At 30.0% G+C, this 131,196-nt stretch overlaps 3 protein-coding genes across 4 annotated transcripts; 2 read left to right on the top strand and 1 right to left on the bottom strand.

The window, feature by feature from the left end:
* The first annotated feature begins 15,304 nt into the window (after positions 1-15,304).
* Positions 15,305-43,491, top strand: LOC142331930 (cathepsin O-like). The gene is made up of 7 exons (XM_075377983.1): positions 15,305-15,514; positions 15,998-16,254; positions 23,565-23,700; positions 28,346-28,494; positions 29,844-29,888; positions 32,502-32,770; positions 34,682-43,491. The coding sequence occupies exons 1-7, from the start codon at positions 15,323-15,325 to the stop codon at positions 34,717-34,719; spliced, it is 1,086 nt and encodes a 361-aa protein (XP_075234098.1). The 5' UTR covers positions 15,305-15,322; the 3' UTR covers positions 34,720-43,491.
* Positions 43,492-55,739: 12,248 nt separating this feature from the next.
* On the bottom strand, positions 55,740-103,869 carry Kr-h2 (transmembrane protein 33-containing Krueppel homolog 2). 2 transcript variants are annotated; one of them, XM_075379140.1, is made up of 6 exons: positions 103,731-103,869; positions 81,463-81,648; positions 78,487-78,655; positions 68,610-68,859; positions 64,025-64,158; positions 55,740-62,236 (listed from the first exon to the last, which is right to left on the bottom strand). In XM_075379140.1, exons 3-6 carry the CDS (start codon positions 78,645-78,647, stop codon positions 62,011-62,013), a joined length of 771 nt encoding a protein of 256 aa, XP_075235255.1. In that variant the 5' UTR covers positions 78,648-78,655; positions 81,463-81,648; positions 103,731-103,869; the 3' UTR covers positions 55,740-62,010. The 2 variants fall into 2 exon arrangements, with proteins under 2 accessions (XP_075235255.1, XP_075235254.1); XM_075379139.1 differs by lacking the exon at positions 81,463-81,648.
* Positions 103,870-104,547: 678 nt separating this feature from the next.
* Positions 104,548-129,406, top strand: Xpc (DNA repair protein complementing XP-C cells homolog). Its single transcript, XM_075378620.1, has 7 exons — positions 104,548-104,691; positions 113,180-115,378; positions 119,064-119,305; positions 121,968-122,193; positions 124,362-124,530; positions 126,121-126,275; positions 128,674-129,406. Exons 2-7 carry the CDS (start codon positions 113,384-113,386, stop codon positions 128,848-128,850), a joined length of 2,964 nt encoding a protein of 987 aa, XP_075234735.1. The 5' UTR covers positions 104,548-104,691; positions 113,180-113,383; the 3' UTR covers positions 128,851-129,406.
* The last annotated feature ends 1,790 nt before the right edge of the window (positions 129,407-131,196 follow it).

Genomic DNA, 131,196 nt, shown 5'->3' with positions numbered 1-131,196 from the left:
TTTTATCCTACTGTACAGCATAATTAATATTTATATAAACTCTCATACTACAGAGATAAAAAAAAATTAAATGAAATAGTTGAAAAATAATAACAAGGAATCTTAAGAAAAAAAATTAATGTTAAAAAGAATATTAAAATAAAAATAAATAATATTATATCTTATCAGACCACAGGCAACCAGAATAGAATCAAACATATTAGTCCACAACAAGTTGGAATACATGTTTTAAAATAGCAAGAGAGTGTTTCTTTTTTGTTTGGGAAAAGGGTTAATGACTACAGCAGTTGATGCCTGTAATCCCAGAAATAAATAACAAATTTACTTAGTATTTGTAATATCTTACCATTCCTCTAAATAATTATTTTCTTGGTCATCTCTTAATTATTTCCTGTTAAATATTTATGTCTATATTATATATATATAAGAAAAAAAAATATATTCTCACTCAAAGAATCATGTGTATTATTATTATTATCTTTTATGACCGCTTACGATCACTTTAGTTAGTCCATTATCCAAGTCTCTTCGATGGGATTGTTTGAGCATTGCTGTCCTTCCAATTCTTTTTCATATGTTCTGATAATGTATGTGCTGAGTTTTTTCTAGTGAGCGTGAAGCGAATTGTTTGTGTTGTTAATTTTTGTTTTTGATTTTCTTGTTTAATTTTATCTTATCTATGGTATCTTCTGGTGTAAGGCCAATTTCCTTCAGATGCTGTCGTATTTCTCTGTGAGTGTGGAAAATTAATTTTCCACACTCACACAAATACATACTTTTGCAGTGTTTAATCCATTTATATAATCCATTTAGTAAACCAATGATAACCATCTTATAGTCATAGCTCCTAATTCATTTTGAATTATGATGATGTCACGTAGTTCCTATCTAGTAGTTCCCTAACTAGTGCTATTTGTTTCATTTTGGTATACGCCCTACATATTACATCCCTAACAATTTGTTTTACATATTCCAAACGTTGCCTGCCAGCACAATTTTTACCATCTACCTGTCCCTCCAATATCAAAGCAACTATTCCAAATGCCTTAACATGTGGCCTATAAGTGTTTTCTTTTAACTGTGTTTTTCCAAATGCTTCTTTTTTCATCAATTTGCCGCAATTCCTCTTCATTTGTCACTTTTCCACCCATCAGATTTTTAAGATTTTTGTATAGCACTACATTTCAAAAGATTATAATCTTTTCTTCTTAGGTACTCCGATCGTCCAAGTTTCACTTCCATATAAAGCTATGCTCCAAACATATACTTTCAAAAATGTTTTCCTGATATTTAAATTAATTTTTGGTGTCAGAAAATTATATTTCTGACTGAAAGCTCATTTCACCTGTGCTGTTCGGCATTTTATATCACTCCTTCTTTGTCCATCTTTAGTAATTCTACTTTCCAAATTACAAAATTCTTCTACCTCCATAATCTTTTCCATATGACATTAAAAAGTGTAAAATCGTTTATTTAAAAAAAGTAGTTGATTCTGACTAATTTTACTGGTAACCAAAATATCTTTTCGTTTATAATTTAATGATTTCAGCAAGCATCATAATTTCAATTTTATCAATACAACAAGCTAACCGCTCAATAAAGGCATATTTCCTAGATTCTAAATTCCAAAACCTGCATTCCTGGAAATGTTACTCTTAAATTTCATAATTCAATATTAACCCTAGATTATTAGTAGATACTATCCTACAGAGAGAATTAATACCTTATCACGTTTATAATAATCTCCTAAAAAAAGGTTCTGGTAACAATTTTGCAAAAAATAATTATCATATGACGATTAAAAATTGTAAAGTTTAAGAAGGAATGTGTCTGACAAGCTTAAAGAAATTTAATGTATTAAATTATGTACAGTTTGTAACAAAGTTTAGAGTAACATTATATAAACAAAATATATTATTAAAGTCTGAAAAAACCAGCGTAATATTAGAAATCTGTTGATCATTGAAAAGTGGAAGTTAAATAGGTCGATTGAATATAACAGTAGATTATTCATTTATAACGACAGTGACAGCTAATGACATTGTTGTATTGAGAAGGAGGACTAAATTTAAGAAGGAATATTGAGATTTTAAAACAATTACCATCTCATTACAAATTGAAGTAATCAAATACAAATGGTTAATAATTGTACTCATCATAAGGATACTTTATTCAATGTAATTTATGGCAGTTCTTTGTTGCTATAAGGTATATAGATTTATAATAGTAATATCTATATAAGTAATTAAGACTTATATAAGATATCCGTGCCGCTAACTCCCTCTCCCCAATAGATACAAATCTAAATTAAGTGGTTTATGGTTCAGTTTACACCTATTTTAGTTTTATTTCAATGATAACTCCTTGTCCAGTATTTAAATCCTTGTTCTATACACCTACAGCGACTTAATTCATCATTTTTTTTTTTAATTGATAAGAACAAAAACACCCAGCCTTAAATTTACATTCAAAATCTGGCCTTCAGTTTTATTTTGAATCTTACTAAAATCAAAACTATAAATATGTTTAAATAGATATAAAAAAATTACAACAAATATTTTTTTAATTTTTTAACAGGAAATATAACAGGAAATTCTACTCTGTAAAAAGGGCAACAAGAAACCACTCCATTCCTTGCTTTTCCATGATGCTTAATTCAGTGATTCGTTATGTTTTTTTTTTTTTTTTTGTGAATGTCTAACGTCTAATGCCAAATCTAATATTACCCTTTATTTATGGCATGTAGTGTACACATAAGGTTTTTTCCCCAACTCTGACTCATAACATGAATTTAAAATAATTCACGTAATTAAATGATTTGTCTATTCATTAATCTTAATGACAACAACTTAAAATTTATTTGAAAAAAAATCATACCTTTATTACAAATGAAAATGTTATGGATTATACAAACAAAAATTGAAGTCTGTAATATACCAGGTAATTCAAAAAGACTTCACAACCTTAAAAGCATATAAAAATTTATTGAGATAACTTAAGAGACTTGATTGAGGTCTCATTTCATAGAAAAACACATCAAGTTTGTCACCCTACATTCACTTCTTGGAGTGATTTTATTCCAGACTGTAGCCAGCACCCACAGGGTTGGTCTAGTGGTGAATGCGTGTTCTCAAATAGCTGATTTGAAGTCTAGAGTTCCAGTGTTCAAGTCCTAGTAAGGTCAGATATTTTTACACAAATTTGAATACTAGATCGTGGATACCGGTGTTCTTTGGTGGTTGGGTTTCAAATAACCACACATCTCAGGAATGGTTCAACTGAGAATGTACAAGATTACACTTCATTTATACTCATATATATATATATAATAATCCTCGTTCATCCTCTGAAGTAATGTCTGAACAGTAATTCCCGGAGGCAAAACAGGAAAAGAAAAAAAGATTGTAGCCAGCAATTCGGGCGTTACTCTGCAGCTCTGGCGTTGATTCGAAGTCTTAGTTCAACAAGATCAGCAGGCAAAGGTAGTACATAAAGCCCGATCTTTAATGAAATCCCACAAGAAACCTACTGAGCCTGTACGCGAGTTGCCGCTGGAACACAGTAAATTATTATCTCGAAATTAATAGAATTCGTTCGTTTCCATTTAATATTCAGTTCATCAAACGCACGATAAAAATCGAAATAATATTTTTTCATAGTATCTTCATAAACATCGTACAGGTCAAAACCTAATCGACAACATACCTCCAATAACGTGTTTTTGAAGTATTTTATACATTCAGGAATTAGATATTTATAATGATAATTTTCTATAATAAAACTAGTGTTCCACAAAACATATAATACATACAGGAATTCTATTATCAACTATAACGAGTTTGTGATCACAGTCTACATTATGATCAAATAGTACGATTTTCATCATAGGGTCCGGTACATAAATCTGACGATTTTGTAGTAATTGTTATGTTGGCACCACTGTCAATGAGTAGGCGGGAGTTTGTACATCGACAGGTCTATTAGTGCTGCTATTTCAGTAGCCAGTATGTCGTGGTCGGGTGAGTAACGAGCATTTGTGATTGAAGCCTATTTTAAAAATAATGACTGTTATTTTAACACAGCGTTTATTTCGCAGACATTTCAATTTAAATCGACACGCGTCTGTTCCTAGTAGGAATACGATATTGTTGTGGGTGAAGAATTTTAGGAACACATCGTCTGCTTGAAAAATGAAATCAACAGGACGAAAACAGACTGTGAGAACGCCTGAAAACATTAACGCTGTAAGGTTAACTGTTACGCGGTCTCCACGACGTTCAGCAACGAGACATGCTGCTGCGCTAGCCATCTCTGATCGCAGTGTACGACGAATTCTTCATGTCGACCTGAAATTCCATCCCTATAAGATGATGTTAGTGCAGCAACTTAATTCAAATGATTGGGCGTCTCGCAAAGCAGTTTGCGAGGTCACCCTCGAAAATGTCCACCAGGATGCCGTTATTCTTTTAAGCGACGTGGCGCATTTTCATGTATCAGGATTTGTGAATAAACAAAATTACCGTTATTGGGGTTCGCATAATCGACGGCAAATTCTTGAAAAACCACTTCACAGTCAATATGTTACAATATGGTGTGCTGTTTCAAAGTTTTTCATAATCGGCCCGTATTTTTTTTAAGAGTTAAATCGCAGAGTAACAGTAACATCTCATCGATAAGTAAACATGTCGAATGAATTTCTGCGACCGAAACTGAGTGACTTTCAGGGACGTGAAATTTGGTTTCAACAGGATGGTGCCACCGCCCGTACGGCGAGAATCGCAATGGATGTTCTGCGAGAAACCTTTCCTGGACGTTTGATTTCCCGATTTGGCGACATTCTTTGGCCGGCGCGTTCACCTGATCTGGCTGTTTGTGATTTTTTTCTGTGGGGGTATCTCAAACATAAAGTCTTCAGTAGTCGACCACAGTCAATTGCAGAACTCAAGGAGGCCATTCAACGAGAAACTGATGCAGTTCCACAAGTGATGATTGAGCGAGCAATGTCAAATTTTAGAATGAGGTTAAGTGAGTGTGTGAGGAGTAATGGAAAACATTTGGACGACATAATATTCAAATTAAAAAAAATCTATGAAAGTAATTCACTATAAATTGCAAAAATTGATCTTTAATTTGATATATTAAATGTTTTAATTGTACGAAACACAGTTTAATTATTATCCCTCAAAAATCGTCAGGTTTATATGCCGGACCCTGTATTTTGTAACTTTGAATTAACTCGCATATACATTTTTAACAGAAAACGTCTCTGTTTTCGATTTAAAATTCAGTTACCACGATTTTAATGGTTACTACGCTTTTAATAATAAAAAAATTTAAGGACTAAAAAATAAGTATATAAAGGAATGCTCCTAAACATAAATCAAGAAAGACGGATACAAGTAAAACGAACAATTTAAATAAAAGGTGTTGTTTAATTCATAAATCTTAGCTTATGCATTGTCAGCCGAGTCTTCCGCATACTAATATAGATAATGAAAATTATTTTAGCATACGTTTTATAATTGATCAAATACAATGTTAGGATTTTTGTAAATTGCATATCTTTTTATGTTAATTAAGTAAATCGAACAAGTATTTATTTTTGATTAAACCAATTATTTTATAGTTGGAAAAAAAAAAAATTTCTGCATATATTATTATGCAGAATTTAATAAATTTTTTCTCATGCTAATAAATTTTTTATATTAAACAACTTAAACCAACAATTAAATAACTTAAATAACCATTTGATTGCGACGTATCTAAATTTAAAACCTGCGTTGTTATTGCATAACTTTAGAACTAGTTTTTTATGATACAAATATAAAGTATCAGATTTTTCTTAAATACCGATAATTATGTTGATTGATTCTCTACAGATTAAAAAATAAAATGAAATAAAGCTACTACCGTTATTCATTTATTAATAAATAAATATTTTACGTCATGTAAGGATTACGTCATGTAAGGATTACGTCATGTAAGGAATAAGTCATGTAAGGAGTAGTAGATTTGCTACTCCGTGCATAAAACAAGGAATTATCCAACTATCAATTTCGAGGATCAATGGAGACTATAGTAAAAACTTTGATATAGAGCGACATCATAAAATAAGCGATTAAATTTAACATTAAATAAAATCAAAAGTAGTTTAAGACCAATTAATTTTTTTTTTTTTTGGGCGGGGGCGAAAAACGCTGACGCGTTGTCAGCGCCCGGAGTAAAATAAATAACAAAAATAAAAGTAAACAAACAGCTAAAATAACATTAAAACAAAAAAAAATAAATAAAATAAAACACATTAACAAACTACAATATTAAAAACAAAAAACCTAACCTTACAACTAAAAACAAAAACAAAATACCCCAAAAAACTTACAACTAAGATCACAGGCTGAATAATAACAAATAAATTTAAAACGAAACGAAGAATAAAAACAAAAAAAAAATACAAAAAAAATTTGATTACATATAAAAAATTATTTTTTAAAAAAGCGTTTACTTAACTAATATTAATATTAACATTAATAAAAAAAGGAAACAAATTAGAAAACCCCTCTAAAAAGTAAAAAATAAGAATTAAGTTAAATCAAACTGAGAATTTTAAACAAAAAAATATAATATATTATCAAATATAAAAACGCACTGAAAAGTAAAAAATAAATTATATAAATATTTTATAAATAACCAATAAATAAAAAATAGATAAATATAATAATTATTAAATTTTAAAATTAAAAGTAGTGAAATATTTGGTTAAATAAAAGCGTGGCGCAGTTTTTATAATTTATTTAAAACAACACAACATTAATTTATTTTTACAACAATAATACTTATTCGAAAACATTGTTATGAAAACTGCGCCACGCTTTTATTTTATAGCGACGTTTAATTTGTATTGTTCTTCATAAATTGAAGTTGGTAGATACACGAAGTCATGTCACAAATGAGTAAATGTCTGCAGATGTTACACATTGTTACGACGGAGTATTTAGTTTTTACTAAAAAATTTAATTTAAAAACTAATGTAGAAGGACCGCTGAATACAAAAATAGTAAGAGAAAAGATTATGGAGGTAGAAGAATTTTGTTATTTGGGAAGTAGAATTACTAAAGATGGACGAAGCAGGAGCGATATAAAATGCCGAATAGCATAGGCGAAACGAGCTTACAGTTACAAATATAATTTGCTTAAATCAAAAAAATTTAAACGTCAGGAAAACATTTTTGAAAGTATATGTTTAGAGCGTAGCTTTATATGAAAGTGAAACTTGGACGATCGGAGTACCTGAGAACAAAAGATTAGAAGTTTTTGAAATATGGTGCTATAGGAGAATGTTAAAAATAAGATGGGTGGGTAAAGTGACAAATGAAGAGAAATTGCGGCAAATTGATGAAGAAAGAAGCATTTGAAAAAATATAGTTAAAAGAAGAGACAGACTTGTAGGTCACATATTAAGGCATCCTGGAATAGTCGCTTTGATATTGGAGGGACAGGTAGATGGAAAAAATTGTGCAGGCAGGCAACGTTTGGAATATGTAAAACAAATTGTTAGAGATGTAGGATGTAGGAGGTATACCGAAATGAAACGACTGGCACTAGATAGGGAATCTTGAAGAGCTGCAACAAACCAATCAAGTGACTGAAGACAAAAAAAAACTAAAGAATCGCTAAAGGTACGAATTAGATTGTGGAAATTCTGCATTCAGGCCGCAAACACAGGTCAACTGAGAGTCTTGGTTCTTTTATAAAACAGGACGAATAAGATCGAGATATCAATCGTTACTTGGAAATCGATCGGTAACAATTCAAATAAAAAACGAAATTAATTAATTATCTTATTAGAAAACCTGCTTTATAACATTTAGAAAATAGTTTCCGATTGTCGTTTTGCCAGTATATAAAATTTAAATATTTGAATTTGATTAGAAATATGCGTATGTCAAGCGGTATTAACATATTAGTTTACGTTTCTAGAGTGGTAACAAGAAATTATAATGTATTTTTGGTAGGTAAATTGTTGGCATTGTTGTAAATAAATGTTTAATTTTTACATTATTAAACTGTAAAAAATTTTATCTTAAATATCAATTTTTATGATTATCGAATTCATTACTTTCCTTACGTTTATTTGCAAATATTTTTTTCTTAATCCGAGAATATCATGCTATAATTGAACATTCATTCTCTGTTTATGTTCGACATCATCCTAATTAGACTAGAAATCTCAATAATTTAATGGCTAAACACATCAGAATTTTATAATAATAATTTTATTGAAAGAGATATTCACATATCAGAAGTTTTAAGCCAACATCGCTGTATCCAATTAAAGACATTGATATAAATATTAGTTTTATTTAATTATTAATACGCACTAATACAGAGTGCTCAAAATGTGTCTCAACACATTAGAAATATATATAACCTTATTAAAGAATATTTAATTTTTTATTACTGGTTTAATTGAGGAAAATGGATTACAATTTCCTTTTTTTTTTTAGGAAAAACGTATTACACAATGCAGCAGAGGATGTTTCTTTCAACACATTAGATGTTCCAGTTATGTTCAGACCCAGAATGCCTTCACAGAAATTTGTGGTTTTTATGCACCTTCGTCAATCAAGCGGCGGTACAAGTTAAAGAAACAGGGAATATGGCAGATGCAGCTAAAAGTGGTCGTCCGAAGTTTCTTACACCAGAAAAATTGATCAACGTGAAAGCTTCTTATTCTGTTCTCCAAAAAGTTTCTGCGAGCCGATCTGACCAGTTTGGTCTCTCCGTTGGTAATGTCCAACAATATGTTTAATATGTGACCCAAAGGGCAAAGGCCATCAGGGCCTCACTATACCCAGTACTGAACAGTGCCAGCCCATATCCACCGGCGACCAAATTGCTCATTTTTCGGCTATACGTCCTGCCGATTCTAACATACGCTTACCCGGCACACGGGGAGCTTTATTGAACTCCACGCTTCAAAAGAAATTAGAAGCCGTCCAAAACATAGCGTTGCGGACGATATTTGGAGCACCGGGGTTCGTCAGAAACGTCACTCTTCGCTACGATGTGGGACTACACACCGTATCCGAGGTGGTGGTGGCGAAGGTACGCAGACTATTCGGGAGAGCAGCCGTGTCCGAACAAGGCCATATCCAGGACATCTCCAAAGGGTATAAGAAAACGACCTCGTGCCGTAGAACCACCGTGAAGAGGCGATAAAGGAGTCAAAAAATGACAAACCAGGCTTAGGAGCCTCTATATCGCGTAACCTATAAATGGAAACCACGCGAAAATTCCGGCCGTGAAAGTGACCGTTTTCGCAATTAAATCTTGTTAAAACTATAAAACCCAGATGACACCCCGCACCGTCACACGAAGAGACCGCAATATAATTCAGTCAGCATATGCGACTCTCTCCAGAGAAGGGGGCGCATTGCTCCCTCCCAATAATTAGGGTCCCGGTAGGCGTATTCCTGTTAGACCATAAGGTCCTAGTACCGAAAGGACTTCAGCGGATGGACTGAAGGGAAATCACGCCGGGAGTACTGGGCTCAAAAGCTTAGTGTCCCACGGTCAGGCCCGGTAAATAAATTTCACGCTAGTCCATTCAGATACGAATGCAAATCACGAAATCCGTCCGTAAATAAAATTTAAAATTAATAACCGCCATTAAATAACCCGTAAAATCCGCCCGATAATAGAAAGATACAGTAGCAAGGGACATTTTCAGGCTCTGCGATCTGTAGGGGAAATATTGAAACTTAACGCTGCCAATAATATCCATATTAAAAGGATTCGGAACTGCCCCTACAGAATGTCATTAAATAATAAAATTACACAGTATATTTTGTCATGTCAAATTTTATTTTTTTATGTTTATAATTAGTGTGTTTTATCAATGACATCAGTGCATTAACATCGCGATGGCCTGCGGCATTAACGATCCAATGTTTGTGATGAATTGAGTGTTTGAATAACGTTAATCTGTGGCGTAAGAAGGATCAATCCTAAATAAAGACTAAATCTAAAGCCATTTTAGCGTATATTAGTTCACAATGAATCATGATGAAATCACTTTTCAAATAAGATCATTAGAACTGTGAGACAGGAAATATTTATATAACTTACGTAACGCCAATGTTACTTGTTTATATTCAATAATTAGTAGTCCTACCTGTTATATTTATAATTTGATTTGACTGGAATTGTTTATCGAATTGTTCCTTACTTTCTGACTCAGTATGGCAAAAATTTTAAATGTATTTTAATTTATACAATTTGAATAAAAAGATTTATTTTAAAAGCATTTAATTAAACAATAAGTTTCAAAACGTAGCTACTTTTCATAAATATATGTTAAATAACCATAATACTCGAAGCAGCGTATATTATATCACAACAGCATAGTTCAACCATCGCTAAGAAACGATTCATTTTACAATTTTGTTTGAGTGAATCTAAATAAAATAAAAATATCATAACTAACCAGGTAGAAAAAAACCATAGAAAACGATTGATTATACAGAGTGATTACAAATGAAATATACACATTCGATACCTTATAAAAAATAAAATGGTAATTAAATTTAAAAAAAAATCCCTTTCGGCACGCTGATAGCCGGAGGTAGATTTCCCCCGAGCTAAGTAGCTAAAAGCCGGCCTCCGTGGTGTGAGTGGTAACGTCTCGGGCTTTCATTCGGAAGTCCCGGGTTCGAATCCCGGTCAGGCATGGCATTTTCACACGCTACAAAAATTATCATTTCATCTCATCCTCTGAAGCAATACATAACAGTGGTTCCAGAGGTTTTTCTTTTAAGAGGTGGAGGAACCCCATTTACGGGCGCCTAAGCAGTGTCGGGCTTGCTAACAGGTTCCGCCAGTTATAACCAAAGGCGTATGTATACCTGCGCACTACCGTCTAAACCTCCACACCTGGCTTCCCTCTTCCTGGGACTGCTTATAAAAACATTTCTTCAGAAGAAGGGAGAACCGCCTACACACATATTCATAACAATCCAACAATGTCACACACCACACAAACAATGCTACTGGAAGCAACACATATAGCACGTCAAATACATACGCCGACAACAACAACACACAAAAACCTGCAGAAAACAGGACACGCTACTAACATCCCCAATACCCACGCGTTACACACCCACACAACCTTCAAGACAGAAATCTTAAATAGTCACACCACTTACCAGTAGTCACCATCAGACGCACGAGCAGAGTGTTTCCGGCCTCATCGCACCCAGGTAATCCTCAGACGTACGGGGGGGACCCCTAGGCACTCAGCCGAGGACCGGTCCGCCCCCGCGCCCTCCGGCGCCATTCTCCTCTGTTCCGGTTCCGGAGGTTAAAAAAAAAAAAAATCTAGGGGGATAAAAAGATTTTCACCTTAAAGTTAAGAAAAACTTCAAATTTATTCAGTACGACAATTGTTGGATGTGAAAAAACGTTTCACATGTTTAGCATACGACAAGCCCCGTTTTCTTACAATTCCATTAATATTTTGGTCATCCCTTGCCGTAAGGGTTGGTCATATCAAAAATTCTTTCAGACAAAAGTTTTAAGTAATTTTAGAGGACTAATGACCACTTTAAACCGATTCGATATTGTGCCCATTAAGGGAGGTATGATTTTTTCTTCGAAACCTCATTTTTTCCACCCCCTGGGGCAATGGTTGGTGATATCAAAAACCTTACTTTTATAAGTTTTAGGCCCTTATCCAAAGAATAGTAGGAACTCTAAACGAATTCGATATTTTACTTAATAAGAAAGTTATAGAGATATTTTGTTGTTCTTTTTTCGAAAATGCCCCCCATTTCCACCCCCATGGTCCGAGTTTGCTCATTAACGAACTCAACCGAGATTTTGGGTTGTTATATTTTATGTATCAATTTGAAAGTGATTGGCGCAAAATTACAGCAGTTATCGTGTTCATAAGAAAGTAAAATATATATAAATGTATATATAAACTTTTGAACTGACGGTGGTTTTAGAGTCTGGGGGATGAAAAACGCGAAGATATGTCGAAATTTTCCGGAAGTCGAATTATAGTACCTGTTACAATAGGTAAATTTCTTATGAAATCTATCTAATTAAATGATGTATGTGAATATAGTAAATGATATGTTTTACAGGGAATTTTTTAATGTTTATGTTGGTATATCTGATCTGCTGCAATGTCACTGATTGATAGTGTGTCATGTTACCACTATGGCAATATGAACGCTACTACAACAATGATAGCTTATTGTGTGCTCGAATTAGCTAAAACAAGCTCTGTTACTGTCGTACAGCGACGTTTCAGAACAAAATATGGTAAACCACCGACAAGAAAATCAATCTACGACTGGAATAAACAGTTTCAAAATACAGGGTGTCTGTGTAAAAAAGAAAAGTGCTGGAAGATATTCTGTTTTAGAAAAAAAATCGATCGTGTTTGTGGTGCGTAACAACGTAGTACAGACAAATCGAATAGATCAGCAAGTTTAAAATTGCAATTTCCTCAACCGACAATATGGAAAAATCTGCGGAAACATTTGTAAATGACGCCTTATAAATTACAAAATTTAGTACAAATTTTTTTCAATACAAAATTTAATGTCAACGATAACGTCTTTTTGTGTGAACGTACAGGAACGTGCTGAAAATAACGATGGCTTTTTTTCATCGCATAATTTTCGGTGATGAATGTACGTTTCTTAGTGGAAAATTTAATAGACATAATGTAAGATACGAGATACAGAAAACCCAAGAGAAAGTTTACAAAATGTACGCGATTCTGTTAAGGTGAACGTTTTTTGCGCAGTATCTCGTGAAAGGGTGTAAGTACCGTTCTTTTTTCACTAAGTGACAATTACTGGAGTAATTTATTCGGATATCTTAAGCCAACTGCTAATGCCTCGAGGAAGATATTGACAACTTTTGTACAAGATGGAGCTCCGCCTCACTGATAGGTCAGAAATTATCTGGATGAACGCTTTCCCAGACGATGTATTGCCCGTACAAGTGAGGAAAACACAGTGTTTAAGCGTTGGCCATCGCGTAGTCTTAACGTCTTACGACTGCATTTTGTGCGTTTAAATAAAAGATAAAGTTTTTGTATCGCTCCTTCTTGTTGATAACGATAACTTAAATCAATGTATCACAAATGCTGTTGCTACCGTTGACCGGCATATGCTTACACGTGTTTGGGATGAATTTGACCACCGTGTTGATATCTGTCGTGTTACACACGGTGAACGCATTCAACATTTATAAATAGAAACTTAAAGAATTATTCAATGTAATTAAGTAAGATTTCAACTCTTAAAATTTTTTTAATAAGCTATTGAAAGTGTATATTTCAATTGTAATTATCATGTGTATTAAATAGATGTGCTGATGGTAATGTTAAACCTAAATTTGGATCTATCATTATAAATTATGTTAAATGCGATTCGTGGCAAATATACTGGGTGGGTGGAAATTAACTTCCTATTGAATATTGTTTAAAATTTTTTAACACTTAACCAATTTTCATAAAAATAAAAGCAATTTGTCCCTTACAGTGGTAGAATTTATTACATGATATCTCATTTATGTCATTGCAGGTATCAATGGCGGACTATGGTGCAACGTCTAACCTTGCGTGAGCGGACTCAGCTGGCATTCCCCTACAAAGTATGGTTATCAGTGGTACAAGTACAGAGAAGGTGGCGAAGTGTGAAAACACCTTGTACTTTGGTAAATGCAAAGACCATAAGGAATTGCCACTCAAAGGCAATGGACACAGATTCTGTATCAGATGTTAGGAGACACCCCTCAACATCCAGGACGAAGGAAAATGTATAAGTGTTTCAGAAATCACAAAGACAAACATCTCGCGAAAGTGGTTTAACCCGGAATACAAGCCGAAGTTGTCTGAAGAAAGAGTTGAATTTTCTTCCATAGAAATCACATTAGTGCCAGGAATTATCGCAGGAATACAGTGATTATCGGTTAGAATATGAAGAAATGATACTTCGTAGTATGAAGACTGACCTGATATTTTCGGTAATATTTTGTGGTCAGATGAAGCCGTGTTTCATGTCGGGGGGTTTGTTAACCGGCACAGTTGTTATTATTGGGCAACAGAGTATCCGAGGGTGATTGTTGAAAAAAAGCCAACATCGCCCAAAGGTCACAGTGTGGTGCGACATGACATCCACGAAAGTTGTGGGTTCACATGAGTCCAGAAAGGTACCTTGATATGCTTGAAATCATGTTCACGGTATTGTATCCACATGGGACAATTACAACGACCTAATCTTTATGCAAGATGGGGCCCCCACCTCACTTCGCAAGTCCTGTTCGTCCGTGGCTTTACGCCCATTTTCCATGTTGCTGGTTGGAAAGTCGTGGCCCCCTTGAATGGCCAACAAGAAGTCCTGGCCTAACCCCCTGTGACTTCTTCCTCTGGGGCTGGGCGATAGAGGAAGTTTATCGCATAAAACCATAAACTCTTGATGAATTGGAGGAACAAATTCGCCAAGTTTTTGGAAACGTGTCGCTGGATTGTCTGCAGAAGTCTATCGCAAACATCCCCATCTGCTTACGGAAACTGGTGGATAACGGTGGTGCTTATGTGGAATTTTAGCATTGTATAACAATTCTACCGTTGTAAGGAACATAATGTATTTTGTTTCATGAAAATTAGTTAATTATTTAAAAAGTTATAAACAATTTTCAATAGTGAGTTAATTCCCTAATTAATTGATAGTTTGCTGGACTCCGTGCGTGCGTGGTAGCGTCTCGGCCTTTCATCCGGGGGTTCCGGTTCAAATCACGGTCAGGCATGGCATTTTCACAAGCTACAAAAATTGTCATTCATCTCATCCTCTGAAGTAATACCTAATGGTGGTCCGGGAGGTTAAAAAAAAAAAGTTTGGTTAAGCAAAGATTTCGGAAGCTTATTTGAGATTGGTCTGCGAATCGGCTGCCGTGATATTAGTGAATACTCGTACGTAAATGAATAACTTGTCATTCTGTTGTGAAATATAGATGATTTTATATGTAAACATAAGTAATGGGCAGCAATAACTAAGTATGGGCGATAATAATTATCATTATTAAATTATTTTAATGATCAGCTATTTTTTGAACTTTTTAACTTCATTAATAAATAATAATGATTACTGTAAAGTTTTGGTTAAATTTCTCAAGTTCATTTTCTTTCACAATTTCATACGCAACGCATGCGCATCGTATATGAAGTACTAGTTCGTTCCTGATTGTAGACATACCTTGAATATAGCAAATGCAAAACGAGGGATTGCGTGCGCTGAACACTATGGCTCTGAGTTGGAAAGATTGTCTTATAAGAATTGGACTCATCGGTTTACTATTTTTAGGTATACCTATACATATACAAAAACCACATCAAACAGAGAACCACTTACTATTTCAGTCGTATATGAAAAAGTTTAATAAATCTTACAAAAAAGGTTCCGATGAATATGAAAAACGGTATCAAAATTTTCAGGTTAGTAAGGTTATGTAATTTGTTTTTGTTTGTACTTCTAAAAACTTTTTACGTTAGTAAATCTCGGGTTAATTGTAATTAACATTATAAGACTAATATCAATTATAGTTATTAGCTGTTAAAATTTACCTCTTAAATGAATTTATAATGTTTTTTAACGTAAACATTACTTTTCATAGTGTATTTGCTGTTACATAACTTTTTCAAATCTGTAAATTGTTATGAAGTCATGATAATTAATTCGATTAATACCCGTTTGTAATTTATATAAATTAGAAATTCCCTTCCGAAAATAAACAATTAAAATAAGCTAGATTATTTCCAGTAATTAATGAAATTAAAAAATGAAATTGTATTCCATTTACTTTTTAAGTAATTTCTGTGGAAACTTATTTTTACATATTGGATAGAGGAACTTAAATTTCTGTTCTATTTTGTAGAATTATAATAACTGCATTTTATGTTGGTTCATTTTTCTTTCAGAAATCACTAGATACGATACAAGAATTAAATGCAAAACGTCAAAATGAAGATAGTGCTTTATACGGTTTAACTGCATTCTCTGACTTATCCAGGGATGAATTTACACATCATCATTTACGAAGTGATTTGCATAATAGATTAAGAAAACATACAGATCATCGTATAACATCATCAATGTATGAACATGATAACTATAGACATCATAGGAATCATATATCCAAAAGAGCTATATCTGTTATACCAGACAAAGTTGATTGGTATGTACGTTAAAAATATTTCTTTAACTTAACTATAATTATTTCAGTTTAAACTAGTTCAAGATTTTTATGTTATTTCTTTTAATCTGATTGAAAATCTGTTATTTGTTATAAAAATTTCATCAACGTAAGTGGTAGGCAGATATTGTTGGTGGCTTGGCTTTACCTAATAAGTATCTTGGCTCTAGTTTGGCTTTTTTCACCCTCCAAGAAAGAAACAGATCAGACAAGCTCATACCGGGGTTGGTCATCCTGCTAAGGGAGTGTTTGACTCATTGGCTGTCTGATGGTTCAGTGAGAAGAGTGTTGCCAGCACCAAAAATTCTGTTTTATTTAGAAATTTTAGTTATAAAAAAAAAAAAAGGCAAAAACAGTGAACTAGCATGGATAAATTGCTTTTATCACCACCTACCCCATTTCATTATTCGTTTTCAATTCTGCAGCCATAAGAGTATATCCGCAGTATGGTAAGACCATGATGATAGAACTGATGCATCCTTTGTGTTAGTTAGAGAGGACCTGCTTTGTTCAGACTTGGCAGCCATACAATATCTAATTAAAAGATTACTGAACATTTTTCTCTGGTGCTTGTAGAGATATTTTGTGGTTAGCGTTACCATATAGCATAGGAACTAACAAACAATCTCCCACCACCCATGCACATCTATGACAATTAACTAACTAGTTTTTATGTAGTGTCCATTGAAAGCAGGTGTTTGATTTCTTTTGTGATGAGCAACAAGCACAAAAAATTGTGAAGAAAAAATTACAGTTTGCGTTAACCTTGCCAAAGATTTTACTGAAACAAAATGATTCAAGAAGCTTATGGGGAGTACTCTGACCACTCACAAATGCTACGAGTGGTTTTGGTGTTTTAAATGTGGTTGACTATGGTTTGGACTAAAGATGATTCTCATCCAGGAAGACTTTAACATCAGAGGATATGTCCCATGTTACCCAAATAAATAATTTAGTGAGATCAAGTGATTTTTAATCTTTTCTGAGCTAGCAGACGAGATTGGGATTTTAGTGAGTTTAGACACAAATAACTGTGTCTCTGCCAAGTTTGTTCTTAAACTCTTTTATATAAAAGCAGAAAGATAATTGTGTAGGGATCTGTTAGGAAATTTTGAATTGTGCATATGATGAAATCTTGTCAGCAGTAATAACTGGTGATGAGAGATGGTTGTCTGGGTTTGATATTGAAACAAAATTCTCAAATTATCACAGTGAATCGGAAAATCATCACAAAGACTGAAAAAGGGAAGAAAAAATGTCTTTCTAACACAAAGTTGATGATAGTTTTTTATTTTTTTATTTCAAAGGCGTTGTTAACTATGAGTTTCTATCTGCAGTGCAGAGAGTCAACCACCATTATTATTTAGAAAATCAGGTGTGAACAAAGTGTTCACATCCGAGCATTTTTCACCAAGTCTTTTTCAAAATGTTGTGGATATTGGAAAAAGTGTTTACAACGAAAAGCAGAATGCTTTGAAAGAAATTAATTGTAATGTTGTGTTTTTTTTTTACAAAAAGTTTGGTTATTTTTTAAACAGACCTCATATCTGCTCTCCAGCAGCTGCTGGTTGTGTATTGGGCAATGCCAGACTCTTGATCACCCAAAACAATTAAATATTCGTAAAGTTCAATTAGAACTAGTGGTGTCGTCTTTTTTTTTAAATCTTATCATTTAACTGAACTGGATGTATAAATTTTACTAAAAGCATCATTCTCAATGATTTCTTTTTTTTTAATTGTGTAAAAGAAGTTTTTTCTAGTGGCCCATTGTAAGTTTATTTCCAGGTAAAGATTTTGGTAACTTCCAACCAATATCCGTGATAAGTACCCAGTATCCATAATAAGAATTTATAGTAATTTATATGCTGTAGAAACATATTGGTTCTGCCATGGTATAGTCCTTATCTTTTATTAACATAAAGAACATCTTCGCTATCAAAAAAGCGAAAGCAAAGTGCAGTGGCTTAAATAAAAGGTTATTTATTTTTTTTGGAATCTCAGAAAGATGATATACTGGAAAATAAGCTAATAACAAATAATTTTGGTAACTAAGAAAATTAAAAAATTGTTGTCTTTAAATTGCTTAGGTTATCATGTAATGGTATTTGGATGATCTTGTTATTAAAAGTATTTTCACATAAAAAATTAGAATTGATGTGGAAAATTTTAATTTTCCACATGATTTAAAATTGAATTGGTCAAAAAATTGGTGAAAATGAGATGTAAAAAGTAGATTTAAATTACCTGTTTGACTTTATATTTTGTTTTCCTTTGAAGCACATTAATAAAATACTCAACTTGTCATCATTATTAAATATTTATTATGATTAATAAATATAAATATATGGTTACGTATATTCCTGTCTGAAGTAAAATATATTCTCTAATTTTGAATATAATCTCTGACTTTTTGAGGCAAACACTTCAAAACAATTTTACTCTTTATTACTTTACTGTCTGAAGCATAATATCATCTCTGACTTTGAGGGATATTATCCTCTTCCTCAAAAAGTTAGAATAAGTCTTCAAGGTACAAAAGCCTACAAAAAGCGTACAATCAAATCATTGTTTTCTCACAAAAGTATTAGCCCTACTGAATAATATTTAGTTAGAAAATTAAAAATAGTAACTTACCCTTGTATTTATATTTGTGAATATGCAGTCTTTGCTAAAAACAACAATCACTTACTTTTAAAAAAATTATAATTATAACCAGTCAATTTAACTGTTTTTGTTTAACTCAACCGTACTTCGGCTTGCAATAAAGAGCCACATTTTACCTTGTCATTTTAAATAAATTACAAAACCGTTTAAAAAATTATACCACCAATTTATTTAAAATACAGGATGTACAAAAAAGAGAATCAGGGTTTTAAAGGTATCATTATCTCTTATCTTTGACTTACAGTAAGGGCGAATCACCTTTCATCACCTGGTAAACCCCATCTGATAGGAGAGTTTGTCCTGTACTTTAAATAAGCATGTCTGGTGTAATGCAAGTGACAAATGCTTCAATCCTGTGCCTCAAATTGGATAAATCAGTAGGTAATGGAGGTGCATGCATAAGATCCTTTACAAAACCCAAAACAAAAAAATATCATATGGGTCAGGTGACCTTGAAGACTATCGCAAACAAGCTTTGAGATGCTGACCAATCCAACAGTCAGAGAAAATGTCATTTAAACCATTCCATATGAGTTATGCTGATGAGGAGGATACCATCTTGTTGCTAAATAAGAATTTCTGGCCATCCTGCAGTTTAGGATAGAGCCTTGTTCGCAACATATCTGAATAAGAAACTCCTGTTACGGTATCTTCAATGAAAATGAACGATCTGTAAACTTACTGTTTAGGTAATATACAGAGAAAATGTAATTTTGGAGAGTACTTTTCACATTGTAAGAGTTCATAGATATTTTATAATCCCTGAGATCTGACATTGTGTGTTAACTTTTTCATTAAGATGAAATATTGTTGACTCACCCAAACATAATATAATCAAGAAAGTCATCATCTTCATGCTGCAACATTTTTTGATGTGAAGTCGGCATGTACAATGTAATTGGTGGTTTCAGATTCCGTAACAGCTGTAAGTGGTATGGATGCATATATAAGCAATTCCTTAAAACATTTCACACTGGATGTGGAATGTTCACCTGTGAATTCCATCACCTGCATTGCCGGACCGTGGCTGGCCTTCATAACAGATTTTTTAGGACTATGCAGGAAATACTCCCTGACATTTTCTTCGGACATTGTCAGTCATTCTGTATGCTTTACTTTTCACCGATATCCAGTCTTTTCAAACTGATTATGCAATCGACAAATGTTATTGTCACTAGCAGGATTGCAATTAAACTTTCTATGAAATGCATGTTGAACTGTGACTAGAGATTCACATTTAGCAAACTGCAAGATATAGAAGGTTTTCTGTATCACTATCTTTGTTCTGTAGCCACTATCTTTGCTAGAGGCTCTGTCACATGGAAAAACAGGGAATCAATCTGTGGCCATGCGTGCAACTTAAGTAATTCTTTTTTTCTTTGATTTAGTCTTCACTATATCACTATAAATTTATCACACTAATTTATCACTATAAATTTCATCCAAGAGATATTATAATAAATTATAACCCTGATATTCTTTTTACAGAAACAACTGTTTAATTCAACTAGTATAATAAAAATACTGTTTACATAAACAATATTACTTTTATCAATGGGTTTTTAGAAAATGCTAATTAAAAATACTTGAAATTTCTTCAGTTGTACAATACCTACAAAAGATATTATGTTCACCCTGTACATAAATGTCTACTGAAATAATTCTCATTAATGCCTTTTGAATGTCAGTTATTTTTTATATTTGGTTTTAATGTGTTTAACATTATTTTTAATGTTCTTTTATTTTCAATAATTAATGTGTACTTCAATCAATTTTTTTTATGATGCTAATCTGATCAAGGTTTTACCATGTTTTCCCTTGATTCATCCAGGCAGATTCTGGGGAATTTTTATCCAAGAAATAACATATCTACCAATTCCTAACATGATCTTAATATTGTATTATTATGTACCAATCAGAATAAAAGATTTATTTATGATTACATATTAATATACGGAAAAAATATTTTATATCCTTACATTCCATGGACCCTTAAATCTTGCTCAGTAGTCATCATCTTTATTTGTTTGTTTGCATTTATTTTTGTGGTTTTTTAGACTTTTGTTTCTTGAACATAAGAAACTTTCTTCATGTGAAATTTATTATAAAGTAAATTTTTAATTTAAAAGGCAAAAAAAAATATTTTTCAATTCTTAAAAAATTTTTACATTTAAGTAAAAATTTAAGTAAAAATTTTTTTTTTTTTTTTTTTTCGACTACTTGTTTCCAAGTAGTCGATAAGTTTGTTTTTGAAATTTGTGCCAATTGTAAAAAGCTAAATTTAAAAACGAATTTTGAAATCATCTTTTTCTTATTTTTTAGTGATTCTTTTTTCTAGTATTTTATTAAGCATCATTATTACTTACTAGAAACAGATCTGTAAGCTATAAGGAACATATATTAGTATGCTTGCAGAGTTAAAAAATTGTACATACACTGTTTTATAACATAAAGAGTATATTAATTTAGGTCTTATACTATCCTAGTTAATGTTATCTGAATACAAGAGGTACCAGTAATATTGCTTTCTCTGAGAGTAATGATGTCCAATTATGTCTGTTCCCTGAGAGTAATGATGCAGTCGGATTGCTTTCTCTAAGAGTAATGATGAAATAACAACTAGTTATTGTGATGGACAGAGTAAAGCTATCACTTGTAGGGCTGAATGTTAGTTTGATTTCATTAGCTATATTTGGTTCTATGAATAAAGCGATGGAAAACAGTTTACTTTTCACTTTCAATTAATAGGCCTAAGTCTGGCATGGGATTTGCCATTCTTGAGAATCCTATCATTTTCGAAAATAATTTTTGATTCATGTCTTTAATCGTTGTGATTAAACTATCTCATAAATACACGTTGACAGTGGAAATATGGTTTAAAGTGGATGACATTGTAACAAATTACCCAAAGGTAAGAATGTCTTAGGTATAATATGTGAGCAGCACAAAAAACTCAGTTTCAATATTTTATTAGCTATGGATATAACATATTATAAAATATGAAAAAATCCTTCATTATTTTATCATGTGCAACCCGTAATTTCAAAGGTGTCTATACTACATGTTGCAATTAGACATTTTTTTCATTGTTTTTTGGTTTTAACTGCTGCCACTGTTAAATGTTAACAGCATACTATTTCATTTAATAAAAACTGGAGATATTAAGTGGTATAGCAATAGCTACATCACTGGATACAGTTTGCCAAAAACCTAGTTCCATAGCTCCCAACTGGAAACCAGCTGGTAAATGTCTTGTTATGTGTTAGTATTTGCTCTTGAGAACTGTTTATTTTTCACTCTATTACTCTTTAAGATATTTCAGATCTTACCAAATAGATTGTAAGGGGCGCAGTCTACTGTCTTTTAAAGGACTGACCCTTTTCTTTTATTACATCCTTAGACATGTGCTTGCACATATTTTAACAAGAAGATAGGGGTGGATGAAATGATGGGTAAAAAAAATGATGGGAATAGATTCTTGCTATGAAAACAATGTACTGTGCCATTTCTTGTGTAAAGGATGTCAGAGGCAGTGGAGATTCTGACAGTATATCTCGAGTTTATTGTTTGACTTCTTAGCATGAAATCAACCAACAGGATTCCCTTTTGATCCCAAACATTGTCTCCATCATTTTGTATGTGCTAAGAGCTTGTTTTGTTTTTCAGCTTTGTTAGCAATTTGGAATGATGCCATTCCATTCATTGGTGCTTTGTTTCAGGTGTTTTGTAATAGACCCATATCTCATAATTGGTAACGATGTGATCCAAATCTTGTCACTATCTTTAGTATATCAAATGAGAAACATCAAACTAGCTTTCTTTTTTATTTTTGTGATCAGAGAATAATTAAGGTATCCATTTAGCACACATTTTTGTATAACTGAGTTGGATCATTACAGTTTCATAAAGTTCTTAAAAGTTCAAGAAAGAAACTTTAAAAACCATCTAAGTAAAATGTATAACTTCTTGAATTTTGTCATCGACTTTTTTTCTGAGTTCTTCAGTGATGTTCATACATCACTTTTATCACAATAAACTTTCTTTGTCTGTATATTTGAACAGACCAAAATGTTTTCACATACAAAAACCGAATCATCCTATGTACTTCCATTTGGCAGGATTTTCTAAAGCATGATTTGTCACAGATTTTTAAAGCATGTCCCTAGTGTACAACATCACAGTTTAGGTCACACTCAGCTTGTAATAGATGTAGTTCAATGACATGCCCACAGTGACCATCAGGACTGGAGACACATACCAAGGTCAAATGGTCTTTACTTTCTGGATGACTCGTATATTCTATAACTGATGTGTTTTTCTCTAGTTATCAAAAATGAGAATGGACAGTTTACATGAGTAAATATTCTCACCTACTCTAGAATTTTTTATGTGGAGTTATCTAAAACTGGTCCTTGATTGAAGATAAAGAATAATTTCATAGTAGTCTGACTTAAACAGTGTATTAATGTATATTATGTTTTCAAAATTAAAAAAAATTATTTTATCCAAACTCTGCTTTAGAATGTTTTATTAGCAATGATTTTTTTTATGTTTTTACTTACTTCGTTTCAAGAATATGGAATGTTTCTCTCTATTCTTTATTTTATTTCTTTATGAATTTTTTTAAGGAGGGATAAAGGAGTTATAACGAAAGTACGAAATCAGAAACTTTGTGGTGCTTGCTGGGCATTTAGTACTGTCGAAACTATTGAATCTATGCTTGCTATTAAGAACGGTACGCTTTTAGATCTCAGTGTTCAGGAGGTAAGAGTTTTTTGTTATCATTTTTAGTTTTTGAACTTGAAGAGTAAATTATTTAGCTATCTATTCCACAACTCCTGACTATTTTGCTAAATGGCTTTGTTCAATTGTTGATAGCTTTGGTGAAGTTCAAAGTGGCTGGTAATCTGTTTATATGAAAAAATATATTTAATCAAATTTTTTCTACCTATGGTTGATCACTGGAGGTGTATGTTTTTTTTACCAAGAACTTATTCATTGTTCCTCTCATAATTTCTGAAGGAATTTCATTGTGATTTGCTCAGAATGATTTATAGTTTTTATTAGAAAGGTTTTTTTAGCCTTTACAAATACAAGAAGTTATGTATTGTTTTGAATTAGTATTTCAAGTGATTCAATTTTTATGGGAGCTCCCAGTGCAAGCATTGTTGACAACCATGTTGTCATGCTTTATTAGAAATTTTTAAATGTTTTACATTTTTAATCATATTTACCTTTGCTGTGAATTTACAGTTTTCTTATATTTTCAGAATTGTCCAAGTTTATGATCTTAACAGTTACTAAGTAAATATTAAAAAGATAGTGATAGATGATAAAATAACAAAAGAAGTAGTTAATTAAATTTAAAAGTAATGGAAAATTCTGTTAATAGACAGAACAAAATTACATATTGATTTTTACATTGAATGCAAATAAAAATTTGTTGTATTTTTTAAAAATAATAAAAGAAATAACGATGCTTAATTCATATTTAATGAACAACTGTAATAGACCCTGAACCAGACTATACTTGTAACCATATGACTGTTGAGTCAGCTGGTGGTTTAGAAAACTTTTAGTTCACATTTTGTCCACACTCCGTTCTAACTTGGTTATAGTAGAAATCGAAATATCCATATTTGCCTTTTTTATTTGTATAAATGTTTGCTTAAAATTCAAGCCCTGATGGGTTGTAATTTATTACTACTATATCTATTGAATTTTGATGAAATTTTGGTATAGATTTATTTGGATAACTACATTTGTTGAGCAATAAAACTTAGAACGAGGTCATGTTACCATCCTTTTGTCGAATAATATTTCAAGTTCACTTAACATTTTTATAATATTTTTACTATGATTTTATATCAAGAAATACAATAATTTTCTTATGTATTTTATCTTAATTATAAAATTACCTTTTTTTTTAAATTTATATATATATCTTTTCTTACCACATTGCTTGATGTTTTTTATGTATGATTATTTTCAGTGTAGATTTACAATCATTTTTATTTTTGCCCCTTTTTTAAAGCCCTCTACTTATGTATTGTGTAACATATTAGGTTCTAGCAATTAGGTGTTACAACTGGTAATACATGTTGGAGCGTCACAGATGGTGAAATGCAGAAAGTTGTTTGAGGCTCAGTTAAACCAGTTATATTTTTATACTGATGGCTCCTTAATACTCTCTGTAATCACTGCTCTGTTATTGGGTTCTAATTATCGCATCCTGCTCTTATGCTCTTAATAAGTTAAAGGAATACTTATTACATGAAAAATCGGATGCAGCTATCCACCCTCCAAGTTAAGAAAGTTGCACTAGATATCTATAGACTTTTAGAATATTATATAAAACAATACCCAAATTTTAATTGCGTATTTACTATAGTTTTTAATCTTATTTATTTGTATTATGGTAAATCAAAGTGATATCAAAATTAAGTACAGATTTATATGGCTTATTGAAGTATTCACGGATATTTATATAAATTTTAAATGACTTTAAATTGACACTGATTATTACTTATTATGTTAGATGATTAATGTGCTAAATCAGTAATAATACTAATACAAGGTGGTTAGAAATTAAATAAGACACTTCCAATGTGGAAATTATTACTTATATAGTTTCATAAGAAAGTTCTTAAAGTTTGTACCTTTAAGTGTTCTATATATACACGTTGAATTGCATGACAGATACCAACATAGTAGTTCAATTCATCCCAAACATGTGACAGTATATCCTAAACATTTGCAGTACCAATATGGTTTTTAAGTCTTTAAGTTTTTATAAGTTTTTAAGTCTTTTTTTAAGTTTTTATGGTTTTTTAAGGCTTCTACAGTAACAGGAAAGGGAAAAACAAAAGCTTTATCTTTTTTAAATCCGCTAAAATGTATAAAGCATTTTGTTTGGATGTCTTGTTAGCCAATGTATTAATTCATTTTTTTTTTTGTTATTTGCACAGCCACTACAATCTCTTGAAAGGTGTTTATGCAAATAATTTTAGGCCTTTATGTGCTAGTGAAGTGGAACTCGATCTTAAATGAAAATGAAATTTTCAGTCTTTCTCAAATTAAGGCATTATAATCAGAATAAGTTAGTTATTATAAATTCAGTTATTATACATTTATGAAAAAATAATGGATCATACACCTTTTCGCAGGAAGTAACACAGAATACATTCATTTTAGGCAAATCACAGATATGTTTCACAGTTGGATTTTCTGTTTCCCATATGTTGGCATAACATATGCATTTGTTGTGTCTATAGAGCTTTCCATTAATATGATATGTACACTCATAAAAAAATTAAATGGTGAAAGAAACTATCTTCTTTGTTGACATGTTTTTGCCTGTCCACATAGAAATCTTTATTATTATTACTTAAAGTCTTTATTAATCGTTATTTATATGGTATCATTTTTAACCAATTCTGCAAAAAAATTCTACACAGTTGGTTGCTGAATTTATAATTTAAAACTCACAAATGTAGTTTATTTACTTTGTTTATGAACACAATCAATCAACTTGTTCATGTGGTCTTGCAGAATTTCTATTTTTGTAGACACTGCATGTTTTTTAATTGCATTTTCCAGTTGTAGACGAATTCCCATGTTTAAGGTTGTTTACTGCCATTTGTTTTGAAACAGTATTGCACAATATTAACGATTTGTTTTGGCTAATTCGAGGACACAAAAACTTTCTCCACACAAATAGTGCAGTCACCTTGCCAGACCAATTATGCAACACATTAATCAATACTGAGATCATCAATTACATAATACTAACTTACAAATATTCTCTGTAAAGCCATATTTGTTATTGTCCTTTCCATGTAATCTTTTCTTTGTAATTCTTGAAAGTTTTAAACAGTGATAAAAATTGTGTTTTTAATTTCTTGTAAATGTTGACTAGCACAAGGATTAATTTCAACATTTATTGGTGTTTATTGTTTTTGAGGTTTTATGAATTTGGATTTATGAGGTCTGTTCAGAGAATAACTAAACATTTTTAATTATGCGCCAGTGAAGATATTTAGTGATGGGCGGTCGGCGGCATTGTTTTTTGCATGATCTCCTCTGTAACTACATGTTCTTGGATATCTTGTTTAGTTTTTTCATATTATTGTTATTTGAGTTCAACATGTTTAAGTATTAGTAACAATTTTTGTAATATGCTATTTTCAGGAACAACGATACAACGTAAAATTTTCCATGAAACTGGGGAAAACTTTCACAGAAACATTTCAACTTTTGAAACAAGCTTATAGAGATGATGCTCCGGGTTGTACACAATGTTACAAATGGTTTTCATTATTTAAAAGCGGTCGTCAGTCGATTGAAGATGACCCTCGACTAGGAAGGCATATTTGACTTCAACCAATGACACCCACGTTCAGAAAATCAACGATCTGGTGCATGCAAATCGCCTGTTGACTGTCAGAGAACTTGCAGAAGAGGTTAGCATCTTGATTGGATCATACTGTGACATTTTTACTGAAAAATTGAACATGCTTGAGTTGCAACAAAGTTTTTCCTGATGACTGAACAGCAGAAAGAATATTGAGAGGATATTTGTTGGCAACTTCTTGAATAAGCCAATGACGATGAAACATTCACGCAAAGGATCATAACGGGAGACAAAAGCAGGGTTTATGGATACAACATTGAGACTGAAAAGTTCAATCATCACAATAGATCGGCAAAGGAAATCACCGCCCCAAGAAAGCACGTCAGTCTTGATCCAATGTCAAAGTGATGCTCTGTGTTTTGTAATTCTAATGGAATTATGCATTTTGAATTCTTGCCTTGAGGTGAAATAATGAACCGTGTGTACTATCATAAAGTTATTTTTTTTACAATGGTCATGTGAAAAAATCCTCAATAAAAGAGACCAGGGTTTTGAAGAGACAACTCACGGTTTCTTCACCTTGACAATGAGCTTGCACACTCAGCTTTGTCAGTTCATCAGTTCTGTGCCAAAAATCAGATAACTGTTCTCCCTCGGCCTCCCTGCTCACCAGACCTGGTGTCTTGCGATTTTTTCTTATTTCCGAAATTAAAATTGGTGATTAAAGGATGTCATTTTGAGTCTATTGATGATTAAAACAAATTCATTGCAGACGTTAAAGGCCATTTCAAAGGATGCTATCCAGGACCGCTTCACGAAGTGGAAACACTGCTGGGAAAAGTGTGTTAATAGGGTAGGGAGAATAAGGACCAGTAATCTGTAAAATTAATAATAAGGATTTAATAAATAAAGTTCGGTTATTTTCTGAACAGACCTTGTAGTAAAAGATATTGTGTAATTTTATTATTGTATAAATTAACAAATTAAAGTGCCAGTTTAATAATATTAGGTTATATATATTAATATTATGAGTTTGTTTTACTTATTTTTTAATAGATTATAGACTGTGCTGAAAATGGCAACTTTGGATGTGATGGTGGAGATACATGTGGTATGTTAAGTTGGCTTACAGCATATAAAATTAAAGTAGGGCTCGAATCGCAATATCCTCTCAAACTTGAAAATGGAGTTTGTAAACGTTCAAAGTAATTATCAATTATTTATTTTTTTTTTTTTTAAGTAAATTAAAATGTAATAGAATTAATTATTCATTTAAATAACTAAAAATATATTTTCATGCACAAAGTATAAGTATAATTACTTATATTTACTTTAAAAATGATTTTAAGTGATCAAGTTAAAATGAAAATTGTTACAGTAAGTCATTGCTCCATTTCAAATTAGAGAAAGAAGTCAAGACTGGTTTTTGAACCCCTTTTTGTTACCTTAAATATGGTTAGGAAAATTTTTTTTTCTAATAACTGATTAAACACAAACTGGGCTGATATAGTGATTATTTTTTTTTTATAGATTTATTAACGATGTTTTATTAGTTTGTACACTTTCATTAATTTGATGATATTGTCAATCCATCAAGTAATTTTGATCATCCTGAAAATTTTGCAATAAAAAAAGTCAGTTATATAATATACCCATACGAGGGTTAAAAAAGTACTTGCTTTAAAAATGCTGCAGAAATCTCGATTATTGAGTTTGTTCCTGGAAATAAACATTTATCATATTTTGATATTTTTTCTTTATGTTATCAGTTCCAATTGTGTAAATTGGAATGTGTTTCCAGTATTGTTTTCTAATGGCAACAGCGCACAGTGATTTGCATAACAGTAATGTGCGATAATGTTTCATTGTTCTTAGTAAAACTAAATAAAGTTCAGTGAAAATAATTTTTTTTTTATTTATGTGAATAGATTAAAATGTAATTTTGTTATATATTTCAAATAAACTATATGTTTAAAAACAAATTAAAAAAAATCAGGATTTAAAAATATTATTTGTAAATAAATTATTGCAATTCAAACAAATTCATTCAAGAATCTTATTTTAAAATAAGAGAACATTCTATATTAAGTTTTATTACAGAATAAAAACTTTTGAATTTTTCAATTAATAAATGTTGATCATTTATAGATATATATTATTCATGAAAGCATATATTAATAAAACTCAACATTTTCTGATAATCTCATGAGAAAATGGGTTAAATTTGCCAATTTCTTACAAATCTGTATATTAAAATAAGCTACAACAAATTCTTTATTTTAAATTATTTGACATAGATGTATGTTTTATTATTTAAATGAAACTGTATTGAATCAGCAGTATTTTTATTTATTCAGAAAACTGATCTTTTTTTTAGAAAATTTATTGTTTCATATTAAGCATAAATAAATATATTATTCTTTTGTTTTTTTGTTTTTTAGATACATTTTGATGAAAATATAATTTTTTGCATAAATATAAAAAAAATGTTGTGTTCTTCATATTTAATTTTATTATGACTTTTCTAAAGGTTTATCTTTTGTTCTTTTTTCAGAGTAAATGTAGGTGTTGAGGTTGCTAAAAATTTCTCTTGTGATTAGTAAGTACATCTGTATTATCTGTGTTTATTTTACAATTATCATTTTCAATTTAAAAATAAGATAATGAAATTTATTATTACATTAATAACGCCTTGTCATTCAGCATAAATAAAACAATCTACATATTAAAATTTTTGTATTTGTTTATCTTTATTCAGAATATTTAAAATTTTCTGTTATGTAATGACTGTAGGTAGCAGTGATGTTTTACTTCTCTATATTTATTAATTATTATCAGACACAATTTAACCTTTTTAATAGCGACAACCTTTGAACCTATATGACCCCTCGGAGCAGTATTTTTCTTTACATGAAGTTTTACATTACTCTATCTGTGATTGAACAAAGAAAACACAATTGTTAATGAAAAATTAAAATTAATTTATTTTGAACTTTGAAAAATGGTTTACAAGATTTTAACTGATACATATTTCTTTTTATCTTCTGAAAATATAACATAAAAAAGTTCTTTGTATGTTATGAGTGATAAAATGGTACAAAAATACAAACTAAACTATTTAAAAAATCCCTAAAAATGTAAAAAAGTCCATGAATTTTTGTTAGTTCAAAAATTGAGAGTTAACAGTCCTAAAGGTTTTTTTGTGTGTTATTCCTACTCTCTTTTTCTGTTTAGCCTCCGGAACTACTTACGTATTACTTCAGAAGATGAAAGAGGATGATATGTGAATGTGAATGAAGTGTAGTCTTGTACAGTCTCAGGTCGACCACTCCCGAGAAGCGAGGTTAATTGAAACGTAACTACCAAAGAACACCGGTATCATATGATCTAGTATTCAAATGCGTATAAAAATATTTACTGCCATTACTAGGATTTAAACCTTAGAATTCTCGGCTTCAAAATCATCTGATTTACGATGATGAGTTAACCACTAGGCCAGTTGGTGGGGTTTTGTGATTTTCCTGAAAACATGAATGCACACGTAGGCTAACATTACACTCGGTACTTATCCAGGTAGTTTCACATCTTCTTATTGGGCACCTGATGTATTTTTCACACAAAACATCTTCTTTGAGGCCTTTACTGTTTTCTGTGGGGGAAATGGGTAACATGGAGTGTCAAGCAGTAAGACGAAGAGGATTTTCAGATGATGTATTTGATTTTCTGTCAGGTGTTTTTCTGTACTGAATTCTACCAGTAATTGTTTGAGGTTAAATTTGAAATCAGAAAAAGTAGGCTTCTTAACCAGTTTTCACTTGGTACAAAACAAAAGAATTTAGAATTAACCCGTCCTTAGATGAAAAAAAAGCTTGTTATACCACTTAAGTGTTTTTCTTGTACACTCAGAATAAGAAATAATCAAGTCAGATTTGTCTAAAATACCCATATTTTCATTGTTATCAATGACACACAAGGATATCATGATTATCATTTTCATTGAAATGTAGCAATTTGAGCAACAGCATGAATCTATTCGGAAAAAAGAGTTTCACAAGATAAGGGATCGAAATAACAGGATCAGTAGACCAATATTGTTTAGCATTATTTGTTATTACCCTTGACATAAGCATGATGCTGGACTGGAAGAAGGTAATTTTTAGTGATAAAGCTCATTTATTTGTGCATAGTTACAAAGTAAATGTCGTGAGTCAAGGTGACAGGTGACCTTTGAGACCTGAGCACTTCCAACAAACTGTAAAGCATCATCTAAAAAACAGATGTTTTGGGGTTTTTTCATGACAAACGGCACTGGAAGCGTAGTTCCTTTTCAAGATATGATGAACTCGACCACGTACTTATAAATATTACAACACAGTATGGTTCTATTCATGCAAATGTTTGACAGGACATTTCAACATGGCTTGGTCATAATTCAAAATTGGTCAACACTTTCACACTGGAAAATCAAATTAATGTGCTTGATTGGCCTGGAAATTTACCAGACTTAAATCCCTTTGAAAACTATTGGAGTATTTTGAACAGACGTTTAGGTAAGATGGACTGTACTACAAAAGATCGCATGATAGCTAATGCTATAAAAATGTGGTTCCTTGATGATGAAATCAAGAATATGTGCACTAATCTAGTGGAGTCAATAACAAAATGTCTTCAAGAGATCATTTCTGCTAAAGAAAAACATATTTTATACTAATACATGTATTTATCAATGCATGTAAAGTCATAGAATGAATAAAAGCATAGGTTTTTGAAAGAGTGTTTTTTTTTTTTACTTTGTCCCAATGTTTGAACAATATGGTACTAAATTTTTTTAGCTTATGAGAAGAGCTAATCATATATCTATCTACAATGATGCAGTCTACATATCTAAAGATGTTTTCATTTTCTAATTATAATAATTGTTATAGTTATCTAGCAGTGATTTAACAGCTTGCAGATTAAAATCATCATACTCATAGAACTACACATGTAAGTTGTTTTAGCAAGAGGGTCATGTGTAGCTCTTTCACAACAAAAATGTTCCATTGTATGTAATGCAAGAGAGATTATTTTTATTTGATTTGAAAACGTGAAGTAATAAATCTGTAGCATTATTGATAAATTTTTAAAATTTGATAATTAAATTTACTGTTTTTACTATACTATTAAACTAAATATATATGAATGTATGTATATATATTTTTTAAATTTACAGTTTGGTTGGTGCAGAGGATAAAATGTTATTATTACTTGCAAATCACGGCCCGTTAACAGTAGCAATAAATGCATTGACATGGCAGTATTATCTCGGTGGAGTTATACAATACCATTGTAGTGGTAGCATTACTGACATTAATCATGCGGTTCAAATTGTTGGATATGATAAAACAGCTCCAATACCGCATTATATTATTCGAAACTCATGGGGAACTGCATTCGGTGATAAAGGTTATGTTTATGTTGCAATGAATGGTAACATTTGCGGTGAGTTGGTATTTAGTTTTTTATATAATATATTCAGTTGCTGTATATTGAAACTATAAAATTACAAATAGAAAAAGAGGTCACAAACGAGAATTATGGAATAGTAAGTTGTTTTTAATTAGGCATCTGTTTCAAAAACTTAACATTTTTAGTAAAGTTGAAAAAGAATTAAAGTTTATTATTTATTGATGTCTTTAAAATTTTAACTTTAAAAGTTAAAAATAGGGTGTCTAAAATTTAGCTTATTATTTTTTTTTTACATTTTTAAAAATCTAAGTAAAAACTAAACAGAACAGAAATTATGATTTAATATAAATGAAATGTTTACAATTTATTTCAGTATACAATAAATATATCAAGTTTATTTTTTATAGTACTCAAGCGCTTATGTAGTTTCAGCAGGATAATGCTACGGTTCATACAACCAACAGCATGATGACTTTCTTGGATCAGTGTCTTCATGGGCAAGTGATTTCAAAGGGGTTTTGGCCCTGTCGGTCTTTGAATTTGTCCCCTACTGACTTTTTCTTGTGCCTTAAGAATGCTGCTTACAAAACATACCCTCACACCATTCCCGAATTGCAGAGCGAAATTGAACAATGTGTCGCTGCAATTCCTCAACAAACAGTACAGCATATATTTAAGAGCATGCAATATTGTATTCAATTATATGAATCTTATAATGAAGGTCACTTTCAACTACTATTGTAACCTACTCATTTTTCCATACAGTGTTTTTTCTGTAGGAGGAGGAAAAAGCTCTGCTAGCTACCATTAGCCCTTGCAAGATTGTAGTCTTGAGTTTTCACTGACTAAAAACCTCCCCCTTTAACAGCAGACCAGATACTTGCCTTTCAGCATAACTCTCGTCTTGTTATTTTATTTGCAGACTTCTTGTTTTGTGTTTCCTTGTGTTCCCATAACGTTGCGTCACTTTTTAAACTGTAGTTATAAGTTTGGCTATTTACAAAAACAAATTATCATAATTTACAAGTTTAATAATTTGGTTTTTTAACAGGAACACTACTTTGAAGATTATATTAATGTGTTTGGTATTAAGTTACAGTTAAAGCAGAGTTGTAGTAATGATTTATATAAACAAGCTGTAGCAAGACAAGTGGAGGAATATCTATGGACTGATGATTCTGATTGTTAATTGAAATTATTAAAAATAGTGTATTAATGTAAAAAAAGATTTTTCTTATACACTCGGTTCTGGGACAGTTTAGTGTCCCCAAACTATACCTTTAAATGATTTAAAATTTCTGCGGGTTTAACGCCTTCGTTAGTTAAAATCTTTATGATTTTACATTATGCAACAGACGATGGAACCTCTTGCTCACTTATGATGGTACTGATGAGAGAATAGAGCAGAGGAGCTAATCAAGCTAGTTCCCCCTCTCTAATGCATTGAATATTAACCCCCCTCACTCCACCATCCAGCTCGGAACTGCTTGCTTTGTAGAATAGCAAAATTACCAATTAAATATTTATTTGTTTAAGGTATATATATTTTATGAAATATAAACCGCCAAAATACAGTAATTAGTTAAGTTAAACTTAACATATTAATTTTCATTTGAAATGTTTTCTGTTTTGAAATTTTTTGAAAATGATTTAGAATAAATTGACAGTTATTAAAAGGATATATTTTAATGAAGTTATAGAATTCAATACAACTGAAGGAGGGGATACCACAAAAACTGATTATTGGAAATTAATGTGATATGTTTAAATTATCTAATTACTTTGTTTTGGTGATTTATACTTCATATAATATTAAATTTAATTAACACAATGGTCAGTATGTTAATGAATACATAATATATACGTGTGTGTGTGTATATATATATATATATATATATATAATTTTTTTCATTTTAAGTTATTGACCTTTTCTTTTAATTGCAGGAGTTGCAGTTGAGGTGACAGCTTTGGATGTTTTATAAATACTACTACAGAAGTTGTCAACTGATTTTTTTTTATATATAAATGAAGATTTGTATATATTTTATTTTAATATGAGTTTGTTATAACATCTCTGTTAACTTGGAATACTTGTTGGTCACAGGGTATTTTATAGTATTAATTGTGCCTTTTTTTTAATCAGAGTAACTGTAATTATTTTACAATCTGTTTACCTAAGTAATGGAGTAGTAGCATCTGTGCCTTTTATCCAGAAGATTCCAGGCTTGAATTGTAATCAGGTTTCAAATTCTTTTTACATTCTATAAATTTCTATATCGTATTTTCTTGCATAAGCTTCACGTTTACATTTGAACTTATGATTGAGTTTGGTTTTTTTTTTTTATTATGTTGATTAACCTTTTCAGGACTGCCGTCATGCTTACGTGACTGCAATTAACTCTCTGCAAAGACTATGATCGCGTAAACTTGTTTTAGGACTTTATTGTTTGTGTATTATCATCATGTTAACGCGACTAATATAATTCTTTCACTAACATGTGCTACACTCTGTTGACTTTAACAGAGTATTTAACTATTATATTTAACTATTTGCATTATTGATAGGTTGCACCTAACAGCCAGAAATAGAGAGAATAAAATCATGTTACCAACATTCTAAAAGCCTATTAGGTTATCTTGAGATATATGTGTTAATTTTTGTTTATTATTTAGTGGATTTGTTTCACTTGAAATTGTAATTGGGGTTTCAAATTCAATTTCTGTTTCTTGTTGACTATTATTATTATTATTAGAAGTTAATGCAGTTTCACTATCAATAACACACTCATTCGCAGACATGTTATGATCATCAGAAGTATCACTAGAGTGTTCGTTTTCACATTCTTCAACTTAGTTTAGCAAAATTTCAATTATTTCACTCGTATTATGTAAATTCTGTCATATGTTCACATAATGAAAAGTAATAAATCCTGGACACGAATTTTTAACATAGTCTGTGTATGAATTAGGATTTACAAAATGTTAGTCCTGAAAAGGTTAATCTACAAAAAAAGAACAAAAAAATGAAAGCAATGATTTTTGGTGCCATATATACAATTTCCTTTTTTTAAGGAAAATATATTGTATATCTATCATGACTTAAGTTATCCAAGTTTTATATTTCTTTAGATTTTATAATTAAAATAATGTTATTTAGTTGTGTGTGTATAATTAGCATACATGAGAGAGAAAAAGGAAAAACTGTAAACGTATATTAAGAGCAAAAATTGAAATTAAAAATGTATTTACTACCATCAATTTATGTTAGATAATTTTAGCATATTATATTACAATATTAACTTTGAATTTTTTGAAGGTAATTTGATAACAAGGTTATCAAGTATCTATTTAATAAATTAAGTATCATGATATTAAGTAACACCTTGTTTGTTAAGTTAAATTTCTCTTATAATATTTTCTTATTCATAATTATTAATTAAGGTAATAGAAAATGGTGTGTAAAAAGTTGATATTTTTATAAAAATCAGTAGCATTTTTTATCATTCATCCAGAAAATTTTGGGTGTAAATTGTTCAGGTGTGGCATTATCATCACTATCTTTGTCATAAAAATATTAACTGTAATTTTCCCCGAAGTGTGTAGTTGATATATTTTCTGGGTTTATGAGTTCAGGGGATTTACCAATGCTTATTCTCATTTGTTAGTCATGGGAAAGACTGTAAACTCTCTTGTTCTATCATGATAAAAGGCAGGCTTGTGAATTGATTGCCTTGTTCCTGTTTGCTTTCCTCTTCTTATAGTGTATCCTTTTTTCCATGAATGAGTTTTAGGATAATTGGATCAGCCACCATTCTGATCCATATATGGTATGTTACTAAGTTCTTATAATAACTGGGAGGGGAGCAGCTATTTCTTTATTGGAGTAACAACTTTATGTCCCTGTTCAATTGTTCAGACCGCATCTGTCTGAGAGTTGCACTAAAAACAAAACTTCTTGTCAGTTAGATCCTTGTTGGGTGTAAAAAATGTTATTCCTTATTAAATGTATCATAATTTATTCTTTAATTAATTTTATTGTTACAATGAGCGCTAAAACATGTTTTCTATTCATATTTTCCATTAGTTATAAACTGCCTACAATAAAAAATAAAGTCTTAAGTTCCATATTTGTGTTATCATTATGTGATTGATTCAAAGTTATAAAATTTAAACTAATTTGATACTACTTGAAGGTGAATATTATATATTTTTGTCTAAAAATACATAACATATGTGAAGTGTTATCTGGTAATTTATTGTAGTAATTTAGTAAATAATGTATAATAAAAGTGAAATATTACAACTTGAAACAGTATTGCTATAGCTATTGTATCATGTAAAACAATTATATTACAGTGTATGTTTCAGTTGTTTAAGAAATATATTAGTATGTTTAAATTATATTTTTTGTACGACTGTTTTGTAATGTTCATGTATCATAATAAGGGTCATTATGAAACAGACTTTTGTTATGATATAGGTATTCAACTAATCAAAAACTTATATTTTCAACCACTGACCAATCAGAAACTAATATTGTTTAATGTATTGGCTGTTTTTTTTTCCTTTGATATTAATCCAGTTTAGTACTTAGTAAGCAAAGGTTAATATAAAAGTACACTGATAAGTAACTAAGTTTCTATATTACGCTGTTTATTCTTTTATTAATTATGTTAGATTCTGAGGAAGAATATTTTTAATACCGATTGATATTTAAAAAAAGGCAGAATTTATGATTGGTAACATATTACCACAGAAATGTATTATTTAATATATTTTTTGAAAAATTAAAAAAAATATATATTCCATAAACAATGTATTCGATCGTTGATTTAAATCAGTAATCCCAATATTTTCTCAGCCATAGAAAAAATATGTCATGCTACCCTTTATAATAACGATTAATGTACTCGTGAAGTTATGACATTCACCAAGGATCATGTCGTAATTTATTTCATACTGTGGTTATAATTATAGCATTATTGGCATAATTATAGGCTTGTTGCTTAATGTACTATTCTACATTTATCAACAACTTAAAATACAGTAGTTGATCTGTTAATGTAATTTTTAAATTAACATCATTTTAATATTGTTTAAGCTGTTGAATTAGTTGCCAATGGTATTACAGTAGTAGTAAGTTGTAAAGAAACTAGGTACAATTTACCTTGCAAATCAGCTGATTTGAAGTCGAGAGTTCCAATGTTCAAATCCTAATAAAGGCAGTTACTTTTATATGGATTTGAATACTAGATCATGGATACCGGTGTTCTTTGGTGGTTGGGTTTCAATTAACCACACATCTCAGGAATGGTCGACCTGAGACTGTACAAGGCTACACTTCATTTACACTCATACATATCATCATCATTCATCCTCTTAAGTAATCCTAACAGTGGTTCTGGAGGCCAAACAGAAAAAGAAAAAGGTACAATTTGTTAAATAAAAAATAATATTCTTAATAGAGACATTATTTCATGTGTCTGAAATGGTTCAATATTTTTACATTGTAACTAGTTTCTCATCTGCCAATCCTCAAGAGATTATAAGCCCTGCAGCAGATATTAGATAAATAAATTAAATATAAACTGACAAAGAGGGTGAATTTTAAAGTATCAAGAAATTATTTAATATATAAATCAGTTATGTATTATATTTATAAATATATTTTGAATCATAATCATTGAAAAGTAAGTTTTTATAATAGTTATTATTGTAACTGTGATATAATTATTGATTATTTCTAATTAGTGTAACAAATGGACCTATCAGTAACTTGAATAGATTTTTATTCCTGATACTAGTCGTGTTAAAATTTTTATTACTTTCAATTGGTTCTCAATGCTCATGTAAAGTAAGTGTACTATATTGTTGTCTGTTAATAAAACTGTCATATAATTTGTTTAACCATAACTGGATAAGACCAACCGCTTAACTATACTTCTGTTTACCTCCTGCATGAGGTAAACAGAAGTATACCTGTTAATATTTAATCTTAGTTTAAAAAATAAGACATTTCAAATAGTTAATATATATATATTAATGGTTCTGATTGTTGAAATTACTTTAGTCATTATATAAATGTGAAAACTTAATCTTTATTCAATAATATTATATAAAATAAGTTTTGAATTTCACCTGGTTATTTTGTAAGATTGTCATGTGATGTAAAACAGTATATTTACTTCAGCAAAGAAAGCAGTGATGACTTTATTCATCACCACTTTCCCCTTTTAAGCTCAGTACAGTATGGTTGCTGTTCTTGAATATGACTGAAACATTTTTGGGAGCGATTTATGTCCTATTATTTATAACCAGCTGGAAGTTTTATCTTAGCTAATAAATACGTTATAGTATATGTAAAATCTAAAGGTGGATCATTCCTACAAGCTGCTTTTATTTGCCTCCTCTACCCCACTTTTATAACCCAGCATGCGGAACATGTGCTACTGGTTACAACAAAAGTAATGCGTGCATGCTATTTAAAAATAGTTTTCATAAATAACTACCCCACGTCAAAGAAAATCATAATATATTATAGCCAATAATAAATAAACAACTCACTTCAATACTGTTGTATTATGTCATTGTTACTATTTATTTATGGCAAAGCATTCATTTAACATATTTGAAAAAACATATACTTTCAAGAAATTATTAAATTATGTCATACAAATCTTGAACAAAATATTAGGCATAAATTTTTTTTTTTTTGTAATAACAAATTACCAGAACATATTTTTTTTATTATAATAGTGATGTCATAATTAGATACGGTGCAAGTCATTGCAAATTATTGAGTCACTTTTGGAATACACTACTTTGGCTGCTGGTGTCAGATGTCGCTGAGTATTGTTAAAAGCAGTGGAGGGAATACCATAGTGTACTATTGATCTGCCTTCAGGTATTACATATACTGTAATAATTACCACAATTGAGATAAGCAAAGAGATGAGAAACTCAAAGTTATAAAAGTTTCAGAAATGTAAATATGTTTTTTACATCCGGAAAGACTCTTTTCTGCAGTTGCTCAAGGTGTTATGGAAATATCAGTTCACAAAGAATGCAATTTACAATTTTATATTCACTATAATTCATTTTATAAATTTAAATCAATATTAGAGCATTGATATAGTGTAGTACAAGTTATATATTTCATACTGGCAATAATATGCTGTATTGAATATTCATAATTGTAGTGTAAATTTTGTGGTTTTTATATTATTTCAGATTGAATAAAAACCTCCACTATTTGTTTTAATGAATATGTAAAAGACATATCATAATTTTAATATATTTGGGGCTAAAATTTCAATAAATTTTTTTAGTCTCCAGTCAACTATTTCTTCTTTGTTTTTCTATGCATTGGAGTTAATTAATTTAGTCTAGCATCTGTGCCAAAAGGATTAAAAAAATATATATTTATTATTAAAGATTTATGAGTACAGAAAAAATTTTACATTTTTATGAATCAAATTTTACTGTCATCGTCATATTGTATTCGTATTCCAGTTTTCTGCCAAAATCTTCCTCTTGGATGCTTTCTTTACCTTGCATTTCTTCCACTTGTCTTGGGATTGTATCTTCAGCAATTCAGAGATTCCTGACTTGACTCCTTTCAATTCTTTTCATACACTATATACTCACAATTCATTCCTTTCTTCTAAATTCCTTATTGTTTCTCTTCTAGTGTTAAAAATGTTATTTCCTGTGGTTTAAAATGGCTTAATCATTTTCTTTCATTGTACATGTTACAGTTGTATATGTAATTATAGAGACATAAATAATTTATACATTATTAACTTTGCCTTCCATGATACATGTCTATTCCAAATAAAATGTTTAATAGTTGATAAAAGTTTCCTTCTTTTTGCAGTTGTCTGATTATTTCATTTTCTGTCTGTTCTCTCTCTCTCTCTCTCTCTCTCTCTCTCTCTCTCTCTCTCTCATTCTCTCTCTCTCTCTCTCTCTCTCTCTCTCTCTCTCTCTCTCTCTCTCTCTCTCTCTCTCTCTCTCTCTCTCTCTCTCTCTCTCTCTCTCTCTCTCTCTCTGTGTGTGTGTGTGTGTGTGTGTGTGTGTGTGTGTGTGTGTGTGTGTGTGTGTGTGTGTGTGTGTGTGTGTGTAAGAACCCAAATTCTTAAAATTTGTCAGTGACATTCAGCATTGTTCCCTATTCAACATAATAGCACTCTCCAGTTATCTTTTCTTTACAACTAAGAGAATCACACATTTCTCTTTACTAATTTTTAAGTTTGTTCTTTTCCTACAAACATTTCTGCACTTTTCCTTATTGGTTCCTGTAACATTGATAAAACTCATTGTTCCAACCTCTGTTTAACCTTTATTTTGATTCATTTCAATTGCTGTATTAAACAGAATGAGAAACCTTTTTGTAATCCATTTTTTTACATTAAACCGGTCAGTATTCCCTATTATAGTTTGTACTCTACATTTGTGTGTTTGATAAATTTCTTGCATACAATTTGTGTACTCTTTTCCAAATCTATTTCTACACTTTCCCTTCTGGATTCTCTTTTCACTGAATTATACTCTTTCTCAGTATCAATGAACACCAAAATTAATTAACCATATCCCACATCGTTTTGCACAGTTGCCTTACAAAGAGATAAAATCAGACCTTTGCGGTCTGTATCTTTGTGTAATTTTAGAAAAAATATCTTCATTATGTTATGATAATGAAAAAATTCAATCATAGATGCGCTTGTAAGGTTTGAAAAGAAATGTGAAATATATCCCCATAATAGCAATTCAGTTGGTTGAGTATCTTTACTGGACCTGTGTCTGTTCTTCATCAGTACATTATGTTTATTTTTTATTGTTGCTTACTATATTGTAGATTGTCATAATTTTGAATTATCTTCAAAGATAATCATCTGCACGACTCATAAAATGAGAACAGTGCACTATCAAATTGTTTTTGTTGTATTATAATTCAGTTTATATATATATTTTCTCAATTATATTTGGAAACCATTAACGTAGATGTATGCATAATATTTTCTAATTTAGATGTTTACTTAAAATTTGATTATTGATTAAGTACAAATATTTAAATTGTACATAAAATAATATTTAATAATTAAGAATGTTTAATAAAATATAAGAGAAACTGTCTGATATTATTTTTCTATTTATTAATGACTATATTTTTCATAATTTAATATTATTTTCATAATTCAACTTGTGTCTTAAGTTGTGGTAAGTAAAATTAATGTAAATTAATATACTCAGTTCACTTTTAAGAGCTATCCTGTTGTAAACAAACCACATGGCATTATAATAGACTGTCTCAAAAGATAAGCATATAAATTAAAAAACTCCTTATATAACAATAAATATGAAAGAATGATTCATTTATTATGTGATGTTTTTATTTGGTGCCAATTGAATCGAGTTATTTACAAGTTAATTACATGGCAGCTATATTTAAATTTATATCACTGTTGACGATAAAGTATTATAAGTAGTGGTTAGGACTAACAAATTGAGTTACCTGTACATTATTGCACTAACACAATCGTACACACTGCAGTAAAATCTCATTATTATAAACAACAGCTACTGAACACAATATAATATTAAAATAGGTTCAGCCCAACAACCAGATACAACTAAACATATTCATTTTGAATGTACACTATCGTTATCAAAAGATATAAAGAAATATATTAATATAAAAGTAAAACATCAAATAAATAAAAATTCAGTTATTTTATTAAAAATAAAAAGCCTAAAGTTATGAAGCATTATTAAAAAAATGTACTGCATGGATTATGGATTCAAAAGAAAATGTATTGTTTATAGCCGAGTTGTGAGATTTTTTAATGTGTTTTTTGGTGTAAGTTTTCTTTATTTTTATAATTCTTTATAAATATTTATTGTTTTTTTAATGTAATAATGTGTTTATATAATACCGCTCCAGCAACCTCCATGGTAGAATTGTAGCATCTCTTCCTTCCATCCAGGTCTGAGTTCAAATCATGATCAGGCTTGGCAGTTCTTATGTGCTACAAAATTCATTTTTCATTAGCAACTATAATTGGGCAATTAACAAGTAGTTGCTAAAATAATTAAATAGATAACTGGTTTAATTATATTTATTTTATTGAAAATCATAAATTTTGTTGGTGATGAAAATCTTTCTCCAACTTTCTCCAAGTGATGAAAATTTATTTAACTATCATGCATTACTTAAAACCAGTCACTGTCATTGAATGTGTTAACAGTGCTTTTAGAAATGTTTGCTATTGTTAAGACAATTGTGTTGTTATGGAAAAGATAGTGTGTGGGACATGTTGCCCTGGAGTAGTTAATATTCTGTACAATATGGTATATATTTATTTATTTTCAATTACTCTTAGTCATTACTTTAGAAATTTTGTACATTATTGTTTAATTGTAACTCTATTGTGAATAAAAAAATAGCTGTGGTGTACGTATGCAGGCTGTTAATAAAAGATTTTTGTCTTTGTCCATTATTTATGAAACCTTAAAGACTGCTTTTATGAGTCGTATTTTAGTGATAGAAATTCATTTATGAACTGATGCATTTTTTGTGATTTATATTCTAGAAAGTATTTTTTTTGAAAATTCTCTCTGTAATATTAAAAATTTCATTTGTTTCTAAATGAGCTTAGCTTAATAAGGCAATTCAAAACAAAAATTAATAAGCATTTCAAAATTGAAAAACACTATACATTCCCTTAACTACGTATTTTTATAAGTTTGACTAATGAAGCAATCATATTTGATTTATTTTATGTTTTTTTTTTTTTTATTATATGATTATTTACTTTTCTATTGTATTGTAATATGTTTATTTGTTATATGTATATATTAATAATATTAGATATAGTTGTTTTTTGTTTTTTTTTATAAATAATTTTTTAAATTATTTTTTATTGCATGAATAAATGTGTTAATAAATTTGTAATTGTTGTAAACAAACAGCTAAGAAATATAAATTGTTATTAAGTCTAATACAATAAATAAATGAATTATATTGAATTGATAATTAATATATCTTGATGACATTTAAATAAAAAATAAAACAAATACCATAATTTATATAAAATATGTATTACCATAGGTTATGTGTATATATATATATTTTTTTTTGTTGAAAATTCAAATAACTTGTAATCATAAAATTCAAATAATACTTGTCAAATAATATTGTCATCGTTCTGCTAATTAAATTCAATAGTAACAAGTTGACCACCAACACAGTAACAGAAAAACCCAGAAAAAACTGATACCAATAGTCAAATTTCAAAAAAATGTATGTCCTTGACATTTTAAATTGACATCATTCCAGTAATGGCAGTGGAGTTGTGTTTTTATTAGAAATTTTATGGTTATGTTTTCTAAATTTTAACTTTTTTATTATTTGTTTGTTGTAGTAATACAATTTTTGTACAGACTGATGATGTGGGATTCTGTGAAGGTTTTTTTAGGCATTTCTGTTACTATATTTATACATATTAGAATAGTTTTTATGTATAATAATGTTTATAAAAACAAAAAATGTAGAAACATTTAAATAAATGACAGTTGTGCAGAGAATATTATGTACTATATAGTAAAGTAATCCTATATCACAGCATATTATATGAATGGACTATATCTAATTTCGTAAATAGGATTTGTCATTCATTTTGTTTATTATTTTATTTGTTAATAATAATATTTATAATAATTAAATCAATTTGCCTTAACATTGTTCTGTACTTATTGTGATAGAATTTGTTAAAATTTGATATATATTAATGTAAATTGTAAATAATCAACTATTTTGTAGAGTGTGTACTGTACTTTATTGTTACCAGGATAAATTTGTCAAAAAATTAGCTGTTACAATATATTTAGTTTCAATTTCAAAAGATTTTTTATGTATGGGTGTACACAAGCATCATTTTAGTGAGAATCTGGTGAGGGGAGGGGAGGGAAATCACTGCCCGTCTAGTAGTGGTAAAAATAAGTTTTCCTGATTCTCATGATATTTTGTATAAAATCATTTTCATTTTGTCTATGATGCTCCTACAGTGCTGATTTAGTATTTGATTTAGCAAAGCATTTATTTCTTTATATATTATTTCTGGAAAAATATTTTAAACCAAGATTGTATGACTACTTTCTACTGTAGATTTTTTATATTATGATGTTAATTTTACATTAATAAATAGATAACCAAAATTATTGGATTTTAAAAATAAACTCAACTATTATGCAACGATATATATCATAACCTGCCTTATTATATCGCAACATTGTTCCCATTTCATTAGAATTATTAATGTCATTACAATTTTCAAAGTATTATAGTTATTGTTTTCATTTGTTGTTTACTGTGTACCCTCAGCATTTCATTTACTGTTTAGGAACTCTCCTTTTTTTGTAAATTAAAGGAGGTGCATTTAAAAAAATAATAATTATGAAATAATAAGGGAATACAGAGAAACAAAGTTAATAATTAAAAAAAAAAGATTGACAGCTTAATTAAAAAAAAAAAAAATGTTTTCATTTGTAGGGTTAAAAGCTATAATTGTTATTTTTATTTTGACTTTTTTACTGAACTTATAAATAAATACTGTTTTAAGGCTTACTTCTTAATGTCATACTTTTTGTAAAGTTAAAATAGATTTATAAAATTTACATTATATCTTATACATTAGATTACATTAGACATAGATTACATTAGATAAAATAAAAAATAAAAAAATTAGTTGTAATGTTATAGGCAGCTAATTATGTAATTCATTTTACGTCATTTGGAAGTGATTTAAACAAATTCTTTCAATGCAGGAATGATGTTATTTTGAAGAGAATCTGTGGAGGCTTTATCTTTTCTACCGATTCTTAACAAAAGTGGAATAGACCTTATAACATTAGAAATTTAGCTTATTACATTACTGTTCAATTTATATTGATAGTAAAATCTGAATAATACAGTGTTGTTTGAATATTTATAAAAAACATGAATTTTGTTGTTTCATTTTTATGAATAAATTTTATCACAAATAAAAATATTAAGTAATTTTATGTTATTGCAAGTTAATTAATAATGGTATTTATATTTGAAAAAAGAAAATCTTCAAACTAGAAATTAGAACAACTGGATTCAAATAAATACTTATTTTATTCTAATCAGTACATAATACACTATTTTAAATCACATCAGGAACAAGTAGCTGTATTATTCTTTTATGTTTTTTTTGTAATTTGTTAAAAGTAAGACTATCGGCAATAAATCAGTAATAATAAGGCTCTTTCATTTAAGCCGAAGGATTGGGTTGATTTACATAAATAGGATTGTGTTGAACGATTTGGTAGAGGTGGGTATTATTAATATTTAAGAATAAATATTGTTTTAAGAAATGATTACAAATTCATAAATATAAACACAAAGATAAATTAAAATTTTTTATTTTCTAAATATCTGTCTACTTGATTCATATTTTGGTCACCAAGCAGTGATGAGGTTATAAGTTTGTATTTTTACATTTTGTATTTGCAAGTGAAATCTTATTGATTGTTAGTTAACATGTGTAATTATTTTATGAAAAAAAGTAATTGTAAATTTATTTATGAAGGAATAGTGAGATTTTTTTTATTATAATTTTTTGATAAAAATTTATCTTTAAAAGATTTTTTTATTAATATTTGTATATATTTTATAATAATAATAATTTGTAATTTATTGCTTGTTAAAAACTAATTAAAGAATTTTTGTCATGCATTTTAATAAAATTATTTTAACTAATTATTTTATTCCCTTTGTTAATGAATTAAACATTTCATCTAGCTCTCTCTCTCTCTCTCTCTCTCTCTCTCTCTCTCTCTATTTGTATATGTATATATATATATATATATATATATATACAATCTTCACTTTCATTGCTTCCAACTGATTGTAGTATATTTGTACTTTGAATATCTGAAAAGTATGGGATTATCAGTTGTTGAAAATCATTATTGTTGAATGTTATCGGCCAAAAACTCAAGTTTTATTACTACATATCATTTAGTTTTAACAATAAAATATGTTTTTTTAAAAAAAAATAATATAACTTATTTTCAAAAAGAATTAATTTATAAACTGTTCATTCTTTTACTATGACTGTGGTGAATAATGTCTTCAAATTTTTGAATAAAGTCAGATTTGAATAATGTCAAATTTTTTAAGTAATGATGAATAATGTCTTTCAAATTTTTCTCAATGAAATTGGAAGTAAGTGGAAAGAAACAAATCAAAATTTTTGCTTTGATGGGAGGTAATCCAGATTTCAAAGTTCTTAAGGAAAGCATGAACTTTTTCTGCCATTAGTAAAATGTTTTTATCACGTCCTTGTAAATTCACATTCAATATTATAGTCATTTAAATGCGAAAATACATCACCTAAATAAGCCAACAGCAACTCATTCTTTAAAAACGTTGAGAATGGCATTTGTTTAACCTGGAAATATATTATTAATTTATCTCGCAATAATCAGATTTACACTTTCCCCTGCGATAACCATCTGGTTTCTGTATGGAAAAAAGGAATTCTTTCTTTTCATTCATTTCATCGCATAGTTTAGAAAACAGGTTTGCTAAATAGTTGTGGTTTGCTAAATAAATGTGGTTGTGGGGAGGGTTGCATTATATTCATTATATATTTTTTTTTTACATTTTCAAGGTTATGGAGCTAAAAAGGTTGAGAATCACAGGTGTAGGCCTATTATTTAATGATAATCTTTATTATAAACATCAACAATATTAATACCCATTACAACAAGCGCGTATAAATATAACTCAAATGAAGTATTTTGATAACCGTTGTTCATATAAAATGTTTAATCATTTTATGGACTCTTGATTGAAGGAGTATAATAATAATCTATTAATACAAGTATAAAATACTTGTTTTTGTACTGTATAAGTAAGAAATATCTATAAGTACACTAAATATCTTTATAGAAATTATTGTCTGAAATTAAATAAAATGATAAATTTTAATTGTAAAAATAATCTTTGCTATTTATGAAAATAGTTAAACACACTGTGTAGCAGAATATTAAGTTTCTGAATGATCCTAATGTTACAAGAAAAGAGTAATGTAGTGCTCTGCACACTGACAGCCTCGTGCAATCAAGCTTTTATTTTCATCGTACACACTGTACTTACTGTGAATAAAATAATATGTTGTAAAAAAATTTGAAAAGTCTCCAGTACTGATTGTTGTTATTGAATCTGTTTTATGCAATTGCAGCCTGAGAATGAAATGAATTTTCATGAAATACTTATAAAGTAGTCTCTGAATTAAACTAATTTGATAAGAGTAGAACTGATCAAAAGTTAGTTCAAATACAGTACTTTAAAATTTTTCTGTTTAGTTTTCTAAAACCTATTTTTGAAACGACATTTTCAAAAATAATTGGAAATAATTATTGTAAATTTAATGTAGTACCATAAAATTAGCTCAATGCAGCTAACAAATCTTTTAACTTATTTCCCTAATTACTCTAATTTACCCTGTATTACTCTAATTAGAATTTGCAGTGGAAATTCTAATTAGAGTAATACAATGATATGCAACATAGTTATTTTATATAGAATACATGTAGATAAAAAAGATGACCCAATTTCAAAAGCATACACCTGTGCAATCATGGTTAATAACAAATACACCCATAATAGCAAATTTATTTTTTTTTTATCTCTGGGCTTTTTAAAACAAGTCCTTTTAAGTGAGTTTTTTTCCTCTGTTAGGATGGTACTGCAGGTAAAACAAACAAGTCCTGGAGGCTTCAGAAGATGAGATGAATGATTTGTAGCATGTGTGAAAATGCCATGTCTGACCAGAATTTGAACCCGGGACCTCTGGGTGAAAGGACGAGACACTATCACTCGCACCATGGAGGCCAGCAAAGTTGGTTTTAGTTAATGTAAAAGGGGGAGAGTTTAAAAGCCAATTTTTTCAGATTTTTGTAGACAACAATTGTAGCATATTTTTCTCACTCTGTACTATTGTTGAAAAAAATTCTTTATTTTCTGTTGACTTGTGTGACAAACTCTTTATGAACAACAAAAATGTCAAGGTTCCATATTAGGTTTCCATACTTGAAAAGTTTTCAAGTATGAAAAATTTTTATTGTTTTCAATTGTGAGATTAAGCTTGGTTTCTGTGTCATTAAGTGTATATCTATGCCTTATTTCACTCCATAACAATTTTAAAAAAGTTGTGTTTTATTGTCACTTCACTGATCCAAATCTTTTACAGTGAGGAAAACATTATTTTTGTTTCATGTTTGGTATTCACAATAAAAAACTTGCTGTAATACAATATGCAGTGTTTTTAGTTAAAATAAAGTGTACAGTACAATAGATTCGCGTTTCTGAAATTTTACAAACAGTTGACCAGTTCAATTGTAATAGTATACACATATGTTTTTACCTGATGGGGAGTCGTATTCATTAAGACTGCAGCTTTTCCTCCCACTACATACAAGCTGCAGAACACTTTATGCTATACATATACATTACACAAATTACAACATTACCCTTATACCCAACTGCACAACATTTTTCTTTCATTTACACTCGGTGGTGTTGCGACATCTTACGAAACGCAACTGTAACCCAAGGTGAAAATTATCGTGCCAATGAGCTCTACATAATGAATCTTCAACGATGTCCTCTGGGTACCTGAGTGAACCCAGTTATATTTAGCTCTAGCCCCATTACATGTGTACTTTGCTGGAGTGGTCCATTATATCACCGGTACTCATAGGACCAAAATTACCACTCCACAAAAAATTCAAATTATGGTTGGTGTTTCATCTGAAAAACCACCAAAACACGTCTATGAAAAGATCTCTGTCAGCTTTGTCTGACTTTCAAATTGCATATCTGCAATTTGTATCTCGCTCAACTCTTAGTTCAATGCTCTAGATATATCAAATCTCCTCACACAGATTCCATCGCCGGTTTTAATAGTAGGAGACTTGTAATGCCCACCATATTTCATGGAACTCATCCTTCTGTTCCTCTCGAGGAAATATGATAAACAAAGTGAGACAAGGCTTAGACCTTTGTCTACTGAATGATGGATCAACAGATTCATGCCCTTATCATCTGGTACATTGTCCAACATAACCTCTTCTTATGTTCACCTAGTTTACTCCCTCGTCTTAATTGGTCTGTGTATGACAACCTTTACAGGAGCAACCACAGGCCAATTAATACTGCTTTTAGTTTCGACTGTGTGTTAACAAAAGGCCACACATGGATTGTTGAAAAGGCAAATTGAAACAATTACCATAAAGCCTTCCCATTATAGTATGACGATTGTGAAGACGTCCTTGTTCAGCTTTTCTCTTTTACATCCCTGATACTTGAGAATGCTAACAAATGTATTCCACAAATATCTGGAAATGCTAGATGTCCCTCCGTTCCTTGGTGAAATTATGACTGCCAAAAGGCTATTATGAAACGGATTGGAGTTAGCAAATGGTGGTCGTCACAGGAAGATGTAAAATTGAAAGGATTAGAATATAAATAAACGGTTTTCAGGTGGAGACAAACCTCCATGTGAAATACCTGGGGGGTTGGTTTTCGCAGTCGAACATCTTTAACCAGCACTTAAAAGAGATTGAAAATAAGGCTGAAAGAGTCTCACACACACATTGGGATGTCTGATGGGAAATAAATGGGGCCCGAAAGCGGACAATGGCGCTGCTATTAATACTGTCGGTAGCCACATCGGAGATCTTACATGCAGCCCCAGCTTGGATCAGAGCTTTTAATTCACAAAGAAATACACAGAAGCTAGTGTCCTTACAATGGAGAGCGAACTTGAAAATAATCAGTGCTTACAGGACTGTATCTGTGGCCACGGATGGGATTCCCCGATCCGACTACTGGCAATACAAAAGACCAGAAGGTATGAAGGGCATGCCGAAAGAAGAAGCGGATGCCCTACTTAAACTAGACTGCCAAGAACACTGGACAAGAGCTAGAACTGGGGCTTGGATCTGCCAGATGCAACCGGAGCTGAAGCCATGGCTAGGGAGGGTACACGGGAGTGTGAGATACTACGTCACCAATTGCTCTTCGGCAACGGTGAGTTTGGCGAGTACTTGTACAGATTTAAGAGAAGAAAATTCTCGGAATATATCTGCGCTTCTGTGGATTCAACGTTTTACGAATGCCCGAGATGGGAGGAGGTTAAAATAAGAGCACAAAAGAAAGGCTTTTCTGCCATTTTCACAAAAACGGGGTACGATAAACAAAACGTAATCGCAGATTCTTACTCAGGATCGAAAAACACTTGAACTCGACACCCCACACTGAAAATTCCGGGGGGGGGCCGCGGAGGGGGAGGTGGAGAAAAAAATTTGTTTGGGGGTTGTGGTTGGTAATTTGTATGAGTCCAAAAATGTAGTCAAAAGTTTTTGGGGCAAGGGTCCAAACGATAGGGGATGACAAGAGAGGTCTAGAAACAAAAGGATTTGGCCGGTAAAGGATTTTTTGGGTTGGGAGTCAGGAGATAGAGGAGGTCCGGATCGGTGGAGATGCGGGAGGATTTGGGTCTAGATGGAACGGGTGGCCAGAAAAATGTAGAAAAGCAATCCTTATAATTAAGACGTTTAGGACTTCGCCTCAAATGCAAAAAAAATATTCAAAGTCCTTGTTTACTATAATTAAATTATGTCACACGCTTATACTGTCTTGTATTTGACGGAGGACATCATACTCCGTGTGATGAGTGTGGTAACAACCAGTGGGATGGAATATGTCCCAGGACATTTCCGGAGCATTTAATAATGTATGTTGGCATTCTGCTATTTACTATTTCCAAAAAAGAGAATGTACTGTAAGTGAATTGCAAGTTATGCAAAGTTATTTCAATCATCGGGATGTGCTACTCCGCAAGGGCGGCCATGAGGTTGGTAAGACGCTGTCTAAGGGATATCCCCAGGGCAGCGTGTTGGGTCCATTATTTTGGGTGGTGGAATTTGATTCTTTCCCGCGGCTGAGATTACCAAGCGGGTGTTCAAAGTGGCTTATGCTGGAGATGGGATCTTGCTAGTCGAAGGAAGTTCGTGGAGGGAGGTAGAACGCCGAGCCACTCGGCCTTGCAGAATGCTTGAGCTGTGGGGTCATCAACCCAAGAAGACGTTTAGCTCGGGAAAGACCACAATAATGGTCCTAAAACGCCGTTTTACAGTGAATCGGCGAGACCGTGTTTCGATGGCAGACCAGCGTATAAAGTATGTTCAGGTTCAAAAATACCTCTGGGTGTTTCTTGATGAGAAACTGCAATTTAAGAAGCACCTTGAATACGTCGCGGAGATGGCCTGCAAGGCCTTCTTCGGTATTCGACGTGTGGTCAATCCGGATTGGGGCTAACTTAACTTTAAGACCATGAACATTCTGTATAAAGGCGTGTGCGATACTATTTTGATATACGCGGCGCCTGTTTGGGCGGATAGGCTAAAATATAAAAGTTATCGGGACATATTATTAAGGGCTCAACGCCTAATTTTGCTAACGGTAACGGATGGTTACCGTACTATTTCACGGGAGGCAGGCGTGAAACCGATAGACTTGATTGCGTCTGAGAGCAGCAGCGGTATGTTGCTAAGAAGTCCGGTGAGTTGACTTGGATAAAGTTTGAGAAATTGATCATCATAGCAATTGTCTTGTAGCAGGCCAGATGGGATGAGACAGATGGTAGGCGTTATACGCGTGATCTCTCTCCAATGTTGTTGGTTTGCGGGACGCCTCTTGGGTGCACCCTAATTAATATGTGATGCAATTTCTTTTCGGATATGGTGCTTTTAGGGACAGATTGAAGAAATTCAGCCCGGTAAATTCTGGGATGTGTCCTCAGTGTGGACAATTGGACAATACCTATCATGTTCTTTATGAGTGCTTGAAATAGAAGTTAATGCGTACAGAGACCATCTGCCGACTTGATCTTATCGGGTCGGCGTTGGATCTCGATGTAAACTGGAGGAGTCAATCCGAATGGGCAATAGTGGAGAAATTTGTAGTGTATTTAGCAAAGGAAAGGATTGCTGAGGGGATCTAGTGCTCTGCTTGTTTTTCTACTTATTCTATTTTTGTTGACGTTTTATTTTATAAATTATGTTTTTGTTGTTGTTCTTGTCCTTTGTTTTATTTTGTTTCAGTATTACTGTGTTGTTATTGTATCGTGTAATATTTTTATGTTTCGTGTTGTGTGTTGAACTCACTTTTACCTTCTACGGGCAGGTAGAGTTCAATTCCTTTGTTAGTTAGATTTTTTCAGTCTATTATTGATTTTGTTTTTTGCTAAATATATAATTACTTGTTTGATTTTATTTAAATCTTTTAATTTTTGAAGATGTTCAACAAAACAAATTAAAATTAAAAATTTTGTTTTCTATATTTGGAAGCTCACCGTAAGGCGAGGGGGTATTAAGTTATATTAGTGACTTTATTGTTTAACGAAATACATTTTGAGCATTTAAATAATTTGAAATTGCAAAAATAAATTTTTCCATTTTAGGGTTCCCGTAGTCACAGGGAAGCAATCGGTAAAATTAATTTAAAAAACAAATAATCTCAGAGTGATGATAAATTAAAAATAATACTTTCTAGAATTGTTTAAAAAATACAAAGATAGAACCATAATTGTAAATAAATGAAATTGTAATTTTCCAGGAAGAAAGTAAAAACCTTTGGTTAATTTTCTGGTAATCTTTAACGCTTTGACCCTCTTTAAACCAAATGAGTATAGACCTTTCTATTGCAGGTATTAACAACATACCCAACCCGCCGAAACAATCGACAGCAAACAGCTCTTTCATTGGAGAAGGCTTTGAGTAATTCATTTGTTGCAACCGAGCATATTTTCATTTTATTTCAGCATCAATTTCAAAAAATTTGTGAAAGGGGCGTATCTCAAGAATGGGTGGACTTGGGCGGATGAAACTAGAGCCAATCGTTCCCAGATGTTGGAGAGTACCCTTTCGGTCAAGCATTTCAAAATCGCGTTATAATTGGCCTAGAACGCACCGTTTTCGAGATACGTCCTGTTTGTAAAATTTTACAGAATCTTTTTTAATGTATTCAATAATTTACTCGTATACCAGTGTAATCTTTAATGTATTTGAATAAGTTACATACATACTGGACCGATTTATCGAAGAACAGAGTCGTGTTTTTGTAGTAGATAGACGCTTGCGTGGGGAGAATTTAACTGAAAAGTGGCAGTCGATCTTGTGAAAAGGAACCTCATAGATTGCACTATCCGTTCTTTGATGTATTAGTGATCCAGAACCTGAAGTTTTCATACTACTAAGAAACTTATTTTTTTGAAAAAAAAAATTATCTAAAGTTACTAATAAAGTATAATTTCATCTCTTCAGCCTCTATAAATAAGCTCTGAATTATTATTCAGGATAAAAAACTGGGCTGGTTGATCATTGATTGACACCCATACGTATGCATCATGTAAATCTATATTTAGAAAATTAAAAATATTAATTTAACCTTGCATTTATATTTATGATTGTAAGATCTTTGCTATAATGAATCTGTTTTTGATGTCAGTGTTCTTACAAGTTTTTTATATTAATAAAAAAATAGCAATATTCACTTTACCATGTACCAGACAATTAAACTGTTTTAATTATATGAAGGCAGTACTTCAACTTTTGAGAAAAGGCCTTATTAATAAGTAAAATATTCAAGCCATTTTTAATAAATTGTCGAACTATTTGAAAAATCTTCTTACCAATTTATTTAAAATACAATTTTTTTTATGGAAACCATATTACACGATTGATGAATTTTTAAATAAAACTAAAAGATGGATAACGAGTAAGGCAGTAGTGACTTTTGAGATGAGTGTGTGGCGCAGAATGATAAATGTCAGATGACAAGACTATGTAACAAATAAGAAGTATTAAGGAGGATCAGAGAGAACAGGAAAATGCTAAAGTGACTGGATATAGGAAAAGGAACTGGCTATTACATTGTATGAGGTTTTATTGGATGAAATAGAAGGTATGGTGAATGGAAAGAAAGGAAGAGATTTCAAATGATGAATAGGCTTATAAAAAAGGGAAAATATGTGGAAACTAACAGGTTAGCAAAGAATAGAACAAGGTGGAGAAACCCACCGGGTTGGACTAGTGGTGAACTCGCCTTCCCAAATCAGCTGATTTGGAAGTCGAGAGTTCCAGCATTTAAGTCCTAGTAAACACAGTTACTTTTATATGGATTTGAATACGAGATCGTGGATACCAGTGTTTTTTGGTGGTTGGGTTTCAATTAACTGCACATTTTAAGGAATGGTCCAACTGAGACTATACAAGACTACAGTTCATTTACACTCATACATATCATCCTCTGAAGTAATACCAAAACGGTAATACCCAGAGGCTAAACAGAAAAACAAGGTGGAGAGCAGCAGTTGTGAAAGGACTTGCCCTAATAGCAGAACACTATTAATGAATGAATTAAGAACAAATCACTCTCTTTTTTTTTTGCTTCTCATCAGTAACAGGAACTGGCTGAAAATTGCAAGAATCATCCTCAATAATCACCTTACCGCTTCTAATCCAGTTATTGCCCATTGTACATCACCATAAATAGTTTTTATACGACGATGAATGTCATTACCATTCACTTTTTCTGCTGTAAAACTCCAATTACTGCAACTTGTTTTAGACGAATTGACTTAGCAAGTATTTTTGACTCCATAACAATAGTGACTGAAAGAAAAATAGAGGCCATGGGGTAAACGCATTTTGAAATGTTAGTAGTAAGGGAATGAACCTACAAGATGGCAACACCTGTGACTTCATGCAATATTTTGTTCATGTTATATTCCAGTGTGCATAATATATATTTCTATTTAAAATGTGAAAAACTTACCAACAGTGGAATTTATTCAATAAAATAAAAAGAAGAAATGAAATCATAAATAAAATGTAAGACATATAATTAACAAAAATTTTTTTACGGTTTATTTTATACATACAAACACAAAATTAAACATTTAACAAATATGTGCAAGAATTACTATAATACGTACATTAATAACTAAAACAAAACAAAAGAAACAACAACAAAGATTGACATCACCATGTATATAACTACATAACATGTTAACCTAAAATTAAAACTATGTAATTTGTAAAAATTATGTTAAATTTGAGGCTAAAAAAATGCACTTAAACTTTGCACTTATCATTGTAATTATATAATAATTTGATTGTATTTAGTGAATCTTTACTTTAATATACTATTATGGAATTAATTATTAATTAAAGAAAGTAAAAACTACAATGGAATGGTAGGTACATATTATAACTAGATGATGATAATACTAATTTAAAGAAAAAATCTTGTTAATCATTAATTGTAATAATCAAATAACATATAATTGTTATAATATTTTAGAAATTATAACAAAATAAACACAGATTATAATTAAAAAACACATCTCCATCAGAAAATTTAAATATATTCTTTTTTAAAACTGCAATCTGTTTAGTTTGTATGAATTACTTTTAAATATGTAATTTTTTTAAAATCTGATTAATACCAATATATACAGTGCTAATGAGCGATTAGCCTAAGGAAATCCAATAAAATATGATAAAAAAGAACAAGCCAATTAAAAGAAAATTATCAGGACTTCAGTAATTTTTTTAGTGGTGATAAGGCAACGATTTATAATTTATTTGGATTCATAATTTAATTCTTTTGCTACTGGTTAAATGACATGAATGGTATAGCTATTACAAACTAAAAAAAAGCAGTAGAATTCAGTGAAAATATCAATTTTCTTTTTTTTAACTTTGTTATCTATTGGAAACTATTCATTAAACGTGTCTTTGACTATTAAACCTTTTTGACCTTGCTTCAAACAATAAAATTTCTAGGCTCTTTGAGATGTTCCAGATTTACACTGTAAAGAGATTCCTTCCTTAAACACATAATCCTTCCTTAAACACATAATACTTGGGAGATTGAACCTTTAAAAATCATGTATATACTCTATGATAGTTGTTAATTCCTTAAAGAAACAAACTTTTGTTACAGGATACGATTAAGCTACATAAATTGATTAGTAATACACTTGTTCATTTATAGGTTGATGGGCTTTCAACTGGATGGATTTATTTGTCTCATACCGTGATTCCTCAAGGAAAGATAACTTTTCTCAAACATCCATTCCTTTTGTCGATCAATTTTTTCCCATTACTAATTTCTGTGGGTATACAATCAAAGTAAATCAGCTTTGGAGGGTTTTATATGCTATCAATGCAAGGAACTCTGTAGAAGCCCTAATGCATTCTTTGTGTTAAAACAGGAATGCTGCTTGAAGTTTGACTCAATGAGCTCCATTTCCAGTCCGGTGACTGTATGGTAAACTTTAAAATTTCTGAAGGTTAAAGCTGGATTTCCAATCCCTTCTAAAATATAAATAATGTAATTTCGATTGTTCATTTATAAGAAAACTTCAAAATTAGTAAAAGAAAAAAAAATAGAAGAAACCGGTTTTAATTTAGTAGTATCTTTTGAGGAAATTTCAATTATTTGATTTTAATATTTATTTTGATGATTTAATAAAATAATTTATTTAAGAAAACATTTTTTTTTCTTAAAAAAAATCTCTTTCATAGGTATGGGAAAATTTGATCAAGTGAGGTCCCTTAATTTTAAATACTCAAATCTATACTACTTTTAAAAAAAACAAAAATAAACGCTAAATCAACACTTAATTTCTACTTTTTATATTCTGACACAAACCTAACAATACAAGTATACATATGCATGTATATTATAAAGACACTCCACATGTCAATGTGATGTATTTATTTTTTTTTGTGATAAGACTATAAAGCTCAAATATAATTTAATAGTTGATCTAATAGTTAACTAAATAGTTTAATTTGAATTTCTTAGTACAATGTAACTACAATGATATGAATAATCAAAATATACTGTTAAACAAATGTAATAATCTATTTTAAACTAAGTTGTATAACTGATGTACTGAAATGGCTATTGCATCATGAGTAACAGCAGCTAACAATGAATTTATTTGTTTAGATAAAGTTACAAAGAAAGGATAATGAAAATTAGGCAAAATTAATAAAAAAGAAGACAAAATTTAAGTGATGTAATGAATTAAAAATCTGTGATTACTAATTTTATGCTGTTATATAAAACATTTCTGAGAAGTTAGATGACAAAATAATAATCTAGAAATTAGGTAAAAATAGGAAAATATCCAAATAATTCTGAATTGATCTACAAATAAAACCAGAGTAATTAATATTTCATTTGACAAATACATCGATACACTGTTTAAAGACAAGATTTGAGAGTTTGTGCGATGATAAAATGACCAGAAGATTTATATATAACATTGAATAAACTGTATATAAGTAATACATTACTAGTGGAAAAAAGGAAGTCTACATTTCATTTACTGTTCTAGTCATATGTTTTTATTAAGTTAATAATTCTAAAAAGCACATGTACCATTTCGTTCTACAGTAATTAATGCATTTAGTGTAACATACAGAGAACTTGTCAATCCAAAGTAACAAAGTAAAGTTGAGAAGCATATAAATTAGAGAAGTAATTTATTAGTGAGATCATCCAATAGAAGAAAAAACCCAGACAATATCAAAAAATCAGATATTACTCAAATTAAAAGTTTATGATGGTTTTGTATCTTGCAAGAATGGAAGCGGATCAAACTTAAAAGAAGGTTTTTAAAGTGGGGAAAAAGGAGATAGAGACCAAAAGGGAAATGAATGAGAATGTATGAGAGAAAAGGAGAAATTGGGATGGAATCAGGACTTTGGCACAAGATTGGAAGAATTGTTAAAACTTTGAGGTATAAGAGTACAGAGTAATTATACAAATATTAAAGAAGACTGGGAAAATTTGACAAGCAAAGAGTAAAGAATATATGACAATAAAATGTGTATAAAAAACAAGAATGATATGTAAAATAACAATTGAAGTTCTTCAAATACGATTTTACATGAAAATGTTGAAAGTTTAATATAGTAATAAAAAAACAAATTAGGATTTAAAATAAATTGGGGAAGAGAGAAGTATACAGCGAAACTTTACGGTAGAATGGGCTATGTACTCATACAGGTTTAACAAAGCTGCTTCAACTGGTTAGTTTAATGGGTAAACACTACAAAGGAAAACAAAAGATTAAAATAAATAACATTCAACCGATGATGAAGAAAATATGTTAAAAAAAAGAAGAGGGGAAGAGAACTGCATAATATCAATCAAAAGGTAGACATAAACAAAAAAGCTAATAAGATCTATTTTTATTGGTTTTTATACACTTTTTTCTCAGCAGATGTACCTCAAAATTACAATACACTATTAAAATTGCATTAAAGTTAAATGCATATGAAATACACAATAAGTGATGTAAAAAAATGAAATAAAAATTTATATCTTTTAAATGAGAAAAACTTTTTCACTAAAACAATTCAAAACAATCCAGAATTAAAATAAAAAATAAAACTACTTACAAAATAGATTTTTACAATTATATTCTTTTTGTTGAAAATCTTAATATTTTAACTACTGTAGCTGATATTGGTCCATTACTGATTTCTTAAGCTTATTTTTACATTTACATTAAAATATATGATTTAAATATTCATTATCACTGAGCAATTATGTATTAATAAAATAATATAGAAATAATATCTTTTGTAGTAATCTTAAATTAATAAACAGTTCTTTAATTTTTTAATAATAATGTGAATTTTCTCACCAACTGTATAGAGTTGTAAAAAACAAAAGAATCTAAAAATTATGATACACAAATTTATTTCAAGGTTTAAAAAAAAAAAAAAAAATTAAATCATTCTTTATATACCTTGTATTAACGATATTGAACAATAAAATTACACAATGAAAATTTTTATTTAATTTTATTTTTATGAAAACGAACTAAACAGTCAATCTTTCTAAAATAAATCAAAATAACTCAGAGAAAAAAAACTATTGAATAATATTCTGTTAACTAAACAAAAAAAAAAAAAATGGATGAATAATATTTACAATTTAATTTGGCATTCAACAGCAGCTTACATACTAGGTATTAACAACGTTTGTTACCACTGTGTTTAATATTCAATCGTATTCTCTTCCTTTAAAAATTACATAAGATAATTAAAACAATTTAATGAAGAAACAGTATGAAAAGTCTAAACATGATTAATAAAGATCATAGAAACAAAGAAAATAATGGGCAAATCATAATGGTAGAATCTTAGATTATTTAACAACATACTAGTTAAATACACATGCAGTAATTCATTTTTTGAAAGATTTCTGAACTTTTAATAGCAGTTTAAAAATGCTGATTTAAATAAGATGTGGTCATTGTTAACTGTTAAATTCTATTAAAAAAATTCTTTAGCGAGTTTAAATGTACTTTATTAACTTTAAACCAGATTATTACTATACCATAATTTTTTTTTTAATCTTACAAATAATTTACAGATTAGACTTAATTTAAATCACACACCTTTACATATTTAAACCAGTATATAATAAATAAATATTTATCGGCATAAATTAAGTAAATGTTTTTATATGTCTGGTTAAAATGAAAATACTGATATTAGAAAAGTAGCTGTAACTAACAAAAAATTATATAAAAACACTCTTATTTATCTTACCAAAAAGCGGTTATAAATGAAAAAGAAAATTAATTCCTTATGGCTAGAGAAAGTTTTAGCAATAATATTTAGATTTACAAGGGAGGCAGTTGTCAATAATTTATAAAAAATGATTAAACCTACAATAAAAATTCAATTTACACTAGATTCTAGTAGCATTATCAAGAAACTCTGTAAAAAACCCACAGACAAAATAGACTGGTGAATTAAAAAACAGATGATTTGGTGAATTGACGTTTATTATAATACTAAAGAGAAGGTACTTAAGTATATAAAAAAAATTTAATTCATTAGAAAGATTAACTTAGTTTCTTAGTTAGCATTACATAAATAAAACTATTTATAAAAAAAAAAAAAAAAAAAAAAAATAGTGTGAGTTACAAATATTAGTATAATAATATGCTGGATATGTGTATATATATTATAACCACCATCAATAAAAAAAACGCAGATGACTCTTCTAAACTTTTTTTTTGCCTCAAAAGGACTTCTTTGTATGCCAAAAGCTTGGATAAATCTTGTAATTACCAACTTTTACAATATAACGTAGCTTTCATTACATTGTAAAATCCTGTATTCCTCCAACACAACTGTAAACGACTCAAATAAAATTTACAGATATAGTATAAAAATAAATACACAGAATACAATGGTTTGTTATATTAATTGGCATAACTGACATGATAATCTAATATTTCAATATGAATTATCACTTACTGTCATGTTACATGATAAATTGCTACATACAGATGTATTTTATGTATAATTTTTAATTTTAACTCTGCTGCTGATGAAGTTAACAACTTATACAGCACTACAGTTGGTGGAGGAATCGTTTACAATTATGTAAGGAGAATGCAGGACCTTAAGATAGAATGAAAGCTGTTATATTATAAAAGTAAAAAATAACAAGAAAATTTAATCAAATTTGTTAAAGGCAAAGGAGTCCTTTAGGATCAAAGAAAATGTTTTGAAGCAAGCACTGTTTTACTGAAGACGGTCATGGTACTAGTCAAGTTAATTTTGAATCACTCCATCCAGAAATATATAGATATTATTTTATGTTTTATAATTTAGCTGTGTAACATTTCTTCTATCACTTTTTTTTTAAATGTTACAAGAGATTATAATTGCTACTCCATAACTAATATTATGCAGAATAAGTTATACACATAAATCTTTTAAAATAAAAATCATCCTGGTATTTTGTTTTAAAAATAACTAATAAAATATAGTAAATGCATTTTTATAAATCATCTTATTATAATCAAACAAAAAAAGAAGAATATAAAAATAAAAGAGAAAAAATAAAGTAATACATAACAAAAACAACCACTTTTTCTAATAATTACGAAAGAAAAAGTAAAAAAAAAACCAATATCCTTATTTTAAAAAATTTTGAAAGTAGCATAATAATTCATTTCATAATTTAAAAAAATGAAAAATTAATAAAAATTCCATTCTTTCTCATTTTTTTAAATATTCTCCTCCAGAGAAGATTTAAAATTAAAATGGAGGAGTAATTCTTATTGTTACTGTGAGGGCTGAGCTTGTTGTGGTGCCAATCTACATGTTATTGCGACAAGTGAATATAATGAATTTCTTATAAATGAAGGCATTCCTGGTTTAGCTGCAGTCGATTCAATTACAAGACGTAATTCATGAAACATATTCCTAGTGTATGGGTTACGTCGTGAGTTATATCGCAAAGACAAGAAGTGATAGTATACAAACGGTGTCAATATGCCGGCTCGTCCCCTGTAAGGGAAAAAAACAATAAAATAAGTATTATACAACAATCTACTGCTACGTCTTTAATCATGTAATGATATTTAAATTAATGAATCAGCTGAAATTTTTGGTGGATATCAAATCTATTAAAAAAATATCACCTTTATTGTTGCATATAACCGAAATGATATCCTTTCAAAATAAAACTCCAGTACTGCAACACGGGAAGGTTTGTTTGTTAAATTTCCAAACTTTTTCAGTATAAAATGCTCTGCTTAACTTAGAAGGTATTAGGTCTTATTGCCTTCAAAGTAGTGTCCTACACTTCAAATGCACTCCCCCCTATGTTTCTTCTACTTTTCAAAACATTTTCTAACTCATCACTCAAGTCACACTGCACAGTACAGTTAGCAAAATTTCCCTTATTACGTTAACTGACTAAAAACATCGATCTTTCAACTTCATTTTTAATTTAGGGAATAAAAAAAAATCCATTGTGCTAAATCAACTGAATAAGAAGGATGTGGAACAATTGTCTAATGTTTCACCAAAAACTGACTGTTACTGCTGCCACCTACCAACAGTAATAGCACTAATCTGTTACTAATGCTACATACTGCACAATTTAAAAAATTTGGAGAATTTATAGACAAACCTTGTACATTTAAAATTATTAATTTAACAACCTAGCAATATATAATGGTTATTAAATAAAATAAAATGTCACTCACTGTTTTTTTTTTTTAATTCTATCATATCAGCACTTTAGAAGTGCATATTGCTTCATAATGTATTTAAAATCCTTTAAAATTTAAAAAAGAAGTTATTTCTTCTTAGTCAATCAGACTGTAAACATCACAATTTTAACAATCTGTTTCTCCTTCTTTAAATTTTTAAGTTAATTAAAGGCTTTTTAATTTGATGACGTAGTGCGCACCATGGAAATGCTAATATGAGAGAATTAAAAAAAAACAAAAGTGATATTTTATTTGATAATCTAAAATTATGTTTTTTACTGGGATGCCATCTTTGACTCCAGTTATAACCATTTAGTATATTGCTAACTGACTGTTCAATACTTATAAAATATTATATAAATAACCTCCAAGCATTTTGCCTACGTTTATAATGACTGAAAGTAACCTATTATGATTTTAAGGTCACTCTAGGAAAATAGCCTTCTTAAATACATCAATCATCCCATGACAGGCTTATCGAGGAGTGAGAAAGAAAGTGATTTTTCATTGCCTTCTTTAATAAGTCAAATATACTATCACACATATATACATATGCATAAACATATCAAACCCACTGAAATGCAGCTGAATTCAGCACTAAAAATCACATCTTCATTCTTGTCACTACAGGTCTAGGTATATAAGATCATTAATAAACTATTTTACCAAATAAAATTGAGCCTTTATTCATCAAAGCCCACAGGAAAAGCTGGCTGTCCCTACCATTTCAGTATAATGCTGAAGTAATGGAGCAAGAAGTTAACTAACTTTTTTGTGAATTACAAATCTATGATTACATTAACTTTATACAATAAATAATTAACCAAAGTAATTTCATGTTAGTTAACATTTTGTGAAGTGACAATTTCAAGATAATTATTTTGAAATTACCATGCATAAAACATAACCTAAACAATTACACAAAATGTTTTTCAACGGCCTAAGATGTGACAAATCAATGGATGTGAGAACGTTTAGTATCTTTATACATATAGCCAAGTACTCAATTCAATTTTTATTCCCCTTTTACACACAAAAATACACACGCACTTAATACCAGTTGTCAATAAATACTTACATAAAAATCAGGATAATAGTGAATGGCATTAATATTATTTCAGCAAAGGCGATAAGACGAAGAATATTTCGTGACTGAAACTCTACAATTGATATCAATAATCTTGCGCCCCACCATGAGTTTTGTCCAAGTGTCTTTAAAAAAATATCATATAAAAAATAAATAGTTGAACATACATAATATATATATATATATATTGTAAAAAATACACTAAAACATTAAAAAACTATATTAAAATTAAAATTTGTCACTTCTTCAAACTACTCAATAAAAAGGTTATTACATACATACACACGCACACAGTGGAGTCTCAGTAGTCCTGCACGTCAGTAATCTGGAATGTCCAGTAATCCGGCACTAAAAATATAGTGATGCATACACATTAGATGAAGTACTTCTTAGTAAATTGTGCATTTCGATAAAATTTTTGTGACAGATAATATAAATATGCATGAAATATATACTGTAAAACATGTATATAAAAATACAAGCAGTACATATTGTATAAATAGGCCTATGTGCATGCCTGTTAAAATGTAACTCTTGTAATGATAACTTGGAAATGATTTTTTGTCATATTTAATGCACCTACATTAAATGAGATGAAGAAAAAACATTGATGCACATGAATATCTTTTATTAAAAAGATTATGTGGACAAGTTTTTCTAGAATCATTTATGACAAAAAAATCAGATTCTTTTTTTCAAGTTCGTGCAACTGAAAATTAGTTGTCACATGAGTTTTATTCAATATGTTAAAATAATTATAAGATAGTACTGTAAAATATTTTATTATAAGAGTGTAGCCTATTCAATGTTATTGTTTTATTCATCTGTAAATGTTGTGTTCATTGACCAAATATCGCGCAATTAAAATACTGCACAAATACTGTAATTTTTTTAATTTGTAAGAAATGTTATTATTTTTCATTGGTTTTTTTTTTCTTGTTAATAATAACAAAATATGATTTTTCTGGTTATTGCCTACATATTATTTTTTTAAAAATCCAGAATTAAAATTTAAAATTAAAATGTAATTTAAAATTCTAATGTGTTTTTTAAAGATCTTTTTTGCTAATACTAACAATGCCATGTAATGTACTAAATACGATTATTTTGTTAATATTAATCTAAGATATAGTTATTACAATTATGATTATTTTAATAAAAAGACAGTAATTTAGTTAAAACTCAAATGTATTTTCATTATTTTCTATAAATAGTACTGAACTATACAGTAGCATTATATGCATTTGCAAAAATCCATTAATCTAGCACCTCCTTGGTCTCAACCAGTAATGGATTACTGAGATTCCACTGTGCATATACAGGTGATTCAAAGAAACGGGAAATTTTGAAAGTTGTGTTGGTAGCCGTGGGCAATTTGTACCACTTGATAAGTGGCGCCAGCCTCTCTAACCTAACCTGCCATTTAGTTGTCATCGATCCTTGGAGTGGTGCGCAACGAGCATTTGCTATCAAAGCGTTTTACAAAAACAATGGCAGTGTGGAGGGAGCGCATAGAGAATTTTGCTGTTATTTTAATCTGGGACGGCACGATCGTGTTCCATCAGCACATGCAATTAAAACATGGATATCTAATTTTGAGGAAACCGGTTCGCAATGAAAAAGAAACCTCCAAGCCGTGAGCGAACCGTCCATACACCACAGAATGTTCAAGCTTTACAAGATGCTGTCATACGAAGTCCACATCGGTCAATCCGTCGTCTCTCAGCATCTTTACAATTGTATAGTTCAAGTGTTCAAAGAATGCTAGTGAAGGACTTGCAATACCATCCGTACAAGTTGCAGATCGTCCAGGAACTGAAACCGAACGATGCAGTTGTGCGAGCACAATTCTGTAATGTAATGCTTCAGAAGATAATGAAGAGTTTGTTCACGAACTGTGGATGTCAGATGAAGCGCATTTCCACCTCAGTGGATTTGTTAACAAGCAAAATTTCAGATACTGGGCACAAGAAAATCCTACGCAGCTACACCAGCGTCCGTTGCACAGCCAGAAAGTGACCGTGTGGTGTGCTATGTCATCTTACGGTGTTATAGGCTCTTATTTTTTTTGAGGATGACAACAGTCTTGCGATTACAGTGACATCGGCTCGTTACGTAGCCGTGCTTGAAACCTTTGTTGTGGAACAACAAAAGACATTTCCACTGATTCTTAACACAGCCTGGTTTCAACAAGACGGAGCAACGTCACATACTGCATGAATATCGATGGCAGCTGTACGCCGATTGTTTGTACAACGTGTCATTTCACGAAATGGTGATATTAGATGGCCTCCCAGATCGCCTGATCTCTCAGCTTGCTTTTACTTTTTGTGGGGTCACCTTAAAAGCCAAGACCTGTTAATAGACCTGCTACAACGGAAGAACTGAAGGCAAAGATCCGAGAAGCAATTGCGAAACAACTTACTATAATATGCTTCATCCTAAATTATCTGTTCTATATAATCCAATCTTTGCTCTTCTATTATAGCTTTTAATATTCTTTACATCACTAAAAAACCAATCGCCCACATATATTTTTGAGTCATGTCCAATACACTTTTCTATTGTTACTGGTGGCATTCAGTTATGGTAGTTCTGTATGATGAATTAGCACTTCAAAAAGTCTATAGGACCTTCCTGTGCTTACTATTTCCAGTTATTTAGACTTTTTTTAATTTTCAATTTGTGATAATTTTCCCTGTTTTCAAAAAGGTGAGAATTATTTTTTATATACTTTTTTTTTACTCTCATGTAAAAATAACAATTACAGAAGTAACAACATATAAAAACAAATACTATATTATTTTCCTCCATTTGCTTCTTCTGTAACTGACAGTTATAATTACCAATAATAAGTTTATTACACTTTATTGATAATGTTATTTGTTTAATTTAACATTTATATCTTTCCCCTGAAACAGACCCTCATTGGACATACAGCAAATAAATTATTCAAAATATTTTTGAAATCCTTCGTGGGTAGCTTATGGAAAATCAAAATATCATATGCATTTACCAAATTCTAAGAAGTTATAAAAGAAATATGAAAGCATTGATAATATATAATTTAATTTATTTACAGTGTAATCTATATAAATAAAAATATAAATGTTCGTTTATTCAAAATCTTAAATCTTCGAAAGTTGTTCACCGATTGCTTTGAAATTTTGACACAACATTGCACTCGAATATGCACATGTTTTTATATAAAATTACGCACTTTTGACAGAATATCTAAAGCAACTTTAAGCCAAGGGATTACACGAAAACCACATAATATTAAAATTATAACGAGAAAAATAATGGCATGATTATCTGTGTCAAAGCTCATAAGAAGTATTCATAAAATAAAGTAATTTTCAGTAAAATGGATTTATCATATTTTGGGAAATGATTGTTCAAGAAGTTGTTTTTCTGGGAAAATGTATGGTAATCAGATGATTTAACCTTACCAACAGTTATTTATTATTCTTATTTCAAGGTTGTATTAGTTGTGCTTTTTATCAAAATTCTTCTTATATACATGTATGAGCAATCTGATTTCTGAATTTCAAGATAAAATACTGATAGTTAATTTATGAAAGTATGATCTGGCAGTTTAAAGCTGGAAGGGCATCACTGTTAAAACATCTTTGAATCACAACATGTCAATAGTATAATGGCTACACTAAATTCTGTCAGATAATGTAGATCAACATTATAGGCTCCGTTATCATCTTTGCTTCAAAAGGAGGGTCAGTCAAGTAGTCAGGGTTCAATTGCTCTAGGTTCTCAAGCTGTACATATATCATACAACAGTAAATGTTTTGTTTCTACAGTTTGCTTCTTCTATATTTAAAAAAAAAAAATGATTTAATACATTTTTAAGAATTTTAAAGAATATTTTTTAACATTTAAATGAATAAAATCTGATTTTTCAATAGTTCGTAGTAATTTCTTCTGAAATGCATTATGATTATTTTAAAAGACTTTTTCCCCAGTTTTTTAATTTTTGGTAGATTTTTTATTTCATTATCTTTAATTGTAATTCTATTCCTACTCCTTGGTCAGAAAATTTATATAAGAACTAAGATAAAAAAGGATGTTCTGAAAAAAAAAAATAAAACAAAACTACTCTACCTCTGTGGCAAAATGGTAGTGTTCATTTAGAAGACTCGGATCAAATCCATATCTGGTAGGCATCTACTTTTACAAGTTACAAACTTCATATCATATTTATATACAGAATATTTAATTTTTTCTAGCTAATAGTACTTTTAGAACAAAGTAAAATAAATGTAACTATAATTTATATTCTAAAAAAGGAAATGATAAAAAAAAAAGAATTATATTTAATTTTATGATGCGCACTGCCCTTATTTCCAGTGAACCCTGAATATAACATACTTCAATGAAGACATGGTGAGAACATCGTAAGCAAATCTGGAGCTATATTTACACATATGAACCTAAATGAACAAAGACAAGCATATCAATCAGACTATTATATCAAGCAAATCAGTTACATACTCAATAAATCACCCATCAATTTATTTGCTAATTATTATTCCATTAAATAACATACAATAATACTTACATCCAACAATGATAATGAGTAACTGGCAAAATGTATCAATGAGAACAGAAACGTTGGCAACAATGCGAATGTGACGGGTGATACATACAAAAATATAATTGAATAAAACAGATAATGACAACTGTCTTCTAACAACAAAATTGTGAGAAACTCTCTTGAGAATGAAACAGCAGGTAGTCGCTGATGAAGTCTTATCGCACTGGTTGCACCATTAGCGAATAGCGCCTTATAATATACATTATATGGATTTCTAAAAAGAAAGAAAAAATTATTAATATAATTGTATTAATAAAAACAGAAAATAATACTAATTTTCTTTTTATCTCTTACTTCAGATACAGAAATGGCTAACCCACTCACTGTCATGAACGGTACACAAACATATATGTAATTTCAAGGTTAGTGCCATTAAAATATGAAACTGGTTACAGCAATCTCTTCATATAAAATTATTTTACTAAAAAAAGTTTTCTCTAGTTTTAAATAGAAGCTTTTATTTTGTTCTAAACATAGTGAACAAATAGCATGACGATAAACTTAATTTATAGTACAACTGAAACAATGTATATTTCTAGTTTTAACAACTCTTGTTTAGCATATGTGTTGTGATTGATATGAAATCTACAAACACTAAATTAAATATTTTTAATAAAAATAAACAATTTTACTTTTAATAAATTCAAAAATGTCTCTGTTTACCGGCCAAAACTATGAAGTAAAACATAACAAAGTTTAATATGGAGAGTAAATTTATAAATATTTAATCTTCTTTTTTGATAAACTAAAGATTGAGGATTAATCATAAAAACTAATAATCCCTTAGAAAATTCTACATCTTAAAAACAATATAGAGAATTTGAAGAAGAAAAATTACGACTTGATACAACTATTCAAGATGAGAAAATAAGATTATAAAAATAAAATTGAATATATCTTTTAATGTCATTCTATTTTTATGATTTTTCAGCAGAAAGTTTAAACAATGGTGGCATCACTGTATGAAAATTCTTCACTGATGGATAATGACGGAGAGTAGTGTTTGTTTGTCCTATTGGTTTTAGTCATTTTTGTCGATACATTTAAACATTCTAACAGATTACAAACAATATGTATTTACTGGAGTTCCATACAAATAATGCATTTTTACATAGAAGCGGGAACTTGTTACTTAAACTAACATTTAACCACAAATAATCACAATGTTATAGGAAAGTCTGATCTAATCAAGACAACCAATATTTTAAATTGTTTAATTAGGATTTAATTTATTAAATCATTAATTCAAATTAAATTAAATTAAGATGAATTTAGATTAAATTAAATTAATTACTTAATTAAAGAATTCAATTTATTAATTAATTAAGATATCTTAATTAATATATACTTATTTCAGCCTGCGCTGAAATAGGTACATATGTATAAGAATATGTAGAAATAGCCTGGTTGAAAGTCAATGATCATACGCTTTAAAAGCTTTAGTAATTCTGCGCACTTCTGTGCATGCATAATTTTATTTGTGTAATATATATCTTGATCCCAGCTGACTGTATAATGATCTTTATATCAGATCCAGTCTGCAAACTGGCTTTTGTAAATCAAGATCACTGTACAATGTATGAAATGAGGCCAACAGGTTATTTTTTTCTACCTGTACAAAGATTTCATTTTATCTGCAGCTAATGTTAATTTCTGAAAACAAAAAAAAGGTTTATTTCACTTATTTAAAAAGTAGTTAAAATGATTTTTTCAAGTTGCAACGACTATTGACTTACCAAATAATTTATGAAATTAAAAGCTTTGAAAAATATGAAGTCCATTTATGAGAAACTTCTGAAATTAGTAAAAAAAATTAAGCAAATGGATTTTATTTTTATTCAACGATCAAATAATGTACTGTTTAGTGTTACAATTAGAGTTCCGTAATTCATTTGTTTCATCACCACTCCAGAGAGAAAACAGCAGTCAAGTGAATGGCATCATTCTCAATCACCAACCAGACCAACAAAGGTCAAGTCACAGCCATTTAGATACAAACTGATGGCTACAGTCTTTTGGGACCAATCAATCACACTGCTGATTGATTTCATGCCATATGGAACAACTATAATGCAGAAGTCTACTGCGAAACTCTACATAAGTTACGGCAGCCATTCAAAAACGGTGACATGGGCGGCTGACCAACGGCATCATCCTGCTTCATGATAATGCACATTACAATAACAACACAATTAACATGTGTATGATAATCCACACGTTGTGGGTCTGACATGAGATTTACTGAAAACATTTGGATGGGAAATTTACGATCACCTACCACATAGTCCAGACTTAGCTCCTGATTACAATTTGTTTGAAATTGAAGGAATTTTTGAGTAGTAAGCAATTCGTGGGCAATGAACTTAAAACTGCTGTTAATCAGTGGCTAAATGGACTGGCGGCAGAAAAAATGATGATGGTATATTGAAGTTAGCGTATCGTTACGATAAATGTCTTAATTCACGGGACGATTATATATAGAAGTGTTTAAAGGGTATGAAGTTTAAAAGAAATAAAAAATATTTATAAAGTTTTCAAAATAAATTTTTTTACAATGAAACAGTCTTTACTTAGAGATAACCTCTTGTAAATTATATCTTGATTCATAATAACAATAAAAACAATAAATAAATATAAAAAACTTAAGTATGAAGTAAAACAACAGGTCAATAATTATCTACAACTATTTCATTATTTTTCAATGACAGCTTAGAAGTCTTCTGAATTATCCAGTTGAATGAAACGATTTATATTAAAATTTTGCGATTGAATATGAATTCATTGTCATTGAATATTTTGTCACTGAATATGATTTCAGTAGAATAGTATCTAAAATTACTTCACCCTTTTATCAGAAATATGGCTAAACTAGTCAAAAATATTCAAATAATTTTAGATAGTAAAATAAAAACAAATTTACAGAATCATTAAAAGACTAACAGATACACTTAAAAGATTTTTGTGTTATTTAACATTAAAAAAAAATTAAATTACGTGGAACAATACATATATTAAATAAATCAAATACAAATTTATACTATGCTTGAACGTAACTGTTAAATAATGAAAACAAGTTTACATGATAAAACCACAGACCAAAGAGAAATACGAAGATCAAATCAAAACAAGGTCAACATCTAATTTAGATTGCCTTGATAATAACAGCTAGACATTTAATAAATTAGTATAAGTATAAAAAAAAACTGTTTTTAAAGTATATATTTTTTTAATTTTTCCAATAAGATGTTATAACAAAATTGCAGATCAATCAATCTAATCTAAAGTATATATGATTCCATAAGGGTTTTTATTGTAACAAATAGATATAAGGCTATTAAATATATATAATTTTTAAATTTACCTTGCAATATTGGCTATACTTTTTTTTGAAGCAAATGACAGTGCATATTACTACTTTTGTTTCAATGATTGTTGTCAAATACATTTCTCTCTCTCTCTCACACACACATGCAGAGAGAGAGAGAGAGAGAGAGAGAGAGAGAGAGTGAATGGAGAGAAAGAAAGAAAGAGAGCGTGAGATAGGTTGGTGGAGAATTGGGTAGAGGGAAAGAGAGATAGCGTGGCAAAGGGAGAGCTAATTTATCATTTTTTCACATAATGTTACTATTTTATTCCAATGCTAAAACTCCTTTCTTTTTAAATAAAAAAGACTAATTTTATAAACATAAAAATTCTGATATTGTTTACAAGTATAAAATGACAAAAACAAATTATAACTTTTTAAAAATAATAATAGAACACGCACTATAACAAAACATGATAAAATGAACTAAAGCAACCGACTTCACAAACAAACATGAACTTAATAGAATATTACACCTGTGTGCTCTAATGAATAAATAGAAATGTTCCCTTTGTTTCATTATAATTTCTATAAACTTTACCAATGAGCTTCAAATATTATATACTATTAATCACTGAATTACCAAAGACTGCTCAAATCAATAAAAGAATTGAACAATATAATTTGTAAACAATGAAATATGATTTTTACACTATGTATAGTTTTCAAGAGTATAGCTTATGGTATAGTTTATTGATGCCCTTTTGCGGAGTAGTAGAAATGGAGTGTCCCTCTCTCTAAATTCAGCATAGCAGCTTCTGCCGACTTGAACCCCAATTGTAAATAAACTCAGAAAGTAAGAATGCTTTTCTCCTTTCCAATGACATAGCTGTGTGTAGAAGGATACTTAATTCATTCTTGAAAAACATCATCTATTTGTATTCTCACACGGAAATATGTACCAAAATTTAATAAAAATTAGTTTACGACTTATATTTCTCATCTGGAGTATAACAATTATTTTCACTCAAATGAACTTTTTTACTCTGCATAATCAGAATTAAATAACATGGAATTCCTCTCCACATTTAAATATATTAAAACATTTTTAATTGTTTTTGTTTATAAAAAAAAAAAAAATTGAAATCTATTCTATCTTCATCTCTTCCGCCTTCATTAGGCTTGATTAGTCTAAATCCATAGACGTCTCGATCTATCTACATCTTCTTCCATCTGGCTTAAACTACGCAAGCAATGGCAACAACCTATGTTGAGGCATTTGTAACAAGTGAATCATCCAATCGTTTCACTTATTGATTGTACCTTATTCTTTTCAAGAATGAATTCATTCCTAATAGAAATTCTTTCTTGTACAGCTCTTCATGCGTTGTGGGAATCTCATCACCACTTGTATATGAGAATTATCTGATTTGCTCTTGGCCCATTATTTAATAAAATCTAATTTGGGTATCCTTCCTACTCTGTCTGACCTTTCATAGTATGATGTATCAATCCACAAACTACACTAAATTTAGTCAATTTTCCATTTATATCTTGTTCATGATTGAAGAACAAGTCACACTCCAGATATTTGAAGTTTCCCACCTATTCCAGAATATCCCCATCGATGACTATCTTGGAATATAAAGGCATTTTCCAAAAAAGGCCATAACTTAGATTTTTGCTGTGAAATTTTCATGTTGAATTTTTTACTGATGAGATGGGGCTGATGAACTGCCATTTGCAGCTAGTCTTCGCTTTTTGTGTACAATAATGGCAACATCAGCAAACGCTAAAATGTTAAAAAAACTCCTTGTTCAGACAGATATATATTAAATAATGTTGGTGACACTGAACAACCTGGTCGAAGACACTTCTTTATCTTCAACTCTCCAACTACCTTTCCCATCTCTTGCATCAATCATAACAGTCATTTCAGAATACAAACCAGCAACAGAAGTTACAAAATTTAGAATTTAAGATTCCATCTTAAATTCATAAATAAATGTACCTCTCATTTGTTAATGTATACATTAAATGGCATTTCTGTTTCAGAAATGTAAAAAATCTTTCTTTTGTTTATATTTGAGGAAAATACAAATTAATATAATAGTAGTAAAATTGTTATTACTATATATAATAATTATAATGTAAATTTGTTTTTTCTAATTTTTATTTTTATTTTAACCCATTTGCTTGAGAATTTCTCCCATAAATATAACTTCTAAAAAATATATTTTTTAATTTGAATAAATGAAATTATGGATAAAAAGCAATGGAAAAAAACATTTAAACAAATTTTCAAATTTTTTATCAACAGCTTTAAACATTAATTGATATCTTACAGTAATTAATTCAGAATTAGAAAGATTGTTTTTTTCTGTCTTATAAAAAATTTTCAGTTCATTTTGATGGAAATTTTTTTATAAATAAATAATTAAACGATCGCATATAAATGTACATAAAGTACTTGTTAAGTAAACAAACAATAATAAAACATACAAAATAGACAATATAAGGATTAACAAACTAATGTATGTTGTAATGAAACAAGTTGGCAAAACTATTTTAAAAATCTAAATTTACTAACAGTTAAATAAATTGTAATTTTTAACAGATTAAGTAGGAATATATAACCCAATACATCAGAGTAATTACAAAACAAAAAGAATTCTGATATATTATTTGGATTTAGCTGACATCCAGCAGCAGTATTTGGTTTACATTGTATTAAATCCATTTAAAAAATGCGTTATGAGTTGAATTTGACAAAACAAATATGTGCATTACAGCAGCAAATGAGATTCATGAAATATAAACAACGGAGTATATAAATTCATAATGAGCAGAGCAACACTCATCAAAGTAAGCAAATGGGAGGTTAATTTGTGATAAGTTTAGAATGAAGGTAATAATTTTTACACTGAAAATTTTTAATTTTGTGTTCTTAATGTAATGAACTATTGTTATACTATTATTATTGCAATATATATAGTAATATATGTTACCAGTTTTTGTGTAAAACTGCTTGTTATTCTATGTAAAAAATACTTGTGTATTGTAATAATCAAATGATATGGATTATAGAGAAAGTTGTATATTTTGATTTGTATTTTACAAGCTGTATTGTTTTAAATTTAGTGAACCAGTAGAATAAATTTTCAAGTGAGAACTTGTTATTTAATATATAAAACCTTAACCCAAAAATCTAAAATTTAAAACTAATAGGTTTCAAGAAAGATAAGGATCTCAGGTGTAATATAATTCTTACAGTAGATAAAATGTAACCCTAGCACAGTGTGTATAATAATCCTTATTGTACTGGTTTTATTTATTGTAATTAGATATTAAAAAAAGTAATAAATATTACAGTTCTAATATGCGTGTGTAATTTTTAAAAATAACTTTATATATATTTTTTTTTTGGCAGCTTTCAACTTAGCCCGATTCTGATTCAATTCCACTCAAATTAAACAAGAAAATGAACCTAGAGACTTGAACCCAAGACTTCTCAACTATGAAAGCGAAAAGTTTGCCACTTGGCTACTGTTACTGCCATGAAAGGGAAAACATTAGTTTTCCCTTTAAGATATATTTGACTAGTTCACTCAATTTAAAACAATACAGCTAGTAAAATACAAATAAAAAATAAAAAGAAAACAATTTTTGAACTAGTTCTATAACTTTCTTTTTGTAATCCAAATTACACTATTATTATTATTATTCCTTTTTACAAGTATTTACATATAATAATAACTTGCACAAAAACTAATATTATAAATTAACATCTATAATAATAATAGTATAAGTAGCCCATTATATTAAAAACACAAAATCAAAGTTTTCAAAATGAAGATTATGTCCAATTTAAACTTAACTCAAATTAATCCCCACACCCCTTTACTTTGATGAGTGGTTGCTCAATATGAATTTATATGCTCCTTTGCTTATTTAATGAATATCATTTGTTGCTGTAATGCTCATAATGCATTTAAATGGATTTAATACAATTTAAGCTTAATATTGCTATTTAAATGTCAGTTAAATAATCTACAAAATATACTATATCAGAATTCTTAGCGTTTTGTAATTACTTTGATGTATTGGGATGTAAACCCTATCAAATCTCTTACACATTATATTATGTTTAATTGTTAATAAATTTATAATTTAAAAATGCTTTGTAAAATATGTTTTCCCACTTGTCTCATTACAACAACACGGAATAGTTTGTTAATCCTTGTGTCTTTTGTAGTTTGTTTACTTAAAGTACATTATGTATATTCACGCGCAATTGTTTAATTATTTATTTTATAAAATTATTCTATCAAAATACACGAAGGAAGAATTATCTACTAACCAGAAAAAAAAATATGATTCCAATTTTGAATTAATTACAATAAAAAAATTAATTAATTTAAAATTATTGTTTTAAGCCGTTGAAAAAAAATTATATATTTTAAATAAGAAAAAAAAATTAATAAATTTGTTTAATGTCTTTTTCTCGAGGCTTTTTTGTCCATAAATTAATTTTACAGAAATTTAAGGTTACAGATTTCATAAATTAGTTTATGAAATCTTTTTTTAGAAATCTTATATATCGGAAAAAAATCATATAAGCAATTGGGTTATAACATTTACAATTAAGAAAAAAAAAATTATATTATATTACTTTCCCATCTAAGGCTAAAGCAGAACTGTAGCTGAAGAAGGGAAAGTATTATAATGGTTAATTTTGGGAATATTCAGTTTTCACCAGTTCTTGATGTTTTGACTTAAGCAACCTAAAAACCGGATGGAAATTTTCCAGATTTCGTATGTACGTGTGTGTGTGTTTGATGTTGGAATCTAAATCACCCTACTGGATCTGGTTGAATCTCCAGCACTACTGGACCGATTTTGATCAAATTTGGTCAGATTACTTCTATATATGGGGCATTGATGCCATTAATTTTTTAACTTAAAAGGCTCAGCGGGTGAGGCTGTAGAGCAAGGTCACTCAGTATCTTGAGATTTTGCCTACTTAGGGTCTTGTTATTTTTTATGCACATTTGTTAAGAATTAAAAAAAATATTTGCAAACTCACACCCCTATCCCCAAAAAATGGTCTAAATCAACTAATGGCTAAGTGGGTATGCTGTGTCCATATTACCTTCTTACACCACAAGGAGTGCTAGTGTAGCACTTGTGATGTCACAGGTGAGAGGTAGTATTAAATAAATGCATAATATTTCAAGTAAAAAAAAAAAAATTTAATGCTGCAGCTAGTACCTTGCCACACCCGTCTGAATGAAATACAGTGTGTGCGCACTTTGGTTAGTATCACTGAATTAAATAAAATAATAAATATTTTAAATTAAGTTTTGTAAGCGTGCATCAGAAAAATGCTGCGAGATGGGAAAGTCCTACAACTGTGTTGCCAGCTTTTTTTTTTTATTTATTTATAATAATAATAATTATTTTGTTTTAATATTAATTTAAATGCCCTTCATAAAAAAAAATAAATAAAGAAGATTTGACATTTCTGGAGCAGAAATTTACCATCTAATGCAACCAGTAAATGATAATGTTCAAAAATTAAGTATTTTTTTTTATTTGTGAATTTAAAATACAATAAATGTCTTTTTTTAAACAAAAACAACTGACATTATATAATATATTAAAACATGAAGAGGGATTACAAACTATGTAGATTGTACCATAAAAAAAGTTCACAAACACATGGATGAAAACAACTAATATTATACTCCAGATGGGAAATATAGATCAGGAACTGACATTTATTCAACTTTGCTATAAATTTTTGTGGGCAAATACAAATTGATAATTTTCAAGAATCGATTAAGGACCCCTCTACACACGGCTATGACACTGGAAAAGAAAAAAGCATCTTACTTTGCTAAGCCTAATATTTGATGATGAAAATACTTAGTAATGAAATCGATCATTACTTTAACACAATTAAATACCTACAATTTGTTTCCTAAGAACAATGAGTAGATGTTGAATATCTATAATTGAATTAAAGGATAGAAAGCACAGCAATTAATTCTTCTATAATCCATTTATTCTGGCTGGCACCTGTAACAGCCGGCATGGATGATAATGATAGATTGCTATAATTAAACACCAGAACCATCATTTGAAAGGCAGAGTTGCTACCTACCACTCAGCCAAACATTATTTAAACTGATAAGTATCAAGAAAATATATAATTTAAGTACATCACATTGCAAAGCAATTTGTATAGCTCTTAATAAAAATAGAGCCGATTAGATAAATGATCTTAATTGATAATCGGATGATTAAACAAATAAAACATTTATAACTTCTGTATATGTAATCTATTTGATAGATACATTTATTTCAATAATTATTATTAGATATTTTAATATTATTATGTACTGTACAATACTTGTAACTGATCTGACTGCATCTTATCTTGACTTATCTGACACACACATGACTGTACAACCACTCATTCCGTAACAAACTATTCATAATGATATAATTTAATTATTTAATTCATTTACTGACCCAAACAATGGTACAAGATAAGCCAATGTGAAAATAATTGTAAATAATCGGGTAGTCCATAAAGCGATATCAAGTTTGTTTTCTATACAGTGTCTTTTTAATGCATCAAAGCCTTTAACTGGCTCTGATCTAGGTTCTGAATTTGAATCCGCTTCTGGCATTTTTTAAACTGAAAATAAAGAAAAAAATTAGTAGACATATATACACAGTAACTTTTAACTACGAAATTCCTTTTTTACTTCCTTTGTCGAAGTAAAGGAAGCAATGTGACCGTGAAAAATTCCAATTTCAACAGAAATATACATTTTGACCATTCCTGAATTCATTTTTACTAGTTTTGGCTAGACGTCTGTATGTAGGGGTATATATCTCGCATAACACAAAATACAAATTAGCGGTAGAATGTTGAAATTTTTGATTTGGAGCTGTTGTAATATCTAGTTGTGCACCTCCTTTTAAACCAATTAAATTTGAATTTTTGATTTTTTCTTAACTGCAGTAATAAGCCCTCATTGACAGCTTTTCAATGATAAAAGTGGTACTTATTTTTATTGGTACCAGAGTTATAGAAAAATAAAATTTTAATTAATGAAATATTTGGATCTTACAAGGGAAAGGCACATCGGTTCGAATCATACTTCATCTTTTTTTTTAACTTTTTTTCTTAATTTAAATATATTGATTTATTAATAATTAATTATTAATCTGTGATTGTAAAAATGTTTTTACAAAAAATAATAATTCAGTAATAATAAAAAAATATCAGAAGTTATTAATGAAATAAAATTTTATGTGCTTTCCATTTTTTAAAAAAAAAAGTGTATATGTAATTTAATAGGTGTACCAGGAAGTCATATGGTGTCCATATCAGATTTTTCTGATAAATATAAAGATTTAAAAAATAAAAATTTCAATCTAATCTTAAATTACAGATTAACGGGTCCTAAGCAAGACAGGAAACCACTGCAATCAGGAGCAGTCCTTCCCCTGTAAGTTGAATGTTCCTTTTCTCCTTCTCACTCCTTTACATATTCTTTCTCCGACTTCCTGGATGAACTACATGGCAGTTGGTTAACTGGTACGATGGTTTTATGCTGATATCATTTCAGCATTTTCTAGTAGTAGATTTTTATAGGCAAAAATTGGGATACTGTAACTGTACGATCATCCAAAGTTTTTTCTTTTCTATTTGAAGGATGTACGAAAAACATTTTTTGAAGATCCCTATAATATGCAATGCAACATTGAAGAGAAACTACTTTTACTATCTCTTGAGAATTACATGTCACCGAATACATCAGTCATTAGCCAGATTATAAAGTGAAACTCCAGTTAAACTCATTTAATTTTAACAAGCTTTTGAAACCTGAACTGTATTATTAGAAGTGTCTTTGACAAAGCATTTTATCCTTCTACTTTTAACATTATATTCCACGAGATGTTACATAATCATCACACTGTATAGGAATGTAATTTACTGTTTTAATTTTTACAATCTTATGCATTATATGGACACCATCAGTATCTCATAAAAAAAATTGATTATATTTTGAAACCTCATCTAGAAAACTTCCAATAAACATAGCTTTATATTATTATATTGTTATTTCATGCTAACAGTTTCTTTCCTTTTTATTTCAACATCCTATAGAAAAAAAGTGATAAAATTGTTTCTAGGTAAATCTTTACATGTTTATTACTAAATACTTGTGAACAAATACCCTACATTAGAACTAAACAGATAAAGTCAAGCAGTCAAAATTAGGGGAAAAAGATCAAGAATTCACCAAAAAGATGAAAATAAAGGACCGTTAAGAAACAACAATTATTCTAATTGTACATTATTTAATAGATGGTTTAAGTTCTATTTTTAAATAAAAATAAAGAGAATGTCAGGACATTTAGAGCAGTGGTTATTCGAAGTCCCACTTCTTGTAGGTATCAGTCCGCTTGTTTAAATATATCAGATAAAAATCTTTTTTGTATTAGTCTATACTGTACTAAAATTTTGCCCATATAAAATTCAACTGGTTCATAAAATTATTGATATATAATTAGAATTGTGTACTTGTATTAATGAAATCCTAATGGCAAATCCTGATTATTTTTCAACAGACAAATTATCAGATGATGCAAATTTTCATCTTAATGGTAATGTTAAAACAAACAAGATTTCCATTATTAGAATGACAAAAATTTACTGCAAATGCCAAAATACTGTTGCAGTACCATAGTTACTGTATGATATGGAATATCTGTTTTAGTAATTATTTGTCCATAGTTTTTGAAGATTACAGTTGCTTTTAAGGAATACTGAGAAATGTTTAAAGTGATAGAGATACCAGATGAAAATCACAATTAAATTTTGTTCTGACAGGATGGTCACACAATAGATAATGAAAACCAGTTCAGTTCAAAGAGGCATTTTTCCTATCATTTCCCATTTTGAACATATGAATTGGGTACGTAGATTGCACAATCTAATGCTGCAGATTATTTCCTTTGGGGAATTTCAAATTGTAAATGTTTATAAATAAGTCATATACCACACTGCGGATTTGAAAAATAACATATTCGAAGAAATTAGACAAACTGATAATATATTAAGAGTTACGGAGAATTCTAGACATGACTAAACTAATCTATTTCAGTTCAAGGAGGTAATTTAAAAAATATATGTGGAAATTTGATAAATGGCAATTAACTATTGTATTTTTCGTAAGAGTTTTATTTTTATTATATATAATTGCCTTATGAAATCACAATGAAAAATGTCACATTTCAGTGCTACAAGCTATGCATCATACATCTAAAATAGTTTTAAGTGGACACTACAGAAACCATCATTCTTTCCTTAATCCTGATCCCTTCGTCCCTGGTGTGGCTCTATGGGGTTTGGTAAAATAAAATCTTACTGGATTTTTGCTAAGGGATGTGAAAACCTATCACTCACCTACATGAATGAGAGATACCTACCTACGGTGGTATTTGTTCAGTTGATGAAGTCTCTAGAACATCTGAAGTTTGTTTCCTATCTTTAACAGCTATTGGTTCTGGACGAGACTGTAAACTACACTGTATCTTGAAGTCCTCAGGCAATCTTTCTGAGGGTTGATTATCCATTTTCTTTATTCTTCTACATTTTCTTTTTATCCTTCTACCCTGGAATAGTACCATAGGAATTACATCACCACTATCTTGGTTCCATTTATAGTACCAAAAAGATACTTTCTAGTAATTGCTATTTCTTTATTGGGGTTCAATGGGATGGTAATATGTGGTGTTATAAAAAAAAATATGGTGAATGTTTTAATAAAAATCTTTTTTGCAATAAAATCCATGTTAACATTAGTTCATATAAAATATTCTTCCTCACTTGAACACAATTTATCCCATTGTTCTTGCCACTTTCTGAAATAGTTGTAAAAGTCCTTTTTTGCAAGCATCTTTAGTTGTGCTGCTGTGGCTGGCTTGATGTCCTGAATCGATTCAAACATTTACATTTCACGATCGTTTTAAATTTGGAGGAAGAGCCAAAAGTCATATAGTGCCAGATCTGGCGAATAAGGTGGATGAGTACACACTACAATGTTTTATCAGACAGAGACTAAAGCAATGTCATGTTGGAGGGTGAAATCATACGACCACTTCTCAAGGTAGTATTCAACATACATCATTTCTAAAATGCTAATGAGCCCTGATAATATTCAGTTTTCCTAAAAATCAATCACCCATCTGACAGTGAAGAATCATTTTTCTTAATATTTTAACATTCTACTGGGCTTTTGATGTAGAAGAGCGATCAAATCTCTCCTCATCTGCAACCAATTTGTAAGTACCATGAAATCGCTTGAACTATTTTTAAATAGTCTTCATGGTCATTGTAACATAATCATAGAATAATTTTGAAATTTCATATGATACTTAACACTTTTTTGCCAATAGAACAGAATATCATATTAATGTATTGTTCATCACCATGATTTATGATGGACACACTTTAAAACACACCTCTCAATTATAGCTCACAACTGACTGACTCCATGAAATAACTTGAAACCTGACACACATTGTTAATGGTTTGATACAACACTTCTGGTATTGAAATTCCTAGCCTTACCAGTTAGATGATGCTTGGCAGCAGCACTCAGTGTATTTTTGACCATACCTCTTTGTCTTTTGGTACTAATACAAATACTTTCTTAACAGGTGAGGAGGGATTTACATTAAAAAAATCAAAGGAACGACTTTTGGTATTGCTAAGCCTCTTCCATTTCCTAAAATCTAAATCTAGTGGAAGTACAAGAAGTCCAAATTAAGGCTTAGATGCTTACTGGTAAACGTAGGGCTCATAATCACTTCTACTATAAATACAAATAGTTGTAACTCAGGAAGTAAGGAGTTATAAAGTTCTATATAGACATATCTATTTATTTGATTTAAAGGTTTATTTTTAGTTTTGGCTATCTTGAATGTAAATGTAAGTTAGTAGTAATAAACATTAATTTAAAGCATGTTTTAGTGATTGTTTATCTAACATTTCAGAATGTTTGCGTAAACAAAAAATACATTAAGAGAGAAGAGTTTTGGCCAAATAAAAAAATATTTTATATGGATAGGGCCAACACCTCTTCAGCTAAAATCTATTTTATTTCCAAGTTGGATTACTTGTAAATCTTTACAGAATAATTACTACCAATATTATTATTATTATTATTATTAGAGAATAAATTAGTCCATTTTGCTTCAATAAAAAAACAATTTTTAAGTTTTTATTTACTTTATTTACATTAATCTTTTTAAGAATAAAATTCTCTACAAGTTTTGTTACTAAATCTTCCACATTTATTAGTCATTTAACAAATCTATGGTACTACAAACCTAAAAAAAAAACTTTTTTTTCAACATTGAATTTTATGTATTACGTCGGATATCTTAAAAATGACTGGAGTTACAATTCTGGGACCTGTTTTAATCTAGTTCCCAGCTAAAATCACATAAGTAACCACAAACTTTATTCCTTAATTTGGGTCCCAAAAATTACAGTAAAGCTTTATTTTATTAGAAGAGCTGAAATCTGGGCGAAATCTTTTGCTAGTTGTAACTCAAAAATAAAGCGTTCCCACCCAGATGTATGTTTATATGAACCTGTTTTATTATTTTTACCAGCAGAACACATCCTGAAAGTTTCTTTATGGGACGTTCTATATACAAGCAAAATGTTATTTAAAACATACATTATAATTTTTATAAATAGGAAAAATACAATGAACCACAATTTAAAATAGAAGATAACTCGAAACATAGGTTTTTTGTATCATTGAACACTGGCAACAACTTTTGCAATGGTCGATGGCAAAAATTGAAAAAAATCACAGCTACCGATGTTCTTGAGAACTTTTAATAAAAATAAACTAGTTCATACTTCAACAGTTGTATTTTGAACTACACTGTATCTTGAAAAAAACTGACAGCTGTCATTTTCAGGGGTATATTCAAATAAAAAATATTATCCTGAAAAAAATGTCTTAAGAAAATTCATGAAGATCAACCCTAGTTTCCCAGAGTTTATTAAAAATATATAATAACTTGTTTTTAGCTAGCATTAATATTATAATGTTTTACCATCTCTTTTGAACAAAATGTACATTTAGAGCTCAAGCAGTCATATGACGTACCTGATGCTAACTTACAAGATAATCCTGGCAACAATATTACATAAATCTTTATTTACATATGAACATAAGAATATAAACAAACATTTTTTTTTATTTTAATGTATGATATAAAACAGAACATACAATATTTTAAAACCTATTAATAATTCAGAGCAACACAAATTTGTGTGAAAAAAAAAATAAAAGAAAGTTTAATCATAATAATAAAATACTTTATCTTATCAATAACATTTTAAATTATACTTTTATCTAACACAGCAATGAATGTATTGTTAGTAATAGACCAGCCTGTTAATGTAAAATATGAGCAAATTAATGTAAAAATATCTTTCCACTAATTTAAATGTAATTATACAATAATGAAATACAATTTAGAATACTAGCATAAGTATACTAATATTTAATATTAAATAGCTAAAACATGATGTAAAATAAAAAGAATATTGTTAATAGTGCTAAAAATAATATTAAAAACAAAACAACTTGGAAATTTGTTTTTGGTAATAATTTCTTAATTCACAAAGACAATAATATAACTAACGAAAAGATAAAACTGTAGAAATTAAGAAAGAAATCAGGTCATTGTTGAATTATTACTTAATTACGAAAAAATAAGATCTTGAAGCATTTTCTTATAAAACAATATGAAATTAAATAAACATGGGCAGAATGTGGATGATGGATATATGTATGTGTTCTAGCAGATATGAATAACAGCTTTTTTTTTATTCACAACCTTTAAGTAGCCATATTATTCATTTATACATTCTTTCCAAGTTTTGATAATAAATTTTTCGCATTTATTAGTCACTTAACAAAGTTTTATATTACAAATGAAAAAAAAAAATGTGTTTTTAGACAACAAAGTTTACTGTTTTACATCAAACATTATGAAAACTAATGGAGATATGGTTCTGGAATCTGTTTCATTCGATTTATCAGGTCAAAAACCTTATAATTTCAGTATGGTTTAATTTCACTGTTTGCCCAGGAATCAGGGCAAAATCTTTTGCTAGCTGTAACTCACTAACAGTGTGTTTCCAGACCACATTTAAATAAACTTTTTCATTATTTTTGCTATTAGAATAAGCTCAGAAAATGCCAGTAACACTATGTGTATCAGCCTGTATAATAAGGGTACCAGTAGTTTATTACATCCAATAATTTGTCATTCTGAGATCACACAATCCCAAAATGCATTATTAATTAGAATCTAAAAACAGAATGGTGACCAGGGCTTGTGTCAAGTAGCTGTTAGCATTAAATTGGTTCAGTCAGACATCAAACTATCAACTTCCTGCATGTGAAGACTACATCTAACTGTATGAACCACTATAATACACAAATACTAATTGTTATGTTAGGGCAAATTCAGATTTTCCTTAGAGAAAAATTCTCATCCATTCCTGAAATCAGAGACGCATTTAAATATCCACTGAACCATAAACTGTTCATTAAAACCCCCAAACAGAAAGTATGAATAAAGTAAGATAAACATAAATAACAGACTAAGACAAATAATTTTATTTTTCACGTAGAAAAATTTGTTACAGATTTTGGAATAAGGAAGGAATTGTTAAAAAAAATGCTTATGGGTGCATAACTTTGAAAGGAAAACATGGAATGTAGAACACCAAAAAAATAAAAGCTTTTGAAATGCAGTGTTACAAAAATATTAGATAGGTTATTCAAATTTTAAATGAATTCATTTAAGACATGTTGCTGTAAAAAAGCTAACACAGAACTGAATTATAGAAAATTGTTCTCCTAATGTGTTGATGCATTATATATTTAGTTATCATTGTTTCCTGCAGTAAGGAGGATGATATTAATTTAAACTGTTAGAAATCTGTCCTAGGATTTTTTTATACGGCATTTGAAGTACAAGTGATGAAGTGTCAGAATTGCTTTCACTAACAATAATGTTCACTACACAATTAGTTCTTGAAGAAAATAGAATGAACATTTCACCTGTAGGGCTGAATATCAACCTGACTCTTAGTGTATTATTGCATAAAAATAATTGGTCTGAAGGATGTTGGATGATGAAGGAAATAAGAAATCGTTTCATTATTCACTTTCATGAGAAAACTTTGCTTTTATTATATTTCCAACTTTCATCACCTATTATGGTTACCACATATAACAAGCATACACAATTACTAATTATTAACACTTATAATAATTATTATGCGTACACAATTTTATTATCTAATAATTTTTTCTGAGAAAAAAACATATATGACTCAGTAATAAAGCCAATTTTATTTGTTGCGGGATCAAAGTAAAGTCCTACATTAATTCAAACTCCTGGCAGTTCATTTTTTGTTTGAGCACTTGTGTTGCAATTATGGTGAACACAGTTTACAATTTTTATTACATTTTTACTCTTCCAGCCAATATAATGCAGCTGTAGCTATAATGGGAAAAGTATACAGATCGGAACAAAAAAATCTAAAAAAAGTCCGTCTTTTTTAAGTTCTGAGACATTAAGTAAGGAGACATTAAAAATATATTTTTTTAAATATAAAGTTAAATAAATTATAAATAATCTACAAAAAAAAATTTATTCCAATGCTCCCAAGTCCAAAAAAATCTATTTTTGTCAAGACGGATGTTTGTGCACATGTAAGTATGTATGTTGGCATGTATTTAGTTTTATAACTCTGGATCTCCTTGATAAATTTTCTTCAAACTTGGTAAATAGTACTACCTTCAAGGGAAAGAATGTGATCAAAAAAAGGTGGGGTGTTTTGGTCAAAATAAAATTCCAAATCTTTACTCAGGCATTTTAGCAAAAACTTTTTCTTACAAAAGTTGAAGTTTAATTTTATCAACATTATAAATTACCAAAAATTTTTATTTAATACTCAACCAATTCCTAAAAAATGACTTTATATTCTTTCCTTTTTTGTCTATATCTTGCTTCAGAAAATGAGTTACTGGGAGTTTTTTCCACTTATATTTTCTACATTAATAGCTCTTCAATCTACTATAAACATTTTTTTGCCCATTCCATTCCAATGGACTGTCATAACAAAAAATACTTTTTAAATTAACAGAAAATTTAATATATTTTTAATTTAAATCCATCTTACTAGTAAAATGTAAATCCACTGGAAATGTAGGTTCACTGCTGGCTTTTTTGTAAGGTTACTTGTTATTAAATGGTTAACAGAACAATGTACATGTAAGAATTTTTTTTATAATACTTTTTTTGTGTTTAAAATGGTAGTTGCTATTCATTTCTTTAATAGGAGTAAAGGAGAGATGAAGGGAAAGTTTCTCTTTGTTACTGTTCCTTTGAGATGAAACACTTTATCTCCCCTCCATTCTTAACTCATGAACTACTCCTAACAACAGTTAGTCTCTCAGCAGCTACAAGTTAGGTAAATTAATCTTTCACCCAATTTACATAATTGATGGATCTAACATTTTTTCTGAGCTGTTTTCTTGCTAAAGTTAAAAACAAAAAAAATGGATGTTGAGGAAGCACCTCGACAATCGTCTATCAGTGACATCAAATTCCTGGAAACAGTGCTTATGATTTAACTATTGCAGCAAGATTATTATGGAACTGGCTAAACCTATAATAAATATATTTTATTTTATTTTTTTGTAATTTTAGTCATTTTCACTTTATTACACAAGACTCAATCTGTAAAATTTTACTTTTCAATTAAATAAAAAAAAGTTTTTATCCACAGCTGAGATTTAAAAACAGAAACTTCTGAATGAAATTCTAAAGTTACTACCACTTCACTACAGAGGTCGGCAGATTTTTTCACAATTCTCAACCATACATATATTATAAACGTATCCTACAGATTCAAATATCAGCCGCCAGATTGCAATATAATTTCTTATTTTTATTGCTCAATTTCAGCTTTTATGGGATAGATTTAGTCGAATTCTAGTGGCTAAATGTTTTCCCTGAACCCAATCTAAAAGATGTTGATAATTTCTTATGAAGAGATCTTCACTCATACCCATACATATCATGTTTATTGTTCTTTAACTCTGATATTTATATGAAAAATAAATAATTAAAAAAAATTAAAACTAAATAACACTTTTTTTTAAGAACCCAACTAATAATAATAGAAACAAACAAAATTTTATAACAGATTTACTTCCTTTTTAAACGAATATTTCTTAGATTTGGAATAAAATGATGGTCTTTACAGTGAAGTTATAACATAATATTGTCTTTAATACAATATAAAAATATATTATTAAAGAATACAATACGGGATAAGTTTATTTTCAAGGTAATTTTTCACAATAAAACAATTTATTCACCTTCCCACTCATCGATATCACACACTGATTTTGAATGGAAACAATAGCTAAAATTACACACAAAAAAACCACAGTTGAACAGAGGAAATATTTTTAATTATTACTGAATAATCATTAAATTCAGCTCATTCTTAATTAACTGGAAAAATTGGATGCACTAGACTTCAGATTCCAGGAGCATCTTGGACATAAAGAACTAAACACAGGCAGACCGACACATGAAAGAACGAATAATGATGAAAACAGCATTGGGCATAAGGATGATATACCCGTAAATAAAAGATAATACTGGAAATCATTTCATTTTAAATGGATATTTATTCTTTATACATTTAAAAACAAATTTATCTTTTCATGTGGGAATTCTACTGTGTTTAACAGGATTTGCGTAAAACATTATAAAATTTATCATGCCACAATAGCAAAAATGAGTTTTTAAAATGCGTATAACTTTGATTCCTGCTGAATACAAAATATATTCAATCACTTAATTCTAATTTACTGAAAGGGCAAACTGCTACTACAATCCATCATCAACTTGTTTCTTTTCATAGCAAAAATTATGTAAATGAGCAATATATGATGAAATGAAGATATGAATCTTAATCCAGAAAAACATGATAAGCGGTGATGGAAAAAGAAATGAAAGGCCATCTGTAATTATAAATTAAATTATTTCTAATATAATTTTAATGATCAATTAAATTTATGAACAAAGTCCAGAAACAAAAAAACGAATCTTTACAAAGTGGTTACACCATACAGGGAGAGCTTTTATATATATATATATATAAAATAATAATTTTCCTAAATCAATCTTTTCAAGATCCATATCACCTCTGTACTAATAATTACCGTATATAACTCAACTTGATCCACCCAAGTGCGCGCGCACACATTTTGTTTTAAAATTAAAACAACTATTAGTAAAGTTGTAATTAATTCTGCATTATAATCTAAAAAATTCTTTTTATCTTTCCTTTTTGTAGCAACTAAGTTAGAAAAAAATTTGAAATTTCCCTTCTTTTAATTCACTACTCTAATAAGTTTTTTAATAAAACTTATTTTATTATTCAATATTTATCTAAAAGTGAATATGAAAAACAAGTCTTTTTTCTTTTAAAAGAATTTTAATAAGAAAGAGAAAAATACAACATTTCTTGTCATTAAAAAAACTAAATACTTGTATACATATAACATACACATGTATGTATGTATAATTTGTATGTACACCCGTGCAACCCCATATGGTCAGTGAATGGAATTTCCATAATTTGAAAGTGCACATCCTAGTTTCAAATATTGGCCACCAGATTGCAAAACTAGTGCTCAAACATACGCTAACCTCAGTTGTAAACAACATGGCATCTATGCAACAGAAGTCATTTTGTGTTTTACAATTTAGCAAGACAGAATCCATAATAACGGTTCAAGATGCATTTCAGGATCGATCCACCACTGATTAAGAATATTTATCGCTGTATAAACAATCTAAAGAATCAGGGTGTTTGGTAAGGGGAACAGTCCAGGGCAACCGGTCACACCTGAGAACTTGTGATCCCACAAATGATTGTTTGCACGGGTTAAGACAATGCAACGCTTGCATTTTAGGCCATACCAATTACAATCGATACAAGCTCTTCATAATAAGTGATAAAAAAAGAAGTATAGATTTCTCTGAATGCTTTTATTTGATATAGAAGACAACAGGTTATTACCGCAGTTAATTTTTAATGATGAAGCAACATTTTATTTATGTAATAGTTTCACATCACAATGTTCTGTACAAGATTCTCATGACAGGGTCAAGAGAATCTGCAAAAGGTCCTACAGCAGGAGAAAAATTCACCAAAAGTTAATGTTTTTTGTGCAGTTTCATTTGCAAAAATTTATGGTCCTTTCTTTTTTGAAGGAAACACAATAATAACATTCTTATCTTAAGATGCTGCAGAACTGTTGACCTTTTCCACAACTAAATGAAGACTGAAGAATTCATTTATCAGCAAGATAGAGCCACATCGGCATAATCAAGTCTCATGATGGTTTCTAAATAAACTTTGCCTCAATGGTGGATAGAGCATATAAGAGTCAAAGACTTGACACTACACTCTTGGCCCCCAAGATACCCAGACATTAAAAAGTCACAAGGTGACTTTTTTTAACTAGAATCACAGCTACAGTAACCTTTGAAATAGAAGACTGTCTGCAACGTAGTGTGGAAAAATTCAGCTATCGTCTTGATTTAAACCATAGAGCAGATGGAGGACATAGAACATTGATAACTTTGTAAGTGAAATTTTAAATATTTTTGAACAGTATACAATTTGTCTTCCAAATGTAACATAGTTTTATTTTAAAACATATCTGTCTGAAACCAGATCATTATTTTGGTTACATGTTGTATATCCATTGTAAAACTGTAGTGTTTCCATATTTCATACTGAGATTCTATGAGGCTAGGTTGATAAATTTTGCACACATATGCACAGCACGGGAGTGAAAAGAGATATTGAAATGAATTAAAAAATGAATAAAAGTACAATATCTTGGCTACAAAATGCAATATTTATTTTTCAATATAATTCCCATTTACAATGATACACTCTTCCCAACGTGACAAGTTTTTGCATTCTGTCACTGAAAAATTCTGGCAGTCTTTCTCGGATCCAAGTGACCACAGCTTCCTTCATCTCAACATCGGTGGTGTAATGATTACCTTTGAGATCCCCCTTGTGATGAGGGAAGAAGTAGAAGTTGCACACAGCTAAATCTGGTGAGTATGGTGGATTCACAATAGGCTCAAACTTCAGCTTGCTGAGAGCCATCACAGAGTTTGCACAGTACCCATCGTGTACAGATTTTACGGTTACCCAAGTACTTGACAATATGATCTACTCATTCTTTAGATAAGCCTAACTGAATAGCAAAGCGTTATTGGGTTCAATCATCCACCTTATTTCCACGTTTCTTGTCAGACACAGAAACTGGTCGTCTGCTACGAGGTACGTCCTCAATTGTCGTTTTACTAGCTTCACACTTGCAAAATTGTTTAACGCCCACCTATTCACAGTACTTCTGTCAACAGTTTCACTACCGTAAACTACTTTTAAACCATGAAAATATTCATAGGATTCACATTTTCTGCAGTTAAAAATTTGATAAGTACTTAGTGATGCCGTTTGTGGCATAGACATTCGGTCTTATGCTTTATGGCGACCGAATGGGGTGGTGGTAGGAGAAATGCCATGTAAATCAAATCAAATACCACACTACTTTCAGGAGATTGATAATAAATTATATTTTACCACAAAAATTCTACTCGCCTAACCCGAAACATGAGAAAAAATGGGTATAAAATGAATTTTTTCTAATTGATGCATCTATTTGGGTAAAGGGATATATATGTCCTCTAAATTTAAATCTTGTTTATCAATGATAAGTACTATTTCAATAAACACAGTACAATGTAAAGTACTATTATACTACTTTAATATAAATGATGATAAATGCACAAAAGTAAATAATATGAATATATACAAGTAAAAAAAAATTATTAATAAAATTTGAAATTAATTACACCGAGTGACTTGCTAAAACATTATTACATAAACATGAAATAATAATACAAGGCCAACATGCATGTTGTATATAAAAATTTAAGAGAGAGAGACAGACTAGTAACTAGTAGCAAAATAGTTATAAAGGAGAAATTCAGATATATATATATGCAACAATTATACATACAGTAAGAGTAAACAATGATGCAACCAGTATAAAAATATACTGATGCATTAGCAGTAGAAGTGGAAGGTTCACTTGTCTTTCCCCCACCCCTACACCATAGCAACAATTGTTAAAAGCCTTCATTATGAATGACATATAAATTATTGATATTTAGTAAAAAAAAAAAATTCATCATAAACCTTTAAATGAATTTACAAAACTAATTTAAGAATGCCATACAGAAAATAAAATATATCACTAACTATCATTTATAAAATCAATATAGATATTTCAATCTTTTATACAAATCCTATTAAAGCACAATTGAGAGACTGCCAAATATTCTTTAAAATTCTATTTTTTAACAAATATTCTCTTATTACTGGGAAACACTACATATATAAATTTAATAAATAAAATCAAATTAGAAAACCAAAAAAATTACTAATTTTTAATCTCATTCAGGCAACCAAAAAAATACACTCAATTTACTATTTTTTTAAATTTATTTTTATTTAAGATATATAAACTTACAAAAATACAGTTTGAATGAAAATAAAAACCAATTGCAAAAAATACAAATATGAAATACCTATGCATTAAAAAAAAAAAAAAAAATAAGAAGAGAGGACACAATGCGATTACATATTTACTACAAATTTTAAGCTAAGCCTGTCTGAGTGTACAGAAAAATTATTTTATTTTACCATAAGTACCAAATAATTTTTCTTGAATATCGGATCATAATAGACTATTGTTATTATTAGGAAAAATTAAGTTAAACATTAAAATGTATAAGTATGCATATAAAGAATTATGTACGAGTAAAAACAAAATGATTCTACTCTGAATAAAATTTTGATATGAGACCTTTGGTGACCAAAATCTTACAACTAAGCAGTATAATTATATGCCTGGTAAAGTAAGAAAATCAACTATAATACTTTTTCAATTCTGCTTTAAATCTCAACTTTTTGAAATTCGCACTTATTTCAAAGTTATATTTTTTTTAAAAATTGAGGAAGTATCGATTTTATTATTCAATTAATTTTTATTTTGTTTTGTGATAATAAACATTAATTCCATTTGCATGTAAAAAAAAGATACATCAAACCTAACCAGGATTTGAATCCAGAATCTTCTGAAATCGACATTACTATGAAAGTTGATAATAAAATAATTATTCTTGATCTATGTAGAAAACATTTATAATGACTCTGTTTACATTAAAATTAATCAGAGTGAGAAGAGTTATGGTTTGGCCAAATCAAACTGCAAAATTTATCTGCAATGGTATTAACTGCAGAATGTCATGCAATATTCACAAATAAATCAATGAAAATAAGTCACACATACTAGAATTTTGTTTTCCCTGGGGTGAAATTAATATTAAATATTACATTTAATAATTTTAAAAATATATACAACTTTCTAAAAACAAGTTGTTTTTGTTAAAGCATACTTTAAACAATATCTTTCATTTGTCTCCATGTAAAAAATGAACACATTAAAAATATGGAAAACTTTAATGTTTTACTTCCCTTTCAATCATTCATGTGTATTTAAATATTACATCCTGTCATTATGTCTATTTTATTTTATTTTTAACACACCCACCCTTCTTCCCTTGAAATGACCTTAACCAGTAATATGAGAACTATGCCAACTCCAGATAAACATGGACTTAACATCTATTATCATAAATAGAAATTACTTAAAATCTTTCACAAGTCTGTAAACTATCCAACCAACCCGTAATCTTTGTGTGTGTTCTTCCCTTTCCTTATCTTAAATCTTCTTTGGATGAGTGCTATGAAATTGGGTAAAACATTGCTCTAGCTCCATCTGTGATATCACATATGTCTGGCAAGGTAGCTAGAAAATACGCTTCCTTATTAGAGCACAGCAGGATAGCGAAAATCTACGAGCTGGATGGTCCAAAAAAATTCTTATTTCCTACCAAGAAGTAGCATATAAAGCAAAACTCTTGCAGCTGAGGTGTTTTCGGAGTACAATCACGGCTCTTATAAGATTTTTCTAATTTACTCTGACAAAATAAATGAAAATCCTGACCGTTTATCCATATTTTATACCTCCCCATTATTTCTACCTTTCTTTTTCCAGTTTAGCCTCCAGTAATTACCGTTCAGATAATACATGATATGTATGAATGTAAATGAAGTGTAGTCTTATACAGTACCAGTTTGTTCATTCCTGAAATGTGTGGTTAATTGAAACCCAACCACCAAAGAACACCGGTATCCACTATTTAGTATTCAAATCCATGTAAAAATAACTGACTTTACTAGGACTTGAATGCTGGAATTCTCAACTTCCAAATCAGCTGATTTGGGAAGACGTGTTTATCACTAGACCAACCCGGTGGATCCGTTTTATTTCTACCACATATATTAATCTTATTTAAGAAAATTTAATAAAAAAAAAACAATAACTTCTACTGTATTAATTTTTAAAATGAAACAACTTCGAATCCACTGGACTGTAACAGATTTAATTCATAATATTATCCAGATCTTTTATTTTATATAAATGCACTAAGTTATTATTATTAAATATCACGTTAAAATAAATTTTTAATTTTTTTACTAAATTCCCTTTCAAACTACAATAAAGGTAAAATTACCAATATTTAATAAAGACAGGTAAACAGTATAATTTAATTACAGCTAATTTAAGAAGTGATAAGATCACATTTACTTTATCTTTATAAAGTGAAGCAACTTTTATAAATGAAAAAAAAAAATTAGTTATATTTTCATTACTAATATAATAATTATGTTCTCCTCTTATATATTCTCTGCGAAAAATGTACAATGCAAATAGAATTTTTTGATTATATTTGTTTATTTTATAATCTGCATTGTTTTACATGCATTTAAAAAATTGCACAATAAGCCTTCTTTAAAGGAAACTACAATGAAGGTTCTAGAAATCAATTTTTTTTTTTTTTTGCTTAATGAATTAATTCATTACAGAAGCTTCTGAAGTTTGTTTGAAGGAATATGGAAATTTAATTTTGTAATATATGAAAAATGCTAAGCCTGATTGGGATTCTAGATGTCTTAACTAATTATATCTGTTAACAGCAAGCACAAGTTTTTAAAATATTTATTACACGGGCACCAAAGTACTAAAATCATAAATAAAATGAAATACAGTCGTAGTAGTAATAACAGAGTGCAAAAAAGTATTATAATATTATAGAACACAATTACTTCAAAATAAAATAAAAATATCTAAATAATCAGAAAATTTTTAATTCCACTTCAGCTTAAATTGTTTCTCAATCATGGACTGGATGTATTCTGGATACACACAAGGTTCGTAAATAAAGTAATGAGACTGGTTCAGAAAAATTTTTTATTTACAATCAAATTAGACATAGACTCTAATCATCTTCGAAATATTTCCCTTGGGAAGCCACACAACGCTTCAAACGGTTTTCCCACTCTTCGTAGCAATGTTGGAACTCAAAAACTGGAATATCCTTCAGATGGTTGGTTATGTTTTTAATGTTTTCTACTGTTCCAAAATGGTGTCCTTTGAGTGTTCTTTTTAAAGCCAGGAACAAGAAAACGTCACAGGGACTAAAGTCGGGTGAATAAGGTGGTTGAGGAACTACAGGAATGTTTTTCTTTGCCAAAAACCCATTAATTGGGAGTGCAGTGTAACAAGGTGCATTGTCATGATGTAGCATCCGTGATGGCTAGTCTCATCCAGGCAACTTTTTTTCAGTCTTTCAAGAATTTCTCGGTGAACATGTTGATTTACAGTCTGTCCTGTAGGCATAAACTCCTTATGAACAATGCAATTATTATCGAAAAAACAAATTAGCATGGTTTTGACTTTTTATTTTTTGAGACCTGGTGAGTCTGAAGTGTGCTACTCCTTGGCTCTGGCGTTTTCTTTCTGGATCATACTCAAATATCCAAGATTCATCACCAGTAATAACATTTTTTAGAAAATCAGGATCAGTTTCAATACGCCCTAGAAGATCGTATCACACTTCCATCCTGTTCTTCTGTTCAACAGTGAGGTTTTTTGGGCCCAATTTTGTGGCACGGTTACTGGTTGTGGTACGGTTCAAATTCAATTGTTCTGCAATCATTTTGATAGTTAATTGCTGGTCATACCGTTTCAAGTCTCTGATTCACTCAACATTGTCGTCACTTTTTGACATTAATAGTCTTCCAGAGCATGGATTGTCCACAACTGATTCCCGGCCATCTGAAACAGCTAAAAACTTGAGCTTATGACAGAGCGTCATCTCCACACGCCCTTTTCAATTTTGAAAAAGTTTCAGTAGTATTCTCACAGAGTTTAACACAAAACTTGAATGCACAACATTGCTTGTAATTAGCATCACTCATTTTTGTAAAGCACAACAAAAACTCCTTTCACGAAAAATTTGTTTACATCTCATGTGGTAACAATAGACTAAAAATATTAATATCTGGTATAAATCAGCTGCTCATATAACCATAGGTTTACTAGTAACTTTAGTGTTGCCACTTTGGCTGCCAAAAAAAATTAGTTTCATTACTTTATTTACAAACTTTGTATATTGCTGTCCTGATGGTGCTTCAAAAACTGCAAAAATGTGCTGTTCTGGAATCCAGCAAGTGTACTTTCTGGGGGGCTAATGCTAAGAATGAGCTGCATCATGAGGGTGCATAAATAATGATGGCATCATGTTCTTCAAAAGATGTATCACATGTATTTCCAATCCACTGTCATACATGCAAGCCACATATTGGTCTGGTTGCAAGTATCATTTGAAACTCTGCAGACCTGGATTTTAGCTTTACTAACTGGCTTAAACTGGTGGTTTTCTATTGTTCCAGCAATTGTGTGACCACTAATTAACTGGCTTTCCTCTTGGAATAAAAAAGAACCTGATTCATGGTATATTTTCTTTACAAAATTCAAATAACTCTCTTAGTAGCAATATCTGGTTTTCTACAGGTCGCAATAATACATCCAATTCCATCACAAGGTGATTTTCTGTGGCTAGTGCCAAAGAGTTCCATTCAGCTCTTATCCCAAAGTCTTCTTCATGGCGACACTCTGATAAAATTCTTGAACTAAGCAGCTGTAGTATCACTGAAGTAATATACATGCTTCATTTCAGTCACTGTCTTCAAATATTTGATCAGTTCAGTCAAAAATATATGAACAGCAATGATATCATAGCACAGACAGTCACTGACCATGCAAATGCTAAGATTCTGAAGCTTGCTTTTATTGTAATAAACCATGAATGGATGCAGTGTAGCTTGGCTGTTTTCCCAATGGAATCCCTGTACGGTATCTTGCACAAAAAACAAAACGTTCACAGCAAAAGCCATCAGAATAATGGTGTGATTATCATGTAAATTTTTTTCAGCTGTTTTAAATACGAACTTTGATATCTTGAAACAAAATGGTGGCTAGTCAGGCAAATATCCTTTTAAGAAAGCTCTTCAATACAATTTTCCATAGTCGCCTATTGCTTCTCCAATGTGTGCCTGTCTGTATGAATCCACTGCTTATGTTCTATTAGATCCTCCAAGTCATAATCTTTAATCTCAAGTAATAAACAGGACTCCAATCCAGTTTTTCCAGGACACTGTTCACAATGTTGTAGCATGCAATCCTTAGATTCTAAGCTGCAGATAGTTTCTCAATCAATACCTTGTAATCATCTTTGATGGATGTTGCAGCTATCATGAGGTTAACATTTTAATGAATGGTACAAACACAAACTGAATGTGTGCCAGCAGCACAAACTGTAATGCATATTTTGATCTACGCTCACAAAATTAAAAGAAGCCAATTTCTCGGGCATAATGTGTGCGGTAAGCTATGAACATTTCTTATAAATTTCACAGAAGTCGACGTTTCTGCATGTGGACATTTTCACAACTCATCCTAACTGAAACAAGATCTTTCTTTACTGGACAGATTTGGGAAGATTCATCTTCAAAAATTTGAGGACTCGTCTAATATCATCCTTCAATTTTTTTCTCCTTTTTTTCTGGTGTTGCCAAAATACCAACTTCAGATTTGAGCTTCCTGTCCTGCTTCACCATTCACATTGAAACCTGGAATTCGGTTGTTTTCTCAATAATCCAGCAACTGGGTGCCAATGTCAGAATCTGCACTTGTTATGGATGAGCTGGGATCAAAGTTTGGCTTAGAGCTCTTCAGTCAGGATATCCAGATCTTTACATCCTTGACACTGCTTACTCTATAATGTTTGTATTGCATCAGTTAACATTCAAAGCAGCAGCAGCTCTTGCTACTGTAGTAGCAATAGCATCTGGTGTTCTTCTTACCTTCTGCTTCAGGTAGCCTTTTGAACCCCATTTGCTGACACATTTAAGCTTCAAAGATGAAATTCCAAGTGGTGACAGTGAGGCATCCATTCTTCCAGAAGTCTCTAGAATTTCCATATCACTAGTTTCTGATTATGGTTCAACATCCTTTGGCTGAATCCCTCTTTGAGCAAATTCTTGCCTACATTGTGGGCATAATTTTTGACCTGGCTTGAAGTCATAATTTGTTACAGCTTTTAATCGATCAGCAGAATCAATATCAATAGGCTGCAATCCTTTTCTGACTTTACGCGACTCTTTTCCAAATGGATTACAGCAGTCCTATAGGATTTCAAACTTCATCAGCAAAACAACTTTATGATAGGAACATATCAGCATCTTATTAAAACTAATTCAAAATCGCCGCTGTAAAAGTTCTTTGTTCACTGCTGATAGTTCTTTTATACGCAACAAAAAACTTTTCAATAATTAAACATTAAAGACTTTTAGCACTCAGAGCCATCAGGCTTGCCAAAATGGCAGAGGCCAAGAACTTCACTCACTTTAAAACAATTCAAAACACAGTTGGAGATAAAAATGATAATAAAAGTTATTCACTAACAATGATGCTAATTTACAAAAAGTTGATTGTTGTATACTTTTCTTCAAAATAAACAACATTCTAAAATGCTGTAGAAGAAATGGAATTTTTTCTAGAATGTTACCTAGAATGGAGTTTCCCAGAACATTCTATAACATTTTAGAAAATGGATTTTTTCAGATACCCCTAGAAAGTTCTATAAATAGTCCAAAATTTCCTGGAATACTGCAGATTTTGTTCAAGATATTGTAAATTTTAGAATATCTTTAAAAATCTAATAATATTCTGAAGCACTGAATGTTTTCTCACCTTCAGCTGTTTTAATTAACTAGAAATGTCCAAGATTAAAAATCTGTCACATGCAAAATATTAATTATCTTTGAAAAGCTTTCTTACCCACTATAATATATGGGTCAAAAAACAACAAAGTATATAGAATATGTTGTTTAAAAGCTGCGCTTTCCATCTATTATAAAACTAACAAAATCTGAGAAGGTATACCTGAGATATAACTCTTCAAAGATCCAAAAATCATGACAAAAATTTATCATGATGGATTTCTCCTGACATAAGATTCCATCTGCTTTGAAACTGCAAGATCCTACTCATAATTGTTCCCTTTTTCAAATTACATTCTGACTACAGAATTAGATAAGAAAATATATAAGCTCAAACTTTGACTTCCAAAATATTTAGCTGAATTTCAGCTGTTATATCTAAAAACCAGGTTCCAAAAGAAACTAACATATTCGGATATAGCATTAAAAATCAACCAACAGTGCCAAAATTCAAATCTGTATCTTTATTATTGCTATCAAAATTGTTAGTCAAAGATAACAATTTTTACATGTGCCCACAAACTATAAGTAAATACCTCTCTTCAAAGAGGCCACAAAAAATCAGCCACAGCAGATAAAGAGATGCAATTTGGTAAAATGGCAAGACCGTGGGGAACATCCACCAAAAATTTGATGATATTTGGAGATGGTCAACTGGGGATGATTTTCAAAACTGGACCAGTTGACATGCAATGACCCTTAGTTATATTGTTTTATTTGTCAAATCCTTCAACTCAAATAGTTTTGTTACATAATCGATAAATTTAAATATGTGTGCCCTTTGCTACTCAGCAAATGTTTAATCACTTTTCAGTGTCTGCCCATACATGACGTAACACATCTTCTGTTTATAATTCCTTCCAGTGATTAGGTCACATGATTTTTTTTAAGGAAACAATATTTTAAATGTATATCCACATGAAAAATTATAATGAGTTAGGACTGAACACAGATAAGAGCAGGGTGTAGCACATCTATCTGCAAATCTTTCATTCAAAGCCTGGCTAACAAATGCACTTAAGTGTAGGGTGCACATCTTGTTAGATATAGATTCAATACATATTTTTCAGCTCATCTGCTTGAGGAAAGAATTAATAATTTAACATATCAAAATAAAAATTTACACGAACAGTCTTTTCAGCAAAGAAAGAAGGTCCAGTTACATGATTTTTTCAATAAACCACATGAAATATTACCTTAAGGTGCGTCACATTGCTTTCTCAAAAATTACATCAGTTCAGATCCCCATATTGAATTGTGTCTATTAACACACCCATTAAAATTAAAAATTTGCTTCATCCGTAAAAATTATATAATTTAAAAATGATTTTTTTCCATTAATTTTATCTAAAGATTTAGTTTAAAAATTACACAAATTTTGGTTAAAATTTGATGGTCTTATTTCTTGCAATAACTAAATTTTATATCCATGAAATGTAACCTTTCATGTAGAACTTCATGAATGGTTATTTTTGTAATTTGTAACTAGAGACCTTGATGAGTGATAGATATATTAAAACGTCAGATCACAGAGTTAGTTCTAACAGTTTCTTCAGATACCAGTGGTCTTTTCAGATGGTTTTGAGGATAGATCCTATTTCTTTGAATTGATGCATATTATTTTCATGCAACTCTTTTCATATGAATGTCAAATGCACACTGAACTAAAATTTTTGACTTCAGTTCATCATGCAGTTATTGACTTCAGTCAAGAACTGAATTCAATAACTGCATTTTATTGATTTAACACATCAATGTTACTAACTTCAGTTCACAAAATGCAATGTACTTTTCCTTTAAAATAAAAGTATAGCAAACAAAAAAAAGACACCTCAATAACAACACAGATGCAGTAGTTAAATGGCTATTTAAACAAACTTTCCAGGATTACATGTTACCATCATAATTTCTCAAAATATACCAAATGCCTTGATCTGAGCTAATTAAATCACCACATTCTTTTATGGTAACCATATGTATGTCTCAGAATGAATCCATTTGAAAACCTTTTTTTCTTTTTGTTTAGCCTCTAGAACCACTGTAAGGTATAACTTTAGACGATATATATGAATGTAAATGAAATGTATTCTTGTAATCTCAGATTGAACACTTCTGAAATGTATGGTTAATTGAAACCCAACCACCAAAGAACACCAATATTCATGATCTAGTAGTCAAATCGTAATGCAAAAGTAACTGCCTTTGAAGCTTAGAACTCTTGACTTCAAAATCAGTTGATTTGCAACCCATTTCACCACTAGACCAACCCAGTGGGTTATTTGAAAACCCTACAAACAATTTAGGAGGGCTGGGTTTACTATTAGTGCATCTCATTTCCAGTTTATTGTAAGTGTACTTACTGCCACTCAGATTAGAGTTTTGTGTTTGAAGAACCAAGCCTGTCTGTAAACACCAAGGATACATCAGAAAATGATAGAACCTATCTGTGATGTGACAAAAGGATTTTGCATATGTAACAAAATATGCAGTAGATATACGTAATATATAAGTAAATATACTAAATCTTTGATCTATACACGTGAAAAAATATAATTAAAAAATTTGTTAAACTTTTCACAATATAACTTTCCTATAATTAATATAATTTTCACTTAAAATATGACATATAAATTTAAAATAAAGAGGCCAGTCCAGTTTGGCCAGCAAGCTATTTTATGTTTTTTTTTTTTACTGTTAGAAAAGACTAGGATTTTAGGTAAAATGCTATATATGGTTAGCATTATTTTTTTGTTTTGATCTCTTTGGCTTTATTATTTTATATATGACTCAGTTAGTTTTTTATTGGGCTTATTTTTCATACTGTCTTTTATACAAGTGAAAACTTAACACAATTAAAATTATTTAAATTAAAATAAAGTACTGAGATAGCAAATATCTTGTGATAGGCCAAATAATGAAATGTGTTGGGGTAGTACGTCATTTCGTAAATTAATAGCACAGGACATAAATTTTCATGAATATTAAAATAAGAAAACCCAGAAATGGCTGAAGGCATTTGCAATTTTTTAAAACTCTTAGCTCGAATAATATATCTAAATGTACTTTTTTCCCGAGAAAAAGAAGTAAAAATCAAAACACAATATGAATAAATAATTAATATTAAGATAAAAATACTGCCAGATGAATGAAATTAATTTTAGATCTGATGTCATAAAAATCTTACCAAGATACATTCTTTCTGGTCTTTAAGTAAATGGGTGGAAAACATAAAAGATGCTAACAGACTTCTATTAACTGCTGAGTCGATACTACTTTCTAAGAAAAACATTTGTACTGATATGTTGAAGTACTGTTTATTTTATTCCCCAATAAAAGTATATTAATTACAAATAAATATTTCTATTTTAATGCTGATTCATTACTCACATTGTCATCATAAACTCTTTGAACTCAAAGTACTCTTAAAACACATTAAACAGCTCATTAGCCGTTAAAAATCCGAAACAAGACAAGAACTGTTGTTAACTGAATTAACTGTTAAGATAACAAATGCCTTTAATTACCCTTGATAAATTGCACTAAATTTCATATGTTAAAAAATACTGTGCAAAAGTGAATTAACAATCTGCCAGTTAAGTGAAAATAAAAGCTATAGAATACTGAAAATATTAGATAATTTTTTACCCTTGAAAATTTGTGGGTGATAATTGGAAAAAAAATTAGAACTTTTTAAGATGAAATCACCATAATTTTTTAAACAATAAACTCACATCAAAACACTTTCAATCATGTCACAGGAATGTTCAACGGAGACTACAAGTAAATGATTAACACAGTTAAGTTGTATAAAAACTTCAATACATTTAGGGAGATTTTTTAACAATCAAAAGCAATATATCCAAATAAATTATGGTTTAACCAAAACATATTAAAATTATTCCTTAAACTATTAGTTTAAAAAAATAATAATACCTGCAGAAAAAAATATTTTGAAATTTCCAGTATAAAAAAATTAAGAACTAAGGCTGACCTTTTTAGAAAATATTCGAAAGTGTTTCAAGTGGTATTTTCTCCTATCCTATATATATAGATCTACAGGGAATCCGAAATACTATCAGGATCTCTATCCAACAATAATTTTATAATAAAATAGAGGTGTTAACAACTCACTCAAAAGTTACAAGCAAACTATACTGTGAAAAAAAAATGTGAAGGCTAAAAATGTATTTTTCTGCATGTTGAAAATCCAGTCATTGTGACTAAATATGGTTTACAAGGTTATAAAATTAATCAATATGAAATAAAATGAAGAAATGGGGCTTACCTTTCAAACTATTATGGATACCTGTACACAATCAGCACACTCTAATTAAATAGTAATATTTTATTTTAATCTTTTAAGACTAGAACCAATCAACTAAGCAGGATATAACAACATTTCTCCTTAACGCATGACAACTCAATTTCTCTAATCAGTGATGTCAAGTGAATCCCATCTATAACAAAAAAATCCCTCGTTACAACAATTAATCGTATTTTTTTCCTTTGTCTACTTTATTTTATGCTAATATAATAATAATAATAGTAATTTATTTTCTAAATTATTAGTGAAGTACATTTATTAAAAGATATATTTTTTGTTGATTCTAACTGAATGTAATTCTTTCGTGTGATTAAATGTTTCTTTCATGCCACTACAATCTTGTGATTCCAAAAAAAATACGTCATGAACATTCACTACCAAAAACTACAGCTGAATTTTGTACAGCATTCCATTAATTTCTGTAGTTGATCTGTGCTGAAAAAGACAAATTAAGATATACGTTTTTTATCGTGAGCTTGCCATTTTATTTGTAAATAGATTCAACCCTTGGAAAGCATAATACAAATCACAAATTATGCATATTACGATTTCCTAATTAAAAATAGTGTCCCGGAAATCCTGGTATTGTTTATAAATTACTAACGAAAATTCATAAAAAAAGGGCCTTAATTTTATCAGTTCTTGTCAATTTAAAGAAAAATTTGCTGTTAGGCATATTATTTGTCTACCCATATGAAACATTATTACTTTTACGAAAAGGTCCGCAAGCCAGAATCCCGTAATTGGCGCCATTTTCATGGACAGTATCGATAATGCTGTAGTTAAATTCTGTTTACTAAAATTATTGTGCGAGGTCATGAGTTAACGAGTACCGCTTTTGTACCTATACGGCGTTCAGGTTTGAAGTGTTTTCAACTGTATTTCAGTTTTTTTTCTGTTATTGTTACGTCATTTATTGTAGGTACGAAATGAATAAAATGTTATGATAATTATTATGCTATATACTTTGTAAAGATTCTTTTGTTATTTAATATAATTCGGTAATTGGATAGTTAGGTTAATTATAAAATTAACAATACAAAACGAACAGATATATGTTTGTAATAGTAATTTGTTGTGTTCTTTTTATTTGCAGAAAACAGTTTAATGTATTTTGCTACAAGTTTAAAATTATTGTAATACTAACTGTCAGATAGCCAAGTTGAGACATAGCTCTGTGTATCAAATTATTAAATAGGGATAAGTGAAAAAGTTAGAGGAAATTTACACCTACACTAGAGGAATTTTACACCTTATATTTAGAGTACAAAAGAACTCAAAATTTGCTATTGTAATAGTTTTTTAAATTTATGAAAACCAAAAATTCCGTTTTTACTAGGGCTTCAACTTAGCAGAGGAACGTAGACTACAGTAGATAAAAAGTAAAGTGTTTAATGTCATGCCATCCATTGTAATATAAGAAAAGTATGATTCTAATTGTAATAAAAATTTACCTTAGCAGCAACTAATTTTTGTATTGTTTCAAATTAATACACAATAGTTTAGATATCAGTATCTAAATATCGAAACTGTATGAGTATGAAAAATATTTAGCATGATGCAGCTAAACTATTAATGTGTAACATGCTTGATTAATATATAAGCATGCTATATTAATTAATATTATGTGTTTCATTTCCCATCAAAGGTATTCTCTTTGTATTAAAATACCTTACTAATGGCTGATTGCATGTTTGCTAAATATGGTTTACAAAAAACAATAGAATTAAGCATTGCCATGTTCAGTTTTTCTTGGGGACAATTTCTGTTAATATTTAATACCATGGGTTGTGATGGATGGCCTTCCGATTAGGTATGTTACTGTTAAGAAATATTTGGGTGTTATCCTTGATGAGAGGCTTCAATTCAAGGAGTACCTTCAGTTTGTTGCAAAGAAGGCTACTATGCCTTCTTTGGTGTCTGTAGAGTCATTCATCCCGATTGGAGGTTGAATTATCGTACCATGTGTATTTTTTACAAAGGTGTCTGTAAGGCAGTTATGATGTACGCTGCTCCTGTCTGGGCTGATCATCTGAAATTCCAATGTTATAAGGATATTCTTTTGCAAGCCCAGCGTCTTCTATTGTTAGCTGTTGTCTGTGGCTACAGAACTTCTCGAGAGAGGCAGTCTCTGTAATCGCCCGTAATAAGCCCCTTGATATTCTAGCTACGGAACGTAGCAAGCAGTACATCTCCAAGAAGGAAAGCCTTATTACTTCAGGGCATATGCAAGAAATTGAAGACCAAGGTTTTAACTCTTGGCAAGTTAGGTGGGACGATTCTTCTACAGGTCGATATATGCATGGTATCTTTCTGAATGTTAGGGAGCTGCAAGCAATTAGTTGGGTTTCCCCCAATTGGTATGCAACTCAATTCCTTTCAGTACATGCTGCCTTTAGGGATAGTTTGGCTAGGTTTGGTTTGGTTGCAACTTAATTCCTTTCAGTACATGGTGCCTTTAGGGATAATTTGGCTAGGTTTGGTTTGGTTGATTCGGGCTTGTGCCCAGACTGTAGAGTTGATGACACCACAGACCATGTCCTTTATGTCTGTACCCGGTACGAGGCTGAGCGTACCATAGTTGTTAGGGAACTCAAGAAAGTGGATTCATTCGTTGATGTGCGGGTCAGTTGGAAACTCGTAGAGACCAGACTATTGTGGCTGACTTCCTCCGTTTCCTCGCCCTGAGCAGAGCGACTGAAGGGGTGTAGTAGAGTAGCACCCTGGCTGGCTAGGGACTGCCTGGACAGTTTGATTAGTTGGAGGTAGGCGCAATGACATCGAGCCACGGTTAGATAGTATTAGTGGTGATTATTTTTTATTGTTTAGCTGTGGTGGAATGGCAACTGCACTGCTATGGGCATGGGTTACCATGCAGCTGTGAGGTGTAGTGGCATTTTGATGAGGGCAGTTTTGAATGAGCACACAACACTGTTGGCGGGATGGTGACTGCACTGCTGAGGGCCTGGATCCCATGCAGCCATGAGGTGTAGTGGCATCTTGATGATTGAAAGCAAGTAAATGTCATGCGGGACTCTGCGATGGAGCTGAGTGGGAGTAGGAAGCCTGTCCCTTGTAGACCAGACTGGAGTCCATAAATTAACTTAAATCTGGGGTATGAACTAATTTGTGTTCATTAAAGGAATTAGTACTAAATTTTGTTGTTGTGAACATTTTTTGGTGGTATATTGTTGTTAAATTTTCCTTGAATCTTGAGACATTTACTAGAAATTGGCTCAATAAAAGTAGAATTAGGCTTGGGGTTTGTGTTTCCGCGAACTCAGTTAGCTAGTTCAGAGGGAAACGATGTAGGATATTCAAGATGTCTGGACGAGGCCAGATGTAGGAAGCGTCACAAGGCAGGTGTCTTCCGCTATGTGGTTGGGATGTTAATATTTAATTGAGAGCTCAGTGGTGGTTCGTAGCTAAAAGTAATGGCGGTGCTGCTCCAGAAAATGTTTTTGTGGGACTTTTCAAGGCCATGGTTAAAGTTTTCTGTAAAATAAATGAACCGAAAAAATGAATCAAATGGAATAGCTGGTAGCTGGATAATAATCTAATTTTACACTTTATCACATTCAAGAATTTGGTATAACCGAATAAATAATGAAATATCCATTTAAAAATACTATAATCCAATGGTACTTAATTTAAATTTCTATGTACACAGAAACAAATACATAATTAGATTTTACTAACTACCTTCTCTTTCGCCCTTCCAGTGTGTTTTTGGACTGATTTGGCAATCAAAGAGCTCTTGCTTTCACCATCTTCTGATCACTATAGAAAAAACAACTAAACTACTTTCATATTCCTTCTACCGACTAAACTAGAAAAGGGAATGAACAAGAAGCATTCCATACACACGCGAAGTAAAAAAAAAAAAACTACCTACCACCAGCATGCCAGGGTTGGAACTTGGAGCAGCAACAGTGCTCTCCCTTGCATCCTCGCGTGCAGCTTCCTGTGTGTGCATATCACAACAGCCAAACACCACACTGCTGGAACTGTGAAGCACACAGTTCCATACAATGATTTTTGTCCCTTTTTCATAAACTGGGGGATAGCTACTGACATTAAGCTTAAGGTTTATATATTGTACAAGTATAAAGAAAGAGTTAAAGAAAACAGAACTCATTATATTAAATGTTAGTGGTAACAAGTGGAAATAGGGGTTGCTGCAGTTTCATAGTGCCTATACGTGAGCCGCCACTGTAGAGCTGTAGAACTGCTCAATTTACAGTGTGGATAGACATTTAATGGTGTTTCCTATTTAATTTTGTTTAAAAAACAAGATTAAATTCTGTATCAGATTTGGAAAAAATTACATTTTTTGGGATGTTGCATATATTATGGGTTTTATTTTATAATTTTTTTTTTATATAAAACATATTTTATAAATTTTGTTTTTTTACATGATGTTAAAAAAACATAAAACACTAGTTCTGTTTTTATCACAAAGCATATCTCTAAAATAGAAATCACCATTCATGATGCTACAAATTTCTGGAAAAATTCAATAAATTAATATGAACATGGTACTTCTCATACAATTTTCAAGTAGTTTTTTTTTTTTACAATGAGAGAAAAAGATTTGATAAAAGTATTTGTAAAAATTTGTAGTGAATGTGACGTGTTGACTTTCTAATCGATAATTAACCAGATTTAGAGAAAAAGCTATTTAATCTGCCTTATATGGGGAATTTGCCTTTTTTTCCATAACGTTTCTGTATGATTAATTTTTAAAAATGTTTGTGTATAAAAAGAACAAATAATTGTTACAGTTGGGTTTAATTCTGATTAATAATATTAGGAAAGTTATAAGAAACTCTTGAATAAAAAGTACGTGGTTAAATTTTAGACAATATGTATTGACATTAGATCATATTAATAAAAGAGCAGTTTTATTTTTTTGTTGGGTTATAAATTGTGTAAGAAAAATTTATTTAATTTTTATTTTAATTTAAATTAAAGTCATACCCTTTTTTTTTTTCAACGGAAATTTATAATATGTTTTGTAATTATATACTATATCACACCAATTCTTGAGCTCTATTGCTGGATGAGGCAAGGGGATGGAATAAAAGTATGGTGATTCTATCACTTGAAAATGTTTTAGAGCATCAATTTCCTGAAAACTATCAGTCATCAGCAATACAACAATATATTGTTTAGTTGTCATTTGAAGCATATGGCATTTGTATGTGCATTAACGCTCTATATATTATTATTTTATTTCATTACATTATTAATAAAATTTATTAATTTTAGACAGATATATATTTTTTTTAATTAGTGATTGTTAGTGTGCTCATAATGCATCATATAAGTTTTGTTCCATTTATTCATACTTTGTTCCGTTAAGCATTTATTATTATTATTATTGTTTTAAACTTCAATTAATTTTTATTCTTATCATATTTTAACTTAAAAAATCTTTATGAAAAAATTTTTTTTTGTCTTCAGTCATTTGACTGATTTGATGCAGCTCTCCAATATTCCCTATCTAGTGCTAGTCGTTTCATTTCGGTATACCCCCTACATCCTACATCCGTAACAATTTGTTTTACATATTCCAAATGTGGCGTGCCTACACAATTTTTTCCTTCTACCTGTCCTTCCAATATTAAAGCGACTATTTCAGGATGCCTTAGTATGTGGCCTATAAGTCTGTCTCTTCTTTTAACTATATTTTTCCAAATGCTTCGTTCTTCATCTATTTGCCGCAACACCTCTTCATTTGTCACTTTATTCACCCATCTGATTTTTAACATTCTCCTATAGCACCACATTTCAAAAGCTTCTAATCTTTTCTTCTCAGGTACTCCGGTCGTCCAAGTTTCACTTCCATATAAAGCGACACTCCAAACATATACTTTCAAAAATCTTTTCCTGATATTTAAAAAAGTAATAGAGTAATTTTGAAGGGTGTGAAATTATTATATCGGTTATTAAAATGTTTACAAAGAATCAAGTGAAACAGCATATCAATATTGTTTTAAAAGGGGTAAAGCTAGAGAAAAGGCAACAAATTTCTGCGTTTCCATATCTACCGTTAAGAGGATTTACAGAAAAAGTTGGAAACATTTGACCTGATCAGTGATTAGAAACTTTAGGGAAATGGATTTTATATTTCAAGTACAGTTAACAGTTACTAATTTAAACTATTTGAACTTACAATACTTTTTTCTGACTATGCAGATAATTTTAAAAACTGTAAAAAAAACAAATGAAGATGTCACTATTATGTGTAGGCAGAAATAATATTATGAACATGTAGTGTAGTATGTCTATATGTTATAATAGGACATTAATTTTTTAAATGAATAGTTTAACCAGACTGTTTTATTTTCCATACTGTTAAATGTGTGACATCAAAAATTTCCCATACTCAAGAACTGAAACTGGGAAAACGTGAACTATCAATGTTTATTAAGAAAAAAAATGTAACTCCTTATTGTAGTATTGTTACAAAATTTAGTGCTGCATTTGTCAATCTTTCAATATTTGTGATCCAATTTTCAATCATAGTTTTCATCGTGTCCCCCTTCTCATACAATGACAATGTATACGATAATAATGTATTTTGACGGTAAAGCTACACTATGACCTTAATTTTATAATTTACCAAGAATAAGTAAATTTATTGATATTTGGCAACACTGATCTGCTGCATTGACAGAACCAGAATCAATGCCCCTCTATTGCTCTCTGTCTTATGTCACCATATTGGACATTCTCGCGGCTTCATGAGAAGATCCAATTTGTCTCGAACATTCTGGAACATCTGCACGACTATCTGTACAAACATTTATAAATGCTGCACCTCGTTCAATTCCAGCCAGTCTCAGTCAAGTCTATTCTTTTATCGCTATCTAATATATCGTGAATGTGTATGTTGTAATTTGCTTGTTAATTGCAATTCACTGTATTAAACATTCATGGCAGTAGATTTATACAGAATCATGGATGAATTTTTAAGTGGATGTAAGCAAGCATTAGATGAGAAAGTGAAGCATCAACAAAAGTGCACAGACAAGTGTGGTTCCAAAAATAAAATCAAGAAAATATTCTCAAGAATACTTAAATTTTGGGTTTACCAGTACTGAAGTAAGTGAAGAAGAAGGCCTCCTGTGTATTATTTGGTCAAAAATTTTGGCAGCAGACAGCATGAAACCTAATAAAATTAAACGACATTTGGAAAACCTTCATAATGAGTATGTTACCAAACCCTGAGAATTCTTCGAATTAAAATCATATGAAAAGCAAACATCATTTTTTTTAAAATTTGTGAATGAAAAAGCTTTATTTATCTGTTACAAAGTTTTATGAAAAAAGCCGCCTCACACCATTGGTGAAGAGCTTATTTTACTAGCTGAAATTGAGATTGTAAAAACTATGTTTGGAGATAATTTTGCCAAACAATTACAGTCCATACTCTATCAAATGATGCTGTGTCTGTTGAATTGGTGATGTAGCTGATGATATACAGCATCAGCTTTTGGGAAGTTGTGTGACAAATTGTTTTCAATTCGGCCTAATGAGACAACATATAACAATAAAAATGCTCATTTCATTACCTATGTTTAATTTTGTGATGGCATGTTAGCAGTAGAAGAACTACTTTTCTGCAAACCAATTGAACTCAAAGCAACAGCACTTGCATTATTTGCTATCTTAAATGAGTCGGACATAGTGCGGAAATATTGCTTTAGAATATGCACTGATGGTGCTCGTTCAATGGCTGGAAGATTCCAAAGTATACAAGCACTTGTAAAACAAAAATCTCCATAGTGTGTCTGGACACATTGCATGATCCACAGAGAAGCTCTGGCTTCCAAAGAAGCATCCTGGTGAATATTGCACTAATGACAGTTGTAACCATAGTAAATTCTATAAGAATGAGACCCCTAAAAAAGAATCTTTTCTGCAGTTTGTAAAAACATGGGTGTAGTATGTTCAGTGTTACTATTTTATTGCAAGGCAAAATGGTTATCATGTGGGAAATGTTTGCACTGTGTTTATGAACTAAGAGATGAAATCACCTTTTATCTAGAAGAGGAAAACAGATTGGAAGCCGAGAAGTTTAGAGATAATTTATTTGTGATGTAATTGAGCTACTTGTACAATGTATTCGAGAAACTAAATACCTAGAATCTTCAAATACTCATATCTATTAACTAGGAGCAAATACTTGTATGTTGGATGTGAGTGATAAAGTTAATGCTTTTTGTAGAAAATTGGAATTGTGGAGCAGAAATTTAAAGCAAGATTACCTAGAAATGTTAGCAAATGTCGATGAATGTGTTAAAACTTAAAGGCTGAAGAACAATATGTGAAAGTTGTTTTTTTTAACCATTGAAAATCATTTAGCCATGCTGGCAAAGAATTTTAAAAAGTATTTTCTTGTCGACAGATTGGTAGCAAGTTACGAGTAGGTTAGGGATCCATTTCAAAATTCTCCCGAAGGGCTCTCAGCTGTCGAAGAAGAAATCTTCATAGACTTCATGGCAAGTGGCGAAATCAAAAGACAATTTAATAAATAATCTAATAATAGGTGGACATATAATTTTCTCAGCCATATTTATATAATAAGAGGATAATTGTTAATTGCTTCAATTATTTTGTCATCACTTGCTTTGCTTCCACAAATAAAATTAGTTTAAGAATCACTCGCCTGGCATGTGTAGACAATCAAGTATTAGCTTATAAAGTTCATTTTTTAAGTTTGATTCTACATGGTGATTATGCAAATAAATTATTAAATTCTTAAAAATTTATTAGTGTTACTCTTGTCATTAATTTCTACATGCAACTTGAGAATATAATCATGCAGATTTACAAGTAACTTTTTCTATAAGTGTAGATTTATAATTTTTGATTGGATATGTGTTGAAAATACTTTTTTAGCATTATTTGCCAAAGTAAGTGACAGCATATATTAGTGACAGAATAACTATTTATTTATGGTGAATATTTGAAACATTGACACTTAATAACTGAAGGTTTTGCAGATTTTAAGTTTATCACTGCTTTAATTTCATAAATTTGGACACTTGAAGTACATACATAGGACATGAAAAATTATAAAGAAGTGCTGAATGGTTCAGCAAAAGATACTGTATTATTGTGTGGTGCTATGATCTACTTCATGTATGTGAGATGCAAGTCTGTAAGAGATATACAAATATATTTGTAATTTTAAAAGCCTCTTGTGCCATAAATGTGATGTAAGTTATGAGTACATTAATGTTTATTCATCAATGGAAAATAGTTATAAATTGTAATATGTTGTTAAAGTATTATTTCATAAAAAAAGTATTACAGATACTTGTTAATTATTTTAATTTTTTGATTATTTATTGTATTGTAAAAAATCTAACTTTAATTTTTCTTTGTCTTTTTTTTAGATTTCTACAGTCGAGTACCTGATTGATATATTTTTATAAGTTTTTTCATCATTTATATTCATTTGTGTAAAATACATACAGTTTTTAAGCAAAAGAAAAAAGGAATATTTATAAAATGAGTTAAAATCTATTTCTAAATAAAGGATTTTAATTTTGTTAAGTTTTTATTTTAACAGTAATCAAATCGAATTTTATATTTTTGCTATGAGTATGATTAATAGAAGAAATTCAAGTAAACGTGCAAAATCAACATCATCCATTAATGTAAATAATAGTAATAAAAGGAAAAAGATAAGTTTGGATAATGTAAAATCGAATGATGATGAAGAAGATGATGGAATTGATAAAAGTGAAGAAGAAATAGATGATTTTGAAGAATCTTTAGATGATACAGATCAAGATAGCGATTATAGACCAAATGATAACGGTGAAAGTGATTCAGATAATGAAGATAATGCGACGGAATCAAAATTTTTCAAATCTAATCATAAATTATCTATAAATAGAATAAAGAATATCAGTGATAAGTTTAATAAAACAGATAAAGTGTTGAAGTCAAAAAGTTTATTTAATAAAGAAAAATCAGTTAGCAGTGGTCATAATATTGAAACAGATAGTAGTTCAGATGAATTTGAAAGAGCTCCATTATCATTAGAAGAATTAGGGGATTTTAAAAAAATTAATAGCTCCATTAAAAAAAATGAAGATGATAATTTAAGTGATAATAATGATAATAATATCAAAATGGAAACGAGTGATTATTTTGATTTTACACAGATAATAGAACGGCAGGAATTAATTAAATCGGTTGCAACATTAAAAAATGATAATAAAAAAGAGAAATCATCGCCTGTAATTCGTGAAAGAAAATGTAGAACATCAAGTAAATTGAATAATAAAAAATTAAAAATTGATAATACTAATAAAGAAACCAAAGATTTAAATGTAATGGATTTATTAAAATTAGGTGAAGGTACATCAAATAATGATGATTATAATAATACAGATTATGATGACACTGAAGATAATATTAAAAAAGAAGATAATGATGGAAGTAAAGGTATACAAGTAACTATCGAATTACCCGGTGTAAAAAAATGTTCAAAAGAAAAAAAGAAACATGATATTGAAGCTGCAATAAAACGGCGATTTAATCTAATAAAAAAAGATAATCAAGTATTTGCTCATAAAGTACATTTATTATGTTGGATTGCACATGGCAATTATGTTAATAATTTATTAAATTCTTCAGAACTTCTTTGTATCGCGTTATCATTAATTCCTTCAAAACATTGTTATCCACCAAAACGATGCGATTTAAATTATTTAGAGCAATTTGTTGAATGGTTTGTAAATAAAATTAAACTTGTTGATGTTAACAGCGATAATAAGAAATCCAACGCGATTAAAAATAAACAAGATGATCTATTAATGCTATTAAAAGAGCAATTTAATAAACAAGTAACATATTCCAAAAAGCATTTAGCATTGCTGTTTGTATGTATTGTTCGTTCATTGGGTTTAACATGTAGATTATTAATTAATTTACGACCAGTACCATTAAAACCACCACAAAACGAACTTTTTACTGTAAGTAATTATATTGCCAGTACATCTAATACTAATGATAAAAAAAGAGATAAAAAATCAACTGATAATTATGATGAAGATAAAAAAAAAGATAAAAAAGAAACAAAAAGAAATTCTTCAAAATATTTTACAAAGAATACTATTAATAAAAAAAATAAAAATGAAGAAGATAACAAAAATATAGCTTCAACATCTAATAATGATAAAAAAAATAATTCCAGAAGAAGACAACCAAATGATAATAAAATAACTAATATTAAAAAAAGTAATAATAAAATAACTAAAGTGGAAGAAAAAGTTGAAATGATAGAATCCGATGAAGAAGATGAAAATAGTAAAAGTGATAGTGATTTTGAAATTAATAGAAAAAAAAAAGGAAGAAAAAGTAAAGTTACTGATAATAAAACTAGTAATCGTCATGGTAGTGATGTAATTGATCGAAGAGTTCTTTCTTCTGATGATAGCGATAATGATAATAAAAATATTCTGACAAAGAAAAAAAAGAAAAATGCCACTGATGAATGGGCTGAAGTGTATTTAGAAGCTGAAGAAAAATGGATATCAGTTGATTTAGTTAGTGGTAAAATACATTGTGCTCAGCATTTATATGTGAGTATTATTTATTTTTTAATTTATTTTCATATAGTTTAAAAATGCATTGCGTTTTGAATTTGGGAGTTTACATTTGTAGCTGTTTCAGGTTATGTAATTGTTAATATTATGTTTTCTTCTTAGTTTTTAATATTTATTTTGTACATGATTGTTTTAATCTATTTGTGATAATTAGCAGCTTTACATCAGTAATATTTAATAAATTTCATTTATTTTTTTTGTTTTGTACAGTTACAAAGAGATATAACTTGCGTATTAGTCTATATTCGATATCACAGTAGAATGTAACAGTTTTCAAATCTATTTAATGAAACAGGTTATATAAAAGAAGAATAAAGGATCATAATAGAATTTTTTTTAAATCTAATGTACAGGAATCACTTTTTTATTAAAAAGACTTGGATTAAATGGCTGCATCAGCAAAAAACGCTGTCATTTGTTTTGCGGAAAACATTATCCATGATATTTGAATAAATATTTATTTCTCAGCAATCAGCAATAATTAGTTCCTTTATCTGTTGGACATTTCATAGTTCAGTAGGGTAAACTTTTGAAAAAAAAAAAAGTATCTTAAGACTTCACTTGCAAATTGATTTCCATACCTTGAAATTACATGCCCTGGAAAAAATATTCAAACTATTAGTTGTAGTGTAGTTCTGGTTAAATTGTGTTGTCTTAAATATATATATACACATATAACAGTAAAACTTCTGTATTACAAAATACCACCAAACAATAAAATGGAAAATTCGTAAAATAGATTATTGCAGTAATAATACTGCAGTACTGTAATTTTATTTACATAAAGAAATTTTCAAAAAATATGTACTGTATATAAAAACTAAGTTATAAGTTCTATATTTGTATACTGTACTGTAATTGTCTTTCTTTTCTTTTAATAAAAAATGTACAGCATATTAATCCAATAGTTTTTTTTAAATTGACAATAAAATAAAAAACAGTAAAAAATTAATAAACACATTAAACTAATGAGTACAATTTGTTAAAAGTCTATAAAACAACTTGCTAAAAAGAAGTCTGTAATTCTTGTTTGAACTGTTTTGTTAACTTAGATAATTCTATTTTCAAAAAAAAATTCTAAATTATTCAAGCAATTAAACATAATATCTGGTACATTTTCAAATGAATGAAGGCCACTTTTTATTAATGATCGCAATAATTCATCATTTGTAGGCTTAACGGTTCTTACACCATGTGTTTCATCTGTGTCATCTTCAATTTGTGGATCCACTAGTTTTTTGCAACTAGGTCTCTGACTATTTCCTCATTTGGGACACTGCTGCCACTATTCCATTATCAATCATTTGGTATTTATCTAACTGTGTTGCTTTGGAATTTACCCCAGTTATTGGTAAGAAATTCTGGAATTTTGAATTCATTTACAACTTCAGTTGTAAAATCATTGTTATTGTTAGCTGTTACTGTCTCATTCTTATTTAACCCGGCTTTTTTAAAACATTTTGAAATTGTTTTGGGGGTTACATCATGAGACCATGATGTAGATATTTCAGTTGTACATTCTTTTAAAGTTATTAAATTTTTAACTGGAACATTGTCATCGATGCTTTAAAAACTTCATTAGAATTCATTTTCTATATTGAACTTTAAAATTTTTAATTATATCCTGGCCCTGTTGCAGTTTTGAAGTCATATCTGGCAGAAATTAAACAACAGTTATAGATAACATGTTTACATTTACATGGAGGAGTGGGTCGGGCAGTTATCATTATGTAAAAGAATTTTACGTTTTTGCCTCGACATCTCATCAATTGCTGTTAACCATGTTGTATAAATTTCAGTTATCATTGTAGCTTTTCTGTTGTAATTGTAATCTGTCCCTAATGATTTTTCAGCGAAAATGAGGTTGCTGAGACTTTCCAATTACTAGAATTTTAGCTACTCAGAACCAGCCTTGTTGGCAGCTACCATTACATCTTGATTCCCCCCCGAGGGGAGAAGATCACGCCTCGTAGTGTGTCAGGTCGCTACACCATCCCCTCCGTTCCTAGCCAGTAGTGGCTTTAACGGAGGACATCTTCTCGCCCTCAAACTGATTGCGCACCACAGCGTTCAGTTCAGGCCCCTGCGGAGATGCCACAGATGCAGATGCCCCGAGGGACATCTGCATCAATAAATTCACCCCGAGATAGTTTTTAAGTTTATGCCTTCAGAAGAAGACAACAGACACCTGCAGCTACCACGTCGCCCTCAGGAACTAAGCTAGAAGCCTAACCGCAGAATGAAGACCCCGCACCTAGTTCTAACCATTAATGAGCCAATTTCATTGAATGTCTTGGATTCGAGGCAAAACTAACAACTACAACAACTTTCCCACTAAAAGTGTTAATCAGAGCGAAAGTTGGTCCTAGTTCCCTTAAAGAACCCCACTAACATTCAGCTACCATTACAGTAACCCTCTCTTTGCTGTACTTTCCACCAAAACATTTTTCATTCTTGAAAGCTAACATTTTGTCTGGAAGGAATTTATAAAATAGCCTCGTCTCATTGGCATTAAAAATATCATTTTCATTGTAGTCATGCAGTAGGTTAGGCAAGTTGTATGTTCCTTTCGTGTTATAAAATTCTTCTTCTTTTACATCAGCACTTTTGCCACATAAAACCTTTTGTACAAGAGCATGCCATAATTTAAACTTGTCAAGCCAACTAGTACTAGCTTGAAAATCAGGACAGTCTAATGTTTTGGTGAATTCTAAAGTCTTTTCTTTAATAGTTCCTGATACTGGTAAATTTTTTTCACAAACTATAATTAACCATTTGATTAAAGTCTCATCAATATCATCATAAATACAAGACTTAAATATCTTTCTATTATTGTCTTAATTTTCTGCTTGTTTGTAATATTATCTTCATTTTTTAATATTGTGGAAAGAGAATTCGCCAGTATACCAAAAAAATGGCTGTGTCTTTTTACTTAGCTACTTTTTTATCTTCATCGATTATTTGCATTTTTCTTTGATACTTTAACACTTTTTTTTAGACATTTTTGACAAATCGCATATACAATAACACCAATACATGGTATACACTGATTCACTGAATAGTACTTTGAAAAAACAACACGGTGATGTATGGAACTCAAAACAACAAAAAAATGCAACGTACTACTACCATATGCACATTAAGAAAACAAAATTACCCAAAAACACTTCTGGAACAAAACTAAACCACTAGATCTGTATTTTACAGTATGAAGATTAGGACTGAATAGCAATTCACTTTTGCATTAGGCTTAATTTTCCAGTACCATAAGACAAAGATAAGAAAGGAATGAAGCAATTTTAATTGCCGACGTACCAACACCAGCAGCTTCCTGTCGTTCATACAGTACACTAATTGACAAAAAATAATGTAGGCCTACATAAACAGAATACAATACTTATTCGTTATTTTTATCCAATTTACTTTTTTTGTTATTTTCATTTATTATACACAATATGTATACAGTATTTACAGCAAAAAACTTTCTTATATAGAGATTTGACTTCACTAAGTAGAGACAATTTGTATTGTAATAATGGCACAATTTCACCATTCTCCCAAAAATTTTGCTAAATGTAGATATTTGTTCTTTATATGGAAGTTCAACTGTATGTATGTATAATTATTACATTTTAAAGTAATAGATTAAACTTCATTTTAGGGTTCTGCAACACATCCGGTTACATATGTCTTAGGTTGGGATAATGATAATGCAGTAAAAGATTTAACACGCCGTTATGTTCCACATTGGATGACCATTACAAAAAAGATGAGAATTGAACCGGATTGGTGGGATGAAACAATGAGACCATTTGCAGCTCCACGTAATGCAAGGAATAGAGAGGAGGATGAAGAGCTGGATAAACAGCTGGAAGATCAACCATTGCCATCTTCTATTTCTGAGTATGTTTGATGTTTGTTTATTTTATCTTATTTTGCATTAATAGCTGAATTTGCATCATTTCAGTTTCCAGTTCATATTTGTTACTAGATTTTAACTTTTTAGTTTACCAAAAAAAGCTAAATAAAAAAGCTTTTTTGGTAAAAATGGTTTATCAAGAAAAGCTATTAAAAATTTTGTCGTGTGTAATCTTTTTCTAAAGTACATATCTAAACCCACTGGGTTGGTCTAGTGGTGAACACGTCTTCCCAAATCAGCTGATTTGGAAGTCGAGAGTTCAAGTCCTTGTAAAGCCAGTTATTTTTACTTAGATTTGAATACTAGATCATGGATACCGGTGTTCTTTGGTGGTTGGGTTTCAATTAACCACACATCTCAGGAATGGTCGAACTGAGAACGTACAAGACTACATTTCATTTACACTCATACATATCATCCTCTGAAGTATTATCTAAACGGTAGTTACCGGAGGCTAAACAGGAAAAAGAAAAAAAGTATGTATCTAGGGAGTAAATATTAAAAAACTACTGTAAAAAAAAAAGAGTTATCAAAATTAATGATTCTTTAATATTTTTCCTATTTGTTTTTTCTTATTGATGTATTGGATGCATTGTTTATGAATACTTGGTGTTAAATGTATGCATTTTGCATTGTTCGGATATTTTCAAGACTGCTTATCAAATTTCCTGATATACATATATTTTTAAAAAAACTGGGTACATTAAAAAATTAAAATTATATTTCTTTCAAAGATAGATATGGTGGCAAGACTATCATAATCAGAGGCAGACTCTGTGGGTTTATCACCCTTCTTTTTCCCCACTCCTTTCCATATCTTTTATTCCTTCTTCCTTGGATAAGTACAATTGCTGATCTCCGTGGTGGAGTGATAGCATCTCAGCCTTTCATCCGGAAGTCCTGCGTTTGAATCCTGGTCAAGCATGGCATTTTTCATATGCTACAACGCTAAAAAATTTCATTCCCATATCCCACACACAAAGCTTCAAGCTTATGTGGTGATATATCAAACAAAAAAAGATTAAAATAATTGGGCAATTGGGCTCTCAACTGTCAACATGCTGTTGGCATCTTCTAGTATCTGGCTACGTAGCTGCTTCTTTATTGAGGCCCAGTAGAATAGCAACCCTCTGTGCATGTATAACTGTCCAAGAACTTTCCTTTACTTTTGTTGGAGGATTGCACAAAAGCCAAACTAGAAGCTGAGGTGCCTATTGGTCAAACCAGTCATTCCGTAAAACCAAAGTTAAATTTTTTAAAGTAGTTTCCTTAAGCATCTACGTCCTTTTTTTGTTGTTCATGTGATGATCTAATTTGCAGTATTTGATGAACCATTTACAGTAGATTTCAAATTAGGAGTCATGTAAAAATCAGTTGGTAATCAAAAGAATATGGTTGATCCAGAAATGTTTCATGCTTAATGAAACATCTCAATGTCTCACAGCTCGTATGCAGCGTTATAGTACTTTACTCAGCACCAATCAATTTTTTAGCGTTATTTTTGGAACTATGTTTCGACTAACATGACGTATTTATTTTAAATTATTATGAAGAACACTGTAGTAACCTCCCATTGACATACAAGTTTTGATATTATTTTTTTACAGACTTTTTTCTATCTCTTTGAATATGCTCAATGGTTTTTTTCATCTTCCACTGTAGATTGACAAGTCGGTCTAAACTGTTCGTGATCATTATAGATGGTTACCCAGTTGACATTTTTGTTATCATCAACCCTTAACGACCCTTATGGATGGAAATGTTTATTCCATTGAATTTTTTTATTGTGCTACCACCACAAACATTTGAAAATATTATTTATAACAGATTTTTTTTTTTTTTAATTATTTTTAAAATGTAAATTTTCATTTGTAATTAATGTTTTGTCAGCTAAGGTTTAACAATTTATCGTTTTTTACTTCCTAAAGGAAGTATTGTGATCGCAAAAAATTTAGATTTTCAGATTTCAACAGAAATATCCATTTTGACCATCCCTGAATTCATCTTAACTAGTTTTGGCGTGACATCTGTACGTACGTACGTATGTATGTACATATATATGTACATACATACATATGTATCTTGCATAACTCAAAAACGATTAGCCATAGGAAGTTGAAATTTTGGGTTTAGGACTGTTGTAACATCTAGTTGTGCACCTCTCTTTTTCATTGCTATCAAAAGTGTCCAAAAAAGCCCATGAACCAAAGAATTTCGATTTTGGACTTTTTCTTAACTGCAGTAATAAGCCCTCATTGAGAAGTTTTTAATGATGTATCATAAGTGTTACTTATTTTCATTGGTTCCAGTTATTGTCAAACAAAATTTTAATTAATGAAATATTTGTATCTTACAAGGGGAAGGTATATCTGTTCGAATCAGATTTCATCTCCTTTTTTTTAAATTTAAATATATTGATTTATTAATAATTATTAACCAGTGATTGTAAAAAAACATTTTACGATAATAGTTCAATAATAACAATAAAAAATTAAAAATAAAATGAAAAAAATATCAAAGTTATTAATGAAATAAAATTTTATGTACTTTTCATTTTAAAAAATGTGTTTATGTATTTTAATAGACTTAACAAGGAAGTCATGAGATACCTACATCATATTTTTTTAATTTTAAATTATGTTTCAGATTTAAAAATCATCCATTATATGCTTTGAAAAGACATCTATTAAAATTTCAAGCAATCTATCCACCAGATGCACCAACAGTTGGTTTCATTAAAAATGAGCCAGTTTATAGTAGAACTTGTGTTGTTGAATTACATACACGTGAATCGTGGATTAAAGAAGCTAAGTGTGTCCGTATTGGTGAAGAACCTTACAAAATTGTTAAAGCTAGACCAAAGTATGATAAGGTATTTTTGTATTTTATAACGTTAATTTTTTCTTTATGATAATTGATTTATTTCATTATATTTGAATAGTTTTTTTTTTTTTTTGGGGTGTGTATATCTTCAGCAGTCATAAATTTTAATATAGACTATATCATTATTTCAGAATAAAAACATTGATGAAATCCAAACGAGCTTTACTTCGTATAATTAATTCATAATTTCACTATACTGTGCTTGTTTTTTTTTTTTACTGTTTCGCTTGCCAGTCTTGTTCGGTACTTTTTTAAAAGTAAAAATTAAATTTTTATTTCTTTGTTTTATAATAGTAAAATATTGTTAAATTAATATAATTGTTAGGCACTCCCCTGGGTGCCACAATACCAACCAGTCGGGGACCGACCGGCCCAGGGGAGGAGAGTCAAAAAAAAAAGAAGAAAAAAAAAAGATATATAATTGTTAGGAAATAATGAATTGTTGCACCAGTTAAATATTTATAAACAATTAATCAATAAAAAACATGAAACAATTTAAAAAAATTGTTTAACATATTACCTTATTTATCAAGGTTATAGTGAATGATTTATTTTTGGATTGAAAACTTAGCAGTGGTTTTTTTGCTTCAGAATGTATTTTTATCAGATTTATTTTGTTTCACTTACTAAATAACTGCTAAAAGTAAAGTAGTAAGTTAGTAGTTATTTTTAAAATTAATTCAAATTACTTATTTAATGGAGAGTGAAAATAATACAGGTAACAGTAAATAAGTATTTAAATTATTAGAATATTATTCAACAGAATAATCCTGTAAATTTATTTTTTTAATTTAATAACACTTATGTTAAAGTTACAGTAAGTCTCATTTCAGTTGAATTAATAATGAATAATTGTGTTATGATAAATAATAGCAGGCCTCAATAGTAATGGAAGTATATAAAAGAATTTCTTGGTATGAAATTGCGATTTGTAAAACATTCAGTAAAATCTTTCTTTAAGGAATCTCTTGTTCCATAATAGATGAACCAGGTAGTGCTTTGTTCTTTTACTTTTTGTTATTATTATTACAACTGCACTTGCATGGCTGAAAAAAATCCATATTGATGAAAATCATGATTTTTTTTTTTGGGTGATAAGTCACACATAGAGTGTGGACTGAAATAGTTCACATTAACAAGAATACAACAATAACAAAATAGTAATGTGATATTAAAAATCATCACTGCACTTGTGGCCTTAGTCTATAAGTTAACCAAAACATCTTTAAAAGTGTGCCGTCTCAGATATAATAGCACAGATCCTACATCTGGAAAGAGGAAAACTGCAAAAATTAAATTTCTTTCGTATTGAAACCCTTCAAATTCTTGAAAAAAATGACCTCATTGTACTAGGTGTAATGGGGTTTTCTTTGTAGTTTCATAGTTCATAAATGAAATAAAACCTGATTACACTATCTCAAGTTTTAAAACTAATAACTTTCTTGAGACTTGATCTGTTAAGCCTTAGTGAAGGATCATAGACGAATGATACAATAAGATTGATTGAAGTTTTAATCATTAAGTTAAAGTTAATTGGATTTGAATGACCATGTTCTTTTATTAGGATTAACACTGTCGTTGTATTGTTTGAGACATGTCTTAGGTAATGGCAGCTTGGAAATTGAGATTATTTTAACAAGTGTAAGATCATACCTAGATTTTGTTGGTTTCACAGGTTTTCACATCTATTGTAGATTTAGTTGGACTTTACACTATACCAATAAATTCGAAAAAGTAAAGGAAATCAGAGGTAAAGAAATCATGAAAGGTGGGTGCTAGATATATCAAGGAACCACAGCACATCCAAGATATCAGGTCCAAGAGATCTTGGATCCTGATCTGAAATAAGTCATGGTTGCTCATTTTGCCTTAAATCCTTTGTTTAAAATCAAGGTGTAGCCTGTACGTAAAATACCTGTTGTTTATGTTGAAATTATATATATTTTGGATTAGAATAAAATTTCTTTTCTTATGAAGAAAATTAATTAAAAAGTTTTTTAAATATAATTTATTCATTATCATTAGCAACCACTCATATTGCACCCATGATTTGCAATGACATTTTTTTGGAAATGCCTAAAATTTATACTCTGAATTGATTGCTAGTATAAAAATTTAGATTATTATGAATTTGTGTATATTGCTTTTTTAATACAGATGACTGGACAAGTGATAAAAGATCTTCCTCTTCATTTATTTGGTTATTGGCAAGTTACAGATTATATTCCTCCTCCTGCTGTTGATGGTAAAGTACCGCGTAATGAATATGGCAATGTGGAATTATATAAGCCTTGTATGCTGCCAGCTGGAACTGTCCACCTACAGTGTAAGTACTTTTTCTTCCTACCCGATACAATGAATGATCAGAAAGGAAATCATCTGTCTCAATCTATAATGGATAATGGAATTATTTTCTGTTGTTAGAGAAATTTAGTTGATTAATTTTATTACAAAGATAAAAAAATGTAATTATTCACTTTGTTAGGCGATTACCATTATATAATACAGAGGTCTATTTTACAGATTTTTAATTCAGTTGTTGATGTTTAATTTAAATTGCAGTCGTGTATTTAAAATATCAAGAATATTTTTTTTATCTGAGTGATAACTAAATGAACCATCTTTGTTTAATATCTTGACTAAAAAATTTAAATAAAGTAAACTTATAAATATTAATAAAATTAATTTACTAAAACAAAAGAAAACTTTTTTAATTTGCACTTAAATTTCTACTTAACTGTACACTAAAATAAAGGGTTGGTAACTGTTTTTAGTTTGGTAGTGACTTTTAAATTCAAACTTAAAGAAGTGAGAAAAGTATTATTTTTTTGTTTTTAACCTTTCCCCATCACAATGTTCCGCGGCTGATTAGCGCTCTGCAAAAATATGTTGGTATTTGCTTGCCTCCCTTCACAGTCTTATGCTACCCTCTTGTGAAAAAAATTACAGTATATTAAAGATTTTTAACAGATTCTGACAAAATAAAACTGTTACGATTGGATATTTTTTATGCCTGTAACAACAAAAAAATTGAAACAGTACAAAAATTACAATAATTTAATGGCAGAATTTTTTTGCACGTTTCTACCGCATTTTTTATTAGCGAAATTTTTTTTTTCTTTGTGTTTGTGAAACATAGTTTGCTGATTTTAAAAATAATACTTATAAGCAAATCGGTTGAAAATTGGGCAAATATGATGAAAAACCCATGTCATAAATCACAGATTAGTAACATATGTTAGTATAAGTGAAAGTAGATTCAGAAAACTACGTTTTATAAAAATTCCCACCACTGAAAAGGCTATTCAGATTGACAAAAAAACATTTTTACTGAATACTATTGTTCATTACGCATCGATATTGTTACATGTTTACCGATATTATTTGTCAGAAAAGAAATTTATAGACCTCAAGTAAAATTGAAGTATTTATGACCACAAATTCCTTTTTTCTTTTTGTGCACCGTATATCATAATTTATTATGTGTTTCAATACATCGATATGTTGCTAGTAAGATATGCTATTTTTGTAAATAATAAATTAATCCGTAATCCTCATAGCAATTATAATACACAAGTCACACACACACACACACACACAAGCACATTTCTGAGAAAAAAATGGTCATATTCTTTGTAGTATAAATAAAACATTTTACATGATATAAATGTCATTCAAATTGTGTAATAAAACTGATTCCTTTGTGAATATAAAAAAAAATAACTGACTTAGATGCCATATAAAATCATTTTGTAACAGCGTTTTAAAACTGATGCCGTACATAACCAGTTCCAAGGCTACATGATCTGAAAAGGTTAAAGTTGTCATTTATAAAATAATTTTAAGTTTATTTTTTAAAAATGTTTTCATATTTTGTGGGAATTTATTTTACATACATTATTGTTTTTGTTTTCAGTGCCAGGATTAAACAGGGTTGCAAAGAAGTTAAATATAGATTGTGCACCGGCAGTTGTTGGTTGGGATTTTCATAGTGGGAGTAGTCATCCAGTTATGGATGGGTTTATTGTTTGTGAAGAATTTAAAGATTCACTTCTTGATGCTTGGAATCAGGTATATATATATATTATATGTTATCAGAATTTAATCCATTCAATTTTTGTCAAATTCCAATGTGTGTGTATATATATATATATATATATATATATATACACATACATATATATATTCTATGTATATATATATACACACGCACAACGCAAGGTGAACAAAAATGGATATCTTGGTTTTGATTTGTTATAATGTATCTTGAATGAGGTGTACAGTGTTGATTTAAAGTAGAATGAAAGAGCAAAAGAAACTGTTTTAGTTCCCTTAGGTTGATTCTTTATCATTTTGCTTGATAGCTTGACTATCAAAGATGGCAATTCCGGAAGAGAAAGCATTCTTTTCAGGTTTTGCAGTTTGCTAAATGTGTAACCACATAGAAAGTTTAATTGTGATCCTTCAAAGTGATAATAGTATTCTTCCATGGCATGAAATGACCGGATGTCTGTGTAAAGGAAAGAATATGGGACTACAAGGATGTTTGAAGAAAATGTTAAATGAGTCAGGAAATCTTTTCTGCATAGTCTTAGAAAATCCGTTAAAAAGGGAGCAGAAGCAATTTAGTGATGCCAGTGATGATAGCTGTGGAATGTTTTAAGGGAAATTCTTGCATATATGTTCATACAACTATATGTTCAAACAGCTGTTTGAGGCTTTCAAGTTTACCAACTACACTCGGCACGTCTGCTTTGTGATTAAAATTTGCAGTGTAAAGTGAAGATGATCGAAATTCTTGATCATATTGTGGTTAGTCATGAGTTAATATTGCATGTTAGTGGAAAAGTTAATATGCATAATGTCTATATCTGTGGGTCAGAAAATCTGCATGAACTATTACAATGCAAAAGAGACTTTCCAAAATTAAATGTTTTCTGTACAATAATATCCTGAGAGGCAAGTTCTTTATCACTGAAAAAAATGTAACAGGAGTTACTTATTCAGATATGCTGTGAACATGGCTCTCCTCAACTGCAAGATGGACTAGTGAATGTTATTTGGCAACAAGATGGTGTGCCTTCCCACTGGCATAATTCTGTACAGAATCAGTTGAATGATGTTCAGATCCATCAACAAGGATCTGATGACAGAGCTTGTTTGTAGGGTTTTAAAAATGATCTTATGTGTGTACCTGTGTTACTTACTGATCTACTTGATTTAAGGCGTATAATTGAAGGAGCTGTCGCTTCTATTACTCCAATCATGCTAATTAAAGTAGAGGTTGAACCCCCCTATTGGTTGGATGTGTACCATTTGATAAAAGGTGCTTACATTGAATGTTGAAGGAAAAATTGTGAGAGTTATTCTTTCATTTTATTTGCTAATCATTTTTGTCTTTTGTTAGCCATTTTTATCATTCTATTGTTAGACAATAATGTATGCTTAAGCACGTTGTTTGGTACAATACAAACTACTACATTCTGTATAAGAGGCAAAGTGTATATGAATAAATTAATAATCATTATTTATCATTTTAAAATATGTATGTCTTAAAAGCGTATATGTAATAGACCTGTATTATTATAACAGCATGATCTTTTAAATAACTTCTGAATTTTTTGAACTTCTGAGATTTATTTCACTAGTATGGTATTTTAGAATTTTAATATATATATATATATATATTGGACTTCGTCCTGGTTATAATGTATAAATAATTCATGTGATATTTCTACAGTTATTTGGTAGACTTACCAATGTGTATGCATGCCATGCACACACATACATATACAAAGTGTGATCCAAATAAATTTAAAAAAAAAAAAAAAAATTGATTTTAGTTTGTCTACCATCCCCATAGAAGCAGTCTCCTTGTTAGGATGGATGACTGGGTTGTCTGGATGCCCTTAAAATTAGGGGGTTATGTTACTAAACATTTATAAAAATTATGTAGAATTTTATTCAGTGATGTCAGAAATGTTTGCTTTTTGGTGATCCAACAGTTCTTATACACTAGCTGTCTCATTCTTTTTTTGCTTGTGAACATTTTTTCCATCTCTCTTTAATCTTCAGTGATGTTCTATGCCTTCTTTGAAATATGACAGTCAATTTAAATATCTTGATGGGCCCCATTGGTTTACTACTGCAGACCAGCTGGATAATTTCAAACGTTTTACATGGATTTCCCAAGTTTTACACCGATTTTAATGTTTTTTTTTCTACCTTGCAGACTATAATGGATATTGGAAATTTATTAGTACACATATTCACAAAAATTTATATAACACAGGTCCTTATACTTGGAACAATACCACTCACATACTGCTGCAAAACTACTATAGTAGTATATATATATATTTCTTATTGGGCTAGTTTTGGATTTTCTTAATTGCACCGTTTGTATGTAGAATTTATTCAGTATTGTAAATGTGTTGATTTATTTATTTATTTATTTATTTATTTTTAGGATATAGATGATTCGGTTAAGCGCGCCAAAGAAAAAGTTGAACAAAGGGTATATGGAAACTGGAAACGACTTATAAAAGGTCTTTTAATCAGGGAAAGATTAAAGCTTCGTTATGGTTTTGAAGCAGTGCCGGAAGTGAAACCAAAGGGGAAATCCACTAAAAAGAGGACAAAGTAATCTCATTGGGGGTCATTATATTTTTTTCAATGAATTTGTATTTTTTTTTTTACTTCATTACTTAAAAGATATATTTATAAGTTAGAAGCATGCTTTACCATTTTTTTCTTTTGTGAATGGTTAAAATGGTAACACGGTATGTTAAGCATTTAAAATGTTTCAGTAACTTAGTTTAAGTTGCCCTTTAAGTAACTTATTTTAATTTAGTTCTTTATTTTTGTGATTATCATTTACTTATATACTCATCAAGTTGTTTTGCTTGTTTAAACCATTATATGTTATGAGAACATTCACTGGGTTTTTTTTTTTTTGCTAAATTTAAAACAAGTCTTTGAGACTATAAAAAAGAATAGATAATAAGATGAAAATAACATGCAAATATTAGTTTGTTAATAGTAGTGTTATTCTTAAGTTATTGTAAAAGACAAAACTCTAAATGTTGAAACATTACCTAATGTTTCAATTTTGTGTATATCTTTACTCAAAATAATATAACATGTTGTTCTAAGGCTTAAGAAGTTTGTCAAAAAACTAAAATTGAAAAAATTTCATGACTTTTTTCACAGAATATAAGATTATAAAACAAAACTTGTTTATTAACAATACCTATGAAAGTATTTAACCTTTAACAGCTGTTTATATATATTATTGTAATTATTATTTCTCTTAAGGAGAGCATGTCATGGCTTTACTTCCTACTTCTCTTTTCTTTACTTCCTAAAACCTCTTCATTCGTTCACTATGTTTCTTCCTTTCCTTCATCAATTTTCTTCCTGTCATTTCTTGTTTTTGCTCTTGTTCAATTTCCTTATTTCTAAATTCCTTCTGTTCTTGATTTCTTCTTCTGAAATGTTCAGTCGTTCCAGGTCATATTGTGTTTCTTTCATCCAAATGAACTTTAAACTTTTTAGTGCTAAGGCAATTATAAAAAGTTTTGCCAATGCCTAGTGTTTATTAAAAAGTACTGGCCACTGGTTCCAGGCATTTTCTCAAAGGAAGTGAAAAAAATTGGAAGCCATTTAAGGCCTGTTTTGTAAGCTTTTTTCAAAAAGTTTTATCTTATTCTTAGTGAGTTTTTAATTTTTTCCCTCTGTTCCTCTGGGTTGATCCAACTGGTAGGTTTAACTCCACCCAGAGGAGTGTTTGTTTACTCAAACTAGCCTCCCCACCTACCAGCTGTAAGTCCAGCGTGGTAGATTGGCTCGCCAGTCAGATCTTTTTCTTTTTTATCTTGCCCACTAGTGGGGTGTGCCAAAACACCCCCACTGGTATCAAGTCTTCATTTTCCTACTACCTTTCATGGAGTCTCCAACCATTCATTGGTACTGACAAGCTAAGCATGCCAGCCCTTGCGGTTGGGGCAGTCCTCCCTTCCCTGTACTAAAATCCCCTGTTCCTTCTTTCTTGATCCTTTAATCGTAATACTTCGTCAAAAAGTCATCTGTTAATTTCTATTGCTCAGCTGATGCCAACATATATTCCATCAGAATACTGGATGACATACCTGCTGAGCCCGCTGGACCTCCCACATCGGACATCTGAACATGGTATGTTCCATCGAGTCTTTTTTAGAGCAGAACATGCAATTAGGGCTGTCCCTTCTCCCAATTCTATTCAGGTAAAATTCAAAATTCCGATGTTCAGTAATCATTTAGGAGGTATAGAAGTTAACTTCTCCATGTTTCCTACCATTCCATGCAGATAAATCATAATTATTCTTTTAGTCCACAATGCGACTTCTCCTGTTTTCCATCATTCAATCCAGCTAGTCATGATCTTTGCTCTCACTTCATGTTTGCTTACTTCTATAAAAATGTCCATCCTTACCAACAGCTGCAGTTTGATTGGAGGTGCCGATGCAAGTACACACAGCGCTTCATATGATGTCATCAATAGATTTATGATTTAACTTTTTTTTCAGCTCTGATGCTGCTCACCTGGATATGCTAAGTAAATTTTCATCCCTAGTCAATTTTAACCCCAAGGTATTTTAAACTATTTTTGGATTGTATTCGCTGGTCGTTCACTTTCAAAGTTATTGGCGCTATCAGTCTTTTTCCCGTTAGAGAATGTACTCACATTTGTCGGGAATAGTTGGCTCAGAATAAACCACACATTTTAGATAATATAATGTGTATTACTATTTTACTAACATAAAAATCTTATATGAATTTGTTTAATACATACCTACAAAAAAAGTACAAATTTTTTTAAGTTTCTGGTTTGACAAGCAGAAACTTTTTTAATTTTCATTAAAAAAAAAATATTTTCAGTTTTGATCACATTATATATAAATTATTAAAACAATTGAATGATGTTTGTCTAAAAATTGAAATCATAATTTTG

Source organism: Lycorma delicatula, chromosome 11 (assembly GCF_047948215.1).
Source record: "Lycorma delicatula isolate Av1 chromosome 11, ASM4794821v1, whole genome shotgun sequence".
In the NCBI taxonomy this organism is placed as follows: Eukaryota; Metazoa; Arthropoda; class Insecta; order Hemiptera; family Fulgoridae; genus Lycorma; species Lycorma delicatula.
Note: the sequence above shows the minus strand (reverse complement) of the source record. Positions and strands in the feature narration are given on the sequence as shown.

Coding starts and splice junctions, on each gene's coding strand:
- LOC142331930 (XM_075377983.1), top strand. CDS start 15,323: ATGGCTCTGAGTTGGAAAGATTGTCTTATAAGAATTGGACTCATCGGT. Junction 16,255..23,564: donor ATACCAGACAAAGTTGATTG/GTATGTACGTTA, acceptor AATTTTTTTAAG/GAGGGATAAAGGAGTTATAA. Junction 28,495..29,843: donor GGAGTTTGTAAACGTTCAAA/GTAATTATCAAT, acceptor TTCTTTTTTCAG/AGTAAATGTAGGTGTTGAGG.
- Kr-h2 (XM_075379140.1), bottom strand. CDS start 78,647: ATGCCAGAAGCGGATTCAAATTCAGAACCTAGATCAGAGCCAGTTAAA. Junction 68,860..78,486: donor TATCTTGTACCATTGTTTGG/GTCAGTAAATGA, acceptor CTTTCTTTTTAG/AAATCCATATAATGTATATT. Junction 62,237..64,024: donor ACTATTATCCTGATTTTTAT/GTAAGTATTTAT, acceptor TTTCCCTTACAG/GGGACGAGCCGGCATATTGA.
- Xpc (XM_075378620.1), top strand. CDS start 113,384: ATGAGTATGATTAATAGAAGAAATTCAAGTAAACGTGCAAAATCAACA. Junction 115,379..119,063: donor ATTGTGCTCAGCATTTATAT/GTGAGTATTATT, acceptor ACTTCATTTTAG/GGTTCTGCAACACATCCGGT. Junction 126,276..128,673: donor TTCTTGATGCTTGGAATCAG/GTATATATATAT, acceptor ATTTATTTTTAG/GATATAGATGATTCGGTTAA.